Source organism: Stegostoma tigrinum, chromosome 46 (assembly GCF_030684315.1).
Source record: "Stegostoma tigrinum isolate sSteTig4 chromosome 46, sSteTig4.hap1, whole genome shotgun sequence".
Lineage (NCBI taxonomy): Eukaryota > Metazoa > Chordata > Chondrichthyes > Orectolobiformes > Stegostomatidae > Stegostoma > Stegostoma tigrinum.
The window spans coordinates 2,711,765-2,851,840 of NC_081399.1; the positions used below are offsets into that span (position 1 = coordinate 2,711,765).

The 140,076-nt window shown below is 45.3% G+C and overlaps 4 protein-coding genes across 5 annotated transcripts; 3 read left to right on the plus strand and 1 right to left on the minus strand.

Moving 5' to 3' along the window:
• The first annotated feature begins 37,186 nt into the window (after positions 1-37,186).
• Positions 37,187-45,957, plus strand: LOC132207393 (probable G-protein coupled receptor 139). Its single transcript, XM_059642897.1, has 2 exons — positions 37,187-37,301; positions 44,195-45,957. Exons 1-2 carry the CDS (start codon positions 37,229-37,231, stop codon positions 45,100-45,102), a joined length of 981 nt encoding a protein of 326 aa, XP_059498880.1. The 5' UTR covers positions 37,187-37,228; the 3' UTR covers positions 45,103-45,957.
• A 9,451-nt stretch (positions 45,958-55,408) lies between these two features.
• On the plus strand, positions 55,409-58,498 carry si:ch211-113e8.11 (uncharacterized). The gene is made up of 2 exons (XM_048525431.1): positions 55,409-55,518; positions 57,152-58,498. The coding sequence occupies exons 1-2, from the start codon at positions 55,445-55,447 to the stop codon at positions 57,669-57,671; spliced, it is 594 nt and encodes a 197-aa protein (XP_048381388.1). The 5' UTR covers positions 55,409-55,444; the 3' UTR covers positions 57,672-58,498.
• Positions 58,499-65,539: 7,041 nt separating this feature from the next.
• zfp91 (ZFP91 zinc finger protein, atypical E3 ubiquitin ligase) lies at positions 65,540-117,413 on the minus strand. 2 transcript variants are annotated; one of them, XM_048525390.2, is made up of 13 exons: positions 116,867-117,413; positions 111,541-111,905; positions 97,834-97,865; positions 93,244-93,780; positions 86,320-86,652; positions 80,551-80,608; positions 79,828-79,920; positions 78,350-78,430; positions 76,096-76,146; positions 75,796-75,874; positions 71,124-71,238; positions 68,356-68,455; positions 65,540-67,383 (listed from the first exon to the last, which is right to left on the minus strand). In XM_048525390.2, exons 1-13 carry the CDS (start codon positions 117,329-117,331, stop codon positions 67,152-67,154), a joined length of 2,541 nt encoding a protein of 846 aa, XP_048381347.2. In that variant the 5' UTR covers positions 117,332-117,413; the 3' UTR covers positions 65,540-67,151. The 2 variants fall into 2 exon arrangements, with proteins under 2 accessions (XP_048381347.2, XP_048381348.2); XM_048525391.2 differs by lacking the exon at positions 93,244-93,780 and having other exon boundaries at positions 116,867-117,406.
• An 8,693-nt stretch (positions 117,414-126,106) lies between these two features.
• LOC125449597 (ecto-ADP-ribosyltransferase 5-like) lies at positions 126,107-132,485 on the plus strand. Its single transcript, XM_048525432.2, has 3 exons — positions 126,107-126,188; positions 127,568-127,711; positions 129,720-132,485. The coding sequence occupies exons 1-3, from the start codon at positions 126,107-126,109 to the stop codon at positions 130,517-130,519; spliced, it is 1,026 nt and encodes a 341-aa protein (XP_048381389.2). The 3' UTR covers positions 130,520-132,485.
• Positions 132,486-140,076: the final 7,591 nt, after the last annotated feature.

Below are 140,076 nucleotides of genomic sequence, written 5' to 3' on the forward strand. Positions count from 1 at the left end.
GGCTTTAAGAGGTGCACTTTTCCCTGTTTCATTTTGCAGAGATACTTTAAGATAGATGTACAGAGCTGGTTGATTGGTCCTCCATAGTACTGAGCAGTGGCTGGTGGGATATCTATATTTAAGAGCTGTGGTTGATGGGACCTCCAAATTACAGAGCCGTGGTTGATGGGACTCCATATTTACGGAGCAGTGTTTGATGGGAACCTCCATATTTGAGAGCAGTGTTTGATCGGTTGTCCACATTAGAGAGCGGAGGTGGATCATCATTGACATCATGCCCTATCCCATATTCCTTTATCCACAATAGCTACATCTACCGCCATTTGAAAGCACCCAATTCTTCGCTTCATCCTTTTTTATTATAATGAATTCCACAGGCTCACCACTCCCTGGGTGAAGATATTTCTGCTTTTTCTCAGCCCGAAAACGCATGCGTGAAGCCTATCGCCCTGGTTTTGGACTCCCCCACCATCAGCAGTATCCTTTCTGCAACCAACCCGTCCAATCCTCTTAGAGTTTGATAATTTCTATAGAAGCATCCAAAATTCTTCAAAATTCCAATGAGAACGGTCCTAACCAACTCAACAACTTCGATGAGGTCATGAAATGTAACATCTGATAAACTGCAGATGACGCAAATCTGGGGGATGGGGGTGAATTGTGAAGAGGATGCAGAGATCTTGCAATGTGATTTGGACAGGAGGATGGAGTGGGCAAATGCAGTATAATGTGGATGAACATGATGTTATCCATTTTGGCATGATAAATGGAAGGCAGATTATCATTTGAATGGCGGCACTTTGAGGAAGGGGAATGACCAATGGGACTGGGTGCTCCCCACGACTGTGAAAACCGTGCACAGGTGAGGCAGGCAGTAATGAAAGCTATCTGTATGTTGGCCTTCATTGCAAGAGGATTCAAGTCCAGCAGTAGTAGTGTTTTGCTGCAGTTATACAGGGCATTGATGAGACCAAGCCTGAAATATTGTGTGCAGTTTTGGGTCCCTTACTTGATGAGGGCTGTTCTTCTTTTAGAGGGAGCATAAGGAAGGTTGACCAAATTGATTCCTGTGGGGTGGCAGAAATTTTAGACCTGCAGAGACCTGTCAATGTAGAAGATGACAAAATAGTTATGGCGAACGAGAGTGATTGTTCCGACCAAAAGTGCCCATGAAATACTGGCTGAACTGTACCAGAGCCATTGAGGTGTCTCTGAAATGAAGAGGTTATGTCTGGTGGCCAGGCTTGGACACAGATGTGCCAATGTCGCTGGGGCCACACCCAGAATGTCAACAAGGACAACAGTTATTACCAGCAGATCTGCCATATCCATGGGAAGGATTGGTAAATGCTGGACACAATTTCATGTCGACTATTTGGGTGCTTTCATGATTTCAGTCTTGTTAGTCGTTGTAGATACCCAGTCAATGTGGTTGGAAGGGCATAGGGTCCAGTCATCAAACACAAGGACAATGATAGTAAAAACTGTACACATCTTTTGCAATCCACAGGGACCTGGAAATTTGGTTCACATATAACTGGCCATTGTTTACCAACAGGGAAGTTGGTTTATCCTTAAATCCAAATTATTCATTACGTTCTTATCATCAGAAAGTAGAAATTTTATTTCCCTATTGCATTGGCAAGTCTTGTGAATTGTCTTGAATGAGTGTGGGCTTTCATTCAGCAAAACCAAGTTCTTATGATCAAATAGTTGATTGCATTTTATGTGGCATTAGTATGTTCGAATATTGCTTTGTATTGAAGGGGTGGGGTTTTGACAGCAACATCATCTACAAAAGCAGATGGAGAAACTTAAATTCAGAAGCGTGACAGGAAAGCAATATGCAAGAGATTGTTCCTTGGATCAGAATTACACAGACTTAACGATTGCTTTTTCTACTTCCACAGATGAATTGTTTGAAAATGAATGGAAAGATCAAGGAGGTGATCACTAAAGCAAACTGATAAAATATATCAAGAGGCAACCTGCCTTTCAGCTCGAAAAATTACTGGGGAACAACGACAATGAAACAGCTAAGTTTTGGATAACTATGGTAATTGAGCATCCAGGCACTGGGACAAGCTGCATGGGAGAGAAATTAAAACATTGAAACATACCAACCATTCAAAATTTCCTTTCAGTTGCAAATTCCCCAAGTGAATTTAATATACTGTAGAGCCAGTTTGACAAACATAGTCCCAGAAAAGAATCCTTCTTTCGAAGATGCATTGCAATGTCTGTAGAACCAACCACAAAAAACATTGCAGATAGTAACAATTGCCGATGCTGGAATCTGAGATAACAATTTGTGGAGCTGGAGGAACACAGCAGGCCAGACAGCATCAGAGGAGCAGGAAAGCTAATGTTCCTGGTCGGGACTCTTCTTCAGAAATGGCTGAGGGGAAGGGGGCTCTGAAGTAACTAGAGAGGGGGTTGTGATAGCAGGTAGATAGTGGAGTGAATAGGTGGGAGAGAAGACAGACAGGATAAGGAGGCAGGGGTGAAGCTAGTAAAGGTGAGTGTAGGTAGGAAGTGTGGAAGGGGATTGGTCAGTGATGAGGGATAAGTGGATAGGTGGGACAGAAGCGGGACAGGTCAAGGAGGGCGGGATGGTGGATCATCTTGTCTGTCTTCATTTGTGCAAAGTCCTGGTGTTCATTTAAGCAAGAATGATGTTTTGTTTTGTTTAGTTCACTCAATGCTAAATGTGTTTATTTGTACCAAAGACTTGTACTTATTTGTATACATAAGCCTGTGTTTGTTTCTGCAACAATCTTGTGTTCATTCCTCCAAACATCCGATGTTCATTTGTGTAGTTTGTGGAACTAACCCTGGGTTGTGGCTGCGCCGGGTTCGAAACTGCAGATTTGTGTCCTTGTTCCAAATCTGCATAGAACATAGAAAGTAGAACATTATTAGAACATTACAGCACAGTACAAGCCCTTCGGCCCTCGATGTTGTGCCGACCTGTGAAACCGATCTGAAGCCCATCAAACCAACACTATTTCATTATTATCCACATGTTTATCCAACAACCATTTAAATGATCTTAAAGTTGGTGAATCTACTACCGTTGCAGGCAAAGCGTTCCATTCCCTTACTACTCTCTGAGTAAAGAAACTACCTCTGACATCTGTCCTATATCTTTCACCCCTCAATTTAAAGCTATGCCCCCTCCTGCTCACCGTCACCATCCTAGGAAAAAGGTTCTCCCTATCCACCCTATCTAACCCTCTGATTATTTTATATGTTTCAATTAAGTCACCTCTCAACCGTCTTTTCTCTAACGAAAACAGCCTCAAGTCCCTCAGCCTTTCCTCATAAGACCTTCCCTCCATACCAGGCAACATCCCAGTAAATCTCTTTTGCACCCTTTCCAAAGCTTCCACATCCTTTTTATAATGCGATGACCAGAACTGTACACAATACTCCAAGTGCAGCCACACCAGAGTTTTGTACAGCTGCAGCATAACCTCTTCGTTCCGGAACTCAATCCCTCTATTGATAAAAGCTAAAACACTGTATGCCTTCTTAACAGCCCTGTCAACCTGGGTGGCAACTTTCAAGGATCTGTGTACATGGACACCGAGATCTCTCTGCTCATCTACACTACCAAGAATCTTAACATTAGCCCAGTACTTGCCTTCCGGTTACTCCTACCAAAGTGCATCACCTCACACTTGTCTGCATTAAACTCCATTTGCCACCTCTCAGCCCAGCTCTGCAGCTTATCTATGTCTCTCTGCAACCTACAGCATCCTTCGTCACTATCCACAACTCCACCGATCTTGGTGTCGTCTGCAAATTTACTAACCCATCCTTCTACGCCCTCATCCAGGTCATTGATAAAAATGACAAACAGCAGTGGACCCAACACCGACCCTTGCAGTACACCACTAGTAACTGGTCTCCAGGATGAACATTTCCCATCAACTACCACCCTCTGTCTTCTTTCAGCAAGCCAATTTCCGATCCAAACTGCTATATCTCCCACAATCCCATTCCTCCGCATTTTGTACAATAGCCTCTTGTGGGGAACCTTATCGAATGCCTTGCTGAAATCCATATACACCACATCAACCGGTTTACTCTCATCTACCTGTTTGGTCACCTTCTCAAAGAACTCAATAAGGTTTGTGAGGCACGACCTTCCCTTCACAAAACCATGCTGACTATCCCTAATCAATTTATTCTTTTCTAGATGATGATAAATCCTATCCCTTATAACCTTTTCCAACACTTTACCAACAACTGAGGTAATATTATTAAACAAAGAAGGGATGCTACAAGCCTGGTTCATATATTCATCAACAGCTTGTTTGTCAATTCTTGACACAAATTGTTTTGAAGATGTTTACACTCTGGGCAGTGTCAGTGATTGCACAGGCATCACCAACAGTGATCTCCCTCTGCTGGACACAGGCAGTTACACACACACTCACACACACTCACACACTCACACACACACACTCTCACACACACACACACACACACAGACAGACACACAGACACACACAGACACACAGACACACACACACACAGACACACAGACACACACACACACACACACACACACACACAGACACACACACACAGACACAGACACACACACACAGACACACACACACACACACACAGACACACACACACACACACACACACACACACAGACACACACACACAGACACACACACACACACACACAGACACACACACACACACACACACACACACAGACACACACACACACAGACACACACACACACAGACACACACACACAGACACACACACACAGACACACAGACACACACACAGACACACACACAGACACACATACACACAGACAGACACTCACACACAGACACACACACACACACAGACAGACACACACACAGACACACACACACACAGACACACACACACAGACAGACAGACACACACACACACACACACACACTCACACAGACAGACAGACACACACACACACACACACACACAGACAGACACACACACACACACACACACGCATCTTGCTCTGCCAAGGTCTGAAAATTTGAGAATCTAGACATACAGAATGTATGGGCCAGTTAAACAGAAAAATGTTTGCGAGTTTTGAGAAGATTTGTAGCTCAGGTTGAGGTTCTGGTTGTGAGTTTGCTCGCTGAGCTGGAAGGTTAGTTTTCAGACGTTTTGTCACTTGTTTCTCTTTTGAAAAAATATACTTTATTCATAGGATGTACAAAATAAAACTTATTTATACACCTACCCAGTCATGCACGCCACTCCAGGTTACCCGGGGGCACGTAAATCAACTAAAGGAAAACAAAACAAAACAAAAGAAGAGAAAAAAAAAGAAAATACCCAGCAGTTGTCTCCCCGCACAGTCGCCGTTGGCCCCCTGACCAGTTGGGGAAGGTGCCAGCTGTGCCCAGTTATCGCATAGGGCTCTTTTTTACCATTCTGGACGAGGGGTTTCATACCGTGGTCTTTCCCCACCGCGCCTTGGCGGCGGCTGCCCCAAACTTTCGCGCATCCCTCAGCATGTATTCCTGGACCTTGGAGTGCGCCAGTCTGCAACACTCGGTCGGGGCCAGTTCTTTCAGCTGGCAGACCAGCAAGTTGTTATGTTGGTCTCGGTGTGCGTCCCGGGAAACAGCCTGTAGAGCACGGAGTCCCGCTTCACGGAGCTGCTCAGGACAAAACTTGACAAATACCACTGCATCCCCCTCCAGACCTCCTGCGCATAGGCACGTTCCAGAAGGAGGTGATCGACAGTCTCGTCCCTGCCGCAGCCGTCTGTCCTGACGGTGAAGGGAATGAAGGAGCGGTCGTCCCAGTTCCCGAAGAACATGACCTCGCTCTTAACCCTATTGACTTTGGCACCTGAGGCCAGTTCAAACTGGCCACAGATGTCCAACAGCCTACTCACCGACTGACGATCGGCACAGAAGACGGCAACATCGTCCATGTACAGGGAGGTCTTGACCTGAAGGCCTCTGCTGCCTGGGATAGTCACGCCCTTCAGGCTCACGTCCTTCCTGATGGATGCGGCGAAGGGCTCCACACAGCACACGAACAAGGCAGGAGAGAGCGTGCAGTCCTGCCTGACTCCAGATCTGACGGGAAAACTGTCCGATTCCCACCCGTTGATCGAGACTGCACTAACGATGTTGGTGTAGAGCAGTCGGATCCAATTGCGGATGCCCCCCCCCGAACCCCAATTTGGAGAGGACGTACCTCATGTAAGCATGAAGAGACCCTGTCGAAGGCCTTCTCCTGGTCCAGGCTGACGAGGCAGGTGTCTACCTGCCTGTCCTGTACGTAGGCGATCGTTTCCCTGATCAGCGCGAGGCTCTCAGCGATCTTCCTGCCCGGCACAGCACAGGTTTGGTCAGGGTGAATCGCCGACTCCAGGACAGACCTGACCCGGTTGGCTATGACCTTGGCCAGGATTTTGTAGTCCACGTTCAATAGTGAAATGGGACGCCAATTCTTAATTTCTTCCCTCTCCCCCTTCCTCTTGTAAATGAGGGTGATGATGCCCTTCCTCATGGACTTGCACATTTCCCCTGCCCAAAGCGCACTATTGCACACCTCCAGCAAGTCCTGGCCAACCAGGTCCCACAGAGCGGAATACAGCTCGACCGGTAAGCTGTTGCTCCTGGCAGTCTTCTTCCTCTTGAGGGCTCTGGTCAGCTCGTCCAGAGATAATCGGCCGGTCCAGCCACACCATCGTGCCATCGTCTCTAACCTCCGTGATGGACGACAGGAACAACTCGGAGGCCGTGCTGTCCGTGGACTTCGTGTCGTACAGTCCGGCATAGAAGGATCTGCTGATCCTCAAAATGTCGGGCCGAGACGACGTCACCGAGCCATCGTCCTCCTTCAGCCGGCTAAACACAGAGCTCTCTTTGTGCACCTTCTGAAAGTAGAAACACGAGCACGTCTCGTCCTGCTCCACAGAGCGGACCCTGGGCCGGAAGATTATCCTGGAGGCCTCCGCGGCCAAGAGCGAGGCTTGCTGGCCCCTCACCTCGCGGAGGTCCTCCGTGACATCGACCCCATCAACAGAAGGAGCAGGTTGTGCACCCTTTTCTGGAGTCGCGACAGCTTTCCCCGCCTCTCTCTCGCCTTCCGAACACCCTTGATGACAAAGAACCTCTTGATGTTCTCCTTCACCGTCTCCCACCAGTCGGCCGGAGACTCGAAGAGGGGTTTCACGGTTCTCCAACTGGCGTACTTCCTCTTAAGCTCCTTGACGTTCTCTGGGATCAACAGAGTCATGTTGAGCTCCCACGTCCCCTTGCCGGCCAGCTGGTCGTCCTCTAAGTGACAGCCGGCCAGCAGGAGGCAGTGGTCAGAGAAGAACACCGGCTCGATGCCAGTGGACCTGACCGAGAATGTCCGTGACACAAACAGGAAGTCTATCCTTGACCCGTCTGGCCGCGACCAGGTGTACCTCCGCTGCGCTCCGTCTGCAGGGGCGCTGAAGACGTCGAGCAGCTTGGCGTCCTTCACCGTGCCCATCAGGATTCTGGACGTGACGTCCAGTTGACTCCCCCCACCCGCTGTCCCCACACCGGATCTTCCATCTGCATCAATGATGCAGTTGAAGTCTCCGCCTAGGATGACCGGCCTGGACGTAGCCAGCAGGGGTGGAAGTCGCTGCAGGACGGCCAACTGCTCACTCCGTACCGCTGGGGCGTACACGTTGATCAGCCTCAGGGGAGCGTTCCTGTAGGTGATGTCAGCCACTAGGAGGCGCACCCCCCACCACCTCCTGAACTTGAGAGACGGTGAAGTTGCGCCCCCGCAGCAGAATAGCCAGGCCCGAGGAGCGACAGTCGTTACCCCCCGACCAGATCGAAGGCTCACAGGTCCAGGTGCCGGACCAATTCCCGTACCTGCCGAGGTGCGGTGTCCTGCACTCCTGCAGAAACAGGAAGTCTGCCTTGATGGTGGTCAGGTAGGCCAACGTGGATACACATCTTGCAGTGGACCTGACACTGTGCACATTAATGCTCGCAACTTGTACCCCCATTGTGGGCAGTGACCGCAGTACCCTCCCCAAGTCCAAGGTCCAGCCCCTCCATCTGTCCCTTCATGCCCATTGTCCTGGCTAACTGCTGGACACTCTCCGGGCTCAGGAAACCGTCCATGCTGCCTTCTGGGTGACATCCCCCCGTCAGGGGTGCGGAGGCAGGAGGGTCCGGCTCTGGGTCAGGCTGGGGACGCGCTGTTTCCTCCTTCCCGCCTGGAAGTTCTGGGGGGCCCTCCAGTGCCCCAGCAGCACTTGACTGGGTGTCGGAGGGAGCCTCAGGACGCCTCCCGTCACCTGGAAGCTGGGTGCTGCTTTCCTTCTCCCTCGCGATCTTTAACTTCTGCTTCGGGTGGGCCCTCTCCGAATCCCCCTCATCAGAGGAGCTCTTATAGCCCCCCTGCAGCTGCCTCTTCCCGCCTGATGGTTGCGGTGCCTGGGCCCGTCGACGCACCTTCCTCCTCACCCTCCGGACTGTTGTCCACTCCCCTGGGTTGCCTGTCGCCGCTTCCATCGACTCCGGGTTGTCGGTGGGGGAGCGGAGCCTTAGGGGTCCTTTGCTGGCCTCGGGCCCATCCTGCGGGGCTGGGCCCTCCTGCACGACCTGGCCCTCGTGCACATTAGTGGGGTCCTTGCTGGGCCCTGGTGCCTTCCTCTCCTCCGGGGGGGCTGGCCCCGCATTGCACCTGCCGGCGACCTGGGCGTAGGTGGTCTCCCGCCGTGGGCATGCCCGATAGAGGTGGCCCGCTTCCCCACAAAGGTTGCAGCTTTTCTCTTGTGGGCAATCCTTTGCAAGGTGTCCCTCCTCCCTGCAGTTCCTGCAGATGGTAGCTTTGCAGTCAGCCGCCACGTGACCTGACCTACCACAGGCATGGCAGACTTTAGGTTGCCCTGCATAGGTCAGGTAGCCCTTGCTCCCGCCGATCGCGAAGCTGGACGGTGGGTGTCATTCCCGTCCGAGCCCATCCTCAGCGTCACCTTGACCTGCCTCTTACTCGTCCAGATGCCAAAGGGGTCCATGATGTCAGTTAGGTCCCCTTCCACCTTCACGTACCTTCCGAGGAAGGTCAGGACATCAGCTGCTGGCACATGCGGGTTGTACATGTGTACAGTCACCATATGGCTCCTCTGCGCTGACATCACAAACAGCGGGACAGCGGTCAATACAGAGAGGGGGCCCTCACCTCCTTTCTCCTTGAAAACCTCCAGGAAGCGCTCGCAAAGCTTGGCACTCCTGAAGGTCACATCGTAAAAACCTCCTCCGGGGAAATCCTGCAGGCAGTAAATGTCCGCAGCAGCGAACCCACAACAGTCCAACAGGACCCTCTTCACGAAGAAGGTGCGGTCCACAGGTGCACCTTCATCCACCTTCTTTACGGAAACACGGATGGTGTTCCGGACCCCCTGACCTGGGGCACGAGCACTCGCCGCAGCCATCGTTGCAGGTTGGCTGCTCCCCTGAACCAGCGTTAGGCCGAAGCCAGCTTTAAGATCCACTGGTCACAAGGGCGCACAGCCAACCCGATGTCCTCCTTTCACCTCCAAGACAGCACTCTCCTCCTCTCGGTCCACAAGAGAGTGGGTCTTTATTTTGTTCCAGATGTAAGCTGGTTCACTGAGCTGGAAGGTTTGTTCCCAGATGTTTTGTCACCATTCTAGGTAACATCATCAGTGAGCCTCCAATGAAGCGCTGGTGTTGTGTCCCGCTTTCTATTTATCTGTTTAGGTTTTCTTGGGTTGGTGATGTCATTTCCTGTGTTGGTGATGTCATTTCCTGTTCTTTTTCTCAGAGGATGGTAGATTGGCTCCATTGACTTTATTTGATCAAATAGTTGAGAGAAATTAAAAAAAGCGGAAAATATTTTTTGACACACTGGAATGAGCTGAATTACAGTGGAAAAATGATAAACAAGAACAGTTTTATCAAACATCGTACATAGAAAAAGAATCTGAGTGCATCCTAGAATGTTACCACCTTAAAAATGACGAGGGCATGGCGACCAACACATATTCGAGAGGGTGAGAAATGGGCAGAAGTTCATCAAGTCATATTGTCAGGGTTATAGAAATGGTACAGGTAGTAAATGAGGTAATTTGGGAGTAAGGAAAACTCAATGCAAAATACAAACACAGTTTTGTCCATCTGGAATGTGTCAGGCTGTGATTGTAATTGCTGAAAACATGTTGTATGTGTCAGGTAATTGGAAAAACTTAAGGCACTCATAAAACCCCCACCGTTAATGCCTACTCCCCACTTTGTGGAACCTTGTACAAGGCTCAGAATTAATTATGTAGGATTCTGAACTGATTGTCTAACAATAAGTGGCAGACAGTATTTGTTACTTATCATTCATGTGTCTACTAGGCTTCCACAGGCCATTCCACTCCATAGTGTCACAGCTAAAAGTGTTGCGGAAGAGTTTTTCAAATATTTTATCTCGATATAAACTGCCCACAGAGATATAATTAGAGCTAGGCTTAAATTTTACATCAAAACTACTCATTTAGGAATAAAAAAATTAATTCCACTGCATACCAGCAGAATTGGAGGCAGCCTTAATCCATGGTATCAAATTTTAAGACCTTGTTGAGGGTTGATAGTCAAGACTAGCTAAAGCATTCCAAATGCACTTTTTTTTTGCATTTAGAAATACAAGTGCTGAATCAATTAAATTCAGTCTATTTGTGTTTTTGTGCATGAGGTGAGAGGACGGCTGAAATTAATTAAAGAGAAATTGGTGAGTCAGAGACCAGAGTCCACACATTTGGGCTACTTGTCAATTTTTAGAAAAAAGATTAAATAAAATAAGGCAACATTTGAAAGTAGCACAGCAATGTTGTGAAACAGGAAGCAGACAATAAATCAAAGAATCGCAAATTTGCTAGTGGTGGTAAAGTTTTACCTTTTCTGCCAAGGATCGGAGGGCCTCTAACGTTGAAAGGAAATGGATTGAGTTAACTTCTTTAATAAGAATGCAAGTTAGAGAGAAACCCCACAGAGTGTGTCATGTAAACATGTTCAAAATGTATTTTGATAAGGAAGGAAAGCAAAAAGAAAATGTGTTGCAGCTTAGAACTCAGAGTGAAGAACCAAGTTCAGAGGATTCTGAATAGGGCATTCCTCAAATTCTTCCTTATTTTTAGAATCCCTACAGTGTGGAAACAGGCCGTCTGGCCTAACAAGTCCACACTGACTCTTGGAGCATCACACCAGACCCATTCTCCTATAACCCACATAATCAGCACACCCCTCTGAACACTACGGGTAATTTAGCATGGCCAATCCCCCTCACGTGCGCATCTTTGGACTGTGGGAGGAAACCGGAGCACTCAGAGGAAACCCACACAGACACAGGGAGAATGTGCAAACTCCACACAGACAGTTGCCTGAGGCTGGGATTGAACCCGGGTCCCTGGCGCTGTGAGGCTGCAGTGCTCACCACTGAGCCACCGTGCCTCCCCAAATTAAACTGATCAAAGAGGAAACTCCAAAAAAATGGAATAATTTTTTGACTTACCTTCCCAAGCTGAATCAGAATACCTTGAAAAAGCAATTAAAATCCACATTGGGAGGTACGTGGGAATAATCTGGGAAGTACTAATGCATGATGTACTAAGTACCATGCACGATGTACATACAGGAAATGCTGTTTTAATTAAGCAATATTCTTATAGACTTAAATCTCTAAGTTAGCACAGGTTCTAAAAGTAATTGAACACATGCTTAAAGACAATATAATCAAACTGAGTTGTGGTGAATGGAGTTTATCCGTAACAATAGATGAGACGGAAGAAGCATGTGTGGACTACAGGAAGTTCAATGCAGTTACAAAATCTGATAATGTCCTACTCCACGTTTGGAAGGCTTTATTGAGAAGATGGCACAAGCAACTGATTTTTCCAAGTTGGGCTTGCTCAGAAAATACTGGCCGGTAACGTTACTTGAAGAACATAGAACATAGAACATAGAATATAGAACAATACAGCGCAGAACAGGTCCTTCGGCCCTCGATGTTGCGCCGACCTGTGAACTAATCTAAGCCCATCGCCCTACACTATCCCATCATCATCCATCTGCTTATCCAAGGACTGTTTAAATGCCCCTAATGTGGCTGAGTTAACTACGTTGGCAGGCAGGGCGTTCCATGCCCTTACCGCTCTCTGAGTAAAGAACCTGCCTCTGACATATGCTTAAATCTATCACTCCTCAGTTTGTAGCTATGCCCCCTTGTACAAGTTGAAGCCATCGTCCTCGGAAAAAGACTCTCACTGTCCACCCTATCTAATCCTCTGATCATCTTGTATGTCTCTATTAAATCCCCTCTTAGCCTCTTTCTCTCCAATGAGAACAGACCCAAGTCCCTCAGCCTTTCTTCATAAGGCCCTTGCTCCAGACCAGGCAACATCCTGGTAAATCTCCTCTGCACCTTTTCCATTGCTTCCACATCCTTCCTGTAATGGGCCGACCAGAATTGCACGCAACATTCCATATGAGGCCGCACTAGCGTTTTGTACAGTTGCAGCATGTCAGCACGGCTCCGGAACTCAATCCCTCTAGCAATAGAACCTAACACAGCGTAAGCCTTCTTAACAGCACTATCAACCTTGCATGAAGCAACTTTCAGGGATCTATGTACATGGACACCAAGATCCCTCTGCACATCCACACTGCCAAGAATATTTCCATTGACCTGCCTTCCCATTATTCTTCCCAAAGTGAATCACCTCACATTTATCTGCACTGAACTCCATTTGCCACCTTTCAGCCCAATTCTGCAGTTTATCCAAGTCTCCCCGCAACCTGCAATATTCTTCCACACTGTCCACCACTCCACCGACTTTAGTGTCATCTGCAAACTTACCAACACATCCCCCTATGCATGCATCCAAGTCATTTATAAAAATGACAAACAGAAGCATAGGAAATGTCTACTTTTGTAACAATGAATGGATTGTACCATTTTAAAGCCATTTGTTACGAAGAATGTGACAGCCTCATTTCAAAGACTAAACAATGACGTTATTTCAGGAACACCCAATTATATTGTGCTCATTAATGATATGGCAATTTTTAGTCACACATGGAAGGAATATTTGCCACATCTACCAGAATTATTCAACTGAATTTAGGAGGTGGGTGTGGGAATAAAACTGTCTAAGAGTAAATTCGCAAAAGCCCGTCACATGTCTGAGCCATGTCATTGGACATGGAAAGATGGCCCACAGGATGTAAAAACAAAGGTTATTGTGGTGTTTCCCTTATCATTGACGAAGATGAAAGTACCACGATTCCTGGGATGGATTTTTTTTATCAGAATTCGACATCGAATTTTAATAGCATTTTTGCATCACTGGCTTACTTCTTGAAGAAGTGCGGAAGATTTCAGTGGACGAATGAATATCATTTTACAGCCTGAAAGCTGCGTTAACTGTAGCCTCAGTATTATCCACATCTAATCACACCTAATTATGGAAAGCCACTGAAGATGGCTATCAATGCAAGGGTATTGGTATTGTGCTCTTGCAACAAGACAATGAGAAGATAGAAAGATCGATTGGGTATTTTTCCAGGAAACCCAATAATCATCAACTGAAATATTCCATGCTTTGAAAGGAGAACTTGTACTTGATGTTGGCTTACAACATTTCAAAATTTATATTGCCAGGAATGTGTTTGAGATAATTGTGTATATTGATCATAATGCATTACTGTTTTGGGTTAAAAAGGTAAAAGACTGGACTGTTTTGATGAAACTTATTATTGCAGGCATCCAATTTGAAAATCATACACATGTCAAGATAAGTGAATGTTATTATCAACACACTGTCGTGAATTTGATGAAGGAAAACAGAGGTGGGGAGAAAAGATCTGAAACAAATTGTAGCAGTGAATAAAAACAGAAGTTGCTTGAAAAGCTCAGCAGGATTGGCAGCAGCTGTGAAGAAAATATCGGAATTAACGTTGCGGGTCCAGTGACTCAGAACTCAGTTCTGAGGAAGAGTCACTGGAGCTGAAACGTTAACTATATATTTTCTTTACAGATGCTGCCAGACCTGCTGAGCTTTTCCATCAACTTGTATATTTTTCCAGATGTAGAGCATTCGCAGTTCTTTCAGCTTTTATTCATGTGGTAGTGAATGTTTGGGTCCATGTAATCAATATGCATTGTCATGCACTAACGCTGTAAAATTAAGTGTTTTAAAACTGCAGCCATCTTTACATATTAAGGCTTTTTAAGGGTGGGGGTGGGAAATATGTTATGACACCTTGGCTTAAAGGGGTATACTTTGTTCTTTCTTGAAGAAACGTTTTAAGATAGACATGAAGAGCTATCTACTTGAATCCAATAACGGAAACAGCTTGTGAGGCCTTGTTTACTTTTTGGTAAAAGTTGAAACAATAGAAGCAGCCTGAACAGGTGGGGTCACACTCCTCCCAGAGCCAAGAAATTTTAGTTCTCGCCTTTTTTTTCAGTAGCAGTTGCTCTCTCTTTCTCTCTCTCTCTCTTTCTCTCTCTCTCTCTCCCTCTCTGTCTCTTTCTCTCTCTCTCTCTCTCTCTCTCTTTCTCTCTCTCTCACTCTCTCTCTCTGAGTTTTCTCTTGATGTCTTTCCAACTGGACAGGAGAATTGCTGGTGAGGCAACCTAATTTGCTGAATTTTCCTTTAACAGTGGTGTGTTTCTGGGATGTTATTATGTTAGCACAGGCACTGTAGTTTAGTATTTGAATAATCTATTACTCTGTTAAGTTTTCCAATAGAGTTAACTTATTCCAGTTCCTACTTTTGTACCTTTTTAACTGCAGTGTATGAATAAAATGTTTTTTTTTGCACTGGAATATGATGCCTGTCTCTTGACTATAACATAAGCAAAAAGTTATGGCCTAGGCTGCCTTCTTAACATGTTTGATCAAACCCATAACACTGTATTGCATGCAAAACAATGTTTTATTTCACTGTTAATGGGGACGTGTGGAGAGTATGGACATGCAGTACTTTCTACTGTTGCCTCCCAGCAGGGGTCCAGAATTGATTTCACCAATGGGCCACTGTTTGGTTGCAGATTGCAAAATCAAACTGTGTTAGGTAGATTGGCCATGAGAACTCTGAAGGGGCAAAGTGGAGACAGTGGGCTGAATGGCTGTTTCCACACTGTAGGGATTGTATGAGATAATAAATCAAATCAAGCCCAAACTGCTGGCCAAACCGATGGGCAATTTTCTAAAGGCTGTGCTTTTGCCTTGGAATAAGGTGTGTAGGTCACTTAGTACATCCTCATTGACAATACCATGGTTCCTTAACTGAACATTTTACTATATTGCACAATGATTCAGATAGAAAAAATCTCAAGTGTATTACTGTTCTGTTGCTCAGGGACCTGTAAGAAGGTGCAGTACCAGTGCAAACTCGTAGAATACCCAGGGATTCATCAAAGTATAAAGAAGGAGGAGACACCCCTCACTGCCATTATAACAACTGGATTGAAGACTTAAAGCTGGAGAGTAATTCGTTTTCAGAAAGATGATGTTTAGGTCTAAAACGTATTTGATAGAGGCCGTATTCTATCCTGTTCTGGCAGCAGTTGGAGTTCCTGGTAAGACATTTCCAGACTGTGCTGCTAATGTAACACAACTTTCTAACTGTGATACTCTTTAGCTTTAGTGCTCTGGAGTTTTAGTTCTGAAGAGTGATTGCACAGACTGGGCTTGTCTACCAATCAAGTAAGTGGACATGATTGGACAGTATAAATTATGAAAGGTGTAGACAGAGTTGGACTTTAAGTAACATTTCCCCTTGATGGAGGGATCAAAGACTTAGATTTAGGAAGGGGTCAGAAGATTTAGAGGAGATGGGAGGAAAAACGTTTTACTCCCGCCCAAGGGTGTTGGGAATCGGGAATGAACTGCCTGTAAGGGTTTTATAGGAAGAAACCTTCATCATTTTGATTACACTTGCGATGCCAGGTCTATATGCCAACTGCTGAGAAGTCGGTTTAAAACAGATAGTTGTATGCTTTCGCTAAGTGTAGGCCGAGGGGCAAAAGAGTCAGTGTGAGTTCATGTCATGCTCAGTTTGTAGGTCGTGTTATCTTCACTGTCACTATTGGTGAATTTTATTGGTGTACAGTAATCCTCAGTGTTACTATATCCCCTGACCCAATTTAAGAACATGACAGCAGAAGAACTATGGGCCATTCAACCAGTGGAGCCTGCTCCTTATTTGTTATAATCACGGTCAATCATTAGTCATCGCCTTTCCTGTCTTTCCTGATGTCTGTCAGAACCGACAGAGACAACCTATTAAAAAAATGGTAACCAAGATTCGTGCGGTGAAAATGACAGCAGGTGCTCACAAAGAATTCAATGGACCGAAGAGTCTGAATCTCTCCTTGCTAAAACGTAGAGCTAAAGTTTAGAGGGATAACATAAAGTTGGTTGAAAAAGTTCAGAGAAACCTCTAAAAGAATCTCGTGAGGTATTCAAACTCCACATCAAGGGAATTACAAACAATTAATGAAGAAAAGTGTTTTCAGGAGCAATTTGGAACGAGGTCATGATGATGTTGTCAGTGAAGAGAAGGTAGTAGGAGGGATGCCAAATTCTTGCGCTGTGTCCAAATCTAAGGGTGTCAGTGCGAGAGAGAATTGGCCAGCCTGCCAAATACCTCACACAAAAGAAGATTTGTTCAGCAAAATGGCTCACAAAATGTTATAATCGAAGCAACAGCAACAAATCAATTCCTGACATTATTTTGTGACAGGTACCCAGAGATTGGATGGTAGTGATACCAAAATAGTAGAGAATAATGTCAATGTGTGAACTAACTTTCAAAGTTCACTTGTTATTAGAAGACATTCACCATGCATGGGGCTCTTGTGGCACAGCAAAAGCGTCCCTATCTCTGAACTAGGAGACCTGGGTTTGAGTCTGGCCAGGCCCAGAGGTGTCACATAGCATCTCTGAACCAGTTGGTTGCAATACTGAAGAAAATAATTCAAAGTTATCTGTAATTTAAGAAAATGAGGTAAAAGCCAAAAATGATATGCAGGTTAGTATGAGGTATCTGGTCAGATAATTTTGTGGAGTCAGTGCTTGAGGAAATAAACTGACTTGCACCTCCAAATGCTTCTGTTAACAGGGATATTCCCAACTTCGGTGTGGTTGCAAAGTTAGCACTTCAACTGCAGGAACCGTTGGTAATAGTTCAGCTGCTCTCACATTAACTTGGATTATCCAATACTGCAGCCCACCAAATCTCTGTGAACTGAACCCTGAGCAAAGCAGAGTGAGAGAATAGACTGAAATATTCGACAAAGACAGTCATATAGAGGAAGTAATGTTGTGATGATGTCACTGGATGAGTAATCCAAAATCCCAGGGCGTTCTTCTGGGGGCAGGGCTTCAAGTCCCATTACTGCAGGTGGTACAAATAGGAATTCAATGAGAAGCTAGTTTAATAGTGACCATGTAACTGTCATCATTTGCTGTAAAGCGTCATTGAATTCATAATGTGTTACAGGGAAGGGCATTTGCTGACTTTTACCTGATCTAACCTTCAGAAGTGTGGAGTAGCAGAGTCTTACTAAAACTGTAACAGGGTGCTGGGTGACATCATATCTGCAGTATTGTGAGTAGTTTTGACCACTTTATCTCAGATATTACGTCATTGGAGGTAGTTCAGAGAAGGCTCACTCATCTCAGGGGGATTAGCTTATGAAATCTACTCACTGGAATTTAGAGGAGTGAGACATGATCCAATTGAATCCAATAGAATTCTTAAAGGTTTTGACAAGGTAGATGCTGACTAAACATTTCCCTGCATTAGAGGTTCTACAATGAGTGACTGATGGCTCAGATTAAAAGGGGTACCGATTTAAGACTGAGAGAAGACGAATTTCTTCTCTTAGAGTGTTCTGAGTCTTGGAAATGCCTTGCCACAGACAGCAGTGGGAGCAGAGCCCTTTGCATATTTAATACTGAACGAGATAGATTCTTGACCAGTCGTTGTATCAAGCGTTGTAGGGAAGGGTTAGGAAAGTGGATATGAGGAGCTTTGGAACGGCCATGATCCCATTGAAGTATGAAGCAGGGTGAAAAGGTCAAACAGCTTACCACTGTTTCTATTTCTTACAGTCGTACATGTGTCTTCGGACTCACAGCACTATGTGTGACTCTTAACTGCTCTCTGGAAAATTCTAGATGGACAGGGGCAGCACAGTGGCTCAGTGGCAAGCACTGTTACCTCACAGTGCCAGGGGCCTGGGTTTGATTTCAGACGGCTGTCTGTGTGTGGTTCGCATAATCTGCTTGTGTCTCTGTGCATTTCCTCCAGGTGTTCTGGTTTTCCTCCCGCAGTCCAAAGATATGCAGTTTAGGTGGATTAGTCATGGAAATGCAGGGTTACAGAGATAGACTTAGGGGCTTGATCTCAGTGGAATGCTATTTGGAGGGGCAGCGTGTACACAGTGTGCTGATTGGCCTGATTCTGAATGTTATAAATTCTATAATAAATACTGGGTTTACCAGTGATGTCTGCATGTAGTAATAGGAGTTGGAAAGTCATGCTGAAGTTGTACAGGACACTGATGAGATAATGGGAACTGCAGATGCTGGAGATTCCAAGATAATAAAATGTGGGGCTGGATGAACACAGCAGGCCAAGCAGCATCTCAGGAGCACAAAAGCTGACGTTTCGGGCCTACTGATGAGATCTCTACTGCAAAACCTAGTCCAGTTCTGTTCTCCCAGTTAGAGGAAAAATGGTGTTAAACTGGAGAGGGTTCAGAAGACATTTACCAGGACTTCTCCAGGTACGAAAGTTTGAAGTTATAGGCAGAGGCTAGATATACTGGGAGATTTTTCACTGAAGTGTGGGAGGTTATGAAGTGACTGTATTGAAGTTTATAATGAGAGGTATAGATAGGGTTAGGAATAGGTATTGTTTCTTTATTACAGGGGATTTCAAGACTAGCAGGCACATTTTTTAAGGTGAAATGAGAGGGATTTTAAAAAGAAATGTGGGGCTTTTTTAAGGGCACGTGGTTTGTGCATGGAATGAACTTCCTGAGAAAGTGGTAAATGTGGGCCCAATTACAATGTTTCAAAGACATTTAGATAAGTACATGAATAGGAAAGGTTTGTAGGGATATGGGCCAGGAACAGGCATGTGGGACTAGTTTAGTTTAGGGTTATGTTCACATGAACTGTTGGATGGAAGAGTCTGTTTCTATGCAGTATGACTCTATAATTATGTGAACGGAAAACTCTAATCATTATCCTATATTTGTATCTGTTTTTCTTTCCTCACAGTAAATCTCCTGACAATTGGGGTCCTGTCTCAGGGAAGGTGCAGTCTCTCTAAATGTGTCACTTGCTATCTGGTGGCCATGGCTACAGCAGATCTCATGGTCATTTTCTGCAACGTAATATTGTATCGCGTGGCTACCCTTTACTGGTGGGACACTTTCCTGCTGCACACTCCAGTGTGCAAATTTATTCTCTATCTGTCTCCCACAAGTGTAGACTGCGCTGTGTGGTTCACTGTTGCCTTTACCTTTGATCGCTTTCTTGTCATTTGCTGTCCAAATCTGAGAACAAAATATTGCACTGGGAAGACAGCTTTTGTTGTTATAGTGACCTTGACGGTGTTGTTCTGCTTAAAGAACATCCCATGGCCCTTTGTGTACAGACCATATTCAGTAATTTACATAACACAAGGGTGCCTTGTATCACCAAAATTCTATATTCTCAGAGCATGGAAAGTATTTTCTTGGCTTCAGCAACTGGCTACACCAGTGTTTCCATTTTTCATGGTTTTATTGCTGAATGTTCTCACTGCTAGATGCATTTTCGTTACGAGCCAGGCTCGGAGGAGGCTCTGGGACCAGACCTACAAGAAGAATGACAAAGATCCTGAGCTCCTGAACCGCAGAAAGTCGATAGTTTTAATTTTTGCAATATCCTGCAGTTTCATGCTACTCTGGATAACATCAGTTGCCTATTTCATCTCTTATAGATTTTATGGAGTATTTTTGCGCAAATCAATAGTTAACCCCTTTTCAATATTTCAGGAAGCTGGAGTCATGCTTCAGTTACTCAGCTCCTGCACCAACACTGTCATTTATACAGCAACTCAGAGAATGTTTAGACAGCAGTTGCTTTACTTGCTGAAGTCTCCTTTCAGTTTGATTAGTAATTGCATTGACCGAGGAAAATGGCAGAAATGAAGGATGTCCTACACCCCTCTTTGCCACAGTTTTTTTTAAAATTAGATTAGATTCCCTACAGTGTGGAAACAGGTTCTTCAGCCCAACAAGTCCACACCGCCCCTTGAAACATCCCACCCAAACCCATCCCCCTATAACCCACACCCCCCCGAACACTATGGGCAATTTAGCATGACCGATCCACCTAGCCTGCATCTCTCTGGACTGTGGGAGGAAACTGGAGCACCCGAAGGAAATTGACACAGACACGGGGAGAATGTACAAACTCCGCACGGACAGTCACCCGAGGCTGGAATTGAACCCTGGTCCCTGGTGCGGTGAGACTACAGTGCTAATCACTGAGCCACTGTGCCGCCCCTGAGATGCTGATAGATTGTCTGGAACTTGTGATTAATGATGTAATCATGCAAAAGCACCTTCTAGCTGAAGTCCAACTAGACTCAAACGGACACTGACCTCATCACCTCAGGGGACCTCCCACCCACAGCCTCCAACCCCGCATGGCCCATTTCTATCTCCTTCCCAAAATCCACAAACCTGCCTGCCCTGGCCAACCCATCGTCTCAGCCTGTTCCTGCCCCACCGAACTCATCTCCACCTATCTGGACTCTATTTTCTCCCCTTTGGTCCAGGAACTCCCTACCTACGTCCGTGACACCACCCACCGCCTCCACCTCCTCCAGAACTTCCCATTCCCTGGCCCCCATCACCTAACTTTCACCATGGACGTCCAGTCCCTATACACCTGTATTCTGTATGCAGATGGCCTCAAGGCCCTCCGCTTTTTCCTGTCCCGCAGGCCCGACCAGTCCCCCTCCACCGACACCCTCATCCACCTAGCCGAACTCGTCCTCACCCTCAACAACTTTGCTTTCGATTCCTCCCACTTCCTACAGACAAAGGGGGTGGCAATGGGCACACGCATGGGCCCCAGCTATGCCTGCCTCTTTGTAGGTTACGTGGAATAGTCCCTCTTCCACACCTACACAGGCCCCAAACCCCACCTCTTCCTCCGTTACAGTGATGACTGTATCGGCACCGCCTCTTGCTCCCCAGAGGAGCTTAAACAGTTCATCCACTTCACCAACACCTTCCACCCCAACCTCAAGTTCATCTGGGCCATCTCCAACACATCTCTCACCTTCCTGGACCTCTCAGTCTCCATCTCAGGCAACCAGCTTGTAACTGATGTCCATTTCAAGCCCACCGACTCCCACAGCTACCTAGAATACACCTCCTCCCACCCCACCCTCCTGCAAAAATTCTATCCCCTATTCCCAATTCCTCCGCCTCCGCCGCATCTGCTCCCAGGATGAGGCATTCCACTCCCGCACATCCCAGATATCCAAATTCTTCAAGGACCACAACTTTCCCCCCACAGTGGTCAAGAACACCCTTGACCACGTCTCCCGCATTTCCCGCAACACATCCCTCACACCCTGCCCCCGCTACAACCACCCAAATCGGATCCCCCTCGTTCTCATACACCACTCCACCAACCTCCGGATACAATGCATCATCCTCCGACACTTCCGCCTACAATCCGACTCTGCCACCCAAGGCATTTTTCCATCCCCACCCTTGTCTGCTTTCCAGAGAGACCACACTCTCCGTGACTCCCTTGTTTGCTCCACACTGCCCTCCAACCCCACCACGCCCGGCACCTTCCCCTGCAACCGCAGGAAATGCTACACACGTCCCCATGCCTCCTCCCTCACCCCCATCCCAGGCCCCAAGATGACATTCCATATTAAGCAGAGGTTCACCTGCACATCTGCCAATGTGGTGTACTGTATCCATTGTACCCGGTGTGGCTTCCCTACACTGGGGAAACCAAGCAGAGGCTTGGGGACCGCTTTGCAGAACACCTCCGCTCAGTTTGCAATAAACAACTGCACCTCCCAGTCGGGAACCATTTCAACTCCCCCTCCCATTCTTTAGATGACATGTCCATCATGTGCCTCCTGCAGTGCCACAATGATGCCACCCGAAGGTTGCAGGAACAGCAACTCATATTCCGCTTGGGAACCCTGCAGCCCAATGGTATCAATGTGTACTTCACCAGCTTCAAAATCTCCCCTTCCCCCAGTGCATCCCAAATCCAGCACAGTTCGTCCCCTTGCCCCACCGTATTCCAAAACCAGCCCAGTTCTTCCCCTCCCCCCACTGCATCATACAACCAGCCCAGTTTGTCCCCTCCCCCCACTGCATCACACAGCCAGCCCAGCACTTTCCCGCCGCCCCCCCCCCCACCCACTGCATTCCAAAACCAGCCCAGCCTGTCTCTGTTTCCCTAACCTGTTCTTCCTCTCTGATTGAGGGACTAGGCCCAAAACGTCAGCTTTTGTGGTCCTGAGATGCTGCTTGGACTGCTGTGTTCATCCAGCTCCACACTTTATTATCTTGGATTCTCCAGCATCTGCAGTTCCCATTATCTCAGACACTATAACTGGCTTTGTTGTTAGAAAATGCAGCAAGTTGAGTATGTGAGCTACAGGGCATCCCAGCAGAAGTAAACACCATCAGCTGTCTGACTGAGCTCGGTGGACACTGCTTGATTGTGGACAACTGTAGAGCCTCAGGCCTGGCATATCTTGAGCAGGGTGACTGTAAGTCAAATACCCAAAACAAAACCAAGCCTCTGTCAAAAGACTGATATGTTTTACTGGATCTAGCTGGCGCGCCACTGAAGTTGCTGTAGGTATGCGGGCTCGAGACACCTAAGGACTCCTGCAAGGCTCGACCTGAGTAAGAGAACCCACAGGCCATTATCCAGGAGAGTACACACTCTGGAAAGCCCACCTACTTGTCTCCAGGAAAAGTTAAATTGCTTAGCAATATCTAAATCAGACATAATGGAAATGAATGTGAGGCTGGATGAACACAGCAGGCCCAGCAGCATCTCAGGAGCACAAAAGCTGACGTTTCGGGCCTAGACCCTTCATCAGAGCTCTCCAATGAAGGGTCTAGGCCCGAAACATCAGCTTTTGTGCTCCTGAGATGCTGCTGGACCTGCTGTGTTCATCCAGCCTCACATTTTATTATCTTGGATTCTCCAGCATCTGCAGTTCCATTATCACTAATGGAAATGAATGTCTGTTTAAACGGTCACCTGGTTTTCATGGAGGTCAATACTGGTGCAGCTGTATCAGTGGCTACAGAACGTGTATTAATAAAGTTCGGCCTGGATTCCGACCCTTAAGTTTACGCAAAGCCTCTGCCAGACTGACAACATATGCCAGGGAACCATTGTAGATTAAGCATACAACTTAACTTAGCAGCACGGCAGCCCAGTGTTTAACACTGCTGTCTCATAGCATCAAGGACTCGGGTTCAATTCCACCCTCAGGCGACAGTCTGTGTGGAGTTTGCACATTCTCCCCGCATCTGCGTAGGTTTCCTCCGAGTGCTCCAGCTTCCACCCACAGTCCAAAGATGTGCAGGCTAGGTGAATTGGCCATGCTAAATTGCCCGTAGGGGCCAGGGGAGTGGGGAATACTCTGAGGGTCTGTATGGACTAGTTGGTCTGAAGGTCCTGTTTCCATAGTGTATGAATTCCATGAACTTCCGTTATGGTCTCCCATGAGAAAGAAATCATGCACTTACCATGAATTGTAGTGAAAGGTTTGGGATCCAAACTAATTGGGGCAGATTTTTTTGGGAAAGATCTACCTTGATTAGCTCAACATTTTTAAAACAATTACCTGGGTCTTTCCCACGTACACATTTGTTTCCATTTCAGATGTTCCAGGGTTTTGTCTGGGCTGGGGAGTTTCACTTATGAAGGGAAATTAAACGGACTGGAATCGCTTTCCTTGGAGAAGAGGAGACTGAGAGGGGACATGATTGAAATGTAAAAACAATGAGGGCATAGACTGGTGGAGGGATCAATGACCACAGCCATAGATTGAAGGGAAGGGACAGAGGGTTCATAGGAGATGTTATTAAAAGTTTTTCCGCTCATAGAGTACTGGGATCTGGAACTCACTGCCTGCTGGGGTGGTCGAGGTAGAAACCCTCATTACATTGAAGAAGCATTTTTATGAACAACTGAGATGCCAAAACTATGGGCCATCTGCTGCATTTAGGACAGATAGGTAGTTGTTTTTTGATTGGTAGGGAATCTTTGGGTCTAAAGCCCTTATTTTCAACTCAATGACTGAGCTGTGATGTATTTTGTAGCTGGTGTGGTCATTCCTCGTACTTATTTTATCAGTCTTGTTATCTTCTTTCTCATGGTTTTTGAATTTTAGTTTTAATCCTCACTGGAACTCGCTCATCCATGCAAATCGATCACAGTTGTTCATTAATTATTGCCTTTCCCTCTTTTTAGCCCAGTATCAATTGGAACCAACAGAGACAGCATGTCTGTTTAAAAAAAAATGACTAGCCGACATTTGGATGGTGAAAATGACAGCAGGTCAGTGGGGATGCTCACGATCAATTCAATTGGACTCAACAATCTGAATTTCTCTCTGTTAAAATATAGAGCAATGGTAAATTAAGGAATTGAGGGATGGCATAAAGTTAGTAGAATTGTCTTTTTTTTCAAAGGAACACCAAAAAGAAGGTGGGAAAGAATTTTGTGTGTTGTGTCAACATCCACACCAAGAAAATTATCAATAAATAGTGAAGAATGTGATGATGTTGTCAATGAAACAAAGGAAGTGTCAGGGATGTCAAGCTATTGATTTGAGCCTGAACTTAAAGAGGATCAGTGAGAGAGTCAGCCTACCAAATACCTCACAGAAAAGAAGATTTACTCTGGTAAAAATCCTCTCAAAAATATGATAACCAAAGCAACAGCAACAAACCAATTCTTGATTTTTTTTTTATTCCATAGGGCTCCAGAGCTTGGGTGATAGCAACACTTACATCTGAAACAAAGCATTGGAGAACAATGTAGATATGTGACCGAACTTTCCAATGTCACTTTATTCAGTATTTTATCACGCTTGAGGCACAGCGGCAGTGTCCCTGTCTCTGAGCTGGGGCACCTGAGTTTGAGTTTTGTCAGCTCCAGAGGTGTGTCATAATGTTCCTGGACCTAGTGATTAAAAATTCTGAGGGAAATCATTCAACATTCTCTGTGATTTGAGGGAATAAGGCACATGCAAAAGCCTGAAGTTAAGTGCAAGTTTGTATAAGTATCTTATCAGAAAATTGATGGTGTCAGTCCATAAGAAACAAACTCACTAAAGTTTGAAACATTTCTGTTAACAGAGACAGTCACTGTGTAGTTGTAAAGGTTACGTTTCCTTTTTATTCGTTCATGGATTCTGAGGCTAGTTTTTGACCTGGTGACAGTGAAGACACCAGTGATATGTCTCTCAGTCAGGAAATAAATATGGACTTTTCATATTGATTTCAAATGCAGGACCCACGTTTAACAAGTTCAGCTGCTCCTCACATTAGTTTTGTTTGTCCAATATTGCAGCCCACCGCATTTCCATGACCTGAACCCTCAGCAAAACAGAGTGAAGGGGTAGTCCGAAATGTTCAACAGTGATCAATTAAAGTAGAGGTGATCATGCAGTGAGGATGTTACTGGACGAGTCATCCAGAACCCCAGGCTAAATTTATGGAGACAGAGCTTGAAATCCCACTGTGGTCGGTGTTGAAATTTGAATTCAGTGAGAAGCTAATTAAATAGTGACGATGTATCCATCATCGGTTGCTGTAAAAACCCACTTGGTTCATTAATACACGGAAGAGCATTTGCTGTCTTTACCTGGTATAACCTGCACGAGTATAGAGTAGAAGAGTCTTTTTGCAACTACACAAGGGCGCTGGTGACACTATGCCTGCAGTACCGTGAGTAGCCTTGGTACCATTGTCTAAGATTTTATTTCATTGGAGACAGATCAAAGAGGGTTTATCAGGATGGACAGAGTGAGCAAAGATAAAACAGGTTGTGAGTCCACTCACTGGAGTTTAGAAGAATAAGAGGTTTAACAGAAATGAGAGAATCATGTAGAACTTTGAAGGGGCTTGACAGGGTAAATGTTGAGGGGATGTTTTCCCTCATAGGGAGTCTAGCACCAGAGAGCAGAGAGCATAGCTTCAGAATTAAGACTGAGATGAGGAGAAATCACTTCCCTTTGAAGTGCATTGCCACAGAGAGCTGTGGGGGCAGAGTCCTTAGGTATATTTAAGGCTGAGATAGATAGATACTTGACCAGGTGGGGAATCAGTGTCAGACAGTGGACATGCGAAGTGTGGGATCCACCATAATCCCATTGAATAGTGAACCACAATCAAGGGTCAGACAGACGACTCCTGCTCCTATTTCTTACAGTCTTTTGGTCTTATACTTGTGCCTCCAGAGCCACATCAATGTGGTTGACTCTTAACTGCCCTGTAGGCAATAAGGGCTGGATAATGGTGGCATAGCGGGTCAATGGTCAGCACTGCTGCCTCACAGTGCCAGGGACCCGCATTTGATTCCACCTTCAGGTGACTGTATCCACACATGCTTCCTATTCCTCCCACAGCCAAAAGGTGTGCAAGTTAGGTGAATTGACAATGCTAATTTGCCTGTAGTATGTCATTAACCATAGGAAATGCAAAATTTTAGAGATAGGACATAGGCTGGGTACAAGTGGGATGATCTTCAAAGGTTCTGTGTGGACTTAATGGGATGAAAGGCCTGTTTTCACACTGTAGGGGTTATATATTAATTACTAGCCTAACTAATCACTTCTGCACTCTCTGTGTGAGTTAAAAAGTCAAATCATGTTTCTATTTATTTCCAGTTTCTTCTTTACTCACAGTGAACCTCCTGAAGATTCAGATTCTGTTTTGGGAAACTGCAGTCTCTCCAAACTGCAATTCACTATCTGGTGGTCGTTCCTACAGAAGATCTCATGTTGATTTTCTGCAATGTAATATTGTATCATGTTGGCACACATAGGGTCCATTCATCAAACACTGAGATGGCAATAGAGACACTGTGTGCATCTTTTGTAATATACAAAGTCCTGGAATTGTTAGTCACAAATAATTGACCATTGTTTCCTAATAGGGAAGTTGGTTATTTCTCAAAGTTGATTTATTTGTTATACTATTGTAATATATTTTAGTCTGTTCATTAGAAGGTTAAACCTTTATCACATTTGATTGTTCAATATTTATTACCATCTTATTATTTATTACAATTTTACATTGCTGGAACGAGTGATTAAGAATTTCACTTTATGCACATCAGGACAATTGGTAAGCAATACCAATGTGAAGAAGAAACAATTCATTTTTATTGGGGGAGATTGCTGATTGGTTTGCAACTGGACACTTACATGAAGAATTGTTGCCATGGAAAATGCATCCAACTATTAAAGTCCTTGCCACCAATTAGCACTCTCCTTTCAAACAATAGACATCTTATTTCCCCATTGTATTGGTAATTCTTGTGAATTGTCCTGATGAGTGCAAACAACAAAATCATTAACTTTCTTTCAACAATGTCAAGTTCTTTATGACCAAATATCTGATTGAATTGTATGCCACACTAATATCGTGGATTGTTGTTTTATACTGAAGGAATGGAGCTTTGACATAAAGATCATCTACAAAAGCAAGCAGAGGAACTCAAAGTTACAACTGTGACTGGAAAGCAGTTTACAAAAGATTACGCATTGAATGAGAATTACATAGACTCAACAATTGTTGTTTCAATTTGTACCTATGAAATGAATGAAAAGGTTGAGGAAAAGATCATGAAAACCTACAAAGTGAATATATCAAGAAGCAACTTGCCCTTCAGCTTGATAAATTACTGGAGACAACAAAAATGACACAGATAGGTTCGGAACAACTAAGGCAATTGTCCAAGCAGGCTTTGGGAAAAGCACCTTGGTGCAGAAATTAGCCCATCAGTGGTCAGAAGACAAAGTATACCAACAGTTCGAGTTTGTCACTAAGCTCCAATTTCCATAAATTTAATACACTAATTGGCCTGTCTGACAGCCATGGTCCTGGACAATTAGCCTTTTTAGAAGATGCATTGGACATCTGGGGAAAGAACCACAAAAGATATTGTTTGTGTTTGAAGACTTAAATCAATTTCAGAAAACTATCAGTGTCAACGATGCTGGAAGGAATGTACAATATTTCTGGGGGTGCAAGATTTGGGTGATTACAAATTTTCAGAGGAGGAAGATGTAATGTTGAGAAGGGGTGCAAATCTTGGGGGCTGCCTAAAAGTGGAGGGGAGCTGTGTGCAAAATTGGAGGGGGGGGCAATGCACAATTTTGAGGGCGCAATTGGGAGGCACAAAATTGGAACAGTGGGTGTATTGTAGGATGGAGGGGAAAAGGTCCGAAGGGGGCAATTGGGAGAGAGAAAGAGAGTGAGAACCGATCTTCCTCCAGGTTGCTGATAAATGCGGCAATGCTGCTTTGGGAGGGCTTAAAGGATCAAAGCTAGGGTTGAGATTCAAGCACGACCCATACTTTCATTCTCTCTCATCTACACACACAGGCAGCAATATACGTTCACCCCTGGTCAGTCGGCATGGCAATATGATAATTACTGACAGAGCCAGTCTTAAATACCCTGTGGGTTTGTCAATCAAAATCTATTGCCTCCCAAATCCGACTTCATCCATTCAGCTCCCAGCTTTGTCTACCTGGAACAGACCTCCCCCAGGCCTGGCACACACCAAGAATTACCTTTGTGGGATCAGAGGGATGTGTGCAAGGAAGCATCAGGTTTAAGACAGGGCTGTGCCAGTCTGTTCCAGTCCTTCCCCCAGTGAATCCAGATTTGGAATACACACCGACAGTAAGATGCAGCTTCAATGCGGCAGCAGCCACAACACATGTTTAGTCCACAAATGAACACACATTTAATACACAAATGTACACACATTCAATACACAAATGAACACAAGATGTTTGCACAAATGAGCACATTTTAGAATACAACCAGACGTGAGTTTTGCACAAATGAAGACTAGATTCTTGTACAATTAGGAAAAAATTTTTGCATCAGTTTATAAAATGAAAATGAACAAGTGAAGTCAACAAGCTTAATAAGCTTAAGATTTATCCAAATGATAATTAATCCCTCATACAACTGAATGCAATTTAACATAAAACATTTATACAAATGAACATAAGTTTACAACAAAATTGAACAGAAATGTATATTAGGATTGAACATAAGATTATTAAATAAACATTCCTAGCAACAAGGGATGTAGTAAGGCAATTTCATAATTTCATTGATTCCTCATCTGCTAGTGTGGGAGTTAGTTGCTTGAAACAAATTGGATTGCAGATGTTTAAACTCAGGCAGTGTCAAGTATTGCATACACACACCAACAACAGTAATCTCCCTCTGCAGGATTCTGTGCATATCACTCTCACACACAGACATTCACAGCATGAACACTCTCTGTTGTGGACTGTAAATATTACACACAGACATATTGGACTTACTGTCCAGTTAAAACTAAAAAAAATCATAATATTTCTGAAATCAAAATCAAATTCTGGTAGCAAAAAAAACATACAACTTTTATGAAAAATAATTTGCTAGATTATGCCTGCCTTTCTTCCTTTTAAAATTATTCCAAATTCAAATAACATTTTAAGTGGTCAATTAATTTATTGCAAAATAGTCTTAGTCACCTTTTATACAAATTAAACCAAATTCTTTTGGGATCGACATGGTTCTGTGGGAGGTGAAGTTAATTCACCAAACCTATAGGAGTTATTTGACGATGTTAGATTCTGTAAATAGAGGAAAACCAGAGGAATTGACTTCCCACAAATCATGTGGTATGGCTGCATATTAAAGGCTATTATTGAGAAAAAGAAAGACTTGTGTGTATCAAAATGATCATGGATGGAAAGCTACCAGGATAACAGGAACCAGATAATAGTCACAAATATCTGCTTCTCAACTGTTTTCAATTTACATGAATCATTGGGAGCAGAATAAGTCCATATTAAATCTGGTGAGGGGAACGAAGGTAAGGTATGGTGAGTATATGAAGAGGCTGAAATTGAAAGCAGATCGGCTAAGTGAATGGGTGAAGATTTTACAGATGGCGTTTAATGTTGGAAAAATGAAATTGTTCATTTCAGAAGATTCTTCAAAAGAAGCATAATGTCTAAATGGAGAGAGACTTAAGAGCTTTGAGAAACTAGGGGATCTTGGTGTCGTGGTCCATGGAGTGCAAATCATGAGAATGCAGGCACAGCAAGTAAGGAGTAAAATTAATAAATTGTTGCCATTAACCTCAATAGGAATTAAATACAAAAGCATTAGGTAATGCACCATGTATGCAATGCATTGTTGAGGCAACATCTGGTATATACCGTCAGTCTTCATATTTAAAGAAAGATGTAAATGTATTGACAACAGTTCAGAAAATGTTTACACGAATAATGCCTGGCACAGGGAATATATAAGGAAAGGCTGGGCAGGCTGTCCTTGCACGTGGTAGAGTTTTGAACAATAAGAGGTGATTTGTACAAACCAAAGAAGCGGTCTGGATCGGGTAACTATGGGAAGAACTTTCCTCTTGTGGGAGGATCCAGATCAGGGATCATTAATTCTTTTAACGACCGAGATAGGGACAGTGTCGGTGTCCATTTCAGTGAGATATACGAAAAGCGTCATGAGCACCTTATCCACAAAACTACAATCAGCTTCACTAGGTACCACAGAAACATGTGACATCCAGGACATTGTCATAAAATGTCAATCGTTAGCAAGTGAGCGGAGACGGAGCAGAGCATAATCCCAACAGCTTTGAAACTAAAAATAAAATTCGATCAACGACAGTACTTAGAAACAAGACGGCCATTTGCTGGGATATAACCAGCACTTTGTCATTTCAGCTTCAATTTAAAATGATCTTGGGAAGAAACAACCATCCTTCCCATCACACACTCAAACTCAGACACACACAGATACTGATACACAGTCTCAGACACACACACACACACCACACACACATATATACGCACTGAGAGGCACACAAGCATACACATAGGCGCAACATGCACACACTTCCATACAGGCACACGCACGCTATGTCATCCTTATAGACTATATTTGTTTTATGCTCATCATTAATATAATTTTAGGTGGAGAATTACTTTGAGTGCGTTCATTTGTTTGAAGTACAATGAAAAATTCATATGCTGCACCCTTTGAGTCGTATTACAGGGAAGTTCATGTTCAGCTGACAGTCTTTGCACGCCAGTAGCAGCAGCAGGCATACCTGAAGATCAGGTGTCAACTTGGTGAAGCCACCAAACAGGGCTACTTGCATGCCAAAACAAACATAAGCAGCAAGTGATAGGCAGAGCTGACCAAACCCATAATCAATGGATCAGATTTAAGCTCTGCAGTCCTGAATAGTTGTAAAGAATTAAACAACTCACTGGAGGAGGAGAGTCCATAAACATCCTTATCCTCAATGATAGATGAGCCCAATACATCTGTTCAAAAGATAAAGCTGAAGATTTCTCAGCAATCTACAGATAGAAATGCCAACTGGCTGATTCTTCTTGGCCTCCTCCAGTGATTGCCAACATTACACATACCAGTCTTCAGCCAATTCGATGCACTCCACATGTTATGAAGAAATGGTTGGAGAAACTGGATACTGCAATTGTTATGGGTCCTGGCAACATTCCGGCAACAGCACATAGACTTCTGTTCCAGAACTTGTTGCTCCCCTCCCCAAGTTGTGACAACACTGGTGTCTTCCCAACAATGTGGGAAATTGCCGAAGTATGTCTTGTACACAAAAATAAGGACAAATGTAATCCAGCCAGTAACCTCCCCATCAGTCCACTGCTGATGATCAGTAAAGTGATAGAAGATGTCACCAAGCAGCACCTGCTCAGCAATAGCCTCCACAGTGATGCCCAGTTTGGGTTCCACTAGGGCTAATCAAGGCTACATTCAACAGAGTGTGGCATCAAGGAGCCCTAGAAAAACTGGAATCAATGGGTTTCGAGGGCAAACTCCCCCCCCCGGTCAGAGTCACAGCTGACACACAGGAAGATGGTTGTGGTTATTGGAGGTCAGTCATTTCAGCTTCATGGACATCTGTGCAGGAGTTCATCAGAGTACTGACTTGGGCTCAACCATCTTCGTCTGCTTCATGAATGAAATTCCCTCCATCAAAAAGGCAGAAGAGGGGATGTTCACTGCTGTTGATACAATCTTCAGCAACATTCACGACTCCTCCGATACTGAAGCAGCCCATGTTCAAGTATAACAAGATCTGGACAGGCTTGGCATACAAGTGGCAAGAAACATTCATGCCATATAAATGCCAGGCTATGGCCGTCACCAACAATCTAACCACCACCCCTTGGCATTCAACGGTATTACCCGGCTATCAACATCCGGGGTGTTATCATTGGCCAGAAACTCAACTGGAGTCACCACATAAGCAGAGTGTTTACAAAAGCAAGTCAGAAGCTACGAATACAAAGGTACGAAACTCAACACCTGACTCTTCAAAGCCTATCCACCACCTACAAGGCACAAGCCAGGAGTTTGACAGAACACTCCCCACTTGCCTAGATGAGTGCGGGCCCCAACAATGCTCAAGAATCTTCAATTGCTCTGTTTCATTACCCTTCTAGGCAACATCATCAGTGCGACCTGTAATCAAAGTGTTGGTGTTCTGCTTCGGATTTATTCGAGTCTCCAGTGAGACGGTCTTGTTTCTGCTGGTTCGTGTTCCAGTTGTTATTCACTTATCCTGGCCGTCAGTTTCCTCCCTGCTTGTCCAATATAATGCTTATTGCATTCACTGTTTAGTATTCTGCATATAATGTTGGTCTTGATTACTGTTGGTATGGGGTCTTTAGTCTTTGATTACATATACGTATACAGACTGTTGCTAAAATAACAGAGCCAAAAGCGACAAGGCCATCACACCAGAAACTCATATAAATTCCCAGGGAAGCAGAACACCAATGCTTCAATTCGAGATCGCACTGATGATGTTACCAAGAAGGGTACCGAGACATTGGCACACCACAGAACAACCCACTGCTCTCTGATGAAGGGCCGAGGCCCGAAACATCAGCTTTTGTGCTCCTGAGATGCTGCTTGGCCTGCTGTGTTCATCCAGCCCCACACTTTGTTATCTTGGATTCTCCAGCATCTGCAGTTCCCATTATCACTGCTTGAGCTAATGAACAACTGCATCCACAATCTCAGCTACAAAATTTCACTAAGGCCTTAAAAACTCAACAAGCTTGACAACATCAAGAACAAAGTAGCACACTTGATTGTCATTACATCCACAAGCGTCCACTACCTCATTCACCAATGCTCAAGCAGCAGCAGTGTGTGCTGTCTACGAGATTCCCTGCAGAAATTCAACAAAAACCGTCAGGCAGCTCCTTCCAAACCTGTGATCACTTCCAACTAGAAGGACAAGGGCAGCAGGCATAGGGGAACACCACCACCTTCAAGTTCCCCTCCAAGCCACTCACCATACTGCCTTGGAAATATATCATCATTCCCCATTGTCTCTGGGTCGAAATCCCTTAATTGTGTCTCTCGTGGCATTGTGGGTCAACTCCCAGCAGATGCATTGCAGCAGTTCAAGAAGGCAGTGCATCAGCACGTTCTCAAGGACAACGAGGGATAGGCAATAAATTCAGGCTCGCCAGTGATACCCACAGCCCACACATGAATAAACAAGAAGTATTTAAGATGTTGAGATATCAGTAATTGTAGAATTATTGCAATGTACAACATTAATGAATGTCATCAGAGACCTCAAATTTTACATGACTGCCATTTCATGTGTAAATCGGTTTTGGATATTGAAATAGTGAACTCAATCCTTTATTTCTTCTTTGGAAAGGTGAAACTCTGACTTCTTTGTTGAATCATTTATACTTGCATTTATGGGAACTGGTCACTTCAAGAAAATTGTGTAATGTTTGAATTTTATTGCCAGAACAAAGGGTTTACTCCATCCCAAGATTCCAGCTGACTATTTGGACAAATAATCGTTTCCGATCAAACGGGTATACGTCAGTTACTCCTATCTCTATCCAATCGTACTTGTGTAGTTCAGAGTGCCAACCCATGCACATAACTGCATTGTACAATCATATTCATTCATATACAAATGATTACATTATCCAGCTGAGTGTTGCTGAACAAAGAGGCCTTGGAGTGGAGTTGAAGTTGGATAGGATACTAAAGAAGGTGTTTGTCATGCTTACCTGTATTGGTCAGTGCATCGAGGAAAGGAGCTGGGGGGGTCATGTTACAGCCGTACATAACATTGATTCGACCACTTTTGGAATACTGAATGCAATTCTAGTCTCCCTCATATGGGAAGAGTGTTGTGAAACTAGAAAATGGCTCAGAAAAGATTTTCAAGGATATTGAAGGGTTCAAGGTATAGGGAGATGTTGAATAGACTGGGATTACATTCCCTGGAGTGTCGGAGACTGAGGGATGACTTTATAGAGGACCTTAAAATCATGAGGGGCATGGATAGGGTAAATAAGCAAGGTCTTTTCTCCCAGATAGAGGAGTCCAACACTAAAGGGCATTGGTTTAAGATGAGAAGAGAATGATATTAAAGGTACCTAAGGGGCAGCTTTTTCGCGCAGAGGGTGGTGGGTGTATGAAATGAGCTGCCTGCCAGAGGAAGTGGTGGAGGCTTGTATGATTGTAACATTTAAAAGGCATCTGGATGAATATGAATAGGAAGTGTTTAGAGGGGTATAGGCTAAATCTTGGCAAATGGGACTACATTTGTATTGGATTTTTGGTCGGCATGGATGAGTTGGACAGTAGGGCCTATATCTCTACACGCTGTGATTGCCTCTCCAAGCTGCTGGAGGTAGTTTCTCATTATCAGTAAAAGCTGGCCATAACATTCTTTCAATCCGTCCTATAGCCTGCAGTATCTGTATTCCCTGACAGGCGATAAATTTAGTTGTTTGAAATGAGCTTGTGGTTTCAAGGCCAGTGTTAGCTCAAGGCACTGAGGTTATAGGTTTTCGTGTCCCTGGGAGAAGTGGAAACTATGTATGGCGCCACCACGGACCAGGGCACATGAAAATAGCCACCAGATGACATACTTGTTAAACATGTGCAAGGGGAATGAATGGCGAAGGCAATTGCAGGAACAGACAAGAGCCTTGAGGGACCAGCAGACCCATTATTAATATAGTAAATCCAATTTGCATTTTTTGGTTCACCTGCACAGCAGCGGCATTTCACAGGACTAAAAGTTTAAGTAAACAAAAAAATGAGCCTATCTCCGTTCATGCCGAAATATCATTACTGAGGCAGGTACAGTTCATAGTCCAGATATAATGGGAACTGCAGATGCTGGGGAATCCAAGATAACAAAGTGTGGGGCTGGATGAACACAGCAGGCCAAGCAGCATCTTAGGTGCCCAAAAGCTGACGTTTTGGGCCTAGACCCTTCATCAGAAAAGGGGGGTGGGGAGAGGATTCTGAAATAAATAGGGAGAGAGGGGGAGGCGGACTGAAGATGGATAGAGGAGAAGATAGGTGGAGAGGAGAGTATGGGTGGTGAGGTAGGGAGGGGATAGGTCAGTCCGGGGAGGACGGACAGGTCAAGGGGGCAGGATGAGGTTAGTAGGTAGGAAATTAAGGTGTGTCTTGAGGTGGGAGGGGGGCATAAGTGAGAGGAAGAACATATTAGGGAGGTGAAGACGGGCTGGGCTGGTTTTTGGATGTGGGGGGAGGGAGATTTTGAAGCTTGTGAAATCCACATAGATACCGTTGGGCTGCAGGGTTCCCAAGTGGAATATGAGTTGCTGTTCCTGCAACTTTCGGGTGGCATCATTGTGGCACTGCAGAGGCCCATGATGGACATGTCATCTAAAGAATGGGAGGGGGAGTGGAAATGGTTTGCGACTGGGAGGTACAGTTGTTTATTGTGAACCAAGCGGAGGTGTTCTGCAAAGTGGTCCCCAAGACTCCGCTTGGTTTCCCCAAAGTAAAGGAAGCCACACCATGTACAGCGGACGCAGTATACCACATTGGCGGATATGCAGGTGAATATCTGCTTGATTGGCAAGCCATCTTGGGGCCTGGGACAGGGGTGAGGGAGGTGGTGAAGGGGCAGGTGTAGCACTTCATGCCATTGCAGGGGAAAGTGCCGGGTGTGGTGGGGTTGGAGGGGAGTGTGGAGCGGACAAGGGAGTCATGGAGAGAGTGGTCTCTCCAGAAGGCAGACAGGGGTGGGATAGGAAGAATGTCTTTAGTGGTGGGGTTGGATTGTAGATGGCAGAAGTGTCGGTGGATGGTGTGTTGTATCCGGAGGTTGGTGGGGTGGTATGTGAGGACTAGGGGGATTCTCTTTTGGCGGTTATTGTGAAGGCGGGGTGTGAGGGATGAGGTGCCGCAAATGCGGGAGACACAGTCGAGGGCCTTCTCGACCACTGCGGAGGGGGAAATTGCGGCCCTTGAAGAACGAGGACATCTGGGATGTGCGGGAGTGAAATGCCTCATCCTGGGAGCAGATGCGGCGGAGGTGAAGGAATTGGAAATAGGGGATGGAATTTTTGCAGGAAGGGGGTTGGGAGCAGTTTGTGGTCCATTCGGCAGCCTTTTACCAGAGTCTACTTCACTTCTCTCCACAGTTAGTGTGCTCTAGTGGAGGCTCAGCAGTGTTGGTGCTGCTGAGGGCTTGGGTTCAAGCATCTCCTGAAAATTTCAATTAAAATGGCACTGGCAACGTGTCCTCTTTTCGTTTCTGATCTGGAGACTGCAGAGGGCATTGTCTCTTCTCTCCAGGGGCTTGACTGCGATGTTGCAATCTTCTTCTGACCTCACTTCAATAACGCAAACCTGGTTATGCAATGTCAAGGCCCCTGTGGAAAATCCGCACGACATAAAGTGGAGAGCACAGGGAGATCTCTCCTTGTGCAATTGGATTAAGCAAGATTGCCAGCTGGACGAAACTAGTTAGCTCACATGGAAAAGTTTGAAACTCTTTACATCACCGTGAAAATATATTACGTTATCCTCGCTGTTGTTGGTGTTCCTGGTAAGTGCCGTCAACTCACTCCATTCTGCAAATCCCGGCGAGCGCTGTCCTGTGAAAGTATATAAATCTGATCCAATTATGGCAGGCAAAGCTGCTGTATCAATTTCAAAGCTTAAAAACAGGGGTGACAGATGCCGCTCATCAACGTTAGAAAGGGTAATGAATGGGGCAAAGCCACCTAACATTAAATTCAATTAGAGGTCAGCCGTAGATGTATTGGGCAGACTGGAAAAGTACACATTCAAAGTGAAGGTTTTGACATTGTAGCTATTCCTAAGACATGACTGTAAGATTCGGCGGGACTGTATGTTTGCAATGGAGGAACAGTAAACATTCTAGAACTGCAACAAGTGTTGTGTAGAGGTCATCTGGTAGCAGGCCTAAGTGCTAAATTGTACAAATGCAGAAATTAGATAAGTATTGTCAAAGCTAGTGTAGTATTTTAGTTCGAACATCATTTAGGAGAAGCAGAAAAGCACAAAGGTAGCGAATTTCTAGAGACAGTCTAGGATAGTTTCCTACAAAGACATGTGCTGGATTCTACAGGGTACAAGCAAAACTGAGGTTAGGAATGAGTAATGAAACAGATTTAAGTGCCTAATTGTCCGTGAACATTTTTCAAATAATGATCATAACACAATTAAGCTTAGCAAGAGTTTGAAAGTGAAAACCATAAATCAGCTACAAAAGCATTAGAGTTAAGTAAAATCGTCATCAATGAGATGAAACAAAGACAGTCCACAGTAAACTGGGAAAATATGGTAATGAGTAAAATAGCTGAAGAACAGTGGGAGATTTTAGAAGTAGCATTTAGGACAATATAAAACTAATTTATGCTCCACCAGGGAGAAGGTTTACTTTAAAAAAAACAAGGTGGACTAAGGAGATAAGGAACAGCATAAAAGCTAGAGAAAAATGCCCTCCCCCCCAAAAAAAAATCATAATTTTTCCAAAATGGCAAAGATGCAAAAACCAGCAAAGAGTCACAGAGCAGATTATAAGAATTGCTGAAAGAAAATATGAAAGAAAACTTACTAGCATCACCAAAATCAATAGGAGGCTATTTTAAAGTTACATGCTGGGGAAATGGGCAGTCAGGTGCAACTGGTTGACCACAGACTGAAAGTGAGGATGTTGCTAATGCCTATGGAGAAATGGCAGGCATGTTGAATTATTACTTGACTCAGTATTTATAAGAGGAAAGGAGGATAGCTTCTTGGAATTCCCAAATAAATTAACAATGAATTGGGAACAGGGACTGAAAACACTTAACATAATATATCAGCAATGAGGAACTTAATGGAATTTGTGTTGGGATGTGTCTTTAAGAGAGATTTGTTCTGTCCTGTTTCTCTTGAAGAGAGGTGTAAACCTGGTGTTCAGATGACTGCTCCAGGCAAAACAGAGTCAATATGTTTGCTCTCTTTTAAGTTAGACGAAAGAAGCATGAGTGAGTGGAGCCAAGCTCACACAAACAATTTTAGTTTTTTACGTTCAGTTGATGAAGCTGGAATTGTGGAGGAGGTTCCAGCTCTCTCTCTGCTGTTATGCATTGCCTCCCTGTTGTAAGTTTTGTACTTTCAGTGTTTACCTTCTGGACTGGGAGGATTGCAAGTGAGGGAGATATGACTTGCTGAATATGGTTTTTTCAAGGTTGTGCTGATGGGGTGTTGGAGAATCTGAGATAACAAGGTGTAGAGCTAGATGAACACAACAGGTCAAGCAGCATCAGAGGAGCAGGAAAGCTGATTTTTCCAGCCTAGACCCTTCTTCAGAAACGGGGGAGGGGAAGGGGGTTCCGAAATAAATAGGGAGAGAGGGGGAGGCGGATAGAAGATGGATAGAGGAGAAGATAGGTGGAGAGGAGACAGACTGGTCAAAGAGGCAGGTATGATACTGGCTTCAGAGATAATGGGAACTGCAGATGCTGGAGAATCCAAGATAATAAAGTGTGAAGCTGGATGAACACAGCAGGCCAAGCAGCATCTCAGGAGCACAAAAGCTGACGTTTTGGGCCTAGACCCTTCATCAGAGAGGGGGGGTGGGGTGAGCGTTCTGGAATAAATAGGGAGAGAGGGGGAGGCGGACCGAAGATGGAGAGAAAAGAAGATAGGTGAAGAGGAGAGTATAGGTGGGGAGGTAGGGAGGGGATAGGTCAGTCCAGGGAAGATGGACAGGTCAAGGAGTTGGGATGAGGTTAGTAGGTAGGAAATGGAGGTGCATCTTGAGGTGGGAGGAAGGGATGGGTGAGAGGGAGAACAGGTTAGGGAGGCAGAGACAGGCTGGGCTGGTTTTGGGATGCAGTGGGGGGAGGGGACGAACTGAGCTGGTTTTGGGATGTGGTGGGGGAAGGGAAGATTTTGAAGCTGGTGAAGTCCTCATTGATACCAGTGGGCTGCAGGGTTCCCAAGAGGAATATGAGTTGCTGTTCCTGTAACCTTCGGGTGGCATCTTTGTGGCACTGCAGGAGGCCCCTGATGGACATGTCAGCTAAAGAACACATCCCTCACCTTCCTGGACCTCTCAGTCTCCATCTCAGGCAACCAGCTTGTAACTGATGTCCATTTCAAGCCCACTGACTCCCACAGCTACCTAGAATACACCTCCTCCCACCCACCCTCCTGCAAAAATTCCATCCTCTATTCCCAATTCCTCCGCCTCTGCCGCATCTGCTCCCAGGATGAGGCATTCCACTCCCGCACATCCCAGATGTACAACTTCTTCAAGGAACGCAACTTTCCCCCCACAGTGGTCGAGAACACCCTTGACCGCATCTCCCGCATTTCCTGCAACACATCCCTCACACCCTGCCCCTGCCACAACCGCCCTAAGAGGATCCCCCTCGTCCTCACACACCACCCTACCAACCTCCGGATACAACGCATCGTCCTCCGACACTTCCGCCATCTACAATCCGACCCCACCACCCAAGACATTTTTCCATCCCCACCCTTGTCTGCTTTCCGGAGAGACCACTCTGTCCATGACTCCCTTGTTCGCTCAGCACTGCCCTCCAACTCCACCACACCCGGCACCTTCCCCTGCAACCGCAGGAAGTGCTACATTTGCCCCCACACCTCCTCCCTCACCCCTATCCCAGGCTCCAAGATGACTTGCCATATTAAGCAGAGGTTCACCTGCACATCTGACAATGTGGTATACTGTATCCATTGTACCCGGTGTGGCTTCCTCTACATTGGGGAAACCAAGCAGAGGCTTGGGGACCGCTTTGCAGGACACCTCCGCTCGCTTTGCAATAAACAACTGCACCTCCCAGTCACAAACCATTTCAACTCCCCCTCCCATTCTTTAGATGACATGCCCATCATGGGCCCCCTGCAGTGCCACAATGATGCCACCCGAAGGTTGCAGGAACAGCACCTCATATTCCGCTTGGGAACCCTGCAGCCCAATGGTATCAATGTGGACATTACCAACTTCAAAATCTCCCCTTCCCCCACCGCATCCCAATACCAGCCCAGCTCGTCCCCTCCCCCCACTGCACCCCAAAACCAGCCCAGCCTGTCTCTGCATCCCTAACCTGTTCTTCCTCTCACCCATCCCTTCCTCCCACCCCAAGCCGCACCTCCATTTCCTACCTACTAACCTCATCCCACCTCCTTGACCTGTCCGTCTTCCCTGGACTGACCTATCCCCTCCCTACCTCCCCACCTATACTCTCCTCTCCACCTATCTTCTTTTCTCTCCATCTTCGGTCCGCCTCCCCCTCTCTCCCTATTTATTCCAGAACCCTCACCCCATCCCCCTCTCTGATGAAGGGCCTAGGCCCGAAACGCTAGCTTTTATGCTCTTGAGATGCTGCATGATACTGGCTTTACTTGCTCCATCCCCTCCTCTTTGACCAGTCTGTGTCCTCTGCAACTATCTTCTCCTCTATCCATCTTCTATCCGCCTCCACCCCCCTCCCTGTTTATTTCAGAATCCCCTTACCTTCCCCCATTTCTGAAGAAGGGTCTACGCCTGAAACGTCAGCCTTCCTGCACCTCTGATGCTGCTTGGCCTGCTGTGTTCATCCAGCTCTACGCCTTGTCAGCTTTGCTGAAAGCTTAGTAGCTTGACCAATTAAATCACATCTGGAATACAATGCTAATAAAATGTGAGGCTGGATGAACACAGCAGGCCAAGCAGCATCTCAGGAGCACAAAAGCTCCTGAGATGCTGCTTGGCCTGCTGTGTTCATCCAGCCTCACATTTTATTATCTTGGAATTCTCCAGCATCTGCAGTTCCCATTATCTCTGAAATACAATGCTTTCCATTTACTTTAAATAAGGTAAAATATAGGGTCTAGGTTATCTCCTTGGTATGTTTTGAGGGCTTTGCTCTGGTCCATAACAAATTAAACAGTGACAAATGACGTTTCTATCTGAGGATGTTAAAGGAAGTGTGGGGGGCATGCTGTAAATGCCCTGGCTTACTTTTTCAGGGATCTTGTGATACAGGAGTCACCCGTCTGGTTTGGAAAATTGCATGTTACTCTGCTTTTCAGAAAGGGTGAAAGAGGAAAACAAGGAAATTACAGAGCACTCAGCCTAGCATCAGTTGTGGTGGGCTTGTTCGAGTCTATAATCAAGGATATGGAAACTGATCACCACAAAAAGAAATCAGTTAATAAGGGAAATCCAGCATAGATTCATGACAGCTCAAACATGCCTGACAGTCCTCACTGAATTTTTCAGTAGTGGTGACTGAGGTAGGTAAGCAGAGCTTGTCTTTTCATACTGCTTACATCGACTTCCAGAAGGCATTTGAAAACAACCCATTAAACAGATTGTTCACTGAGGTAGCACCCCACAGAATTGCGGAACTTAGTTGAGTGGCAGAAAGTGGGGAGACCAACAAAGATATGTATTAAAACCTCAGTTATTCACATTATTTATTAATACTTCTTTTCATGGCATAGAAAATCATGCATACAAATTTGCTGACAACATTAAATGAGGTTGCATTACAGACAGTGCAGATTATCGCATGAAATGATAAGACATTGATCGACTACTTGAATGGGTACAATTGTGGCAGACAGAATTCAGTCCAAACAGGTATGAAGCTATCCATTTTAGACAGAAATAGGATAGATCAGGGTATTTTCTAGAGGGTATAATATTAAATGCAATGCATTGTCAACCAGACTTGAGTGTTCACATGCATTGATCTTTAAAATACCACAACAGATGCAGAAGATAATCAATAAACTTAATGGAATGTTGCCCTTTATATTGAGAAGCCTGGGGTATGATGTGACAGAAGTTATGCTGCAGTTATTATAAACCCTGGTTAGGTCACACTTGAAGAACTATGAGAAGATCTGGGCACCACACTTTAAGAAGGATATGTTGGCCTTGGAGGGAGTACAATGTAGGTTAACAAGAATTATATCAGGTGCAGCAAGTATATGGAGATAGCCCACAGATCCCAACAATCTCACTGAATAGCAAATCAGGCTAGATAGGCTGAATGGCCTATCCTATTCCTATGTACCTAGCCTACTATCAATGTTTTATCACTGCTCCTTTACTTCCAGTCCTGTTCTGTTCCACACAGAATGTCTTTACCATGAGCATTCTTGAAAATGAGTTTTCCTTTAAAATGCATTGAAAAGCAACAAGAGGTCCCTTAGCTATTCCTCAGTGAGTAATTCCTCTATGGACATATTGAATAATGGCCAACTCCAGGAAGCATCAAAGACTTCCTCCATTGTCAACAGTTTGCATAGAAATCAAACTGAAACAAACCAAAACATGTTTGATAATCCTTACACAACAGTGTGCCATCCTTCTGCTCTATATGTTCACTGTTATAGTGTCAGATTAGCATCAAAGAAGATGATGACCTAGCCCCTGCTGACTTTCCACAGAGCACCTGGGACAATTCCTTCCCCCAATCCTGACACCACGAACCGAAATGTGTCTTTCTTTGATGTTGCAATCACATTTCCAACATAATTCATTCAACCTTCCTGAACACTCAGAAGCAGTGAGCTCAGCATCATTTTCCCTGCCTGAGTACAAATATTCATCTGTACATTTCTTCTGCCCTTCAACCTGCATTATTTCAATGAACAATGAAAAGTGGTTACAATTTGCCCCTTTGTTCTTTGCCTGCGACATACACATACTTATTTTCAATATCTGCTTACTGTCCTCTGCTCCGATGAAAAGAATTCCCAACCCTCCAAGTTTAGCAGGTTTCAGCAGGATGCAGAAGTCAGCTCAGACGCCGATCTGCTGATGTTGCACACAGTTTTGGCCTTTTCAGATCCTGAAAGGATGTCTTTCTGATTCCAGTCAAGTGGGAACAAGTGCAGGCAGCTCTGATCTACCAGAGAACTAATAGCTCAATTTATCATCCTTGTTGAGGGGTTGCAGGAGGTGGGGAATGTGGGTAGTTGAATGTTGCTCCAATTGCCAACACAGCGACTCTCTGAAGGTATAACATGGAGTTGACTGGGCACGAGTGTGATGTACTCCTGATCTATCTGGGCAAGAAGATAGACTCCCAAGGCATGTGTCCGCTCTCTGAAGTTTTGAAGACAAGACTCGGCTTTCAGATTCCCAAGATATGTAAGTAAAGTCAACAATATTGAAACTGGAGAACACTTTAACTCTGTTATCACCTACTTCTGGAAAATACTTAAATAACCAATAATTCCCTATTCCCTGCACCTTCTTCATTAATTCCAGAAGTCCATAACTAAGGTAGGCATGCATTAGGATTGGTTGTTCTTAGATATGTCTTTCCTTTTGAATCTGAATCTTTTGAGATTTTTCCAAAAAGAAACACGCAAAAGCCCTTACTTTATAGACCAGGATGTGAAGCATGCTTTATGTGTAATTTCCAACTCTTTTGCATTGTCTGTCTTTTTTTTAAACAGTTAATTTAGTGGCGATTATGATCCTTTCCAGAGGAAAATGTGGACTTTCTACGTGCACCACTCATTACCTGATGGCAATGGCAGTGGCAGATCTGCTGGTCATTATTGTTGACGTAATACTGTGGCGAATCAGTTTTTACTATTTCCCAGATTCGTTTCTGAACATCACCCCTGTATGTAGTACAATTGACGTTCTGAGTGGTGCCTCTACAGACTGTTCTGTTTGGTTCACTGTTGTTTTCTCCTTTGATCGATTTGTTGCAATTTGTTGCCAGAAACTGAGGAGGAAATTTTGCACTGGGAAAGTGGCAACTGGTGTTCTCGCAACAACTTGTATTCTACTCTGTTCAAAAAACACTCCTTTCTATTTTACTTTTGAACCCGAAGAGATAATCAACAATATACCATGGTTCTGTAATGTAAAACCAAGCTTTTATCGTGATCCAGAATGGATGGTTTTTGACTGGATTGACATGATTCTAACACCGTGGTTTCCCTTTGGTTTGATTTTGTTTCTCAATGCTCTAACAGTCCGGCATATTATAGTAACAAGCCGAATCCGGAAGAGATTAAAACATCAGAACAAAGAAGAGATTTGCAGTGACCCAGAAATGAAGAGCCGGAGAAAGTCTACTATTCTGCTGTTCACCATATCCAGCAGTTTCATTCTGTTATGGTTGGCACATGTTGTGGAATTCCTATATTATAATATTGCAGGAATGGAGCCCACCGATTACAGCTATTCTCTATACACATTTGCTGAAGTTGGATTTATGCTTAGAAGTTTAAATTGCTGCACAAACACATTTATTTATGGGGTGACTCAGTCCAAGTTCAGAGATCAGCTTAGGAATGCAGTGAACTGTCCTATTAGTACAATTATTCAATCTATCAATAATGAAAAATAAATTCTAAACTCTATGTTTTTCCAGACTTAAGCCTGAAACGATCATCTAGTGATTTCTGCAAAGATATAACAATGATCTGAAAGTAATGCACACAGATGGGTAAATACATTGTTCAGAACAAAGATAAACTTGCAAACATATATCTGGTTTATCACTGATATGTCATTAGGATATAGAGCACAGTGATAGATGGTTTAATGGAAGAGTTAGAATCACAGGAAAAAGCATGCAAATTGCAGAACTATGTAACAGTAATCAGGAGCGTGTGCTCAACCAGGCCATCGAAAGAGGTGATGGAAGCTATGACTTAGGAACTGCCCAGAATGAATCAGCCAATGGTGTAGATGTATATTCTTTACAGCTGAATAACAAAACTAATGTGTTCCAGGACTGAGTTGAAACAAAATCTGCAAAGGCAAAATGATGAACAGCAGGAATGCAATGTCTGACATTCCAATATTGAAAATAAGGAAAAGACTACAAGTTTGCACCAATGCTGCACCTGGACATATTGGACATGAAATGGACTTCTCCCCAATATAGCTGAAATTAAAACTTGTCAAGTAGAAATCTAAGATACAACAACTGCTTTCTCACAGAAGAAGGTGCAATAAACTGTAGGTATCCATATGAGAGTGCAGACTCCATTGTCCATGCAATGAGGTGGAACTGATGTACAGGACATTACAAGGGTAGAGGTGAAGGACATCATTCCAATACACTTTTTGAAAGACTCACAAACCTGAACAAGTTCCTGTCCCCCATTGAATAAGACCCCTGTGAAAGCTGGCTTGCATGCACAGAATGACTAAAGGATGATTAAAAACAATTATATTTGTGCCACAATGTACTGAAACTGAGGGGTTTGGGAATGGGGGAGGGGGGAGCCCAGGACCATCGCAGATTCAAAATTAGTTTGATGGAAAGATTTCAAAAGTGAGATTTTAATTATGAATTGTATGAATCGTGTTTAACTTTGAATTTGGTAAGTGCTGTACAAATAAAAAAGTTATGGAAGAAATATTTGAGATGCTCCAAACATATTGACAATTGAAAATTACCACTTTGAACATGCAAGCACTTGTTCTATTTTTGAGGGCATAAACAAAACTGTTACCAGGCTGTTGAATGGACCTCTTTAATCTGAATGTTGGACTCTCTTTGTACCTTCTCAGCACCTGTAACATTGTACCTCACACCATATTCTGTTACCCTGATGCACTTGTATGCTATGATCTGCCTATAAAACATGTACGGCAATATCTTATACTGTAGTTCAGTACACGTGACATAAATTAATTAAATCAAACCAAGGAATTGTAAATGTGGCATATGAGTGAGATATACCTAAAGTAGGTTTACGTAACAGCCCCTACTCAGAACAGTAGAAAGTTAGGCAGTTCTGCTTACACCTGTTGAAACACTGTCTCAGTGGCTCAATGGGTGATTTTGCTTAGGACTAGGCTAGGATTTCTGACTTCAGAGATCTTGTTGGACATTGTTAACCCACTGAGTTTTAACCAGTGCTGCAGTGTGTTTTGCTTTTGTGTTTTTAAACAGGACCCAAGAGCCACCTGAGGACACAGCCACCCAATAGTTAGCTGTTGACATCAAATGCTGAACACTTCCTGAGACTTTGCCCTGAGCAGCCTTGTGAACCAAAACTTTTGAGAATGAACAAACACTGAACCAATTCTCATCACTTGTGTTTCCTGTAGGTATTTTCTCTCTAATCAACCTTTTCAAAGGTTTTATCACACACCACTGAAGCAGACGGACTTGAAACTGGGCCTCAGGTTCAAGGATGGAGACACTAGTGTTGTGCCATAAGTGGACATTTTGTTGCCCCAGTGAGATCAATATTTAAATGCGTTAAACCTGGACATGATTATTTCTGAAATTTGGATCAATAAAACAATTCGGTTTAATTTGTACAAAAAGTGGATAAGATTGTTTGGGAATAAATTAATAGACAATTCAAAAATTTGTGACCTATTTTGATTTTGGGACAATTTTAAAAGAAAAAAGTCAAGCACAGTCTTACTTTTTTATAAAAAGCTATATGTATCTTTTGCTAAAAGGAATGAACAGGCAGAATTTGGTAATGCTTGGCACCAAACTATAGCTACCTAGAATACACCTCCTCCCACCCACCCTCCTGCAAAAATTCCATCCCCTATTCCCAATTCCTCCGCCTCCGCCGCATCTGCTCCCACGATAAGACATTCCACTCCCGCACATCCCAGATGTCCAAGTTCTTTAAGGACCGCAACTTCCCCCCCACGGTGATTGAGAACGCCCTTGACCGCGTCTCCCGCATTTCCCGCGACACATCCCTCACACCCCGCCCCCGCCACAACCGCCCCAAGAGGATCCCCCTCGTTCTCACACACCACCCTACCAACCTCCGGATACAACGCATTATCCTCCGACACTTCCGCCATTTACAATCCGACCCCACCACCCAAGACATTTTTCCATCCCCACCCCTGTCTGCTTTCCGGAGAGACCACTCTCTCCGTGACTCCCTTGTTCGCTCCACACTGCCCTCCAACCCCACCACACCCGGCACCTTCCCCTGCAACCGCAGGAAATGCTACACTTGTCCCCACACCTCCTCCCTCACCCCCATCCCAGGCCCCAAGATGACATTCCACATTAAGCAGAGGTTCACCTGCACATCTGCCAATGTGGTATACTGCATCCACTGTACCCGGTGCGGCTTTCTCTACATTGGGGAAACCAAGCGGAGGCTTGGGGACCGCTTTGCAGAACACCTCCGCTCAGTTCGCAACAAACAACTGCACCTCCCAGTCGCAAACCATTTCCACTCCCCCTCCCATTCTCTTGATGACATGTCCATCATGGGCCTCCTGCACTGCCACCATGATGCCACCCGAAGGTTGCAGGAACAGCAACTCATATTCCGCCTGGGAACCCTGCAGCCATATGGTATCAATGTGGACTTCACCAGTTTCAAAATCTCCCCTTCCCCCACTGCATCCCTCAACCAGCCCAGTTCATCCCCTCCCCCCACTGCACCACACAACCAGCCCAGCTCTTCCCCCCCACCCACTGCATCCCAAAACCAGTCCAACCTGTCTCTGCCTCCCTAACCGGTTCTTCCTCTCACCCATCCCTTCCTCCCACCCCAAGCCGCACCCCCAGCTACCTACTAACCTCATCCCACCTCCTTGACCTGTCCGTCTTCCCTGGACTGACCTATCCCCTCCCTACCTCCCCACCTACACCCTCTCCACCTATCTTCTTTACTCTCCATCTTCGGTCCGCCTCCCCCTCTCTCCCTATTTATTCCAGTTCCCTCCCCCCATCCCCCTCTCTGATGAAGGGTCTTGGCCCGAAACGTCAGCTTTTGTGCTCCTGAGATGCTGCTTGGCCTGCTGTGTTCATCCAGCCTCACATTTTATTATCTTGGAATCTCCAGCATCTGCAGTTCCCATTATCTCATCACCAAACTATAGGGTTTGGTTTCCGTTTTAAAAATATTATGAGAACATTTTTCTGTAACTGGGCAGTAAGATTCTCTCGAACTCCTGAGTCATATAGAATGATAATGAAAGGGGATAGTCCACTTTGGAAAAAGGTTGTGCATGATATTGGTGAGGCATCTTCTGGAGCACTGTACACAGTTCAAGTCAACCTATTATGGGAAGGATGTTATTAAACTGGAGACAATTTGGAAAAGATTTATCAGGATGTTGCTTGGATTGGAGCATTTGAGTTATAAAAATCGCGTGGAAAGATTAAGAAATTTTTCGTTGTAGTGTAGGATGCTGAGGGGTGACCTTGTTGCAGTTTATAACATTGTAAGGGGCATAGATAAGGTGAATGACAAGGGACTTTTTCCTAGGGTGGGGAGTTCCAAACTGGGATGCATATTTTTAAAGTGAGAGGAAGAAGATTTGAAAAAAAGGACATGAGGGTCAACTTCTTTACATGGAGAGTGGTTCAGGTGTAAGTTAACTTCCAGGGAAAGTGTTGAATGTAGCTACAGTTAAACATTTGGATAAGTTTGTGAAAAGGAAAGGCTTGGACAGATATGGGCCAAGCACAGGCAGATGGGAACAGTTTAGCTTGGGAACGTGGTCTGTGCAGACTGCTCGGACCAAAGGGTCTATCTCTATGCTGTATGACTCTACAGATCAATAGGATGCTGACAGGAAAATGACACAACACCATATGGTTATAACTCCACTTAGATATTTGTAAATGAGATTGGAAGACAAGTGTGAATTAAGTCAAATAAATAGGAAGAGTAGAGGAATCAATTAAATAGAGCAACTGCAGAAGGAGTAGACCTTTCAACCCCTCAAGCCTGTTACAACATTCAATGTTCCTAACCTTTACGTCACTTTGGGTTTAGAAGTGCTTTCTAATATCTCTTCTGAACTGCCAGGCCTTAGTTCTCGGGCTACGTTCCCTAATTCTAGAATCCCCAAACAGTGGAATTAGTTTATCTCTATTGACACTGTTTCGTCAATTAATATCTTGAAGAATTCACTCAGATCACAACTTCAACTTCAAAATTCTAGAGAAAACATTCTACTTCGGTGGTAGACAATAGCTTAATGTAACATGGAATTTGATCGTCCAGACCTCAACCTGGGCAAAATCATACAAGTCACCTTGATCTCCAGATCTGGCTCTTTAATTGATTTATTTCAGTAAGTCGTAATGCCAACACTGTAAGTTTCTTCTGAGCAACTCGCCATCCTGACTTGGAAATATTTTACTGTTTCTTCCCTGTGGTGCAGTCAAAATCCTGGAACTCCTTCTGAAAGGGATTGTGGACCACTTACAGCAGATGAACTGCAGCAAACAGCTCACCACTGTCTTCTCAAGGGGCAACAAGAGGATGGGCAATAACTGCTGACCCAGCCAGCATGGGCCAAATCCCACAAACAACTTTCAAAAAGTTGTGCTTCAACTGCAGCTGATAAAAATTGACAAAAGAACTGAAAGAACTGCAAAATGCTGGAAATCAGAAACTAAGACCGAAAATGCTGGAAATCATCTGTGGAGAGAAATCGGAAAAAAAGGTTCAGTGACGCTACTTCAGAAATGTTGGAATAAACATTGCAAGTGGGCTAACAAATTCAGCAGGGTTCCTCCTAGATCAGCCAGTTTGATAATCTTGGCCCAGTGTATTTTGGATGCCGAAGGCATCAGGTTCAGTTAAGGAAATTTTCTGTGTGGGGTATTAGATATTGAGATTCAAAAGTTGAGCTTAGCACTGTACATTTTCACATTATGTGCGTGAGAACAAAAAAATTGAATTTTGATTTAATACAATTTTATGCCAATATCAAATTGAACAAATGTAACGGTAGCCTGGCAGCTAATTTTTGATGATCAGTAAAGGGTGTATGTTGCATGGCACCACCTATAATTGTAGTGATTGTAACAAGGTCAGCCAAGTGGACCTCGTAGAATATGAGTGCAGATAATGTTGTCCAATGAGAGAGTCCTGGCTGCCAGATATAAACAAGAGTGTCTGAGGCTCTGAAACAACAAAGTGCAGAGCTGGATGAACACAGCAGGCCAAGCAGCATCCCAGGAGCGGAAAAGCTGATGTTCTGGGCCGAGACCCTTCGTTAGAAAAGGGGGAAGAGGACGGGGTTCTGAAATAATTAGGGAAAGAGGGGGAGGCAGATCAAAGATGGATGGAGGAGAAGATAGGTGAAGAGGAGACAGACAAGTTAAAGAGGCGGGGATGGAGCCAATAAAGGTGAGTCTAGGTGGGGAAGTAGGGAGGGGATAGGTCACCCAGTGAGGACGGACAGGTCAAGGGGCTGGATGAGGTTAGTAGGAAGGAAATGGGGTTGCGGCTTGAGGTGGGAGGAGGGGATAGGTGAGAGGAAGAACAGGTTAGGGAGGCGGGGACAAGCTGGGCTGGTTTTGGGATGCAGTAGGGGGAGGAGGGATTTTGAAGCTTGTGAAATCCACACTGATACCATTGGGCTGCAGGGTTCCCAAGCGGAATATGAGTTGCTGTTTCTGCAACCTTTGGGTGGCATCATTGTGGTACTGGAAGAGGCCCAGGATGGATATATCGTCTTAGGAATGGGAGGGGTAGTTGAAATAGTTTGCAACCGGGAGGTGCAGTTGTTTACTGCGAACTGAGAGTAGGTGTTCTGCAAAGTGGTCCCTAAGCCTCGGCTTGGTTTCCCCAATGTACAAAAGCACCCTACTAGCTGAAGTGCAACTGAACTTCAAACAGGCACCGCAACTGGCTTTGTCATTAGATAATGCTGCAAGTGGAGCATATGAGTTTCAGGGTATGCTGATGGAAGGGTACACCCTCACCAGGCCGATTGAGTTTGGGGAACACCTTTTGAGTGAACCGCAAAACAAAGCCAAGCCTCGGTCTAATGGTTAACATTTTCTTCAGGATCTGGGCCTGCAATCCATTATAGTTGCTCCCAGTATGCAGACACAAAATAACAAAACAGTCCCACTAGGCCTGAATTCAGTTCGAGAATTCACAGGCCTGTATTGAGGGGAGTGCAGATGCTGGAAAGCCTCATACATCTGGCGTGTCACAGTTAAATTACTTAGCGACATCTAACTCATAACAAATCGAAATAAATATCTGGTTAAATGGTGGCCCAGCCTAATGGACGTTGATGTGGGTGTAGCTGTATCAGTGATTGGAGAACAGACTTTAACAAAATTTATCTGGACTCCAACCTTTAAGTTTGTGTAACACCTCAGCTGGACTGCGAACCTATACCGGGGAATCTTTACAGATTAAGGGTACAGTTTCAGTTCCGATCTCATCTGAGAAGCAGCTGATTCAGTTACCACTGATTGATTTCCAGCAACTTTGTTTTTGTTGCTATATATTTGCTCAGCAATATGTTTACTCCCATAGTTCAAAGATGTGCAAGCTTGGTGGATTGCCTATGCTAGGCTGCACAGAGTGTCCAGGGATGTACAGGCTAGGTGGTTTAGCCATGCAAAATATAGGGCTATAGGGTTAGGGTAAGGGTGAGTTGGGGTGGGTTTGGTAGCAGTGCTGTTTGGAGAGTCAGTATGGATTTGATGGGCTGAATGCTCCCACACTGTAGGGATTTGGTTAAAAGGTTAAATCATCAGAGTCCATGGCACTAGAAGTGGTATTGGTATTGGTCAGAGATTTGTCTAATGGGCAAGAACGACCAAGTGGAATAAGTGTTCATGTTCTGAATTCGGTGACCTGCAACCAGTGGGGTTCCACAGGAATCAGATTACAACGTATATGAATGACTTGGCAGAAGGAATCCAATGTACTGTTGCCAAATTTTGCAGGCAACATGAAAAAGTGAAAAGGGCAATTTGCATGGCAGATACAGTTTGCAGGGGGATACTGATTGATACGTAATTGGCAAAATATTAGCCAGTGGTGGAGAATGAGAGAAAATGTGAAGTTGCTCATTTTGGAAGGGAGAAAATGACACGGTATTAGTTAAATGGAGAAAAGCTGCAGATCGAAGCAGGCTGTCCGTATGAGATAACACAGTGTGGAGCTGGAGGAACATGGCAGGCCAGGCAGGAAAGCTGACATTTTGGGTCAGAGCCCCTCTGCAGAAATGGGGGATGGGAAGGGGGCTCTGAAATAAATGGAGTGGGGGTTGGTCTGGGGAAGGTAGGTGGGATGGTGATAGCAAATAGGTAGGTAGTGGTGGGATTGGTCAGTGAGGTGGGAGAGAAGACACACAGGTCAAGGAGGTGGGGATGAGAGGGAGGGTTGGTCTTGGTTGAGGCTGGGGTGAGGGGGTGTTGGGGAGATTTTGTAACTATTAAAGTCCACAGTGTGACCATTGGGTTCTAGGCTTCCAAGGCAGAATACGAGGTGCAGCTCCTCCAGTTTCCAGTTGGCGTCGTTGTGACACTGGCGGTGGCCTAGGATGGACATTTCGTCCAGGGAGTGGGAGGAGGTGTTGAAGTGGTTCCCGACTGGGAGGTGTTGTTTGTCGCGAACCGAGCATGGGTGCTCTACAAAGTGGTCTCAGATCCTCCACTTGGTCTCGTCGATGTAGAGGAGGCCACATCGGGGACAGCCTTTTTGTAAGTCCTTGTTCACTCCACCTGTATCGTTCACCAAATAAAAGCTTTTCACTTTTTCATTTTAGGGCCTAAACTGTCCCATGTCCCAGCCTCCTACCCCCCACACCAGGCCCTGTTACCATTATCTCTTGTTACCACATTGCCTGCCACTACACACCACCTGTTGTTATTCACTAATAGTCTCCATTAACAATTGCACACCTTCCCAGCCTGATAGTCTCCATTAACAGCTGCACACCTTCCCAGCCTGATAGTCTCCAGTAACAACTGCACACCTTCCCAGCCTGATAGTCTCCATTAACAACTGCACACCTTCCCAGCCTGATTGTTATCAACTTCTTTGTTTGTCCAACTGCTCTTCTCTCTCTTCAGGCTGCATCCTATCGTTTACTCCCTACCCCATTTCCTTCCCCATTTATTCTGCATATATAAACTGATGTTTACCACGCCACCATCAGTTCTGAGGAAGGGACTCCAAACCCGAAACGTTAAGTCTGTTAACTAAGTGTGGAGATGGATGAACACAGCAGGCCAAGCAGCATCTTAGGAGCACAAAAGCTGACGTTTCGGGCCTAGATCCTTCATCATGTTTTTTCTGATGAAGGGTAGAGGCATGAAACGTCAGCTTTTGTGCTCCTGAGATGCTGCTTGTCCTGCTGTGTTCATCCAGCTCCACTCTTTGCTATCTTGGATTCTCCAGCATCTGCAGTTCCCAGTACCTCTGATCACGTTAAGTCTGTTTTTTTTCCTTCACAGATACTGCCGGACCAGCTGAGCTTTTCCAGCAATTTTGTTTTTGTTCCTGAATCACAGCGTCTGCAGTTCTTTCGGTTGTTGAAAGCTTTTCACTACTTAGCTAAATATGACTACAATAAATCAAATCAAGTTCCAAACCAGGGGTTGGAATATAGTAATAGGGACATCTTACTGCAACAGTACAGGATGCTGGAGATGAGAAGAATGAGAATGATGATTTTCCAAAGCTAAGCTTCATTTAATGCTGGAAACAACTTGCTGTGTGTTTGCTATTTCTACATGTTGCAAATGCTCAGCAATGTGTAATCGCTGACTTTGAAATTAGTGCGATTATGCTTAAATTGATGAACACTTGCACCGACACATGCATTTACGGTGTGAGGTTGATAAAACTAACAGCAGCATCAAGTGATAATGGGAACTGCAGATGCTGGAGAATCCAAGATAACGAAATGTGAGGTTGGATGAACACAGCAGGCCAAGCAGCATCTCAAGAGCACACAAGCTGACGTTTCGGGCCTAGACCCTTCATCAGAGAGGGGGATGGGGTGAGGGTTCTGGAATAAATAGGGAGAGAGGGGGAGGCGGACCGAAGATGGAGAGAAAAGAAGATAGGTGGAGAGGAGAGTATAGGTGGGGAGGTAGGGAGGGGATAGGTCAGTCCAGGGAAGATGGACAGGTCAAGGAGGTGGGATGAGGTTAGTAGGTAGGAGATGGAGGTGCGGCTTGGGGTGGGAGGAAGGGATGGGTGAGAGGAAGAACAGGTTAGGGAGGCAGAGACAGGTTGGACTGGTTTTGGGATGCAGTGGGTGGAGGGGAAGAGCTGGGCTGGTTGTGTGGTGCAGTGGGGGGAGGGGACGAACTGGGCTGGTTTTGGGATGCGGTGGGGGAAGGGGAGATTTTGAAACTGGTGAAGTCCACATTGATACCATTGGGCTGCAGGGTTCCCAGGCGGAATATGAGTTGCTGTTCCTGCAACCTTCGGGTGGCATCATTGTGGCACTGCAGGAGGCCCATGATGGACATGTCATCGAAAGAATGGGAGGGGGAGTGGAAATGGTTCGCGACTGGGAGGTGCAGTTGTTTATTGCGAACCGAGCGGACGTGTTCTGCAAAGCAGCATCGAGGACGGGTTTGCAGCGACGGAGGGGGCGTGGTCAGAGACGGAGGGGGCGTGGTCAGCGGCGGTGTACTCGCTGGGCGGGTTCGACGACGGTGGGGGCGGGGTCAGCGAAGCCGTGGGCGTGGTCAGCGACCCAGTTGGCGCTGTTAGCTTTGGAGGGGGCGGGGTCATAAGGACGTAGAGAGCTCCGTGAGAGGGGCGGGGCCCGCGAGTCGCCGCTGAGGCGGGGTCAGCGGCCGAGTTGGGTGTGGTGTAAGGATGGGTGCTCTCGTTCAGTGAGACGGGCGGAGAGTCACGTGGGGTAGGGGGCGGAGTCAGTGACGGACCCGCGACCGGGGCGTTCCACAGTTAGGGATACGAACCGGAAGCGGAAGTTCGGGTTCCTGCGGAAAGATGGCGGCGCTAGTGGCGGATTACAGCTCGTCGGAGAGTGAAGGGGAGACGGAGACCGAAGACGGAGTGGCTAGGTACCGGGAAGGGGGGGAAGTTGGTGTCTAAGTGTAGAGACGGGGCCTGAGGGGGTGAGAAGTGAAGAGTGAGGGGAGGAGGCCTGCGCTCAGGAGTGTTGAGGGGAGAGGAGTAGCAGTGACTGGCGCCCGGGCGATGGAGTGGTGCGGAGGGGCGTGGGGAATGCAGCGGGTGGGAGGAGTCGTTGAAGAGTAGGAGAAGGGTGAGAATTGATGGGAGAGTGGGGCTTGATAGGGGCATGGGGCACTGGTGCAGAGGGAGTAGCAGGTTCTGGAGAAGGAGCTTAAAGTGTTTGGGGAAGTTTAGGGTGACTAAGGTATGAGGAGGAAAGGGAATGGATTGGTGAGATTGGGTGAACATAGGATTCGGAAGGGGAGGATTTTGCAGTGGGAGAAAGCAGTGAGGTTGGGAAGAGTGGGATGGTGAGACTCTGAGAGGTGGTGGAGGAGAAGCAGGAGACGTTGGAGTGGAAAGGAGAACTGGATTGAGTTGCTTGTGTAGTGAAGATGTGTGAGTAGAGAGATGGGGAGAGAAGCAGATGGACTGGGGGAGAAGTGGAGTTGCATTGGTGGGGGATGAGGAGCCGAGTTTTGGCCCGTGAGAAGTGGGCTGATGAGAGAGGACTTGCGGGGGTATGAGTGTAGAAGAAGGGGAGGCACAGGGATACAGCAGATTGGTGGGGGAGGAGCAGTGGAGCACATCAAGAGATTATTCTTGGGTAGTGAGGACTAAATACATATAGGTGTTGAATATAATAGTGATTAAAAGTGCAGTACTTAAGTAAGCATGTATATGAAGATTGAATGTTAGTTAAGGGTGGAAAATAATTTTATTTTTGGTGTTTGGTGGAGAGCATCACTGTGGTGTTGTACATGTCATTTACCTGCATTTTCAAAAGGCCTTGTTATTGTGCCCATAACTGACTAATAAGTTTTAGTGAATCTTGTATCAGGGTAAATGACAGAATGGATAGCTCATAGCTTTCTTCTGAAGTCAACGAACATAATTCAGAGTGGCAGAAGGCAGCAAATGTTTTTGTGCAAAAATCAGAACAATTTGCATTGGAATTAAAAACTTTTTGCGTTAGATTTGCAGGTGATGCCAGATTTGGAGGGAAGGTCAACACTGACGCCAGTTGCAAGTCAGTAGGGACATTAATGAATGTGCAGATAATTGGCAGATGAAGTTCAGTACAGGTAAACGTGCAGGAGTATATTCTGCTGGTACCAACAGGGAGATAATTTTTTTGCCTGAAAGCATTACATGTAATTCTGTGTTCAGGACCTGGGGAGGGGAACACCACGTGTACTGTATCTATCCACCTCTGAGTCCCCATGCTGAGAACAGTGGATAGAGATGTGCATAATGTGTTGATGATTCAAGATACGGGGTACACGGCGCTGAGGTGGCAGTTCAGCTCGATGTCTCTATTAGAACGTGGGTGTATTTTCAGTATTTACTTTGCAGTGTTGCATTATTGTCATTCATTAGGAACATTAGTCAACCTGAAGAATTCTCAACATTCATCTGTAACTGAGTTAAAGGAGCTGAGTCTGGCTATTAAAGGGCAATGTGTGCTGTCACAGTTGTTATACGTTCTGTGTTCGACCCGTTTGCTCTGTTCTTCTTCAGTCTCAGGAACCAGAGCTCTGAGGCCGGCGTACAGGGGCCACAGGCAGCAGAATCCAGGAATGAGGAGCAGTGTGGCGAAGGGCCCCAGGCAGATGAGGGGACCTCGACCCCCCTCAAGCTTCCGCCGCCAGAGCTGGAGGGAGGGCTAGGCCAGGCACCTGGAGTCTTTACCAACCCCTTTGCCCAGGAGCAGCGCCAGCGCTTGAGTCTGCTGCAGAAGCACGTAAGGCTGACAGCAGGGGTGCGTACAGAGGAAGCCGGCGGTGGCAGCAAGATCTGCCTGGCCTATCGCAAGGACGGCCGCTGCCGCTATGGTAGCAACTGCAGGTTTGCCCACGACAGCGACTTGCCAGACTACCGGCCTGGCTCAGCAAGCACTTACCTCCAGGAGAACAGCGAAGAGCCTCTGAGCAAAAGTGGCAAGAGGAGGCCGGGCTTGAGTCACACTCTTGTCCCCCCTAAGAGGAGCATGAAGAATTACTGGGTCCAACGAGCCAAGGAGGGCCCTGGCCTCCTGTAGTCAGCTCAGCCACAGAACAACTGAGCTTGTGGGACAGGCCTACCGTCAAGAGGCCCAGCCAACTATAACAGGATTAGCAGCAGAGAAGATCCGAGCTTGAAGAACATGGCCAGGAACAGGCTTTCCACCAGGGACACAGCCTTCCGCAACATAGCCAGTACCAGTAGGGGCCTGTCCAACTGGATCAAAGGCCCAGTGAGAGCCGAAGCCCAGCAGGCAGGAAGGGCTGAGGTTACTGAAACCATCCCAACAATAGGAGACAACGGGTGAGGTTGATCACAGGAATTAACGATTGCCATGGAGAGCATGGAGCAGGAGGGACCTGACCCGACCTCTCAACCAAGACTGATTCGGTCTCTCTGTCCACGTTTGGTCTTCTCCCTCATTACTGGGGCTGGGGTGTGGAGTTAGAGCTCCACATATGTTTCATGTGAATCTAGAATTGTTGCATGGGCAGGACCCATGTTGGACCTCATGGTTCACAGAGGGCTGTGGTTTCCGTCCTCCAAGCCCTGGGGGAAACTGAGGATCAGGATTCAGAGAGACCAGAGGTAACACCCTGTCACTTATAGGGTGCTTCAGCCAAGTTCTCCCTGCTGCGGGCACAAGGCTGTTCAGGTTGGGACAAACTGCTGCACCTTCACAGCTCGGCTGGTTGGCAATGAAGGTGTAATGCTTCTTACCTTGTCCAACCCAGGAGAGCACCATAGTTGCTCATTTCACATTAATCTGTTTGAAATTTCTCCTCCACTGTAAAGGCCTTTATCCTTGTACAATTTACTTATTTATCATTTTGTGACTGAATAAAATGATTTGATTAATTCTACGTGCCGTAAACTTTGTCTGCCTGTCCCGTTCTTTCCTCATCTCCTTTCTTGCTCTTGTGGCCCACCACCACATGTTCTGCTCATCAGACTTTCCGCCTCCTTTTTCATTGTATGTTACTTTATTGTACTTGAGATATTCTTCACTGTCCCCTACACCAATTTGTGTCATCTGCAGACTTATTAACCCTTCCTCCTATTTTCACACCCAAATTATCTGTATAATTGACAGTGGACCCAGCATTGATTTTTGTGCCACACTGATGGTTACAAACCTCCAGTCCACAACACTCCACCGTCACCCTCTGTCTCCTACCTCAAGCTAATTTTTTAGGAAACTTGGTTTAATCTCACAAGATGGGTTTCTTTTGGTGTACCCAAAGTCAATTAGCTAATTGAGCATTTGAAAGTTTACTGCATAACTAGACAAAAATCCCCCTTAAAATAAAAGCTTCTATATGACAACTGTAAGGTTAAGAACGGTACAAAGAGAAAATTGAAATGTTAGTTATGAACTTACCGTAGTTCATTCCTTAAGGCAATTCCGTCTCAAATCCATGTGTCTAGCTTATGTTTGTACAAAACGTGGCAAATAACTGTCAGGCATAATCTGTAACTGTTAATCAGTTGCAATTTGCCAACCATTCAGCACACTCCTTACGCAGCCTCATATGTTGACTTTTATCTGGATCTTCCTTATGAATTATCCTGCACAGTGCAAGATGTTAAGCCTTGACAAATGTTTTTCTTTGGAGCAATGAAGGAATGTAATCAAAATAACGAAGCTAAATGTTAAAAGATAAAATGTTTGCTAAAATCCTCAGAGACTGAAAACTTTGAGAAAGATGTATTTCCCAATCAGAACAGTTTGCATTGGAATTAAAAAACTTTGTGCTTTAGATTTGCATTGTGATGCCAAATTTGGAGGGAAGGTCAACACTGATGAGGTCTGTTGCAAGTCAGTAGGGGACACTAATGAATGTGCAGGTAATTGGCAGATGTAGTTCAGCACAGGTAAATGAATAGATGTAGATAAGATTTACTTTTATAAAACTTGAATTGTACCAAACTAAAGTCAACACAGAATCAAATATTAATGGACAGGAAACTCATACAGAACAGAAATGGAAAGAGATAATGGGAACTGCAGATGCTGGAGAATTCCAAGTTAATAAAATGTGAGGCTAGATGAACACAGCAGGCCAAGCAGCATCTCAGGAGCACAAAAGCTGACGTTTCGGGCCTAGACCCATCATCAGAGAGGGGGGATGGGGAGAGGGAACTGGAATAAATAGGGAGAGAGGGGGAGGCAGACCGAAGATGGAGAGTAAAGAAGATAGGTAGGGAGGGGATAGGTCAGTCCAGGGAAGATGGACAGGTCAAGGAGGTGGGATGAGGTTAAGTAGGTAGCTGGGGGTGCGGCTTGGGGTGGGAGGAAGGGATGGGTGAGAGGAAGAACCGGTTAGGGATGGGTGAGAGGAAGAACCGGTTAGGGAGGCAGAGACAGGTTGGACTGGTTTTGGGATGCAGTGGGTGGGGGGGAAGAGCTGGGCTGGTTGTGTGGTGCAGTGGGCGGAGGGGACGAACTAGGCTGGTCCAGCATCCCAAAACCAGTCCAACCTGTCTCTGCCTCCCTAACCGGTTCTTCCTCTCACCCATCCCTTCCTCCCACCCCAAGCCGCACCCCCAGCTACCTACTAACCTCATCCCACCTCCTTGACCTGTCCGTCTTCCCTGGACTGACCTATCCCCTCCCTACCTCCCCACCTATACTCTCTCCACCTATCTTCTTTACTCTCCATCTTCGGTCCGCCTCCCCCTCTCTCCCTATTTATTCCAGTTCCCTCTCCCCATCCCCCTCTCTGATGAAGGGTCTAGGCCCGAAACGTCAGCTTTTGTGCTCCTGAGATGCTGCTTGGCCTGCTGTGTTCATCCAGCCTCACATTTTATTATCACAGAAATGGAAAGGTACATTTTGGTGAATTAATGCAATTCCTTTCACTGTGCCCTGGACTTCTGGGAAATACATAGTGTTGCAGCTCCCGTTCCAAACTACCTCCCGACCGACCAGGAGATATATTTTCCTAGCCAAGCAGCCCAAGTTTTCTGGATTGCATTTTCACCATTAAAATCCAATGTGGCAACCCTTTACTCCTCAAAACTCTAAGAGCCGCATCTGTTCTATTCCTTTGAAATAGTTATACTTGGGTGTTAATGTCTGGAAATGGGCTAAGGATTTAGCCCTGAAATTAAGTGAACAAGTAGTTTACTGTAAATTTGGAAACTAATCTGAGGGATAAGCACAAGAGAAAATATGTACACAGATGGTGCCTGGTTCATCTGAACAAAACAGGTGCTGGTATATTCTGCAAGGTAATGCCTTGACCAATCTCTGGCCTGAATTTGAACAAAGCTTAGCAGTTAACTGTTGACCATTGAAGAATGCACCTGTTAGTTGACAATGGTGACATCTCACCAACCAGTCAGTGCACACCTCTCATTCAGTAGAATGAAACGTTTTCCCTATTTTCATTGGTATGTCTTACAAATTGTCCTGACGAAGGCAGCAACACAAAGCAGATTATTTCTCTACTTTTAAGAAAAAGCAAGTCTTTGTCTGAGATGCTGCGAGACGGTGTTCTGACTGTTGCTTTTGCTGTCAATAGATTTCAGTCTCACTCCTCCTCCCATCTCCATTGCAACCAGATCACACTGGCATGTTTCTGAGCTGATCCTCCTTTCCAGCATACCTCACGTTATTATTTTTAAAAACAAATGTGCTTGATGTCCAGTGTTCATGAAAGATTCAATAAAGGTGTCCAAAATTATGATGGAGTTTGAACAGGAGAAATAAGGATAAATTCTCGCTGGCAAGAAGCCCAATAACTTGACCACCTAAAAATAGTAGATTTATGGGGTATAGTACTACCACCTGTAAGTTACCCTCCAAGTCAAAAACCATCCTTATTTGAAATTATAGTTTCCATTCTTTTTGTTCTATGGGCCAAAATCTTAGACCTCCCATCCTTCCAGCAATATCGAAGTATCTAGGTAATAGGGACTGCGGGGTTTGGAGAAAATGATTCAGCATGAACTTAAGGTCAGCTAGGGTGGACAACAAAAGCTGGCCTTGCCAACAATATTCACATCTCAATAGTAACTACAGGCAGAAAATGCATTGATTCAGCCTCCCCCTTAACATTCTGCACTTGGAGAACAATTCAAACCTCTAAATTTAAAAAAAAATCCCTCTTCCTTGTTGTGAGGCAGGTATTTATGGCGCTACTGTTATTTCAGTATTGTTATACAGACTAGAGTACTAGAACTGGAACGAAGGCCGGGGTCGGGGGGGGGGGGGGGTGCAGAAATCAAGAGAAGTGAACTGAAGACAGAAATTAGTTAGAATACCGGGAGTAGCCAGTACACAAGGAATCAACTGTGATATGCAAAGTGAAAATAAAATACTGCAGATGTGGAAATCCAAAACAAACAAAATTGGAGAAGCTCAGCAAGTCTGGCAGCATCTGCAGAGGCAGAAAGAGAAAAAGAGCTGTGTTTCGAATGTGGTATGACTCCTGTTTGGAACTTAATACATTTTCTGTTTGCTTGCGTATTCCCCACCCCACAGAAATTAGTTACAAAGAAGTTCTGAGAAAGACAAGCCTGATGGGTTTGTGAAATAACAAGGTGTGGAGCTGGATGAACACAGCAGGCCAAGCGGCATCTTAGGAGCAGGAAAGTTAATGTTTCGGGTTGGAACCCTTCAGAAAATGCTCCTCTGATGCTGTCTGGCCTGCTATGTTCCTCCAGCTCCATACTGTGTGTCCTTGATACAGATGCAGCAGTGTACCATGTGCACAAGGTGAGGAGACAAACAGACATGTACAGAAACGTACAGAAACACAAAGGGCAGAGCTACTTAGAAACCACAGTGAGGGAGACAGTTTCAGAAGTAGGCACAAGACAAGAAAGTGATGATGTTCTGGAGACAAATGAGACGTATTGCATTTTGATAAAAACAAACAAGCAGGACTAATTCAATTAAAAGTAGGACCTTGGGTATTGCTTTAAAATAGACACCTAGGGGTTGACATATCTCATTCTTTGAGGTTTGCATCACAAGTTGACAGGGTGGTTAAGAAGGCATTTAGCACACTTGCCTTCATTGCTTTGATCTTCGAGTATGGGAGTTGGGACGTCAAGCTGAGGTTGTACTGAGTGTTGGAGTGTACTCTTCTGGAGTATTGTGCCTAGTTTTGGTTAGCCTGTCATAGGAAGCAAATCATTGAGTTAAAGTGGGATCAGAAAAAAGACTTGCAAGGATGTTACCAGGACTGGATGGTTTGTGTCATAAGGAGAGGCTAGGACATCTTTCCACTGAGCATAGGAGGTTGAGGGGTAACCTTATAGAGGTTTATACAATCTTGAGGGTCATAGGTAAGGTGAATGGTGGGTGTCTTTTCTCTAGTGCTGGGGATTTCAAAACTCAGGGTCATGTTTTTTTAAAGGTGAGAGGAGAACGGTGTTTAAAAAAAAGACAAAGGCAGCAGTTTTACACACAGTGGTTTGTGTAGAATGAACTTCCAGAGGAAGTGGTGGATACAGGTATAATTACAATGTTTAAAATACATTTACATAATAAAAGTACATGAATGGGGTGTTTGGAGGGATGTGGGCCAAGTGCAGACAAGTGGGATTTGTTTAGTGGGGGATAATGATCAGCATTGTCTGGTTGGGGCCAGAGGATCTGTTCTGGTGCTGTATGACTCTATGACATTCCAAAGTTCTGTCTAAAAATGACCCTGAGCTTCCAGTTGCCTGCCACTTCAACAAACCAAGTTCCCATGCTATCATGTCTGTCTCAGGCCTGTTGCAGTGCTCCAGTGAGGCGCATTGCAAGCTGCAAGAACAGCACCTCATTTTCTACTTGGAGACTCTGGAGTCTTTCAAAACTCAATGAAGTTCACAATAGTTTGAGACCAAATACCACCTTCCAAGCCTGTTACCTTTCCCACACACCAAGTCTTGTCGTGACACAGGCTGCTTTAAGCACAGCCAGCCCATTTTCACCCATACACTGTCTCCGTTGCCACCTACCTAGGCTTATTATTAATGATCCTTTTGCTCCTCTCTGTGGACTTCATTCCCACCTATCAGCTCATTCCTTTCCATCTCCCACTTCATGTCATCTAGGTAAATAGCATTTTTCTCTCCCAAGATATGATCAGTTCTGAAAAAGGCTCACTTGACTCAAAACATTAATATTGTTTTCTCCCGACAGATGCTGCCTGACCTGCTGAATTTCTCCAGCAAATTTGATCTTGTTTCAGAATTCCAGCATCTGCAGTTGTGTTATTCTTGTTACAAGGAGTCGTCTAATTGGATTTGAAACATTAACTGTTTCTCTGGTTCCCTTGTGTTGTAATAGTAGAAACAATAAGTTTGTGTTTTAAGATCGCCATGATCCCAGGACTGCCCAAAAACAAAAAAAGGAATTTAGTCTACCGTCATAATGTAGGAAAGCCCACAGCCACTTATGTACAGTATGACTCCACAAATAGGACTTACATTGGTTAAGACAATTCCCAGTAGGACTTACATTCGGTAAGGCAATTAGACAATTCAGTTCCAGTTTGAAATAACACTATGGGATTTTTATGTTCGTCTGAAAGAGTAGAATGGACCCTACTTTAACATCTCATCTGGAAAGATGTAGCTATTAAGATGCAATTTTGAAAGCCATTTAGAAAAATACACATGCATGCTCAATTAAATTTTAGAATTCTGTAGTTTTCTTCAAAAATGATTTAACAATTGCAAGTTTAAAAGCAGTTAGATATGCATCTACCAATAGGTTACTGGTCCTGCTCCAAGATCCAAACTTGCATTATTCAATAAGATATCCTTAAACACTCAGGATCCAAACCTGCTCAGTTTCTCATTCGCCTCTCATTTGAGCTGCACAAGCCAACCTGGGTGAAGCAGAGTGGCACTTGGATAGTGCCTCGTATTGAGCGAGTCAAGGGTTCTAGAGACAAGGGCTACAGACCAGAAGAACTTGCAAGCAGTAGAGTGAGAACCTCACGGAGGTGGAGGACCAGAAGGCTGAGTTCAGCTGTGTCAAGCTCTAGCCATGTGTCCCATTATAAAACGTTCGAAAGCAAAACATAAAAACAACTGCCGACATCTTCAGCTACAAATGTAAGCACAGACAGCATGGCAGCCTTGGCCTATATACTGAGAGACACATGCCTAAGATGGCAATTACATGCAAAAAGTATGAACATACAGAATAGGTACTTACAAAGAACAGAGACCTGGAACAGGGACATGACAGTGGCAAGGCAAATACACAAATAGACACAAGTGACTACAGGCAGGGGCACAGGCAATCTAGACACATGCAGAGAATACAGTACCCGGAACTTAGACGGGGAGTAGAAGCAGGAAGGTAGGAAATGCAAACTCACTACAGGCAGACAGACAGACAACAGTGACTAATGTCTAGGAAGTGTATACAAGGAACAGACATGCAGAAAATAACAGACTCAAAGAACACATACATGTAGAAAGCACAAGCAGACAGTAGGAGATACAAATACAGGCAGAGAGCGGAGACAGACAAAATATGTACAAGGATACAGGTAGACACAATGAATAAAAAAGCAGACAGAACAAGCCAGCAATGGAAATTGCAGAGTACAGGCAATGAGGACTAACACAGGGACCACAGTTAGGAGAGAACATGGCCACATAGAGAAACAAGACTAACAGCGTGCATCAAAAAACTCCAGCAAATAGGGAATGCAGACATGCACACGGTACAAGGAATAATCCCTTATGGTGAGTACAGGCAGACAGAAACATTGTGAAAAGCACAAGAAGAGATGAATACAGATGTGGCAACTACCGTTGGACATGAGGAATGCAGGCACGTAAACTATATAAAATCGTGATCCAAAGGACACGGACACTATACATGTGCAAAGAGTACAGAAAAACAAGGGACACACATGCAGCACAATCCTATAAAAGACAACACAATGGAAGAAAATACTGTGTTTATTGCTCTTTTTTAATAGTTAATTATACAGATTTATTTCTACTAAACAGTGCTCACAGTGGAGTCTAATGGTTTCGTCTATGCAATCCATAACATGAAACTGTAACAAAAACCCCCGCGTGATTTCCAGCTCAGTATAAATCCAGCAACAGCCATCAACTCCTTCCAAGAGGATCTGACTACAGGCCCAGTTCACTACAGGTATTTACACCAGAGCAGAGAGACCTCCGATCCAAAACACACACATACACGTACAGGCTCACCCTCGTGCGTGCATTTACACATACACGCTTCAGACACACCTTTACACATTCTCTCAATTACACAACTTTATGCAGCAATTCTCAATAACCGTTCAGCATGAGCTTGCTACCCACCCCACCCATGCGCAAGGGCTCACCAAATTCTTAATCCAGCATTCACTGGTGCTTTCACCCTGTCGAGCACTAGCTCACCTCTTGTGCAGCACATATTTATGTGAACACGTGCACAAACCAAAACTCCACTTGTATTGGGGCTCACTCCCACACTCAGTCACCTTCACTTGGCATATACACACACTCAGATTCCCCCCTACCCACAACACATTTGTCTAAACGCTCGCTCTCTCTCTCTCTCTCGTCATCTCAGTGGCAACGTTACTGCTTTCTGCCCAGGGAGCAACATGGGATGCCAGTCTTTCGATCCTGTCCATGTGCGCCCAACGCCAGCGTCTGAGGGCCCTCGGATCCCAGGCATTTCACACAGCACTGAATCAACAGTACTAGCGGATCAGTGGAATGTCTCTTTCCCTTGCTGTGCTGTAGCTGCTTCTCTTTCACTGGTAAGGGAAACATTCAGAACCCTAAGCCCCTCCTCAAACATATACTGTGACTGATTTCCCCTCCCTCTCCGTCAGGGACAGTGATCAAGAGGATGAACCCTGGCCTAGTTCTTGTCTCTGTCCAACCCAGTGATCCAAAGCAGAACCCTTGGCTCACTTCTACTCTTCCTCTCACCAAGAGGGATCACCTGACAAACAGTAACAAGACACCCTATTTGATTTCCCCTCTCTAATTGCAAGTCAATCCAAATCAGATCCTACGCAAGATGCCTCATCTCCATAATACAAGATACACACACACTCACACACACACACACACAAAACGACATGCTCCAGATTCGCTCTAGTGATGCTTCAGGCAGTTGATAAGCTGCCTTGCAAATGCAGTGGTAAACTCCAACCCCGGTCCATGTATCTCTGCTGCACCTTACCTAGGAGAACAATCCAGACCCTTTGTGGCGGATGGGCAGGGGAGGGGGCTCCAGAGGCTGAGATACAGCTGGAGGTCTCTCCTTGGTGGGGTATGGCGGACGTGGCTGGGGATACAATCCGAGCAACGGTTGGGGCAGAAGTGGGAAGGGTGTCTGAGTTTGAAAATGTCCCTCTGCCATTCCACATGCGTATACCGGTTAAGTTGAACTGAGGAGAGTGTCCCTCCTCTTCTGTCTCTCTCTGCCACCCGCCCCTTCCCCCCCCCTTCTCTCTCTCTCTCGCACCCCCGTGACAACGAGGGGAAGGGGTGGGTAAGTTCCGAATGGCACGAGTCTGTCTCAGGGTGCATTGCAAGGATCCAGGACGGTACACTCAGCACTCTCCGCCAAAGCCTCGGCGATGACCAGCTCTGGGTGGCTTTTGCTCTTGTGAGCCACCACGCTGTCTTTTTTCTCAAACTTCTTCCCACACATGTTACAGGAGAACTGGTAGTTAGCATCCGCATCGTGTTTCTTCATGTGCCAGTTCAACGATGCCTTCTGTCGGCAGGTGAAGCCACAGATCTCACACCTGGAGGGAGGGACAGAAGATTATATGGCTATTAAAACATTATACACTCAATACAAGGAGAAATGAAGGGGAGAGGGCCAGGCAGCCTGATCAGGTCATTAAGCACAGAAACAGGCCTTTTGGCCCAACTTGTCCATGCCCACCATGTTTCCAAATGTGAATTCATGCCTACATTTGATCCATATCCTTCTAAACCCTCCTATTCATGTATTTATCAGAATATCTGTTAAATGTTGTAACTGTAACCAGCCTCTACCACTTCCTCTGGCAGCCTGTTCCATATACACACCACCATCTGTGCGTACAAGTTATGCCTCACGTTCTTAAATCTTTTCCCTGCCACCTTCGAACTAATGCCCTCTAGTTTTGGACTGCCTCACCCTGTGGGTCAGGACTTTGGCTATTTATTACATGATTTTAGAAGCCTCTAGGCAGTCACCTATAGGCCTCCTGTGTTCCAGGAAAAGATGTCCCAGCCTATCCAGCCTCTCCTTATAACTCAAACCCTCCAGTTCTAGTAACATCTTAGAAATCTTTTTTGCACCCTTCCCAGCTTACTAACATCCCTCCTATAGTAGGGAAGGCAGAATTGTATGCAGTACTCCAAATGTGACCTTACCATTGTCTTCATGGAAGACAAGGGATAAAGGGCATGGGGCAGAGGCGAGTGGGGGGGGGGGGGGGGGGGGCATGCCACAAGCTGTGCAGAGAGTTAGGGAGGAGGGTGAAGAGCCAAAAACCAAAAGGTGGTAGCAGGGAATGGTAAACAGCGATGGTCAGGGGAAAAGAAAGGAAATGCAAAGCAGGGAGGATAGGGGCGACAGAGGGGAACCAATGAAGGAGTAAGGACAGTGTGGGGGAAATAACAAGGCTGACTGAAGATAGGGTGGCAGCAGGATTGGAGAGAGAGAGAGAGAGAGAGAGGGAACTTGAGCCGTGGAGTTCATATGTGTATTAATCTTAAGTACTTACTGTAGAGGCTTCTCTCCTGTGTGGATCATTCTATGAACGGCCAAATTATGAGAACTCTTAAAGGCACGGGCACAATACTCGCAGATATAATCCCGCTGATCTGTCAGACACAAGCAGAATTATCAAGGACAACAGAAAGGGGACAGAGAGAATATTAGGTAAGATGTTTAGAGCCACACGGAATCGCTGTTAGTCGTACAGAGGCAAACAAAGTAAGGACGTCATTTTCAAGTTTGAATATTGTCATTGGTGAAGTGGTAGCACCAGGCTCATCTAATTCCATTCCACGTTAGCTGGTGAAACAAGGACGGGCGGGAATATTGATTCAGAGCACAGGACAAAAAGAAAGGACAGTGGAGATCCACCCAAGTCTGGTGAGAGAAACCACTAAATGTGTTCAGAGGGATTTTGCCGACATAGTGGGAGAAACAAAAAATGAATGCGTAGCTATAGCGAGGAGTCAGGAAGGGCAAATGGTATTCCGGAATAGAGGAAGGGTATGATCTCATTAGTTTTGGTAACCAGATCCAAGAAAGGATACCTAGTTTCTTTGGCAATTAGGATTTTAGGAGGAGTTAAGGTGGATCATCCGCTCTGCTGTTCTGGCTGATGATGGGTGCACTTGTACTGGGTTCTGCCAATGAGGATTGGGAGCCTGGGGACAACAATTTTCTACTAACACTCATGACTCAATGTGGCAGGGCTAGGACGTTCTGAACCAATTTGTTGGCTGTCGGCTCACTTGCCTGCCTTTAGCGTGCTATCATGCAGAGATAGTGAAGTAGTCGCTAATTCACTGTGCTAGTAACTCAGCTAACGCTCTAGGGAAATGGGTTCCAATCACAGCAAGTAAAGTGAATTGATAAATCTGAAATGAGAAGCTCACTGGTGGCGGCCAAGAAGTGATAATCGATTACTGCCAAACTCCATCTGGTTCAGGAACAGCCTTCAGGGAAGAAAACCTGTCATCCTCATCTGGTCTGGCCTACATGTAGCTATGGTTCCACTGCAATGTGACCGGCTCTCAAACGCCCAGCAACCCACTCAATACAAGGGCAATCTGGGATGGGAATCAAATGCCAGCAACACCCACGCTCCATTGAGACAGAGAGAGAAGGAAATGTTGCTTCTGCTGTTTAGCTGGCATACTTGGTCCAGTGATAACAAGGTGTAGAGCTGGATGAAAACAGCAAACCAAGCAGCATTAGAGGAGCAGGAAGGCTGACATTTTGGGCCTAGACCCTTCAGATTCTCCAGCATCTGCAGTTCCTACTATCTCTGACACATGGTCCTGTGTTGTGTACTTTTATCAGATTGGCAGCTCAACTTTAAAGCATGCTTGATGCCGCAGATGGATCTTCAACACACTTCATTGAATTAGGATTGCTCCCCTTGTTTCATGGTAATGGTGAAATGAGAGATGTACCAAAGCAACAAAGGTGTAGATTGTGGTGGAAACAATTCTGCTGCTCATAATTCACTGTGGCCGCTGAGCTTTGAGATGCAAGATCGGTTGTATCCTATTTACCATGTTGACAGTGCCACATAATATGAAGGATAGTGCCCTTGGTGTAAATACAGGACTTCCTGTTGACAAGGACCAGGCAGTGGTTGCTCCTATCTATTCTGTTATTGACAGAGTATCTGCAAAAGGTAGTTTGGTTGTGACAAGTTCATCTGGGTTTCCCCTCATTGTGGCTCTCTCATAATCCAGTGCAGCAGATACATCCTTTGGAATTCAGCCAGGTCACCCAGTAGTGGTGCCACCAAGCTGAAGCACCCACTCTCAGAATACATGGTGTGTTCCTGCTACCCTTAACTCCTCCTCCAAGTAATGTTCAACATGGGGGAGTGCTAAGCCAGCGACAGGAGGGAGGGTAGGAGAAGAGTAGATGATTTCCTTGCCCATGTTTTAGCTGATTTAACGAGGCTACATGGATCTGCTGTGAGCACATACCCAGGGATGGTGATGTTGGTGCCTAGGATTTGATTGTAAGGTATATTTCAGCAAGCATGCATAATCTGTAGGCCAGTTCTGCAGAGTTTGATACAAAAGCCCAGAATGCGAAGGCAACTTTAAAGAATTGCTGAACCTAGATATTCCTTTCTCTGTTCGGATACCAGTTCTTAGCTTAATGGTGAACGGTACAGTCTCCTGCAGTGATTGCACAACTAAGTAGCTTGCAGGCCTATTTCAGAGGGCAGCTAAGGGCACAACACTGCTGTGCTGCGGATTCTCTCATACATCTGAGTAAAGACAGCAGATACGCTCCCCTCACAATGAGATAAACATGCTTCTATTTATTTCCATTGTCACCATTACTGATCCTGTATTTTTATCCCAAATTTATTGATTGAACAGAAGTTAAGAACTTTGTTCAGCTGCAAAGTATCCAGGTGATTAGTCCACTGAACAGCTAGTTCAGTCACATAATCCTATGATGCTGACTTTAGCACTGAGGTCATTGATCATTAAGTTCCCTTCCACCTCACATTTCCTTATACTGAAACGAGAGATTGGTACACTTGAACATTTAAATGTTGGCATGTGTTAGAATGTGTTGTGCTTAATAAGGTATAATTCGACCGAAGTCTGTGCAACTTTTGCCTTGGTCACTTAACTTCTGAATGACACAGGATCCACAATATGGACCTGAATACAGAGTCTAACGCAAAATGCAGCGATACAGACTGCAGGCCCTACCTCCTGGCAACAAACTGCGCCCTGCAAACTAGCAGCTGCCCATCCCCCAATTGCTAGCACGTACCCGAGTGGTGCTTCGTGTGCCGTAGCAGCTGCTTCTGAAGTCGGAAGAGGCGGCCACAGGATGGATGTGGACAGACGTACTTCTTCTTCAGCATGTGTTGGTACCTCATATGATGCTGAAAGAAGTCAACATATGTCGTCATCATCCCAGAGGGGTGAGGTTAATATGATAAAATCATCACACAAGGAAATAATTGAAACCTCAACGCAATATCCCACAGGAGGGGACTGCTGTAACAGTAATTCACTGTCATGCAAGGAGGAAATATGCAGAATTCAACTCTCAATTGTACAAGGAACAACTAGTTAACAGCAACTGACACAGAAGGAAACAGCAGTCCAACATACATTACCATCACAGAAGGACGGACACGTGCGACTACATTCATGAGAGACTAGATTAACTCTTTCAGCAACAAATAAAAAGCACCACTGTTCCATATTCGATACCAATCTTACAGCATGCAGTTTAACCCTGCTGTCAACGTGATGGGATCCCCACTTTGTAGGATCAGTTGCGGGGCAGGGGTGTGTGTGTGTGTTAAGCCACAGTCTGAACAGATGACAGATTATCTAATACTCAGGTAGGGACACTGATCCTGGTTTCAAAGCTTTTATTTCTTTTGAATCAAACCTTTAGCAATAAAGGAAAGTGAACCTTCAGATTTCTGGGAAACAAACACATCGATATCAGGTAAAAAGGCCAGCACTCCAATTTTACACAAGTGATGGGTGACTTTACCAAAGTGCATAAATGCAAATTTTCTCACAGTACATTCCAACTGTCAACTTTTTGCCCACTACATCTATTTTAGTATCATCACTCGTCTTCCGACCTATTCGGAAACTCAGGAACAGTACATTCATTTTTATCATTCAAGTCATTTATATTGTAAATAACTGTGGCACTCCAGAAGTTATGGGTTGCTATCCTGAGATTCCCTACCCTGCTTATCCCAACTCTATGTCTTCCATGCTAATATTCTACGTCCAACACACACACATACACACTCACGAAGAAGTCGAAGATGTGGAAGCTTATTAAATGCCTCCTGAAAATCCAAACACATCGCATCCACTGCTTCCCTTTATCCATCCTGCGAGTTATACTGTGGAAGAGTTCTACTAAATTTGTCACATGTTATTTCTCTTGCAAGAAGCCATTACTAACTTTGCTTGATCATACAATACATAGTGTAATACTACATCCTTTACATCTTAACATTTTCGCCAATAACAGACATTAAGCTAACTATCCCATAATTACCTGTTTTTGCCTCCTTCACTTTTTGAACGGAAGTGCTACACTGGCAAATTTCCAGTCCTCTGGGACGTTCCCTGATTCTATGGGTTCCTCAAAGATTAATACCAGTGCATCGACTATTTTGGTAGCTACTTCCTTCAATATAATAAAAACATATCTATCAGGTCCGGGGGACTTACCAGCCTTTGGCTCCATTAGTTTCCACAGCACTTTTTTCTCAAGTCGTAGCTATTCTACTTATTTCCTGTCCCTTTTCTGCCTGTTGAACATTGAGAAACTTTGGAATGCTTCCCATTATGAAGCACAGTATTTACTCAACTTCTCTGCCATTCCTTGCACCCCATCACTATTTCCCCAATCTTCTTTAAGAGGCCCATATTCACTCCAGATGGCTGCCTATCTTGATTTTCCTTATAAGTTTACCTTCAAACTTTATCTTCGCCTTGATTATTCTTTTGGGTCATCACTTTGCTGGTTCTTAAAGCTTTCCCAACACTCCACCTTACCTCTGATCTTTGCCACATTTCATGTTTTCTCTTTCAATTTGATGCTCCTCTGATTAACTGCAGTTGAGTTATCCCCTTCTTAGAATCCTTCTTCCTCATTGGGATAGATCTTTGCTGTGAGCTATGAACTAATTTCTTAAATATGTTCTTGTTCCTTAAAGTCTTTGCTGTGTATCTCCTTTCCAAATCCACTCCAGCGACCCCTGCCCTTGTTCTTTTATAGCTACCTGTTTTTAAGCTTAGCACAGATGTTTCCAGCAAAAAAAGTTTCTCCCTCTCACACTAAATACTACATTCTATCATGTTATGGCCACTGTTTTCCGGGGGATCTTTTGGTCTGACTTCGTTTATTAAATCTGCCTCATCACACAACACCGGATCCCCGGATGGATCCACAACATATTGCTCAGGGAAACAGTCTCAAATCCACTCCATCGATTTATTGTTGTAGCTAACTCTGCCAATCTGCCTATAATAATCAACAGTATGATGTCTTTGTTTTACATGCCCTCGTTATTGTCCCAATATATTCTCTGTACAGCAATTCAATCGGGGATCTATAGATTATTTATAACGTATTCTACCCCTTATTATTTCTTCCGTACACCTACATGGATTTTATATTTCATATGAGTTTTCCCAATGCTCAGTCACCCAGAGATCATTTCAAATTCTTAACTTAGCTCCTAATGCTTCAAATTCCTTTTCTTCTAGCTCGAGCACCCTCCTGCCAGGCAGTCAACTCAACCGTCAATGGCAAGGGTTGCAAGAATAGAGTCATAGAACATGGAAACAGACCCTGCAGCCCAGCTTGTTGGTGCTGTCCAGGTTTCCCAAGCTAAACTAGCCCCATTTGCCTGTATTTGGCCCATATGCCGTTGAACCTTTCCTATTCACGTGCCTATTTAAATGTTGTTTAAAATGTTCTAATTGTGCCTGTCTCTACGACTTCTTCTGGCAGCTCGTTCCATATGCACACCACCCTGTGTGAAAAATTTGCCCCTTGGGCCCTTTTAAATATTTCCTTTCTCACCTTGAACCTATGCCCTCTACATAAAGGAGTCCCCTACCCTTGGCAAAAGACACTGGTTATTTACTTTATCTATGCCTCTCATGATTTCATAAATCTCACAAGCTCACCCCTTGGTCTCCAACACTCCAAGAAAAAAAGTCCCAGTCTCTCCTTACAACTCAAACCCTCAGTCCCGACAATACCTTTCTAAACTTTTTCTTCACCCTTTCTAGTTCAGTAACATCTTTCCAATAGCAGGGTGGCCAGAATTGAACACAGTATACTACAACTAGCCTCACCAATGTCTTATACAGCTGCATCATGACATCCCAACTCCTACACTCAATGCTCTAAGCGATGAAAACAATTGCAGAGGCCAGGGCTCTTCAATTGTCACCCTGGATCCTCAAGCCTGCCTCACCTGCAGTCACATCCTCCTGGCCCTGATCACAGGCCAATTTTGAATTACCTCGTGTGATGGTGCGACTGCCCTCTGAAGCAAAGTATCGAGGTAACTTTCTGCATCCGTGATGTAGGGTGATATCTGCAGCTTAGTTCTCAACTTGGATGTGAAGTTCAACAAGCTGCAAATACTTACGCCAGTTGTGATCACTTTCGATCACAATGGTGTCCAGTAGCTCCCATATGCTGTAGCAGCAACACAACAAAGTTGACATCACTATCCTTTGGGATTTAATTTGTAAATTAATTACTCTAGATTATCTGCCTTTTACATTTGATGACAATGATACTCTGATCTGTGTAAAACAAAGCCTTTAAAAATGATCAATGCCAATCCACAGCTTTGATCAAGTTTATGGCTCAAATCAGTCCGACAGACTGAGTGGGCTGTCTTGCAAATTCCTTGATTCAATCTTGCAACGCATAATGATCTATCCTGCTTCTTAATGTGAGATTTATAACACGTTGATTGTAATTCACCTGTTAATTCATATTTGTTGACTTAGGTTTTGGTTTAGCACTCAAAGTGAAATATTGCCCGTTGGTTTTCTCTTTCCTCAACAAGCTCTGAGCAGAAGTCCTTTGCCTGAAACAAAGACTCTGTCTCACTCTCCATGAATGCTGTCAGGCCTGCTAATACTTCCAGTGTGCTTGAACAATGTGAGCTTCAGCTACAAAGACGTGTTGGATAAGCTTGAGTTATTTTCTTTGGAGCAGAGAACCAGATCGAGATGTACAAGATTGAGAGGGAAATGGGCAATAGAAACATCTGTTCCTCTTAGTTGAAGGGTAAGTAACAAGGGCCACAATTTTAAGGTGAATGGCAGGAGGTTCAGAGGGGACTTGAGAATTTTTGTTTTCATCAAGAGGTTGGTGGGGGCTGGACTGTCTGGGAGGGGAGCTTGGGTGAGAAACCTGATTGTTTAAAAAAGGATTTTGGACAAGCACATGAAATCTTAATATTCAACATCACAGGCCTACTGCAGATTTGCTTTAGCTTTGATGGTAGAGGATGGGTTGAGGAGCTGTACTGTATGATTCTATGCTTTATTTTTAATCGTGCAGTTTACTCCTTTTATAGGCGCATGACTTTGCGGTTTAACCTCATTCTTGATGAGTGGGTGTGCACTTTAACTCGTCTCAGCCTGGGTGATGCAGAGGACTTGAATCTTGTTCTACATCCAAGTTTACGTCCAGTGCACAGTTTAATCTAATTCTAATTCTCAGTTACGCTGCACACTCTAATCCTACTACAAATCAGAATGGTGATTCTCAGTTTATTCCCATTCTCAATCAGAGCAGCACAGTTTCATTCTACTCAAGGTCAGAATGATGTTGGCATTCAATCTCTGCAGACGAAGGCAGTTGAAAGAAAGTTTTCTTTAAATAAGAAGAATGAAATGGGCCAACAGATTAAGTGTGCACTGACCTGCAAATACCTTGGATTGGCGAGGATGGTTCCACAACCTTCCATCTCACAGCGCACGTACTGGATAGGAGGCTTCTTCCTGAGGCAGAGGAGAGAGCAGTTAGATCAGGACATTCATTTGCGCCCTGCAGCTTCTGACAGAAAAATTTGGACTGCTCTTCCTTCTGCATTCTCCTCAACCTTCCCAGCCATTGTAACGAGAACAACCAGGTCGGTGATAAACTCCAACCAGTCTGACAGCTCCCCCATGTTAAAACCCACATAATCCAGTGATTTGCCAGTGACTGGCAACAGACTTACCGTTTTTTAGGTGGACGGGGTCCTCTATCTTCTTTGGGTCTTCGTGGCCTCCTGTCAAGGTGAAAAGGTAAGGTTTCAGCCACACAAACTAATTAACATCACTGCAATCTGACAGTACAGGAGCTTTCATCCCATCAATGGTGCTGCTGTCCAATTCATGCTCACTTTTCCTGCAAGCTTGCAAATTGCTCCTTTCCAAGGGATTCCCACTGCATTCTAGACTTTAATTTATCATGCCGCAAACTTTCTCCTTTACTTTTTTTTTGCCAGTTATTTAAAACCTATGGGCCTCTTGCCACAGTAAACCAGCTCATTCATTTACTACCAGAATACTTCATGACTCAAAGGAAAACAAACTCATCTTTGCCAATCTCTGCACCGTCAACATCTCCCATTTCTTTCAAGTGCAAAAGTTACAAAGTCACAGTTGTTGCCACAGCACTATACAGACAGAGAAAATGTTTGGGTGCTAAAGATCCGAGCAGTAAAGTCAGTGGAGAAGAACACTAGGAATATGCAGGAAATAAAGGATGAAGAATGTATCATTGAATCACAGAACACCTACAGTGTGGAAACAGGTCAATCTGCCCATCGAGATCACGCTGACCCACCAAAACGCATCCCACACAGACCCACACGCCTACCAGGTCCCTATAACCCTGCATTTCCCATGGCTAATTCACCTAGCCTGCACATCTTCGGGCACTATGAACAACTCAGCACGGCCAGTCACCTAACCCGCACATCTTCGGACTGTGGGAGAAAACCCATACAGAAACAGCAAGAACGAGTGGAATTCCACACAGACAGTCATCCGTGGGTGGATTTGAATCTGGGTCCCTGGTGCTGGGAAGCATCAGTGCTAATCACTGAGCCACCGAGTCACTCGTAAATGATAACAATGTAGACAAAAGTGAACAGTTAATCAACAGGTCCTAGAAAAGATAGTTGGTTTTGGGCTCACCTCAAGAATAGATATAATTTTGCAGCCTTATATACAGAAGCTTGGGACAGAGAACTGATTGAAGATAATAGACAGCGATGAAGGGGTTTTTCTCCCAAATTGGCAGGTTGTGACAAGTGGTATCCTTGAGCAATTTGTAAACCGACAAGTTTGAACAAAACCATAGGATTCAACCACCATGCCTCTACTGCAGTATAGTGCACAATCCTGGGGACCACTTTCAGAAAGTGTGAAGATTTATCAGATAATCATCAGAAATGGGGAACTCATGGTGTGTGGAGAAGCCCTCCAACAGAGAAGGTTAAAAATTTAATTTGTTTAATTAAGCATTGATAACTAAACAGAAACTGCTTCAGCTGGCACAAGGGTCAGCCACCAGACCATTTTAACCCTGAGCTCTTTTTTATTTATTCACGGAATGTGGGCATCACTGTATGCCTGGAGCCATATGTGGCCAGAGCAGGCAAAGATGACAAATTTCCCCTCAAGGATTTCACCTTGAAGGACACAAGTGAAGCAGTTGGCCTTTTTTTTAAAACAATTAACAATGATCACCACTAGACCCTTCATTCTACATTTTTACTGAATTCAAATCCCTCCCTGTACTGGAGTGAGATTCAAACCCAGGTCCCCAGAGTCTCTGGATTATTAATCTAGTGATAATACCATTGCATCCCCTTGAAAACTTAATCCAGAATCTCCACCTAACTCAAGCTCAACCATCTTCTACGCAAAGTTTATTTCGGAGCCTCACCAGGGCTTGACTAACATCAACCAAGGATGCATGCACGTGTATCTGGGTAGCCACGTTACAGGGGCTACAGCACAAGGGGACCCTGATGAAAGATAAAATGTGTTGGGGGTGTTGGCCGGGGGGGGGAGGAGAACGTCAGTCTTGACAACGCATACATACAGCACCACAGTTCTAGCACAACAGTCAAGAGCTGAAGTGTTTGCAAAAGCTTTGGCATCTATTTTTTATTTTTCTTTCAATGTCGCTGCATGTGCATCATTGTATGCTCCACATGTTGCCATGACTGCTTGATCAACTCTTTGCCTTTGCCAACTTGTGAATGCACTCCCCACTTGTCTGATTTTGCTTCCTTTCATCAGCAAATAATTGTTCCTGATGTCTGCACATTCAGTTGATGTGTGAACAGAACGGGGATGAGGAAGGTTAGATGAAAAAGTGGGGGGTCGGGCGTCACTGGAACCAGGTGTAGGAGCTGGGGTCACTCAGAGGGCAATAGATGGTAATGCTGCTCAGTCGATGAGGGCATTGACCTTTACCTCTTAGGAGGCTCCACCTGCTCCACCGTCTCCAGTTTCTCCTTCTCTTTACGTGGTTTCCGCCTTGGCTTCCCACGCTCCCTGAGAATTGGAACAAATTAGACGTTAGAGCTCTGAAAGAGAGTTCGCGCTTGAAGGTCCACAGTCCATGAACACTGCCAACATGATAAAATCATTGTGCAGTGACCAAGGATAGGGGAAAGATGTGTATGTGGCAAAGAGAAACAGGAGAAAAACACCATGAGATGTGCCTTTAAGAAGGATCTGTTCTGTCCTGTTTCTCTTCAAGTCAAGTGTTGTAAACCTAGTGCCGAGTGTCTGCTTCATGGAAAGCAGAGTAAACAGCTTGAGGATTTTAAAAATTAGACAAAAGAAGCACTAGTGGGTGGAGTCAGGCTCACACAGGACCCGGGTTTCAGGTTTTGCTTTCTGCTGTTGAAGTTGGGATTTTGGAGTTGCGGCTGCTGCAAAAAGCTTGGATTCTGTCTCTGCTGCTAGATTCATTCTTTCTACTTTTCCTTTCTCCTTGACTGGAGAAGATAACAAGTGAAGGAAATCTATTTTGCCAAATTTATCTTTGCCAAGGGTGTGTTCGTGGGATGCTCCTATATTGGAACAGTTGGTGAGTACCAGTAAAGTAATTTATTATTTTGTTGAGAGATAATAAGAACTGGCAATACTGGAGTCAGAGATAACACAGCGTGGAGCTGGAGAAACACAGGCCAGGAATCAGAGGAGCAGAAAACTTGATATTTTGGGTCAAGACCCCAGAAAAGATTTTTTTCTGAACAGTCCTGACCCAAAACATCAACTTTCCTGCTTTTCTGATGCTTGCTGGCCTGCTGTGTATCTCCAGCTCGACACTTACTTTGTTAAATCTTTTCAGAGTTAAAGTTATGCCAATTCCTTTATCTTTTGATTTTGTTTTAACTGGAGTGCAAGAACAAAATGTGTTTGCTTAAAGCCTAGTAGTTTGACCAATCAAATTACATCTGGAGCCTTACACTTGCTTTTAAATAAGATAGAAGTTAAGGTGTAGGTTATGTCCTTGATATACTTGGAGGACTTTGCTCTGATCCATTACAAAAACATTTAAAAAAGGAGAGATAGAGTGGAGGCTGTTAACATAAGGCAGAACAGCTGCTAAACTGGGCAGTAACGGAGGCAAGGTTGGCAGAAAGACAGGCAGAGGAAATGGATGACATCAGGGATGGGGGCAGAAGGGGCAGCACAGAGATCAGAGTGTCAAGTTTGCAGCTGAGACTGGAGGGAGGGACTGGATAGAAGTGTGTTGGGGTATGAAATTGGCCAAGTGGAGAAAAGGTAGAGCGGAACAGACCAATCAAGCCCATCAACTGTGGGAATGTTGGAAGGCAGCATTGAGATTCAAGACCAAAAGACAGAAGGAACAGGGTGGGTGGAACTGACTGGGTTGTCTAAAGGGTTTTGCTTTGCTCTCCAATGCCCGATCTGGTTACCTGTGTGGTGACGGCTCATACATTTCATCTTTGGGATCATCGTGGAATGGGATGTCATCGTCAGTTTCCACCAACTCTGGTTCCTCTTCCTCACTGTAAAAGTAGGAGGCACTAGTCAAAAGGTAGGAACAACACCCACTGCACTCACGATCGCAGAACTCCGTAATGACGCCCATCAATTCCCATCGAAATGCACGAAAAACAAAATTCACCACCCAGCATTGTCACTCCCCTAGACTAACCCACATCCCAGGTCCAATCCCTTCATAACACTCACATCCAAGCCCCCAATCCTCCATGTCTCCAGTCTAAGCCCCATGTTACCCCACACTCATGGTGTGAGCCCCACGTCAGCATTCTGTCTCCAATTCATGGTGTCCGTTATCTCATATCTGGTCACGTCTCCGAAATAAGCCATCCACTATCCCAAACATACCCTGAAATAATGCACCACTTCACCATCACAACAGTTGGAACCAAACCTCTCATCAGGATCAGACTAGGGAATGACTCCAACCATTGTTACATACCGTCCTTTACCAACTCCCAAGTTCAGTACCCCAAAATCTCCCTAAGCCGAACACTGTCGGACAGCAGATAATCTCCAACACCCTCAGGGGAGAGGGTCTATCATGGTGCTGTATTTAAGGGGAACTGGTTGGAAAATGCTCAAGGGTTGGGGAGTGGGAAGACTGAAGAGACAGGGCAGGGGCTGTCTCCTACCTGTTTTCCAATTCTGGCTCTCTGATGGAATTGGGGAGACCAGCAGCAGCAGCTAACCCTAGGTAGAGGAAAGAGGAGAAAAGTCAACTGGGGAAAAAAGGAAAATAAGAAAATAAGAAGAAATCAAATAAATAACACCAAGGTTATTTGCTTTGTCTTCGTGCCAGGGGAACATTACATCTCATCTTGGGCAATCACATCTGGGCATCAAATCTGCTGAAAGGCAGCAATTTTGTCAGTATTCCCACTAAATGACTGCACTGCTAACTGCTCTCACTCCTTCATTCACACCCGACAACTCAACCCCATCTTAAATAGCTCCATCTGAAGTACAGTCTGATACATGCAAGGAAATTCAGCAGTTAAGTGAGTTAATTTTCCACTTTGGAAGCTGCAAAACAGCACCATTTCAATAAAATTTCAGGCTCTATTTGGCTTGTAAAGGGTCTACAGTCCAAGTTGATGTCTTCTGTTCCCCGGTCTGTCAATTAAAAGAACTGAATGCTAGACATCTGCGATCTTGTTTTTCCTTTATTCATTTACAGGATGAGGGCATCGCTAGCTAGGGAGCATTTAGTGACCGTCCCTAATTGCCCAGAGGGCAGTTATATGTCAACCACAATGTTGAGAATCACATGCCAGCCAGACCAGGTAAGGACAACAGTTTCCTGTTGGAAACTGGCAGACATGCTGTACTTCGACTTCCAGAAGAAATCTGACAAGATGTTTCACAAAAGGTTAACTCATATTGTAACAGCCCACAACAGAGAGGCAGGATAATGGCATGGATCATGAAATTAGCTAATGGGCAGCAAACAACAAGGAGCTCTTTTTCAGGTTGATAACCTGAAACCACTGAGTGTCCACAGCCATCAGTGCTGAGACTACAACTGTTTATAATCTATATTAATGACTTGGAGGAAGGAAACTGGCACAGGGCACAAAAATAGGTGGAGAGGCATATTGCAAGAGGGATTCAAACAATTTACAGCGCTGTCGACAGGTTAAGGGAGGTGGGGAAATATAACAGTTTCATACAAAATTATAAGAAGTCTGTACAGAAAGGATCCACGTCCCTTGACGGAGGTCAAAATTCAAACGGCATTGATTTCTAATAATTGGAAGCAGGATTAAAGGAGAAGTTAATCAATAATGTGCAATTAGTTCAGTTACATTGCTAGTCAATGGTGACTCCTGAAATCTGAGCCTTGGTATTGGTGAAATTTTTTAAGTAAACAGTAAGGCAATCACAGAGAGTACGAAGCCCAGATTGGGTCGGGTGTCATCAAGGGCAAATCTAATCCTTGCCTGATTTTTGTTTAAAATTTGTTAAAAGATGTTGACTTTCTTCCAGGATTAAACCAGAATGTTATATAAGCTCTCTGACAACAGCTCTAACAAGACAGTGAACTAGTTTAAGCAGGTTTCTCTGCTTTAGCAAAGTTGAAGCACTAATTTCAAAATAATATAAATACAGGGGTAGAGGTCCTGTGGCACAACAACAGAATCCCTTCCTCTAGGCCAGAAGGTCAGAGTTCAAGTCCAACATGCTCTGGAAGTGTGTCTCAACGTGTTTAAACAAGTTGATTCAAAATACTTATAAATACAGGGGTTTCTCAGTGATTCTTGAGCTTGCTGAGTGTGAAAGCGGGAGTTAGGCGAGGAGCGGAGCTGCAAATTAATCAAAGAAATAATTAGCAGAAGAAAGTTGGCACTTGAGATGATGTGTCATGAGTATAGCATGTGGGAGTTCCTGGATCCACAGCAACCCAGGGTACTGTTTGCAAGAAATGGCTTAAGAAGCATTAGCTCAGAGACTTTAAGTTGGAAGCAGAGCTACAAATATTATGTTACATCAGGAAGGGAACAAGTCACCCAGTCACGGCATTCTAGAAGGCTGTCACACACCCTCAGGTTACCATCATCTCATTTATTCCATGATTACGTGCCTGTGAATTACAGGTAAGAGCGAGAGGAAATTGAACCCCAGCACTTACAGCTACCCAGCATCTTGCCTGGATGAGACGGAGGGTTATATTAGAACATAGAAAAGTACAGCACAGTACAGGCCGTTCGGGCCATAATGTTGTGTCGTGGAATATTCCTAATCCAAAAATAAAATAACCTAACCTACATTCCCCTCAATTCAGTGCAGTCCATGTGCATGCCCAGCAGTCACTTATATTGTGGAGCAGCACCATGGTACAGGGAGCAATTTAAGTGGGTCGAATGAAGGGGAAAGTGGTAGTGGGACAGTGAGAATCCAAAAAGCTCTACTGCCTGCCAGTGTCGGAGTTCAGAATATTGGCACATGATGATGGAGAGGAATGTCTATTGGGATAGCAAGCATCCAATCGTCATGATCCATGTAGAAATCAACCATAAATGAAAAAGTTGCTGCCTAGGCAGCATGAGGAGCTCGGCATCGAATTAACAAGCACGAACAAGCAAATTGAGAAGTTATCATTTCCGGGGGAAATGATGGCATATTGATGAGAATTGTGAGATCTGAATTTTTCAAATTCAAATTCAAATTCAAATTCAAATTCATTCATGTGATGAGGGCTTTGCTGGCCAGGCCAGCATTTAATGCCCATTCCCAAGTGCCCCAAAGGGCAGTTAAGTGTCAAACACATTGTTGTTGGCCTGGAGTTACACTTACACCAGGTGTGGTAGGATGGCAATTTCCTTCCCTGAAGCACATTACTGAACCAGATAGATTCTTGCAACAATCAACAACGGATTTGTGGTCGTCATTTGAGTCTTAATTCCAGATGTTAAAAAAATGAATTCAAATTCCACCATCCGCCATGGTGGGATTCAGATCTAGGTTTCTGGATTAACAAAATAAAAACCAAAAGAACTGCGGATGCTGTCAATCAGGAACAAAAACAAAGTTGCTGGAAAAGCTCAGCAGGTCTGGCAGCATCTGTGAAGGGAAAAATAGTTAACATTTTGGGTCCGGTGACCCTTTCTCGGGGTGGAGGAAGGGTCACGCGACCCAAAATGTTAACTGTTTTTTTTGGATGAGAGTTTGCTCACTGAGCTGGAAGGTTAGTTTTCAGACGTTTAGTCACCATTCTAGGTAACATCATCAGTGAGCCTCTGATGAAGCGCTGGTGTTATGTCCCGCTTTCTATTTATCTGTTTTGGTTTCCTTGGGTTGGTGATGTCATTTCCTGTTCTTTTTCTCAGAGGATGGTAGATTGGCTCCAAATCAATGTGTTTGTTGATGGAATTCCGGTTGGAATGCCATGCTTCTAGGAATTCTCGTGCATGTCTCTGTTTGGCTTGTCCTCGGATGGATGTGTTGTCCCAATTAAGGTGGTGTCCTTCCTCATCTGTATGTAAGGATACGAGTGATAGTGGGTCATGTCGTTTTGTGGCTAGTTGATGTTCATGTATCCTGGTGGCTAGCTTTCTGCCTGTTTGTCCAATGTAGTGTTTGTCACAGTTCTTGCAAGGTATTTTGTAGATGACGTTCGTTTTGCTTCTTGTCTGTATAGGGTATTTTAAGTTCATTAGCTGCTGTTTTAGTGTGTTGGTGGGTTTGTGGGCTACCCTGATGCCAAGAGGTCCGAGTAGTCTGGCAGTCATTTTGGAAATGTCTTTGATGTAGAGGAGAGTGGTTATGGTTTCTGGGCCCGTTTTGTCTGTTTGTTTGGGTTTGTTGCTGTTTTTTTTTCCCTTCACAAATGCTGCCAGACCTACTGAGCTTTTCGAGCAACTTTGCTTTTGTCTCTGGATTAACAATTCAATGACAATACCACTATGTCATTGTCTCCCCTAGTTAATTGATAAATCTAGAAACAAAAGCTAGAATCATTCATGGTAATGATGATCATTGATTAGTTTAAAAACTCAATTAAGACAGAGGGATTGGTCTTTGGACTGGAGACCTGTGACCAGTGGTGTACCACAAGGATTGGCGCTGGGTCCAGTGATTTTGTCAATTAGATAAATAATGTGGATGAGAGTGTGGATAGGAGGTATTGCTGGTAACTTCACAGATGACAAGGTTGGTGGAGAGCCAAGAAGGTTATCTCGGAGTACAATGAAGCATTGACCAGATGGGCCAATGGGCCAAGGAGTGGCAGACGAGTTTAATTTAGATAAACGTGAGATGCTGCATTTTGGAAAATCGAATCAGGGCAGGATGCATACACTTAAAGGTAAGGTCCCGGAGGGTGCAGCTGAACAGAAACTTTGGAGTGCGGGTTCATAGTTGCTTACAAGTGGAATCGCAGGAATACAGGGTAGTGAAGACAGCTTTTGGTATGTTAGCCTTTACTGATCAGTGCATTAAGCATCAGAGTTGGGAGGTCATGTTGCAGCTGTACAGGACATTTATTTGTCCTGTACCGCTTTTGAAACAGTGTGTTCAAGCCTGGTCTCCCAGTTATAGAAAATATGTAAAACTTGAAAGGGTTCAGAACAGATTTACAAAGATGTTGCCAGGGTGAAGGGTTTGAGTTATAGAAAGAGGCTGCATAGGTTGGGGCTATTTTCCCTGGAGTGTTGGAGCCTGAGGGATGACTTATAGAAGCTTATAAAATCATGAGGACTTGGATAGAGTGAACAGCCAATGTCTTTTCCCGGTTCAGTGGAGTCCAAAACTAGACGTCATAAGGTGAGAGGGGCAAGATTTAAAAGGAACCTAAGGGACAACTTTTTCACACAGAGGGTGGGATGTATGAAACAAGCTGCTAGAGGAAGTGGAGGTAGCTGGTACAATTCCATTTGAAAGGCATCTGGATGGGTACATGAATAGGAACGGTTTACAGGGATATGGATCAAAGGCTGGCAAACTGGACAGGATTAATCCAGGATATCTAGATGGCATGGACAAGTTGGACCCAAAGGTCTGTTTCCACTTCTTACGAATATGAGTCATTAATGTTCTCTAAGGAATCTGCTACCAGTATCCATATCTGACTAACCTACATGACTCCAAAATCATACTAAAGTGATCTATTCTAAACTGCCAAGACTCAACAGATCTCAACATATTCAAAAAAATTCAAGGGATGCCAAGATAGTGCAAGAAAATGGTGAAGTAGAACAACAGCCATGATTGCACTGCACGTTTTGAAGGGCTGAATCCCTGCTTACAGTGAAGCACAATGTCTGCTGTTCTGCATACTTCAGTCTGAGCCAGCCCAGCCTCTGGCCCATAACTTACATAAACTAGTCCCAGTTGCCTGCATTTGGCCCATATCCCTCTCAACCTTTCCCAGTCAAATTCCTGCCCAAATATCTTTTGGATGTTGGAACTGTAACGCCTCTACCACTTCCTCTAGTAGCTCATTCAATATGCACACTACCCTGTGTGGAATAAGTTGCTGACCTCACGACCCTTTTAAATCCTTCCTCTCTCACCTTAAATCTATGTCTTTTAGTTTTGAACTCCCCTACCCTAGGGAAAAGACCTTGGCTATTCACCTTATCTATGCCGCTCATGATTTTATAAACCTTCATAAGGTCACACCTCAACCTCCTATGCTCCAGTGAAAAAGAAAATCACAGTATATTCAGCCTCTCCTTATAACTCAAAGCATCTTGTCCCAGTAATACCCTAGTAAATTCTTTTCTGCATTCTTTCCAACTTAATAATTTAACATCCTTTGTATAGCGGGGTGACCAAAACTGTACACAGTACACCCAAACCAATATTATTAACAGCACAACATGACGTTCCAACTCTTATACTCAATGCTCTGACCAATGAAGGCAAGCGTGCCAAATGCCTTCATTACCAGCTGTACTCACCAGCCAGGGAGATACTCTCGTCCTTCTGGTCAGGGTCTGGCACCGACTCGCAAATGAGCTGCATTGTCTCTGTCTCCGCATCTGGCTGTGTATCAGCCGGACGTTCTCTGGACAGCTCCGGGCTGTTGACCATGTGTGTGTGGATTTCTGGGACAGTATATGCAGAGGGTGTGGCCTTCTCCCAGTAGTGGGACTCCCACTGGGGTTCCGACGTGGGGTCAGATTCTGGCTCTTCACACGTGCTCTTGGCCCTCCATCGCCCTCGGCTCAATTTAGTCTTCATCAAAACCACAGGGGCAGTCTTCAGCACTGGAAGGTCTGGCATAGGCTCAACTGAAATGAGCGAAGAGAAAGAGACAGGTTGTCAGAGAGTAACGGACTGAAGACGGAGAGGAGGGGGAAAAATATCACAGACAGGGAAACTGGGAGAAGATAGAGCTACTGAGAGGAAGAGACAGCAAAGGAAGCAGGAAGAACATGGTAGTGACAGAACAGAAGAGAAAGATGCAAAATGACAAATCTGAAGAGAGGAAGATCAAAAACACCAGCACGACAGGGGGCATGACTTTGGTTAAAAAAAACTGTTAAGACAGTAGAAAAGAGAGGAGGCAAATGGGGACAAGGAGTGAGATGGACAGATGAGGAGCAGGAGGAGATAGAGGAGTCTGCTTGACAGAGTGCACAATTACAAGTGAGAGAGAGAGAGACAGTGGAGGCGGGAAAGGGAAGAAGAGGAGAAAGAACAGAAGCAATCTACTTGCAATTAAGTTCACCAGGCTATTCAAAGCCTTTTCACAATTAATGAAGTCCTATAAAGTAGGCAAGGTGCTCAGCAAGTTTCCGCAAATAGTGGTGTGTTAATGGTCCAATACTTTTTTTTGAATCATGACTGAGGTAGAAGTATTGTCTCAGATACTGGGGATAATGCTGGCTTTCCTTGAACTAGTGCCAAGAAATTTTATATCCACCCAAATAGGCAGACCAAGCCTCCGTTTACTGCTTCGACAATGCAATACAGTTCTGCAGTGTCAAAAGTCACTTTTGTGCTCAAAGCTCAGAGTGGAACTTGAATACAGAACCACACAGTTTAGAGGTGAATGCTGACTACTGAGCCATAGCGGATATATCCAGAGAGAAGGGGGAGATGGACGGATAAATTACGCAGGAGTGTACGAGAGTGCAAAAGAGACAAGAACGAAGATATTGTGAGGGGAGGAAAGAATGCTAAACAAGGAAAGGGAGAGAGAAACAGAAGGGAGTGTTCGACAGTGTGAATGAGCGAGGGCATGCCAGACAGTTCTTCTCCATGACCCACTGGGAGCCAGAGTGCAGAGAAGGTCAAGGTAAACAGTGAGATGCAGCAGAATAAACAGTCAGTTTTATAGGGAGATCCGTGCTGGGTCGCTCTGCACTGCTTGCAATGACTTACTTGGCTGAGTGGTTGTTTTCTGAGCTGTAACGTTTGCTAAGTACTGCATCAGCTGAGAGGTACAGGGACTTACACTGAACTGCCGATAATGTTGCAGTAACAGCCTCAGTACTGCTGTTCTCCAATTCATCACTCATTACAGGAGGTGAAGCAACAGAAATTGCACCACCCTCTGGCCACATTACCAGGTTCCGTCGGACATTTCTGCTGACAGGTTTACAGATTTTTTTTTCCCTTTTAAAGACTGATAGTGTCTCTGATGTTTTGTTATGGGTCCTCTGCACCAGTTGAGCCGGAGACAATGACACATAGATAAAATATGTACAACCATACCTTAAAAAAAAAACCACGGTTGGCCATTCAGCCCCTGGATCGTAACCTCAAATCCATATTCCCACCTCCCCCCTTTGCTAATCAAAACATGTCTACCTCCTTACTAAAAACATTCAAGGACTCTGCTTTCATCTCATCTTCAGGAAAGCAGCTCCAAAGACTCAAGACCCTGAAAAACAGTGCCTCATCTCTGTATTAAATGGGCAATGTCTGATTTTTAAACGGTGACAACAAGCTCTAGTTCTTCGCATAAGAGGTAGTATTCATTTACGCTGACAACATCATGACTTTGGAAGCCTCCATTAAGTCATCTCCAATTTTTCGCTCCTAAGACAATTCCAGGTATCAGTTTGGCAAACTTTATCAGACTTGTATTAACACATATACATTATTCCTTAATTAAATGTTGCACAAATTTCTCAGTGGTGGCCTGTATAAATGAAGCAGATCACTTCTACTTTTGTATTCAATTCTATTAGTTTTCCGACTTACTTGCTGTACCTTCACACCAATCTTCTGTAATTCATACATGAGGACACCCAAATCCCTTTTTATCTCAGAGCTCTGCAACCCTCACCATTTAGTTAATTTTTATTTTGTTTTCCAATTGGACGGTTACATTTTCCGACATTACACTCCATTTGTCACACTTTTGCCCACTTACAAAATCCATGTAAAACATTTTGGAACTTTATGTCCTCCCCGTAACTTACTTTCAAATCTCAGCTGCATTTTGGCACACACAACTTGTGTCCTAGGCCACCAGGTCTGCGCTGACCATGATGCCACTCCAAACTACTCCCATCTGCCTGCACATGACCAATCCCTTCATTCCTTGCCAGTTCATGGGTTTGTCTGAATGCCTTTTTAATGTTACTATCATAGCCACTTCTACCATCTCCCCTAGCAGTGCAATCCAAGCACTAACTTCCTTAAAACTTTTCCCCCGTCACCTTAAACCTATGCCCCCTAGTATTTGACATTTCCAACCTGGGAAAGGGACTCTGACTATCCATGCCCCTCAATTTTACATAGTATCAGGTCGCACCTCAGCTTCCAACGCTGTAGCAAAAACAATCCAAGTTTGTCCAACGTTTCCTTATGGCTACTTTGTAACAATCCAAGCAACAGCCTGGTAAAACTCTTCTGCCTCTTGCCCAAAGCTCCTCTAACCTTCCTGTAGTTTGGTGAGGAATGCTATTCAGATGAAACATCAACAGCAGGTGGGACTTGAACCCAGGCCTTCTGCCTCAGAGACAGGAATGTTGCCACTGCACCAAAGCAGCCCTTAGATGTGGCATGTTATTAAATGCCTTCTGAAAATCTAAGCACAGTACATCCATAGCACACAGGTCCTTTCCAAAGAATGATCAAACATGATTTCCATTTCAGAGAGTCACATTGACTCTGCCTGATTGCATTATTCAAATTATCCAAGTGCCCTGCCATAACTCATTTCAGAACTGTTTTCAACAATTTCCCTCTGATAGATGTTAAAGTTACTGACCTATAGTTCCTGCTTTCTGTTTCCCTCACTTTTTGATTCAAAGGGCTGCATTTGCTATCTTCCAAGCTAATGGGACCATTCCAGTAATAAGGGAGCTTGGAAAATTAAAGCCAATGCACCAACAGTCTCACTAATCACTTCTTTTGAGACCCGAGGATGAAGCTCATTAGAATCCAGGCACTCATCAGCTCTCGCTTCTAGCAATTTGCCCAGTGATAGTCTTTGGTGACCTTAATTCACCCCCAGTTCTTTCTGGGTTTTTGCTGCTTCTGGGATGCTTTTATAATGAAGACCGATATAAAATACCCGTCCCATTCTTCTGCCATTTTCTTATTTTCCATTAAGTCTCAGCGTCTATCTTTGGAACTGACACTTTCCTTTAATATTTATAGGAAACTCTTACCATCCAACAGGGCTGCATGGTTACTCAGTGTTTAGCACTGCTGCCTCTCAGTGCCAGGGGCCCCAAGTTCAATTCCACTCAGATGAAAGTGTGTGGAGTTTGCACATTCTCCCTGTATCAACTTGAGCTTCCTCTGGGTTCAATCATTTACTCCCACAATCGAAAGTTGTGTAGGTCAGGTGGACTGTCCATGCTAAATTGTCCAGTGTCCAAGGACGTGCAGGTGAGGCGTATTAGCCACAGGAAATGCAGGGTTACAGAGGGAGGTCTGGGTGGGATGCCCAACTCACAGTCAGTGTGGACTGAACTAACAGAATGGTCTGTTTCCACACCGTAGGGGTTCTACCGTTCTGTTTTTATATTTCAGGCTAGCTTTTTTTATTGTACTCTAACGTTATTCCTCGTGATTTACATTTTATGCCACCGATCTTTGCACAATATACTATCTTAATCTGTCAGGACAGGAAAGTTCAGATGAGCCACATCATAATGGTTACAGCACAGGAGGTTGAATTGCTGCTTCAAGACTGCATTAGATCTCCGAAGGAGCAACTTACCAAGCAGCATTCACCTAGCTCCTCCTAATAGCTCTCCTTCCTCTAGAGTTGCAGAGGTTCACAGAGCTGTACAGCATGGAAAAAGACCCTTCAGTCCAAATTGTCCATGCTGACCAGATATCCTAAATTAATCTAGTCCCATTTGCAAGCATTTAGCTCATAGCCTTTTAAACCCTTCCTATTCAAATACCCATCCAGATAAATGCTTTAATCATATCAGCCTCCACCACTTCCTCCGGTACCTCATTTCATACACTTACTACCCTGTGTTAAAAAGGTGCTGCTTAGGTTACTTTTAAATAGTTTCCCTCTCACCTTAAATCTGTGCCCTCTAGTTTTGGACTCCCCTACCTTTGGAAAAGACCTTGACCATTCATCCTATACATGCCCCACAGAAAATACCCTCAGTCTATTCAACCTCTCTCTATAAGTCAAACCCTCCATCCCTGCCAACATACTTGTAAATCTTTTCTGAAACCTTTCAAGTTTCACCACATCCTTCCTACAGCAGGGAGGCCAGAATTGAATGCAGTATTCAAAAAGTGGTCTAACCAGTGTCCTAAACAGCTGCAAAGTGACCTCCCAACTTTTATTACTCTTTGCACTTACCAGTTAAGGCAAGTATATCAAATGTCTTCTTCACTATCGTAACTACCTGCAGCTCTACTTTCAAGGAACTTTGAACGTGCACTCCAAAATTTCTTTGTTCAGCAACATTTTCCAGCGTCTTACCATTAAATGCATACATCCCTGCCTTGATTTGCTTACCAAAATGCAGTACCTCACAATTATCCAAATTACATTCAATCTGCCACTTCCTAGCCCTTTGGGCTGTCTGGTCAAGATCCCGCTGTACTCTGAGATAACCTCTTGGCTGTCCACTACATGACCAATTTTGGTTTCATCTGCAAACTGACTAACCATGCCCTCTTTTTACAGATAGTAATCCAGTTCCCTCTTAGTTCCTCATCTGAACCTGCCTCCAACAAGCTCAAAGCCACTGGCTGCATGAAAAAGCTCTCTTCACATCCCGACTGCATCTTTTACCAATGACCTTAAATTGGTGCCCTCAGATTTTCCATTCTACTGCCACTAGGAACATTTTCTCCTTATCTAATCTGTCCAGACCACTCAAGATTTTGAATGCCTCTCATCAAATGTCTTCTCAACCACTTATTCCTGAAGGAGAACAGTCCTAACTTCTCCTTTGTGATCGAAGTTCTTCGCCTCTGAAACCGTTCTTGTGAATCTGTTTGGCATCTCTCTAAAGCCTTCACATTATTCCCAGCCAACGAAAGGACGCAATACTTCAGATAAAACCAAACCGCTGTTTTATATCGGTTGAACACCTTGCTTTTGGGCTATACTCAGTAGCAGCTATCTTGATACCCTCAATGGTTTTTGCACATATATTAGAACTTTACGTTTTATCTTTCCCACACAATGAATCATTTTGTACTTTTCTGAATTAAATTTAACTCGCCATTTGTCTTACTGTGCTATGAAACTATCTACATCCTTCTGAACTTAGACTAAAAGACATAGCTGCACAAGTAGACCATTTAGCCTAGAGAGTTTGTTCTGCCATTCAGTGAGATTATGGATGATCTCATAACACCTCTCATCACTTTCTTGCATTATTCCCACTGCTGGGACCCAAGAGTTTCACGATTATCGCTGCAAACAGCACAAGTTTTGCAGGTAGGGTTATCAGGGCTGAACAATTGTGGTATATATTTTGTTTAAAAATGGTGGCTAATCTGACTTTAAAACTGAAGTAACATCTTAGGAGAAGATTTCCAAAATTCATGTGACTGCTCTTGCTCATTCACTACAGCCAAAAAAAGTCAGACTGATGTGCTCTTGAAGCATCATTCACAAAAGGAAAAATTTAGAATTCCATTATCCATTAGACAAGGAAGTGAGACAATTCAGATTTCTGAACAGAACAGAAGACTGCACAGACATCCAAATCAGAAACGGCTGGAAAAACTCAGCAGGTCTGGAAACATCTGTGGAGAGAAAGCAGAGTTAATGTTCCAGTTTCAGTGACCCTTCTTCATAAATTCTGGCCAACTAAGACAGATGAAAGGGACATTTTCAGAGTGAAGCAAACAAATTACGGACCATTGTGCTGAACCAGGCTCCAAAGGCAAAGCCCTACAGTGCCCTAAAAACAACATAAAGGGATTCCTCACTCCCTCCCAGAACCTGTTCTGATCAGTTCAGATGTGGGAGAAAACTTCAATCACTGCACTGCAAAAGCCATTGCAACTGCAGAATTGTGGCTTCAAAATTTCAATCCATTCTACTTGGAAAGAAATCTTCAAGTAAGCCAGGCCTGCAACAGACAGACCTAACTTCCATTTTTAAAAACGGTTTTTAATCTGTACTTACTTTCAAGCTTGTCAGTACTCTTAGTTAATAAATATGACTTAGTGACTTCATGCAGCAGCTATGCAGTGAACTAGCCTTTGATCCTGTTTAAGACGAAAGCTTGGCTGTTGGTTGGTTTTAAACTGGACTTCTCAAAAGAACTAAAAAGGTAGCTAAATGGAGCCTGAGGATAAGTCGTTTGAAAAAAATGGGTGGGGAAGGGATTCCACACTCTCGCATAAATTGTAACTTGGCCTGCGCTGGGTGGGCGGGGGAATGAGGAAGGGTGGTGGAGGGGACAAGTGATCTGGAAACGTACTTGGATCAAGTCCTTCATTGGGAACCTCTTCGTCCGAATGCTCATCTTTACATGGGATCACCTTCCAGCCAGGCCTGGGTCCTCTGCTTCCAGCGGCCTGCTCCTCCAACTCACACTCCACAATCCGCAGGGAGGCAACGGAGTGGGTCTCAGGGCCCCCATCGCTCTGTCCCTCTGCCTCCTCAGAGTCCAGGCCACGCTCCGTCTCTAGGTCCTGACTTGGGCCACCTTCCGCCTCCTCCTGGGAATCCGAGGTCATCACCGGCACTGGGGATCCTGTGGCCTCCATGACCTGGCGGTGGTGCCGCTGGTGCCTCCTCCGTCGCGGGTGGTGCCCTGCCGCTCGCCAGCGGTAGGTGTGGCCAGCCCTGCAGGCCCAGGTAGTCACGGCAGGGGCAGTGCCACTGGCTGGCAGGTACCTCAGGCTGGGCAGGTGGGGGCAGCCCCGGCAATGGCTGTGTGCCCAGCCCACCAGTTCCCCCAGGGCCTCGCTGCAGGTACGCAGGTCCAGCCGGCACATCGGACCCTCACCGTTTTCTGCGGAGGAGAACAAGAACTCGAGGTCACCGCCCCGGCACTCTTGGGGGGGGTGGGTGTGTGTGCCCTCCCCCCCCACACATCCACTCTCTTCTCCCCCCCCCCCCCCCCAAACCACCGGGAAATGCCAGCTTCCTGAGGGGCAGTATCTGATGTGATACCATCAATCCCAGTAATGTTCCATCCAGCAGGCACAGGAGGACTTCAACATCCAGACCCTCAGCCAATGGGCTCCACCAGGAACCATGTAAAACCCAAAAGAGGGACTAACTCATCCACCAATGTCTCTCCTGCCCCTCCTACCTTATACAGAATACGTCCAGTCCTGAACCCCTCTAATCTCTGCCCAATGGCTTAATAACCTGCCAATATCCAAAACTCAGGAATTCCCTGAACGAACCTCACTAATTTCATTTCAGTCTCATCTTAAGACCTAACGCTTTAACCAAGTTTCCTGCTTCCCTTCCAGTAATCTGTCAATTTCCCTTTTGCCTTATAATAGTGCTCCCAGTGAGGCTCTACGACAGGGCGCGAGCTCTCAACACGGGATGCAGCAATTTCCATGCCAGCATCACATATCTTCCTCACCCATCTGCCAGATCCTTTGGCGGCCAATTACCAGCTCACTGCCCTGAAATCTGACCTGATCCACAGGCTCCTGCTGTGTACAGTATATCCACACTCACCGTGGGCCCCTGATGCTCCTATTCTGGCCCCATTGCCCCACTCACCCCACCTCATTTCCACCCTGGCTTTGTTATGTACTGCACCTCACGCGATTCTTCTACCCCCAGCAGACCCCTCCAGTGGCTACAGCTCCAGCTGCACACAGTCTTCAGTTCCCCAAAATTGCACTTTTTTTGAGAGAGCTCCTGCTTCTGACAATTCTCTGCTACCTGACAGATTCAGTGATGAAAAGCATCACTGCTAATTGATTTTCCCACCACCGCCCAGCAATGGACTATAATTCAGAGTAGAAGGTATGCTGGGCAGGCTCAGAGCACATAAGTCCAGCAATGTCAGCCCACTGACCCTTTCCAGGGGCAGGAAGAGTCAATGACTGCCCCAGGCTCCCAGATTGATGGTATCACACCAGATCACATGTGGCACCTTGCGTTGCTGACACCCTGAGACTCTCTCCCTCTGCCCCTTCCAAAGAAGGAAAGTGAATCGGGGAGCTCTGCCAGGGTCGTGTCACAGAACTGCTATGCTCCTCGATTCTGCAATCTGGCTCAGGCTTGATTGTGCAGAGAATGGACACATGAGCAAAGCTCTGTGTCACTCCCAGGAACTTTGGGGACAGAACAGACAGAGCTGCACAACATGGGGAGCCATCAGAAGGCTGCTGAAAAGAATTCTGACACATGATGGAGAACAGGAGCACATTACAAAATAGGAAGCAAATATTCTGACAAAAAAAAAGGACCAGGCACAAGGAATTACCCTCCCATTTCCAAGTGTCCCAGTGAAACCTTAATTAAAGCGAGACAAATAAAATGCTCAAGAACTGCACAGGATAAAAAAATTAAGACTGAACAGAGTTCCATTCTCCAGCACTATAATCCACCACCTCTAAAAAGACAACTGAAGCTGTATTTGAGTGTGCATGGATGAGGACGAGACACCGGATTCCCAATCTGGGTCCACATTAAGGAGCACTCAGCCTTTCAATCCCTTCTCTTTCCTGCCTCCCAAAACACCCCTCCCCGAAGGTCCACAACCCATGCACACTCCAGCACAGATTCAAGCTATCCTTGAATGAGTACAACAACCAACAACAGCAGCAAAACACAAGACCGAACACAACAATCAGTGCCTTCATGATGGCGCTCGCCAGCTGAGTGGCTGTGCCAGTGAGTGGTGACAATGTCAACAGCGTGATGAGGTGTACGAGCAATGGATGGAGTCACTGGAGGGGGATGGAAAATGAGCTCTCCGGGCCCCAGCACCACAGCTGGACAATAGCAGCTGTGGCCAGCCGCAAAAGATAGAACAAACCAACAACAACCATGACCCCCATCCCTGCCAACACTGGCAGAAGACAGGAAACAGGACACTGCAAAGTCCCATGGCATGGCCTGATCCCTCCCCTGAAAATTACCTCATCGCTATGCACGACTGTCAGTCACCTCCTCTCCTCCTACAACTTCCATCAACTGTTTGTCCAAATATCAATCATACTTAAGCATAAAGAAGTTGAGTTGAACACAAGAAAAAAATTGAGAGGGGAAAGCGTTTCAAGAGTAGCACTGGCTTTAAAGTATACAACATGAACGGGAGCTGCTCAGCACATGTGCTGGCTCCATGAAAGAAATGTCCAATAAAGCCCCAAATGCCACTCTTCCATTCAAGCCCTACATATTTTTCCTCTTACATATTCATCCACATCCCTTTAGAACAGGGACACTTAATCCTGCTTCTCGTAGCCTTTAAGGCATGCATTCCAACTCAGTAACCATATTGTTAACAGAAACAGTCAAAAAGCACAACACCAGGTTATAGTCTAAGATAACAAAGTGTGAGGCTGGATGAACAAAGCAGGCCAAGCAGCATCTTAAGAGCACAAAAGCTTTTGTGCTCCTAAGATGCTGCTTGGCCTGCTGTGCTCATCCAGCCCCACACTTTATCTTGGATTCTCCAGCATCTGCAGTTCCCATTATCTCTGACCAGGTTATAGTCTAACAGGTTTATTTGAAACCACTAGTTCTCCTACATCAGGTGCGTGTGAGAGGCGTCAAGATGAAGGAGCAATGCCCCCAAAGCTAGTGTTTTCAAATAAGCCTGTCGGACTATAACCTGGTGTTGTGTGATTTTTGACCTGGCCCAACCCAGTCCAATCCACCACAGGCATGGTTAACAGGCATCTCCCTGTCACTTCTTATTCTGATCAATGACCATATTTCTATGTCCACTCTCATGTCAGTGGAAGTAGTTTCTTTCTATTGACCCATTGAGAGTCCCTCAATATTAACAATGCCTAGAATCTCTTGTAGCCTCCAACGTTCCAAGATGAAGAACTCGGCTTCTCCAGTCTCCCCAAATAACTGAAACCCCCTCATCGGGTTCCATTCTTCTTACGCTTGTTCAGGTTTTGATATTATCTCTCAAGTTCCAGGTCAGGAAAGATGGCATGAAATCTATCCAAATGATTTATATTGGCTTAGCACAGCTTCCTTTTCCTTGTGTTCAACGTCCAAGACCCTGTGCATTTCACCAGAAGCCCCCTCCACATCCTCTCAAGAAAACTAGGCTCCACCTAGCAACACTGCTGGTTCCTGGGTGCTCGAGAAGATGAACATGAATCACATTCATGAATTGAGTGACCCCACCCCCCACTCCCCCAGGCCATTTCAGAGGGCAAGAGAGAATTAACCACGCTGTGGGTCTGGAGTCACATGTAGGCAAGAAAAGGTAAGGAAATCTTCCCGCAAACAGCATTAGTCAAACAAACTCTCTTTTGATTTGAAGCTGACTATGAGTTTTCTGGACAGTGACCTGCTTTCAATTCTAATTAAATCAAGTGTCATGAGCTGCTGGGTAGGATTTGGAAAACAGTGACACTGAAGCCTTTGGACTGGTCATTCCAGCAGTTTTGCTAATGGCAGTACTGTCTCTGCTCAGCTTGACCTTCAGCTTTGTGGATTAGTGCATGCAAGCCCTCAGACATCTCTGCACCCCACGCCCCACTTCCTTTTACATTTTACTGTTTAGATTAAGTTGCCTTATTATTTCTAGCATTCCAATTCATCCCACACATACGCACACAGCCAGTGCAGGCCAATGCGGTTGCGGAGTTCAAACTATGGAACAACTGCTTGCAAATCTCGGCGATCAATGCAACTTGCTGGAGCACCATCCTAAATGACCCTCGCTCTCTGGAACCTCGGGGGCTTTCTGGGGCTCTGTCAGGTTCAGCACAACAAGTCAAATTAAATGCCCAACTGGACCTGCTCCTCTACCCTGAACATGGCATTAACCTGATAAGAGGTTGGAGCCTGTGGTTGCAGGAGCTGACGGGAAGGGTGTAATGAATGAAACACGAAATCGACTTACCTCTGTGAGTTGTACTGAATCGCTGCAGATCTCTGTAACAAGAGCAAAGAACAGAGTGACAACAGGTGGGACAACCATCAGGCGTCATTCACAACAAAAGGAGAAAAAACACCGTAGGACTTTGGAAATCCGAAATGAAAAACAAAATGCTGGAAACAATCAGATTGGGCAGGGCATCTGCAGCAGGGGTCGACAGGAGAAGAGAAGGAAAGAGAGAGGGTGGGGGTTGCAGCGAGGCCATGGCGGGTCGCGGAGGGAAGCGGGACAGAGAGAGGGTAGGGAGGGGGAAGAGAAAGGGGGCAAGAGGGGAATGCTGGGGGGTGGTGGGGAGAGACTGAGGGGGGGGAATAGAGAGGGTCAGTGCGGAGGGAAGAGGAGGGGGACAAAACAGAGGTGAGCGGAGGTAGGGTGGGGAAGAGAGAAACAGAGGTCACATTTCCAGTCAATAGCCTAACAAGTTCTGATGAAAGGTTACTAACCTGAAACATTAACTTGGTTTCTCTCTCCACTGAAGCTGCCAGACCTGCTGATTATTTCCAGCATTTTCTGTGACAATAAATAACTTGCATTTACACAGCGCCCTTTGACATTAAAAAGAACGCCGCAAGGCGCTTAACGATGCAAATCTTCGGTAAAAACATTTGGATATCGAGCTGTAGCAGCAAAAATGAACTCAGGCAAGAGCAGAATTCAAACGTTCAAGGCAATAGGTGTTAGAACATAATGAGAATATAAAGAGATTTTGCTTACTGTTTAACACTCTAAGTGGTCATTCAACCCCTCCACAATTTGTCTCACTGCCTTGCTTTTCCCATCCCGCAGGTCTGCATTTACTCATTCATGGATATATCTAACTGCACGTAGAATGCTGATAACGAATTTGTTGCCACCGCTCATGCACAAAGCCCACTTCAAATCATAAGTGAAAAGGAAAACTCTCCCACCAAATTTCTGTCATTGAGTTTCAGTGAAGGTCCAGTCATTTCCATTGCTTGCGCAAAGGAACAAACTGCTTTCTACCTACTTTTTTTTGACATGCTTGATAATTTTGAGCACATTGAAGAGACATCTCAATTTCGAGTTCCCTCAGGGAATTTTAAATGGTAGGAGAAGGGGTTATGGGCCCACAAACATATGCTGCCTTCTAATAAGATTACTGCTGAACTGCAACCTCAGGTTCACCGAACCCCTGTATCTTCTGAAGTTTAAAAATCTGTAAGTTGGGGAAGTCTTGCATCAGGAGACCAATGTTCAAGTCCTACCTGCTCCAGTGTTGTGTAATAACATCTCTGAATAGACTGATTAGGAAATAGATAGTTTTTTTAAAAAAAAACTATAAATTCTGGACAAGTGAGCATGCAAAGTTCTCTGGAGTGAAGAATTCCAAAGATTCACCAACCTCCGAGAGTCAAGAGTTTTTATTGATCTTTGCCCTATCAGACATACTATTCTGTTCCCAGATTTCTCACTTCATCCTGAGGAAACACGTCTCCCAGCATCTACATTGTAAAAACCCTCTCTGCTTCACTGGGATCAACCATTGCATTGCTGCCTCAGAACGGGAACTCCTCACCTTCAGTACCATAGTAGTGAAGCTCGTCTGCATCCCTTGTGAGGCAGAACCAATGGCACGCAAGAGCTCAATGCGAACCTGTTTGCTACAAAGCATTGATGATCCTGCCGGCTTTGCAAAAGGCCTCACAAACTTGACTCACTATCCTTCAATGTGCGCACACAGATATCTCTGCTCCTGAAACCACCTGAGAATCACAACGTTAAAACTGTACTACAACCTCACCTTCTCATTTTACTGTGGCTCCCAGTACAGTGAGGGCCTACATCACACAACGTGGCTCCGCAAACAGGACAAATGCTTGACTGTACACATGGAACACAGTAACATAACTTGTCCAAACCACCTTTAAGAAACTCTACTGCTTAAGAAAGGAGGGACACAAAAGATAGGGAATTATAAGTCTGTTTGCTTAACTTCTGTAGTGGGGAAAATGCTTGAATCTATCAAGGTAGAAATAGCAAGACATCGCCACAGAAATGATCCCTTTGGGCAGGCACAGCATGGGTTCATTAAGGGCAGCTCACGTTTAACTATTTTACCGGAATTCTATGAGGATATTACGAGTGCAGTGGACAAAAGAGGCTCAGTAGATGTGGTGTATCGAGACTTCCAAAAACCATTCAACAATGTGCTACACAAAAGACTTTTGCGTAAGATAAAAAGGTGCAGGACATTACAAGCAACATATTAGCATAGGTAGTTAGGATTAGTTAACTAACAGGAAGCTAAGTGTGGGGATAAATGAGCGCTTTTCCAGTTGGCAGTGACTAGTGGGGTGCCCCAGGGATCAGTGTTGGGACTGCAATTGTTTACATTTTACGTAGATGATTTGGATTGGGGGCTATGTGTCGTGTGTCAAATTTTGCAGAAGACACAAAGACATGTGGCAGAGCAAAGTGTGCAGAGGACTCAAAGCTGGCAGTTGGATATAGACAGTTTAAGTGAGTGGGCAATGTTGATAAACGTGAAATCATTCATTTTGGTAGGAATAGCAATAAAAAGGACTACTATTTGAAATGTAAGAAATTGCAGTGTGCTGCTATGCAGAGGGACCTGGGTGTCCTTGTGCATGAATCACAGAAAGTTGGTCTGCACGTGCAATAGGTAATTAAGGCAGCAAATGGAATTTTGTCCTTCATTACTAGAGGGATTGAGTTTAAAGCAGGGAGGTATGTTACAGCTGGTGAGGCCACACTTAGCGTACTGCGCACAATTTTGGTCTCCTCACTTGAGAAAGAACATACTGACATGCTGGACAGGGTGCAAAGGAGATTCCAGAGTTGACAGGATTGGCTTATGAGGAGATACTGAGTAGACTGGCATCATATTCATTAGAAATTAAAAGAATGAGGGATATCTTTTAGACACATATAAAATTAGGAAGGGAACAGGTAAGATGGAAGCAGGATGTTTCCACTGGTGGGTAAAAATAGAACAAGACAGCATGGCCTCAAATTTAGGGGGAGCAAATTTAGGACTGAATTGTGGAGGAACTTCACCCACAGGGTTGTGAATCTGTGGAATTCCATGTCCAGTGAAGTTGCTGAGGCTTCCTCATTGAATGTTTTTAAAGCTAAGGTAGATAATTTTTTGAACAGTAAAGGAATTAAGGGTTATGGTGAGAGAGTGGGTAAGTGGAGCTGACGCCATGGAAAGCTCATCCATGATCTTATTGAATGGCAGAGCTGGCTCGAAGGGCCAGATGGCCTCCTCCTGGTTCTTATGTTCAATGTAGTTAAGTGACCAAGTGCTGTGTGACTGGGTTCCAGTGCCAGTTAGGAAAAAGGCAATGATTTTTGCTGAGTTTGAGTATATCGAGCGAAACTTACCGATCCGTTCTCTCGCCATCCAGTCAGAACACTGGGCTCCCGGATCAGACAAACAAGTGGTCCCTTTTATCTCCCTTGTACAATCGGTTATTTAAGGAACACTAGCACTTTTGTTATCCCACATAGGATCCCATTACTTCCTGGAATCTCAGCTTTCAATTCTCCTTTAAAGAAACAGTGCCTCTATTGTCAGCTCGCTGGATGGAGATTGCCGCTTCCTGACACTAGTGTTTTGGTCTCCTTTAACAAGCTTTCTATTGTTTATTGTAAGGTCTGCTGCTCCTTACCACATTTAAAGACACAAGGTTCTTGTTCAGAGTGGCTCACCCCTAGTATTGGAGCTTTCTTAGAACTAAACTGCAAAGGAACTGTTCAGCCCAATGGATAACTCTTTCAAAAAGCCAGCACAGGTCCAATTACTCCTGTTCCCCTTCTGTTACCATCTAATTCAGGTAACAGAACACTTAATACTTAGAAGTTGAAGAAAAGGCAAACAGTTTTGTGAAATGGTGCAGTGGTCTCTGGGTTAGAGGTCTGGGCTCCCGACCCATCTGCTAGAGAGGTGTGCAGTAACGCAGCTCAAAGGGTGATCAAAAATAACTTGCTCATACTTTTGTGAAGAGTCAACAAGGAGTCAGCTGGCTTTTATGGTGAATGCGAGTTTTGAGAAGATTTGTAGCTCAGATTAAGGTTCTGGATGTGAGTTTGCTCGCTGAGCTAGAAGGTTAGTTTTCAGACGTTTGTCACCATTCTAGGTAACATCATCAGTGAGCCTCTGATGAAGCGCTAGTGTTATGTCCCACTTTCTATTTATCTGTTTAGGTTTCCTTGGGTTGGTGATGTCATTTCCTGTTCTTTTTCTCAGGGGATGGTAGATTGGCTCCACATCAACGTGTTTGTTGATGCAGTTCCGGTTGGAATGCCATGCTTGTAGGAATTCTCGTGCATGTCTCTGTTTGGCTTGTCCTCGGATGGATGTGTTGTCCCAATCAAAGTGGTGTCCTTCCTCATCTGTATGTAAGGATACGAGTGATAGTGGGTCATGTCGTTTTGTGGCTAGTTGATATTCATGTATCCTGGTGGCCAGCTTTCTGCCTGTTTGTCCAATGTAGTGTTTGTCACAGTTCTTGCAAGGTATTTTGTAGACGTTTTGCTTCTCGTCTGTATAGGGTCTTTTAAGTTCATTAGCTGCTGTTTTAGTGTGTTGGTGGGTTCGTGGGCTATCCTGATGCCAAGAGGTCCAAGTAGTCTGGCAGTCATTTCGGAAATGTCTTTGATGTAGGGGAGTGTGGTTATGGGTTCTGGGCCCGTTTTGTCTGTTTGTTTGGGTTTGTTGCTGAGGAATCGGCGGACTATGTTCATAGGGTACCCATTCTTTTTGAATACGCTGTATAGGTGATTTTCTTCTGCTCTTCGTAGTTCCTCTGTGCTACAGTGTGTGGTGGCTCGTTGGAATAATGTTCTAATGCAGCTTTGTTTGTGGGTGTTGGGATGGTTGCTCCTGTGGTTCAGTATTTGGTCCGTATGTGTTGTTTTCCTGCAGACGCTGGTTTGAAGTTTATGGTGCATGTTTGGTTGAAATATAACTCAAGCTAGAAAGTGTGCACGCAGACTGTGTCTGAAACTGTTCAATTTCTACTTAACACCATATCCCTCCTCCATAATCCATGTATTTAGTTTGCTGTTCAAGTATTTATTAATTTACTTTTAGAAAAATTCACATTTCTCTCTCACCAAACATAACTCACATAATGCTTCCCAGATTGTAATTTTCTGCGTAAAAGTATTTCCCTCAAATCCACAGATTACTTTGCCATTTGATTTAGGAACTCATATGCGTCAGGATGCCAGCCGGTGACTGGAGTCACACAGTGGTCAGTCTCGGCACCACAACTACTCACATTATACTTTCAAAAACTGGATGAAGAAACTGAGGGCATTGTTGCTAAGTCTGTAGATGACCCAAATGTAGGTGGAGAGACAGATGGGTGTTGTGGGAGAAGGGAGGCTGCAGAAGGACCAAGACAGGTTAGGATACTGGCAAAGAATCAGCTGATGGAATACAATGTGGGAAAATACCAGGTTATGTAGTTGGTAGAAAGAACAGAGGCACGGGCTATGTTCTAACTGGGGAAAGGCTTCTGAAATCTGAAGCACAAAAGGGGCTTCGAATCAGAGTTCAGGATTCTCTTAAGGTTAACTTGCAGATTTATTTAAGATGCAGATGCAGTTTCAGCTTTCATTTTGAGGGGGCAAGAATACAAGAGCAGGATGTACTGCTGAGGCTATATAAGGCTATGGTCATACAGCATTTTGAGTATCGAAAGCAGTATTGGGCCTCATATCTAAGGAGGGATGTGCTGGCATTGGAGGTATTCCCCAGTAGGTTCACAAGAATGATCCAGGGGATGAAGGACTTGTCCTGTAAAGAGTGGTGAGGACCCTCAGTCTGTACCCAACAGAGTTTAGGAAAAGGGGGAGATTTCATTGAAACTTACAGAATACCGAGAGGCCTGTACTGAGTGAATGTGGAGAAGATTGTTCCACTAGGAGAGATTAGGACCCCAGGGCACAATGCTAGAGTGAAGGAATGACCCTTTAGATAAGGAGGAATTTCTTTAGCCAGGGGATTGTGAATCTGAAGATGAGGAGGAAATGCAAGGCAGTCTTGTCTTAAATATCTTGACCAGGCTGAATTCTCATTGGTACTAATTCTGAAAAGCACTCCTGTACTCTCTATTGATGCAGGGTTGATTCACAATCTTGGTGGTAATGCCAAACCAGGCTAAATGCTGAGCCACAAGGTTATAAATTGTGGTTAATTAAAATTCTACTGAGTGCCCATAGTGCCTCGTGAATACAGCCTCAAGTCACTTGTGTAAAACGTACATACATTTTTAAGATTTGGATTTGGAACTAGTAGATTGTTGCCTTTTTTCTGACTGTGAAGGGATTTCATAATTAGCTTGTCAGGCTTTCTGGTGCCATGCTCTCTTTTTAATTAAAAAAATTGAGACACCCACGAGTGTAACATTTTCATTGGGAGTTTTCACAATCAAAGAGAGTAAATTGAGGTACACTGCATTTTCAGTTAGAAAGATCCTTTTTTTTGGCTGAGGCTAACACTCAACTGAAAAAGCCTTTTGGCTTGATTTTGCAGAATTTTGGGGTCATTTGATGTGTAAAACAGTTTTTCTTGAAAAACAGTGTAGACATGTTAAGAAATGGATTGCATCAGTGTACGGAGCTTAGTATGAAAAATCCAAACGAGAAGTGTTCAGTTCTTAATGGTTGGTTCCCTCTCCATGTTATTGATCCAGTCTAGCAACTAAGTCCTTTGGGATTCAGTCAGTTTGGTTAGTAGTGCTGCCAAACCACACTCGGTGACTGACACTGCAGACCATCTCCCTCAGCATACAGTCTATGTCCTTGCATCCCCATGTAACCAGCACACACTACACAGTGCTTCTTTCGAGTGATGTTAAACAAGGAGAAGCACTAGCTCATGTTTCACTTGATGGCATTATATTTCATGGATCCCCAAAGATCAATGTTGATGACTCCCAGAGCAACCCTGTGCAGACTGTACACTGCTATGCCAATATGTCTGGACTGATTATGCCCAGGGATGATGGTATTTTTTGGGGGCTTAATGAGACATAATTCTGTGAGAACGACAGTGTCAGACTCTTGCTTGACTAGCTTTCATAACTGTGGTTCAAGTCCCCACATGTCAGTAAGTGTGACTTTACCGAAACAACAGAACCAGGTGCACCACAGTAGTTTTGTTTGGTAGCCTCGGTTGACACCAGGTTGTCCATCTGACTTTATTGCTTTAATCACACCTTGTAGTGCTTAGACACAACTGAGTGGTTTGGTTAACTATTTCAGAGTCAATCCAACTGCTATGGTCTGGAATCATTTGTTGGCCAGACCACGTAAGGGTGGCAGACTTCCTTCTCTGAAGGAAATGGGGGGCCACATTTGTGGTTCTTACATGACTTCATTGTGCAAGGATAATTGGGAATGAGCAACAAATGCTAGCCTTAGTGGCAAGACCTGAGGGAGAATAATAAAAAGGACACCAGAAAGAACTTCCCTACTCTCATATCAACCGTAATAGCACAAAAATGTAAAATGCATCAAAACATCAACAGGATTCCTTATATGGCTTCAGCACAACTTGCGAACTTGGCATAAATCACTATCCTTCTCGGTGGTAATGAACAAGTAGTTAGAGCCGCCAGGTGGGCCACCATTTATTGCCTATTCCATATGGCTCCCAGGAAGGACAGAGTGAGCTTTGCAATCCTGAACAACGATCGACCATGAACACCGTATTGAAGAAGCGAGTTCCAATTCTTTGATCAAGCAACAGTGAAATAACAATCTTAAAAGGAACAAAGTGGGGCGAGCCAAAGAGCCTAAAAAAAATGAATGCAGGAGTTCCAGGTTAATGGCAGAATGATGATGATCAGGGATGTACCAGATGCTAAAAGTAAAGGAGGGGTACAAAGATGTCATAGGGCTGTAGAACTGGAGAAGGCTGCAGAGATCAAGAGAGGTGAAGCCTAAAGGGGTATGAACACAAGAAAGAATTTTTTTAATAACCAAAACTGTATCCAATTAATGAATATTGCTGATCTAAGGAGTGAGAATAGACAGCAAAGATCTGATTAGGTTCGAGATTGGCCTGGACAACAGTGACAAATAATGCTGTGTTCCCCAGGTACCAATTATGACACCAAGCCACTGACCCCTTGATATTCAATGGCACTTTTAAAACATTCATTCACAGAATGGAAGTGGAATCAAGGGTTATGGGGATAAGGCAGGAACAGGATACTGATTGTGGATGATCAGCCATGATCATAACGAATGGTGGTGATGGCTCGAATGGCCTACTCCAGCACCTATTGTCTACTGTCTATAATGAGGGTATTGCTGGCTTAATAAGCATTTGTTGTTCATCCCTAACTGCCCAGAGAGGGCTGTTAAGAATAAACCACATTGGGTGGGGAGTCACACATAGGACAGACCAAGTGAGGATGGTAGTGTGCTTCCCGAAAGCACATTAAGGAGCCAGATTTTCTTTCTCCCTCACTAACGACAATTGCTTCATGGGCATCATTAGACTCTTAATGCCAGATTTTTATTGAATTCAAACTTCACCACTTGCCTTGGAGCGAGATTCAAACTCTGGTCTCCAGAACATTACCTGTGTCCCTGGATTAATGTTCTAGCGATAATCATGAGGCCATTTCCTCATCATTTATTCTCCCATTATCAACACCCTGGGGATTGGCCAGAAACAAAACTTAATTCACTGTATCAACACTAGGGCTCCGAGAGCCAGTCAAAGACTGGAAGTCTTACAGAAAGTACCTTATCTTCTGGCTCCCCAAAGCCTGCCAACCATCTATATGTCACAAGTCTGGAGTGAGAGTGGAATACGCCCCATTTTCCTACATGAGTGCAGCTCCAACAACACTCAATAAGCTTGATACCATTTCGGTCAAAGCATCACACCTGGTTGACATTCACATTCAGTCCTCCACCATTGACACTCAGTAGCAGTAAGGGGTATAATCTACAAGATGCAAGGTAGAAATTCAGAGATTTCTGAAACAACACCTTTTAAATCCACAACCAACATCATCTAGAAGGACAAGATCAGAACAGTAAGAACACAACCTGCAAGTTCCCCCCCAAGTCATTCACTACCCTAACGTTGAAATATAGCTTCTTTCCTTCACTGTCGAGTGCAGCTAGACAGAAGGTATTGGGCCAACCAGCAAAGACAACATCCTGTGAATGAATTTTTAAAAAGTTAGATGTAAGATGGTAAGAACCATAAACATCTCAAAAAAAAACATGTGAAACTGACTCTCTCGTTTATGACAGCTCCATGTCAGGAGTATGGATTCAAACAAAATGCTTGCCAGCGTGCAGTGGAGGCTGGGACATTAGATGCCTTCCAGGCAGAGATCAACAAATTCTTGATCTCACAAGGAATCAAGGGCTACAGGGAGAGTGCAGGGAAGTGGAGCTGAAACGCCCATCAGCCATGATTTAAATGGCGGAATGGACTTGATGGGCCAAATGGCCTTACTTCCACTCCTATGTCTTATGGTCTTTGGGAACTTGAGAGGTCATAAAAGGGCCCAGGGAAATGCAAATACTGCTTTAAGAGTCAGAGAGTCTGGAAACAGACCTTTTGCTTCAACTCATCCACACCGACCAGGTTTCCCAAACTAAATGAGTCCCATTTGCCAGCGCATGGCTCATATCCCTCGAAACCTTTCTTATCCACGTACATGTCCAAATGTCTTTTAAATGTTCTAATTGTACCTGCATCTACCACTTCAGAGGGTGGTTCATTCCACAAATGAACCACCCTCTGTGTGAAAAAGTTGTCCCACAAGTCCCTTATAAATCTTTCTCCTCTCATGTTAAAATTTTGCCCTTTCACCTTGAACTTGCCCACACTGCGGAAAAGACCTTTGCTATTCACCACATCTATGCCCCTCATGATTTTATAACTGTCTATAAAGGTCACCCCTTAAGATCGTTGCTACAGTGAAAAAGAGAAGTCCCAGTCTATCCAGGCACTCCTTGTAGGCCAAATCCTCCAGTCCCTGTAACATCATTTCAAATATTTTCTGCACCCTCTCCAACTTAATATCCCTCTAGCAACGCGATCAGAGCTATACCACAGTACTCCAAAAGTGGCCTAACCAACATCATTGACAACTGCACCATGGCATCCCAACTCCTGAACTCAATGGTCCAAACAATAAAGGCAAACCCGCAAATGGACTACTTTACCACTCCATCTACCTGTGACGCAACTTACAAGGAACTAAGCTTCTGAACTCCTCAGGATTTCTGTTTGACAGCACTCGCCAAGGCCCTATCTTTAACTATGCAAGTCCTGCCCTCATTGTTGTACCAAAATGCACTTTGCATCTAAAATTAATTTTAATCTCAACTGGCCCAATTGTTCAGGATCTTTGTACTCTTAGATAACTTTCAACAGTTTACTGTATGATCAATTTTGGTTTTCTCCACAAACTTACTAAATATTCCCCCTAAATTCTCATCCAAACAGACTATATAAATGACAAACAACTGTGGACCCAACATCGCTGGTAGCAGATCTCCAGTCTGAGCAACAACCCTCCACCATCAAATCAACTTTGTATCCAATTGACAAGCTCTCCTGGAACCCCACTTGATGTAAGTTTACTAACTGGAACTTTGACAAAGATTTGACTTGTAAAAGTTTATACCGATAATATCATCCAATCCGCCCTCATCTTTTTGCTTGGTCACATCCTTGAAAAACTCAACCAAGTTTGTGAGACATGATTTCCCATGCACAATGCCATGCTAACTATCCCTAATCAGTCCTTGCCTTTCTAAATCCATGTTAACCCTGTCTCTCAGAAACCCTTCCAACAACTTATCCACCACTGACCTCAGACTCACCAGTCGAAAGTTCCCTCAAGATAAATGAGCATCACCCTGAAGACCAAATACATATATTTTGAAAAGTCAATGTGTGATGGATTAAATTTGAGTCTTCAAATAAAGAAATATATTGATAAAAGAACTGCAGTGGACGCATGCACACAGGTACTGAAAAACAGAAATCATAGCCATGATTACTGGCCACTCTCCAGAGGATAATAACACCACTGACAGAAACGTAGAAACACTGAAGATAGGAGCAAGAGTAAAACCATTCATCCCAGCTCCTCCATTCAGTATAATCAGGGCTAATCCACTATCTCAATGCTGTACTCCTGTTTTCTGCTCCTGCCTTTTGATTCTTTAGCGTTTGATTCCTGGAGAAGGGGTACGTGTCTGCGATATCTGGTCACATAAACAGGCCATATGGTTTACTCAGAAGAGTACACCAACTAACTTCAGGTTAGGTACAATGTTCCCCCTACACTGCCCAAACACACATACCACATGGGGTTAGCCTCCAACATCAACTGCATCGAAATGTATGAACATTAAAAAAATAGGTTCAGGAATAGGCCACAAGGGCCTTCAAGGTCCTCCATCACACAAGACAATAATGACATATCTTGCATCTACTCCACTTTCGTTCCTACTCTTCATAAAACTCCGAGATACAGAGTAGCAGAGAAATGCTCCTTCTAAATGGTCTCAGCCAAACACACTTAGGACAGGTACAGTATGGGGTTAGATACAGAATAGGTCCCTTTTACGCTGCTGGAACTTACACTCCTACATTAGGCACACAGCAACCTAAATGGAAATACTATTCCAAGAAGCTTCACAGGAGGTTCTTTGGTCCATTAATATGAGTTTGATGCAAGTATATAGGGTTTTGTGGAGACCACATGGAGTATAGTGTACCAGTTTTGTTTCTTGCAAAGTAAAGATACACTTTCCTTAAAAATGGTGAAACAGATTCACTTGACTGATTTCTGGAAGGAGTGCTCTATCCTATGAGAAGAGGTCAATTAGAATTGATCTATATTCACTGATGCTTGGATGACTGAGGACCTAACTTATTAACAACTATAAAGTAATGGAATGCTTGTTTGCCCCAGCTGAAAAGTTGAGAGCTAATAGTTACATAGCTCCAACTTAACAAAGCTGCCTGTAAAAGACCAAAAAGTGAGGAGAAAATTCCACACACTAATATCATGGCTGCTCAGTCATTGACTATAATCAGCACTGAGATCATTATTATTGGTTATTATAACTAGTCATCTGAAGTGGGGTCAAGACTACACACATTTACCCATTATGACTGCACTCTGTAGAGAGAAAAAGGACGAGTGGAAATTTGATTGACATTTTCAAAATCACGAGCAGACTCGATACAATAGACGAGGAGCTGCTTTGACTTATAGAAGAAACAAGAACAAGAGGAAGGGGACATAGATTTGAAGTGGTGTCAAATATAGAAAGGATGGAACGTGTGGAAAATAAAAGCAATACATTCTAGATTTCAACTACTCAATTTCTGTCAAATGTGAAATACCGTTTCACATGTCACTGATGCACCTTTGGCCAAGGATCTTAAATAACAGCCCTGCAGTTCACAGCATTCACACCAATGGGAATAAATCTATCTTGGGTGACTCTGTCCAGGTCCTTCCATTTTAAATACTTCCTGCAAAGTTAATTCCAATAATCTCCACAGAAAAATAAACCTAACTTCTCAATGCTTCCCCACATGGAATTGAAGCCTGGATTCTCACGAATTATCAACATGACATATTTCAGTGCATATCTTTTCCTGCTTCAACTTAAGCTCTCACTAACTCAGTGCTCAGTACTTGACTGCCCCACCTCATGCACATGAACCATTTCCTTTTTAAATAGCAGCCTATTGTTTCTTTACAGTTTTGCTTGGGACAGCTTGTCCTTCAATTGCTGAATTTGGATCACCTCCAACTTGGTTCTTTTAGACAGCATCGTAAACTTTAGGTTGGCTATGATCGCTGATCATTGAAAGTTTCCTTGCTAACACTTGATGGACTGGATCCACAGCAATCCCAGCCAAACAGAGGAAATAATTCTCCCGTTGTAGGCCAGAACAGATTAAATATTAGGCTTAAAAATAAAGAACAGCAGATTAAGTTGAGGAGGAACTCCTTCACCCAAAGGCTTATGATTCTGTGGAATTCCCTGCCTAGTGAAGCAGTTGAGACTATCTTGTTGAAGACTTTTCAAGATAGATAGATTTTTGAACAATAAAGGAATTAATAATTATGGTGAGCAGGTGGGTTTCTAGAGTTAAGTCCACAAAAAGATCAGCTATGCTCTTACTGAATGGCAGAGCAGGCTCGATGGAGCAGATGGCCTGCTCCTCTTCCTGTTCCTATCTCTTACATACATCAAAAGAGTTTCTGAAACACATATGTTAAACCCTTTCCAACACTATTTGCTGCTGTTCCACATTCAGAAAATTGAAGGTCCCTCATTATCACCAAACTGTACCTCTTCTGCACCTCTTCACAGCTCCCCTGCAAATCTGATCTAGAGTATCTTTCCCATTTGTTAGCACCAAGCAGGAAGTACCCTCGTGCTTTTCCAGTGTGCATGGGAAGGGACAAAGCACCATCTGGTCTGTTTGATAATCAATCCCTCTTCAAACCAAATGAATCTGATAGGAGAATTCTTGCCATCATTAATTCCACCCACCCCCCACCCCCCGACAATTCCCACAACCATCAGAAAATTCCTTTCAAATGCATGGAATGCCCTGGACACCGGGTGACTCAACCATCTCCAGGCGCACTCTCCACTTACCGGATCTCTACCGGCTCCTCGCCTTCTTCAGTACGGCCCGTGCTTAGCTCCGCCCCACCGAACGTGAACGAGATGCAGCTCCGCCGACGGGGATACTCCGACTTGCGCCTGCGCTGCGCTGGGGAAGACCCCGGTCGATCACGGGCCGGGCCCTGCAATGTAGTCAGTGGGTGCTGCTCCTGGCCCCGCACGCCGGCCACCGACACCAGCACCTTCCCTGGCTCATCTGCATCCTGGCTCCAGGCCTCCGTGCGCTGCCACACCAGCCCACCGACCTGCCTGTCGGTACGGTCCCACTCAACCTCCTGGCACAGCACGGCCTCTTCTACCCGCTGCCGCTGCTCATCTATGATCAGAATCCTCCGCTTCTCAGCAAATGAGAGACAGCAAAAGGGGGGAATGATACACACTGTTAGTACCTGAATAGGAATCGCATTGATGCACGAAAAACCAGTAGACTCATCAGCAAAACAAGTTACTGCACACATCACAATGACTGGTACTCTGAGGCACATAGCGAACTGCAGTCAGTGGGAGGACTATCCGTATGTATTTATTCGGGGTGTCAAATGGATTCTGGTCAGTGAGTCAATATTCAGATTACACACACTATTCTTTCTCTTCATTCTTTGATGGACGTAGCTGCCATTGGTAAGGCCAACACTTGCTGTCCCTCAAGTGGCTGGCTGGGTCATTTCTTTGAAAAGGAAATTTAAGAGCCAACAACAACGCTGTGGATCTGGAGTCACGAGTCAGAATGGCTTGATATGGATGGCAGATTTCCCTCCCTGAAAAGGTCATTAATGAACCAAATGAGTTTTAAGTCATTACCACCTTCACGAGGGCAGGTAGGGATGGGCAATAATTATGAGAAAAACCAAAGCCCAGAATCTAACAAATTTTAAAAAACTAAATTTCTTGGTTTCCATTACTTACAATAAGTAAAATTTAAATAGCACCAGTGCCCTGATCTCAAAGGCCTGAACTTCTGCATCAACAGTCCAGATACATTACTACAATGATACCACCTTCCCTGATAATCAAGCTCTTTGTGGGAAGTACATTACTTGTCTCGACCAGTGCATGTTTGAAAGCCTATTGGAGCTCCATCCAGACCCAGTACATCGCTCGGGCAAATTGTCACCATTAGTTCTTTAGCTTTTCCTTCAGCCTTGGCTACACCAGGCATTTTATGGCTGAAATTTGCATGGTAGGATCAATACGGATGCTGAATGAGCAGCCTTGGCTCAGCCCCAACATTCTTGCCTTTTGATCAGGAGGTGCCTCAGAGTAAAGCTACTCAAGACTTGAGTCACGAATCCAGGCTGACACGGCCCACTGATGTGCTGAGAGAGTCGCTAATAGTGGATCAATACTAATAGGCAAACCACTTGCATTCAAAAGGACCCTTTGGTGCGACAAAAGGAAATCACCAAGGATCAGAGCTGGGCCTCAAACATCTGTGCAGTATTAACAACTCAGATAAGGCACAGACTGCATTGTAACCAGATTTGCTGCTGATACAAACCAAGATAGGAGATCAAGTTGTAATGAATATATGAAGACTCCGAAAGGCATAAAATAGGTCAAGTGATTGCGCACAAAGGGTCGGAAGATGGTGCACAATGAAGAAAAATGTAAGATTCAAAAACAGAAGTTGCTGGAAAAGCTCAGCAGGTCTGGCAGCATCTGAGAAGAAAAAAAAAATCAGAGTTAACATCACTGGATTAACAATCCAGAGCTCAGGCTAATGGTCTGGTTAGACTGGGTTCAATTCCACTTTGACAGCTGGCAGTATTTAACACGCAAATTAGTTACAATCCAGAATCAACAGCATCATAATGGAATCGACAAAGCTGTACATTGCAAAAACGGGCCTCCTGAGGAAATTCTACAGGGTGTTTGACCTACAACAACTACAAAAACAAGCATCTTAGTTCGTGTGTGGTACAACTCAACCCCTTGGAGACGATCAGGTCTGCAGATGCTGGAATCCAGAGTCTAAGGTGAGAGGCTGAAAAAGCACAGCCAATCAGACAGCAAAGGAGCAAGAAAGTCAATGTTTTGTGTTGAAATCCTTCATCAGGACGGAGGGCAGCAGGGGAAGGGGAGTCCGGAAAAAAATGGGTAGCGGGGGACGGGTAGGAGAGATGGTGATAGGTGAATGCAGGTAGGGGTTATTGTCATTGGTCCATGGGAAGGGTGGAGCAGATAGTTGAGTGGGAAGATAAACAGGGTAGATCAGGGTAAGGAAGGGGAGGGGCAGACATGGAACGAGGCTGCGGTTGAAGTGATTTTGAAGCTAGTGAAGTCAGTGTTAAGGACACTGGACTGTAAGCTTCCCAATGTGAAATATCAGATGTCACTCTTTCAGTTTATGTTATGTTTGGCTTCACTCTGACACAGAAGGCAGCCAAGGATGAATGTGTTGTCAGGGGAGTAGGAGGGGAAATCAAAGCAGATGGTAACTAGAAGGTCAGTTTGTGTGCAGAGTGCAGATGCTCCGTAAACCGATTCTCCCCTTGATCCCTATTCACAACAGTGTTGCTAGAGCTCCTTGATGGAACACCCAGTCAAGTGAGGCCTTGATATCATGTCATGTTTAAAACAAGGCTGTCAAAACATAACCCAAGCATCAGCAAGAAGTTTTTAAGTTAATTGAGTGCTGCTCAATAGCATTGTCAATGACATCTTCCAACACTTTACTGATGGCCAGGAGTAGAATAACGGGGCAGTAATTGACTGGTTGGATTTGTCCTGCCTTTCAGTACAGGATACGCCTGGGCAATTTTGCACATTGTCAGGTAGATGCCAATAATGCAGCCATACAAGCACAGCTTGATTACAGGCACTGCAGGAACGAGAGCACACATCTTCAGGACTACTGCCAGCATTTTGTCAGGGCCTGGACAGTAAAAAAAAGTTTTCAATAGGGACCTATTGCGGTGGCTGTGCTATTACTTTTTCTTTATTTAATCAGATTTTTTGAATTAGCCTGTTCAGATATGCTATTGTATATCCCTGGAGCAGTTGCGACTTGAATAGACCTGCCAGTCCAGGGGTTATTCAGGACCTCTCGCCTCGATATCTCACAGTGAATTGAGTCAGCTGGAGACTGACACGTGAAATGATGGGACTTCTCTAGAGGCGCCCAAGATGGATCAAGTTGAGAACCAAGGGTCACAGTCTCAGCATATGTGGTAGGCCGTTTAAGACTGAGATGGGGAAATGTTTCTTCATTCAGAGGGTGATGAGGCCGTAGAAATCACTACCACAGAAGGTGTGCAAAGAATTCAATATTGAAAGTCATTCAATATTAAAAGTTTGAAGAGGCACGGAGAGTAAAAGGGAATATGGCACTGAGACAGACAATCAGTAAATGCAACTCCCCCATCCCGGTTACCTCCATTTCTATCACATGTGGAACATCTAAATTCTGAGATATTTAGCTGTCAGTGCTTTCCCTCTTTCAGCCAAGTCTCTGTAACTGCAATGTCAACAGTATTCGTCACGCCAAGTCCCTTGCACTGAGAGAATCAATATCGTGGTCCTGTACAGTTTAACTGACAGAATTAATCACTCCAGTCTCTAATTCAACAAAAAGCTGTAATCTCCCCACATTTCTCATTGTGAATCAGTATCAATACTACACGGCCCAGATAGCAAGACATCACTAATTGCCATATCCCTCTCGGAAAGTGACAGTATTAATCCGTGCACATTTCACACGGAGGATAACAGTATCAAAAATCCCTGTGACCCTCAGTACAGATAGTATTAATGCAATGTCACTAACATTGAGTGTAATTAACAGTATTAATCTCTGAAATCCATCATATTGAGGATAACAGATAGCATGAAAGCCCGAGAATCTCACACTGACAATAATAATCTCTGCTATCCCTCACACAGAGTAAGAGTATTAATTCCATCTGCCATGCAATGAGGGTAACTGACATATCACACTTCCTATCCTTCGTACTGAGAGATGACAGTATTAAACACAATGACAGTACCTCATGGGGAGGGTAATCGTGTTAATCTCCTGCATGCTGCTTGCACTTGATATACATTACTCATACACACATGGGTAATGTTAGTGTTACTCACCATGTCACTGAGGCTGAGAATACCAGTATCAATTCCCATATCTCTCATATAGATTTAGACAGTATTAATCCACTTGCCATACCAGGAAGACAAAACTATTCATCCCCGGTTCCACATGTGAAGTATCAGTCAGTACAGACCCCCGGCATGTCCCTCACACTGAGGGATAACCCCTCCCTATCTGTCACACCAACTGTAAGAGATGGTATTAGTTATCTCATATCCTGTAGATTAAACAGGGAGCATAACTCACCAGCTCATGTCCCTCACGCGGCGTACCCCACAGCGTTCAGTCCCAACGCCCCTCACGCGGCGTACCCCACAGCGTTCAGTCCCAACGTCCCTCACGCGGCGTACCCCACAGCGTTCAGTCCCAACGTCCCTCACGCGGCGTACCCCACAGCGTTCAGTCCCAACGCCCCTCACGCGGCGTACCCCACAGCGTTCAGTCCCAACGCCCCTCACGCGGCGTACCCCACAGCGTTCAGTCCCAACGCCCCTCACGCGGCGTACCCCACAGCGTTCAGTCCCAACGTCCCTCACGCGGCGTACCCCACAGCGTTCAGTCCCAACGTCCCTCACGCGGCGTACCCCACAGCGTTCAGTCCCAACGCCCCTCACGCGGCGTACCCCACAGCGTTCAGTCCCAACGTCCCTCACGCGGCGTACCCCACAGCGTTCAGTCCCAACGTCCCTCACGCGGCGTACCCCACAGCGTTCAGTCCCAACGTCCCTCACGCGGCGTACCCCACAGCGTTCAGTCCCAACGCCCCTCACGCGGCGTACCCCACAGCGTTCAGTCCCAATATCCCTCACGCAATGTATCCCACAGCTTTCAGTCCCAATATCCCTCACGCAATGTATCCCACAGCTTTCAGTCCCAATATCCCTCATGCGGTGTATCCCACAGCTTTCAGTCCCAATATCCCTCACGTGGTGTATCCCACAGCTTTCAGTCCCAATATCCCTCACGCAGTGTATTCCACAGCTTTCATTCCCAATATCCCTCACGCAATGTATCCCACAGCTTTCAGTCCCAATATCCCTCACGCGGCGTATCCCACAGCTTCCATTCCCACGCTTCTCACACACAGGGGCACGAGACAACACTTGATATCCCTCACCCTGAGAGGAACAGACAGCATTAATTCCGTAACCCGCCACTCCGCAGCCCCAGACACTAATAAACACTGTCAATCCTGATAGCGCCACTAACCTGTTGCTGCTCTCTGCCGGAGGCCCCGCTCTGGTCCTGCGCCGCCGGGTAAACCGAGCCGGCGGCGCGGCCTGCTTCCTCGGACTCGGACTGCTGAACCTCCACCTTTACCACATCGTCGCCATCCTCCTCCTCCACCTCCTCCTCCTCCTGGTCTTCCTCCTCCGGCCGGCCGTCGTCCAGCTCCTGTTTGACGGTGCAGGGCGCGGCTAGGCCCAACGCCGCGGGGCCTTGTGTTTCAGGCTCATGTCCACCCCTGCTGCTGCTGCTCCTCCTCCTCCTCCTCCTCCTTCGCCTCCGGCACCTCTCCTCCTCCTCTTCTTCTTCCGCCTCCTCTCCTCCTTCTTCTTCTTCTCCTTGCTGCTGCTGCTGCCGCCGCTCCAGACCTCCGGGACCCGGGCCTGCCCGATGACAACGAACCGAGGTCCCGCTCTGGTTCCCGGCCGCGGCCGCAGCCGCCGCCATGTTGTTGTTGCTGCCGCCGCTCGGGTTCGTCGGTTGGGGGTGGAGGGAGAGGGGAAAACGTCACTGCGCGCGGCCTCGAGAGCGCGGACGCGAACTCCGCCCCCCTTCCTCCCCCAGGCGCGCATGCGCCCGCCCGCTGGCCCCGCCCCCTCTCAAGGGAGAAGCCAGAGATGGGGAAGAGTCTCTCCCCGGAAGGTCAGCCGTTCCTGCTCCTCTGTTCATCCAGTTCTGCACCTTGTTATCTCTTCACAAGCATGTTGCTAGGGTTTGACCTACAAGGAGTGGCTGGGGCTGTTTTCCCTGGAGCATTTGAGGGTGACATTATAGAACTTTATAAAATCATGAGGATAGGGTGTATGATCCAGGTCTTTTTCTTAGGGTGGGGGACTCCAATAAGAGAGGGACATTGATTTAAGATTAGAGGAGACAGATTTACAAGGGAACCAAGGAGCAATGTCTTTCTTCATGCAGAGGGTGGTGCGTGCATGGAACCAGCTGCCAAAGGAAGTGGTGGAGGCTGGTAGAATTACAACATTTAAAAGCCATCTGGATATGCATACAAATAGTAAGGGTTTAGAGGAATGTGGAGCAGCATGGTGGTTAGCTGTGTTGAGGGCACAGGTTCAATTCCACCCTAGGGTGACTGTCTTTAGGCAATTTGTCTTCCCCTCCCCACCTTTCCACTCATCCCATGCCCCCTCCAACTTTCGAGTGTGAGTGAAAAGTGGAACAAATCCACTCAGACACGGGGTGAAAACGTGCAAGCTCTACATAGACATTTTCCCAAGAGTGGGATTGAACCCAGGTCCCTGGCGCTGTGAGACAGCAGTGGTAACCGCTGAGCCACCCCAAATGGCCAATCCTTGAGGCTGCGGCTTTAATCGTCGGTGGGACTGATCTGTTTCCCCTGGTGACGGTTTCAGCAGCGGTGGCCTGTTGCTACTGTTTCATTCCCTGTGTCTATGGTGGTGAAGTGGCTTGTTGGGCCCAGTCTGTAACACCCCCTCCAAACCACCTCGGGCTCTGGCGGTGATGCAGTAGCTTTGGTGTTGGCTTTGGTAGTCACAGTGTGGTGGGTCTGGTCCGGAAATCCTTATTTTGGCAGCCTCAGGGGTATTTCCAACATCAGCTTCCTGTGACAACTCCATGAACCCAGCTTGCCATGGAGGGAACAGAAGATGAACTTTGTCCTAACTTTGTGTCAATTATTTCTTTCTCATAATTTCTGTAATTAAAGTGGTGACAAATTGTGGCAACTTATACTCACTTCATTGTGATTTCATGAACGCTAGTGACAATAAATTGCCGTTCGATTGTCTTCCCAGTCAGTGAGTAAAACCGAAAGAACTACAAATGCTGTAAATTAGGAGCAAAAACAAAGCTGCTGGAAAAGCTAAGCAGGTCTGGCAGCATCTGTGAAGGAAAAAAACAGAGTTAGTGTTTTGGGTCCACTGACCCTTCCTCAGAACTAATAGTGGGTGGGAAAACAAGGTATAGAGCTGGATGAACACAGCAGGCCAAGCAGCATCAGAGGAGCAGGAAGGCTGATGTTTCGGGCCTAGACCCTTCTTCAATTTCTGAAGAAGAGCCTAGGCCCGAAATGTCAGCCGTCCTGCTCCTCTGATGCTGCTTCACCTGCTGTGTTCATCCAGCTCTACGCCTTGGTATCTCAGATTCTCCAGCATCTGCAGTTCCTGCTATCTCTGTGGCTGGAAAAATGTCAGTTTTTGTGCAGAAAATAGGGATTTCTGTGAGTAGGGAGTAAGTGAAAGGATAGAGCCCAAAGAGAGAGAAAGACAGTTGGACAGACAAAGGAGTTGCTCACGATCAGGCTGGGAGGGTGAATGACTCACAACAGGCTATGCTCGCAAAAAAGAACCTGAACTATCTGTTGCCTGTCACTTCAACGCACTGCCATGCTCCCTGACCAACATCTCTATCTCTGGCTTGCTGCAGTGTTCCAGTGAAGCCCAACGCAAGCTGGAGGAACAACACCTCATTTTCTGCTTGGGGACCCTACAGCCGTCCGGACTCAGTGTTGACTTCAATAATTTTAGGGCCTAAACTTTCCCATGTCCCAGCCCTCTACCCCACACACCAGGCCTTGTTACCACATAGCCTGCCATTACAGACTCCCTGTTGATAGCCAGTAACAACTCCTATTAACAACTGTTTACCACCTTCCTCTCACCATGGGGTGGTATGGTGGCACTATGGTGCTTCACAACGCCATGGACCTGGGTTTGATCCCAGCCTTGGGCAATGTTTGTGTGGAGTTTACACATTTTCCCTGTGTCTGTGTGAGTTTCCTCCAGGTGTTTCCATTTCCTCCTGCAGTCCAAAGATGTGCGGGTTAGGTGGATTGGCCATGCTAAATTGCCTATAGTGTTCAGGGATGTGTAGATTAGGGGAATGGGTCTGGGTGGGATGCTCTGAGGTTCACTCTGGACTTGTTGGGTCAAAGGGCCTGTTTCCACACGACTAATTCTCCCAGCCTGATTGTGAGCAACAGTCTTTCTCGCTCTTTGGGCTGTAGCCTATCATTCACTCCCTACCCAATCCTCCTTCCTATGTTCCAAATATAAACCAGCCACTATCAGTTCTGAGGAAGGGTCACTGGACCCGAAATGTTAACTCTGTTTTTTTGCCTTCCCAGATGCTGCCAGACCTGCTGAGCTTTTCCAGCAACTTTGTTTTTGTTCCTGACTCTTGTGTAGTAATGTGTGCCCACCATTAGAGAGCGATATTGTATCATTTTAATCCCCTGGGAGGGATTCAGAGGTTTGAGGAAGAGAATTTTTAACTCATTCTCCATGAAATGAAGGATCCACTGTGACACACAGAGATACAGCGGCAAAGATATACACACACATCCATACACACAGGCGCACACATGACCATACACATACGCACACACAGACACTGACAAACATGCAAAAAGAAACCTATACACATAAACTATACAATCCACTGTAACATTGGTAAAACCTATAGATATAACCCCAGTAAAATTCACTGCCACAAAGTATCCAGAGATGTGCAGGTTACTTGGAACAGCCATGAATAGCACAGGGTTGGGTGGTCTAGGTGAATGCTGTTCAGTGGGTTGGTTCAGACTCAATGGGCTAAATGGATTCTTTTTTGCACAGTAGAGATAAAAACCAAAAGAATTGTGGATGTTGTAAATCAGGAACAAAAGCAAAGTTGCTGGGAAAGCTCAGCAGGTCCGGCAGCATCTGTGAAGGAGAAAACAGAGTTAATGTTTCGGATCTGGTGGCCCTTCTGAGCGTTCTGAGGAAGAGTCACCAGACCCGAAATGTCAACTCTGTTTTCTCCCTCACAGATGCTGCCAGACCTGCTGAGGCTCTCCCAGCAACTTTGTTATTGTTCTGGGACGGCATTTATTGCCCGTCCCTAATTGCCCCTTGAGAAGGTGATGGTGAGCTGCCTTCTCGAACCACTGCCGCCCAAGTGCTGTGGCTTTGCCCACAATGCACCTCAGGAGGGAAACCCAGGAATTTTACCCAGTGGCACTGAAGGAATTCTCAAGTCAGAATGGTGAGCGGCTTGGAGGGGAACTTTCAGGGAGTCGTGTTCCCATGTACCTGATGTCCTTGTCCTTCTAGATGGAAGTGGTTGTGTGTGTAAAAGATGCTGCCTGAGGATTTTATCAAATATCTGCACTGTCTCTTGCAGACAGAATACACGGCTGCCACTGAACATTGGTAGTGGATGGAGTGGATATCTGTGGATGTAGTGCCAATCACTTGGGCTGCTTTGTCCTGGATGATGTAAAGCTTCTTGAGTGTTATTGGAGCTATACACCAGGAAAGTGAGGAGTATTCCATGCCACTTCTGACCTGTGCCTTCTAAGTGGTGGACAATTTTGGGAGTTCGGGAGGTGAGTTAATCACCATAGTGTTCTGTGTGGGCACCACTCTTTAGTCCAGGGACTTGGGGTAGACAGGCAGCTGAAATGCATGTTTAAAAGGCAATGGGGCAGGAGAGTGCAATTGAGAACACGGTAGGATATGAACCTTTCTTAACTTCTTTTGATTGAATGGCTGAGCAGACTGGATGAACAGAATGGCCTTCCCCCTTCTTGATTCTATTGATGTAGTTGTTACCTTGAGGTTCCACATGTAGATATTCCCAGGATAGATCTACATCGAGATGAGAATCAGGGCCAACAGAGTCTACAATCTGACCAGCTGGCAACCCCCCAGCACTCTACCATCACCAGACTGCAGTCTTTCCCCCTTTCTACCTGCAACGAGAACCACCCCCCCCGCAAGCTTCCTCTCCCTCATGAAGGTGATGTTGGCGCTATACTCCCAGGGAATCAGCCAATCCACAGGAACACTTTGTGTTGGTGGTGGGAAGGGGTGCGTGAAAACCCTGTCTCCCCAGGGAAGCAGGAGTAGTTCACGATCCGCACCCCGCACCTGGAGCAGATCGGAACTAGGTGTTGTTCTTGAATGACAAGTTGTGTGGCTAAGGGCAACACTTTGATTCAGTGAGGAAGAGGCTAAAGATCCATGTTTGGTTAGTTGCTTTAATCTTTTCCACTGAATCGTTCAGAACATTTTAGATGATAGACAATCACAAGAATATGCCAATAACATGATCAGAGATTTCTTTATACACTAATTGTTTTCAGTTATGTGACCAGATTATGGTTTGGTCAGTCGAATCAAGCACAGTGGAGGAAGATTTCATGGTTACTCATGGTTACTGTCCCACCTAGCCTGAGCTGTGGTGACCTTCAGTTGGCTCAGCATCAATTCCCCCCTCTCTCTAACGTAGGGGTAGCCTTGATTGCGTGGTGGACATCGAGTTTCTGATGTCTGAATGAAAGGTCATGGTCAACTTATTGATTTTTACCCCCCCCCCAACTTTATTCATTTGCAGGATGAGAGTCCTGCTGGCAGGCAGCATTTATTGCCCATCTCTAATTGCCCAGAGGGCAGCTCAGATCAACCAGATTGTTGTGGCTCTGAAATTCCTTCCATAAAGGACATTGATGAACCAAGATGGGTTCAATCAACCATCAACCATCAACAATCAAATGCACCATCTTCTGTGGCAGGATTCAAACCTGGTTCCCCAGAATGTTATCTTGGTCTCCGGATTAACAGTGCAGCAATTATACACTAGGCCATTGCTTCTCCCGAACGTTGCCTCTTCCTGTCATCTGGTTCATTGTTTCACGCCAGTCACTTTATAAGATCAAATTTTATCAACAGCTTACTCTAGTTCAGACCTCTCTACTGACATATCTACCAGCACCAGTAAAACCATTTATACATTGAATTGGCACTTGTAGCTCACCTGCCCTTGACTGAATATCTTCCGAAATGTCATATGAAAAAAAATTAAAAACTCCAAGTCTCACTGTCAATAAGCAGTTCCAAAGCAATAGATTAGAATACTTCGTTGATTATTCTTGGCCATTGCAGACATGATGGGCCGAAGGGCCTTTTCCTGTGGTGCAGATCTCTATAACTCCATATATTCCATATGACTTTATTGGAAACCAAATCATTTTAAAATGCCTCCTTTGTGTTTGAATAGAAGCTTAGTTCAAACACTGTTTCACATTCATCAGTTAATGTTTACTTGAGAAAAATTTCCATCAGTTGCTAACTTCTTAATAAGTGACTTCACTCAAACAGGATGTAATAAAATTTCACACTTGTTTGATCAAGTGACCATTGTTAATTACAATATTGAAAACCAACTCAATCCTACACTGTGGCCCAGTAATACCGACACTCAGCCACCCCACAGAGAAAACATTCAATCAAGGCAATGACCATCTCAATCAAGAGACAATCTAATGAGCCCTCTGTTCCCATCACTTTCAACATTCATAGGGGTTACCATTGATCAGAGAAACAACAGGACTCACCACATAAACACAATGACTGCAAGAGCAGGGCAGAAGCTAGAAATCCTGCAGTGAGTAATTCACCTCCTGTCTCCCCCAAGCCTGTCCCACAATCTACAAGGCACAAGTCAGGAGTGGGATGGAATACTCCCCAGTTGCCTGGATGAGTGCAGCTCTAACAACACTCAGGAAGCTCAAGACCATTCAGGACAAAGCAGCCTACTTCTTTGGCACTGCATCCACAAACATCCACTTCCTCGACTACCAATGCTCAGTCGCAGCAGTGTTTATGATATACATGATTCACTGCAGAAATTCACCAAGGATCCTCAGACAGCGCCTTCCAAACCCACTACCATTTCCATCCAGAAGGACAAGAGCAGCAGATACCTTGGAACACTGCCCCCTGCAAGTTCCCCTCTAAGCCATTCACCATTAAGACCATTTGAAACAGGAAAAGAAATGGCCATTCAGCTCCCCGAGCCTGTTCCGCCAATCAATGGCATCAGAGCTGATCCAACGTTCTTCACATCCTGCCTCTTCCCCACATCCCACAATTCCCTTCCTGACCAAGAATCTATCTCTCTCAGCCTTAAATATACACAAAGACTCTGCCCCATAGCTCTCTGTGGCAAGGAGACCCAAAGCCTGACAACCTCGTAAGAGAAGAAATCCTTCCTCACTTCAGTCTTAAATTGGTGCCCTTTTTTTCTGAAACTAAACCTCTGCTCCTAGACTCTCCCATGAGGGAAATTGCACTGTCAGAAAAGAGAAATCACATTCAGAGTGAGAATCTTCTTGAGTGAGTACATAGTTCAGGGAATTTGCAGGCAGTGTGGAAATTCAGTGCAGAGGGGAGGAGGTGTTTTTTTTTGCTTGCTTTTTATCAGCTCATTGCTTGTAGGGTTTATCTTCACAGGATACATTGAAGACTAGCACCAGAGGCCCAGTACAAAAGGTAAACCATAAGTTAATGATGGGTGGTAGCGACTAATTTGAGTGTCTATTATAGATTTCCTTCAGATTGAAGGTAAATAGGAGAAACGTTTACAGGTTACAAACTAAAAGAACAGTGGGATTTTTTTAAAATCAACTTACCACTCAAGTAATGAAAATGGAGGTGGCAGACCAGTTGCTGTGTTGTGTTTGCATAACGTGGGAGCTCGTGAAATCTATTGTGGTTCATTGTGACCACATCTGTAACAAGTGTTGTTTGCCTGGGGAACACTGACTCTGAGCTAATGAGCTGGACTCTTGTCTTCAAACACTATGACACATCAGGGAGGGGGAGAGTTACCTGGATGCTATGTTTCAGGAGGCAGTCAAACACCTTAGATTAACGTTGTTGAATTTGGTCAGTGGTCAGGGACAGGAGGGTGTGACTACAAATGAGGCAGGTCGAGGGATCCAGGAGGTAGTTCTGAATGAGCGTCAGCCCCCGAGATTGTCCAACAGGTTTGAGATTCTTGTTCTCTGTGTGGATGATAGTGGGATCTGTAGGGAGGAGGAGTAAACAGACTGCAGCATGGTGGCACAGGGAAACCAGGGTGGGGAGGGGGGTGGTGTGGAGAAAAGAGCAATGTACTTCGAATCGGAGATAGAAAGGTCAGGGGAATAGACACAGGCCAGGCTCAAGAGGCCTGAAGGTTTTGTTGCCTGCCTGGTGCCTGGGTTCAGGATCTCTCATCTGGGCTGCAGAGGTACTTGGAGTGGGAGGAATAGATCCAGCTATCCAGTTGCCATGGTCCAAATAGACACCAACAATCTAGGCAGAAGGAGGTTCTGCTGAGGGGAACATGAGAATTTAGGGGTTAAGTTAAAATTCAGAACCTCACAGGTAAAAATTTCTGGATTACTACCTGAGCCATGAGGAAATTGGTGCAGGGGCAACAAGATTAAGGGGGTAAAGTATGGAAGAAACATATTTGAATTCATGGGATAATGGGAACTGCAGATGCTGGAGAATCCAAGATAATAAAATGTGAGGCTGGATGAACACAGCAGGCCCAGCAGCATCTCAGGAGCACAAAAGCTGACGTTTCGGGCCTAGACCCTTCATCAGAGCTCTAGGCCCAAAACGTCAGCTTTTGTGCTCCTGCTGTGTTCATCCAGCCTCACATTTTATTATCTTGAATTCATGGGATATTGGTTCTGGGATGGGAGGGAGCTTTTCGAATGGGATGGACTCTATCTGAATCCTGCTGGTACCAGAGACTTGAAGAATCACTCAACCAGGGCAGTAGATATGGCAGTAAGCGAAATTGTAGAGGTGTGGAATCAGTGTACGGAGAATTACAGGTAAAGTTAAAATGGGGGAGGACTCAGCAGAGGTTATTAAAGTTCCTAGAACTAATAATAGGACAGAGTATGAAATGGGTCAGGAATCTAAATTCAGGCACAGCAGATCAGGGAACAATTATTAAAAGATGGGCAAGTCAATGCAGGACTTGGACTGAAATGTATTTACTAAGCAAAGCAAGGTAAATGAGCTTGTAGCGCAGATTGATATTGGCAGGTATAATGTTGTGGGTATCACAGACAATATTCAAGGATACACTCTTATCAAAAGCATGGGAAGACTGTTTGGGTTATCTTGTTAGTAAGAAATGAAATTAAATCAATACAAGAATTGATATCCAGTCAGAAGACATAGAATCCGTATGGGTAGAATTGAGGACCTGCAAAGGGGAAAAGACCTTGATGAGAGTTATGTCAGTCCTCCTAGCAGTTGTCAGGATGTGGGGAAGAAAGTAAGTTAGGAGATAGAAAAGGCATGCAAGAAAGGCACTATTACAATAACCCCCATGGGTGATTTCAATATATAGGTGGGAAAAATCAGGTTGGTAGCAGATCTCAGGAAAAGGAATTCATGTGATGTCTACGAGATGTCTTTTTTGGAGCAGTTTGTGGTAGACCCCATGAGAATACAGGAAATTCTGGACAGGGTGATGTGTAATGAGGCAGACTGTAAGGTGAAGGAACCTCTGTGGGACAGCTCTATAATACAATAGAATTCAATCTGTAGTTTGAAAGCCAGAAGCTGGAATTAGATGTAGCCATCAGTCGACAATTAGGAAGGAAAGTGCGATGATTGCATTCATTTTGAGAGGGTTAAATGCAAGAATATAAATGATGGCCCGCCAGCGATACCCAGATCCCCTGAGTCAATAGATAAAAACAAAGAGCAGGGCTGTAATGCTGAGGCTATATAAGGCTCTGGTCAGACTATATTTGGAATACTGTGACCAGTTTTGGGCCCCATATCTAAGGAAGCATGTGCGATTCTTGGAGGTGGTCAAGAGCAGGCTTCCAAGAATGATCCCAGCAATGAAGGTCTTGTCATATGAGGAAGTCAGAAGGATGACGAGGATCTGAATGAAACTTACAGAATACTGAGAGATCTGGATAGATTGGACGTGGAGAAGATGTTTTCGTTAGTATGAGATACTAGTACCTGAGGGCACAGCCTCAGAGTGAAGGCATGAACCTTTAGCACTGAGATGACGACGAATTTTTACAGCCAGAGGGGGATTGAATCGGCTGGAACTCATTGCTGCAGAGCCTTGTGGAGGTCAAGTCATTGAGTGTATTTAAGACAGGTTCGTTATACTAGGAAAATCACAGGATATGGGGTGAAGGGGATTGAGAAACATACCAGCCATGTTTGAATAGCAGACCAGATTTGTTGGGCTTAATGGCCCAATCTGCTCTTATATCAGATGGTTTACTTCAGTTGAATTTTTGTAAGTCTACTTTTGTAAGCCCACTCACTCAAACAATCCACATCCTTTAACTGATCCTTATTCCATCTTCATAACATAGTTCCCCAGCTATTTTTGTGCCAAGTAACTGCACAATCGTTCCCATCATCCAAGTCATTCCTTTTGATAATAAGAGCGACGTGTTCAAACAAACCCGAGCCAGCAGCAGAGAGAAACTTGTATGTTATTTCAACAGGTTTTGGTGAAAGCAAAAAAAGAAACATGGTCATACAAAGTTTTTAGAGATTGAAGGATGGAATAGAAAGAGAAAAAGAAGTAAAAAAGAGAGAGAAAAAGTCAATGACCTATTGCCAGTGAAGATCATTGCCACTGATGCTGAGATTGAGATTAGAAACATAAATACAAAGATTGAGTGGTCTTTGAGAAATTGTGTGTGCAGGAGAGAGAATGAATGTACTAAATAAAGGCATTACATTCTGGTTTCACACATTTCTTAACAACTCTAGAAAAGCATATTTAAAACATCGGAATATTTATCAGTAACAAAGTGTTTTCGGTGTCAATGGTTTCTGTTTCAAAATCACTCATCCCACACGTTGACATTCCAAATACGGTTCCACCCAGTTAAGTTCTTTGAGAATAAGAACACACACCGAGATAACACACCTCAGAAAGACAGGAGCCAGCTCACCTGCACGGACATAGAAGAGAAGAGAGGAACAATGTGTAATTTGTTCATTTCTCTGCTGACTGTTCTCTGCTTTAATTGTAAGTATTTGCATTGTGGGCTTAGGAATTCAATAGATTCTTCTCTGTCTTGAATGCTCTGCCTTTGACATTCCTCAAATCCACTTGCTGTTAACATGATAAGGTTGTCAAACCAACCATACTCATTCTGTAGCTGTCTCTTATTATAACTGATGCTCTTTCATGCTGCAACATATTTTGCTCTTGGTAGTGCCAGTGCATAAAGCACCTCCTGAACAGACAGGGGTCATCATGTTGATGGGATTTTGGAACCTGCCGTGTGTTCCACAAAGTCATAGAGTTATACAGCATGGAAGCAGATGCTTTGGTTCAACCAGTCCATGCTGAACATAACCCCAAACTAAACTTGTCCCACCTGCCTGCTCCTGGCCCATATCTTTTCAAACATTTCCTCTTCATGTACTAATCCAAATGTTTTTTACATGTTGTAATTGTATCCAAAACCACCACTTCGCTGGGATGTTCATTCTGCATGTGAACCACCTTCTCTGCAAAAAAAATTTTTCCCCTTGTCAAATTTAAATCTCTCTCCTCTCACCTTAAAAAATGTGCTCCCTAGTCTGGAAGTTCCCCAACCTAGGGAAAAGACAACAATTAATTCTATCTATACTTCGTTATTTTATAAACTTCTATTGCATCTCAACCTCCAATGCTGCAGTGAAAAACATCCCAGCCTATCCAACCTTTCTCAGCACATTGTCCCCTGCCTGGGCAACGGAGCCCCCCTGGTTGTTCTGGAGAAGGGCCACTTGACCTGAAATTCTAACTCTGTTTTCTATTCACAGACCTGCTGAGTTTCTCCAGCAATTTCTGTTTTAGCCCCTGGTTCTCATCATGTTTAATCTAACAATGACTTAAGGTTTTAATGTATTTGGAAGAAAGCTGTTCAAAAAATGTTCGGACACATCTCTGGGGTACCTAGGGCCTGAACCATCTGTCTCTAGGGGTGGGGACGCTCTCAATGTATGCTCCAAATGTCTCCAAAAATTATCACTGAATTTTGCTTTCCACTTCATGTCGAGTTCTTGAACAGCATGAGCTGGGTTACAGTTTTGACCCTGGGGGTTTCTGCTCCATTCTCAAAGCTTTCCAGCAATATCTAGACCTACACAAAAGTCTGAGATGGATTGTTGGGGGTGAGCTGATAAACAGGGGCCCAGTGTACTCCTTCAGATGGTAAAGTCATGAACAACAAGAGCAAGAATCGATCATTAAATCTATGGCTGTCATTGACAAAGAGGATGGCTGAACTATGTGCCCTTCACTTCACTTCTTGCTATCTCTCCTCCTTCTGAGCCCCCTTTTACACCAAAACATAATCCAGCTCCGTTCTGAATGTATTTGAAGGCCCCGCCTTTACTATTACATTGAAACACATAGGATTCCTAAGATGTTCAATAGGGTCAAAGCTGAGAGAATGTTTCCCCCCATAGGAGAGTCCAGGACCAGAAGGCAGAGACTGAGGATTAACGCAAGGTGATTTAAGACTGAGATGAGGAGGAATTTCTTCTCACAGCGGATTGCACAGTGGAGTAGGCTTGAGGACCCAAACAGCTTTCCTGATATTTCTATTTCTTACGGTGTTCTCTGGTCCAATGAAAACAACCCAAACTTACCCTTCGTCTCTTCATCACTGATGTGCTCCATCCCTGGCAACATTCTGGGGAATCTCCTCTGCACTCCCTCCAGTACAATCACATTCTTCTTATAATGTGGGGACCTGAACTGCGTGCAGTACTCCATCCATAACATCACCAAAGCCCTGTACATCACCCCACCCCACTCTTAGAGTCTGTACCACACCTGATAGAAGCAAGTGTATGATATGCCTTCTCAATTACCCCGTTTAACCTGTCAATCAATGATTAAGGGGAAAGGGCAGGAGAGGGGAATGTTGGATCGGCCATGGTACCATTTAATGGTAGAGTACACTCTCGTTCCTATTTCCTACAGTCCTGTGCTCCCTGCGGAAGGTAATTCCAGGTCCCATTCCTATTTTGTTCCACAGGTCATGGCCTTAAGGATGTTATCCACCTGGATATGGTTAAAAGTTCTGCAGCTTACATCTTCACCCACAGCACAGAATCTGATCAGCTGGCCATCAGCTACATCCAGAATGAAATAGGTGATGTTTGGGAAAATGCCAAGAATAATATGAAGTGCACTGACGCCAGTGGCCTCACAAAGGAACGCATGCTTGCGATTTATGCCTATACAGCGGAATATCCTGAAGAAAATCCATTCTACAAACAATTCAACGATGCAGTCAGGAAATTTGGAACTGATGAGATGACATATGAAAACAACTTCAAGTATAAAAGTTATCATTACCTGCTAGATACTGCCCTGGAGAAACTGAGAAGCAAATCCCCCACAGAGACCCAGAGGGTTTATCGAGGGATTCGATATCTGGCTGAAGGTACTGAGGGGTCACAGATGCGCTTTGGTATTTTCGCCTCTTCTTCACTGGATGAAAATGTTGCCTTGAACTTCATTGACTTCAGTACAAAGACGAACACCATATTCAAGATCAGAACCCAGTATGGAGCACGAATCCAAAACCACTCTTGTTTCCACTCAGAGAATGAGGTCCTGATTCCACCCTACGAGGTGTTCATTGTGGGAAAGATCACTTCTGAGACATATGGCAACTATGTTTCTCTGATGGGGGTGACGAAGAAAGGAAAGCAGATGAGTTTGAAGATGGGGAAGGATGGGAAGGTAGTGGTGGTGCCCGATGAGGGGATAGCAAACTCAGCTTTCTGTGGATTGTGGATTCTAACAGCCCTGATTTGTATCTCTGGGTGAGGTCTCATTCAATTCCTGCAGTTCTATCTTCACCAACCCGCCCTCCTCTTGCCCCCAGCTCACTGTAAGGTCTGGCTCTCTCCCTGCATGGTGCTCGAAGTGGATGTAAAATATAAAAGTGAAGAAGTTCTGGAGGACCCAGTGCTATTGAGCAGATCCCACCTTGCCTTGAACACTGCTCTCCATCCCCTTCCCCAGACCCTTCTCTCTGCAACATTTCCGTATCGCTGCCTTTTTTTCCTCCAAAGTGAAAACCTCACACATCCTCACATTATATGACATCCACCATGTTTCTTGGGAAGACCACATCCTCTAGATGGGCTAAATGGCCTAATTCTGCCCTTCAGTCTCATGGTCTTATGGTCTCTTGAAGCCTTCTTGGGCCTTCCTCAAGCCTTAGATTCCCACATTTGGAAATGTTACAGCTGGGCCCCATATGGAAATCATTAGTATAGAATGTGAAGAGTTGTGGACCTCGCACTGATCCTTCGAGTTACATACTGACAACCTGAGAGTGACATGTTGATTACTACTCTCTGCTTTCTGTCTGTTAACAGCGTCTTTACTCACAGCAGTAACTTATCCTCAGTTGGATGGCCCATATTTTCATTTATGACCCTGTGTCGGACCCTGGAAAAATGTTCCGTACCCATTGCTTCTCCTTTATCAAATGCATCAAGTAACATCCTCAAAAATCTCCACCCGTTTGACAAACCAAATTTCCACTTTTACAATTCCATATTCACTCAGTCCAATTTTATCACACTTCCTTGAATCGCCAGTTCTCAGACTCTTTATAAAGATAGACAAATTTAACATCTGACTGATCTCAAACTAACAAAGCTGCATTTCTCAATTCTCCCTCTTCCTCACTTACTAAATAGTGAGGTTTCACTTATTACTTTTTAATCACCATGAAACTTACCAGAATCTCTCCAACTTTGCAACGTATTTCTTTCTCCCTCCCCTGTCTTTCTAGCCATCTCTTTCAATGCTCAGAATTGAATCTCATTTTGCCCAAGGGCTTTACCAACCCTTCATTCAGTTAGTCTTCCAACACAAAATTCTCTACTCACTCCAATTTGTTTTACTTCATCTGTTTCACAACTCCCCGGTATTTATGGAAAATTTTCTGTTCCTTCCTTTCACACTGACAGATGCATTTCCCTGTTGCTCATTACACATTCTCCTTTCCCTCATATACTAGGGAAACAGTTTTCCCTGGTAAATTTTCCTTTTCCACATTTTAAAAGAGGCTTATTACAGTCTACCTTGATATTCCTAATTAGCTTGCATTCATATTCTCTTTTCCCTTTCTTGGTCCTCCTAAGCTGGAGTTCAAATAACTCCCAGTCTCAGGTGTTTCGGAATCGCATATGGAAGAAAACTGGGAATACACTTTGAGATAGAGGATCAATAATGACCATATTGAATGACAAACATGACTTAAGTCTATATGGCCTACTCTAGTTGCTGGCTTCTATGTTTTACAAGCCATTTTTTTTCAAGTTCTGTGGAATGGTCACTGAGCCGGAAACATTAACTCTGATTTTTATCTTCACAGACGCTGCCAGACCTGCTGAGTTTACCAGCAACTTCTGCTTTTGTTCCTGATTTTCAGCGTCCGCAGTTCTTTCAGTTTTTACTTTGTTTATCGTCTTTAGTTAGTCACGTCTCATTTACTTCCGGTTTTGGACATCGACTATAGAACATGTATTTCACAAATTCCATTGACCCTGAGGCTTTAACAAATTGACACAAAGGGCACCTAATCTCAAAATCCTGCATAACGAATATTAAAGATTGCACTCTTCAATTGATTCTTTGTATTTGCTACTCAATTTGGTGAATGTAGAGACACGATTGGTATCACAGAAAATTATTTTGGACAACTGGAATTTATTTCCCTCACTGTAAATGCAAAATGTACGTTAGTTTTGGATCAAAAATATACATAAAATTAAAACTGAACAATTGTTAACTGATCATGTATCACTGTTATGTTTTAAGTAAAGAATCAACCTAGTCAAAGGGGTGCAAATGTTAAGAGACTGATGCACAGATTGCATGGAGTCCTTTATAATAAGATTGTTGGTCATTTTGCACACAGTGTAATCAGCACCTTCCAACTTTGTGACTGCCTGCTTACTAGATTAGATTCCCTACAGTATGGAAACAGGCCCTTCGGCCCAACAAGTCTACACCGCCCCTTGAAGCATCCCACCCAGGCCCATTCCCCTATAACCCACACACCCCTGAACACTACGGGCAATTTAGCATGGCCAATCCACCCTAACCTGCACATCTTTGGACTGTGGGAGGAAACCAGAGCACCTGGAGGAAACCCAAGCAGACACGGTGAGAGCGTGCAAACTCCACACAGACAGTCGCCTGAGGCGGGAATCGAACCCGGCTCCCTGGTGCTGTGAGGCTGCAGTGCTAACCACTGAGCCACCATGCCACCCTTTTCCCTTTTACAGTAGATTTGCCGGACTCTGCTTTATATTCATGCATAATATTAAGGTTCGCCTTCTCCAGCCACAGTGTTACCTTCACATGTGTTTTCTAATGTTCTTGAAGCCGACATATTGTTGACTCTCATTCAGGGAGACTGTTGCAGCTGCCCCTTCACAAATGACAGAATTGTTAAGGTGCAAAAGGAGGAAGCCAGCTGTGCATTTTAACTTTATGGTAATCTCATGCTGAATCCCCAGAACCCTGCACTTTGTTTCTCCTTAAACAAGCACCCAAAGCCCTCCTGAGTGGTTCATTGGATTCGGCCTCCACCACAAGTCCAGGCATCTTATTCCATACCCATGCAAGTTGCAGGATGAAGAAGTTTTGTCCTTCAGGCTGATATTTTGAAGAGATATATCGAAGACATTGTGGGACGTTGAGCAGTCAGTGAATGCCTTGACCATCCTGTTCCCGGAGGCAGTCACTGCCTGAGATGAAGGCAAATTTTAGGATTGGTCACTGGTGGCCAGGGACACGAGAGTGTGAATGAGATTCGGGCAGGCATGTGGATATGACATGGAGCCAAGTGGGATGTCCGACTGAGTGTACAAACAGTGACAAGCTCTACGTCACCTGTGTCGGTGAGGGCATTGAGGATCCATCAAGAGGCTATTACCATGTTAGCCTGGAGCCCTTTAAAGCGGCCAAAAGGAAATATTGGATGAGTCAGGTTGAAAAATGTAACAGTCTGCTCCATTCACCAGAATCTATTGTCTTATAAACTGGCTTAGTAAACTGCAGAAACATAAAAAAAAACTAAGGGCTGGAGTGCGTCTTTTGAGTGGGCAGTTACGCACTTATCAGGCCGTTCCAGATGTTATGTCATCACATGGAATATATGCAAACAAGTACTTAACTGCACATTAGAGCATATTATTGAGTCAAATTCTGGCAATGGAGGGGCGGGTCACAGGTGGAGGGAGTAGAGAGGAGAAGAGAATTAGAGGGCGTATAGAATGACTGGGGAAATTGAAGAAGGGGTAGATGGGGAATGGGTACCAGAGTGTCCCCTTGCATCCTCCCACTCCCGGGCTCCAAACCCTGCCCTGTCACTCCCTCCCTCCTCATGGGTGTTTAATATCCAACACCTCCCCACCATGCCTCCTCCCGGGACCTGATCCCACCCACTCACTTCCTCCAATGAAATGCACACACTCAATGTGAGATGGTATATTACACACGTGAGCTGGCGAAACTGTGGCAGACGGAGTTCAGTGTAAGCAATATTATCTATTTTGGGCTGAAAAAGGAGAGATCAGAGCACTTTCTCAATAGGATGAAGTTAAATACAGTGGATGTCCAAAGAGACTTGCAGGCTCAGCTACATAGATCTGCAAAGTGTCACAAACAGGTGCAGAAAATAATCAGAGATAATGGGAACTGCAGATGCTGGAGAATCCAAGATAATGAAATGTGAGGCTGGATGAACACAGCAGGCCCAGCAGCATCTCAGGAGCACAAAAGCTGACGTTTCGGGCCTGGACCCTTCATCAGAGAGGGGGATGGGTGAGGGTTCTGGAATAAATAGGGAGAGAGGGGGAGGCGGACCGAAGATGGAGAGAAAAGAAGATAGGTGGAGACGAGGGTATAGGTGGGGAGGTAGGGAGGGGATAGGTCAGTCCAGGGAAGACAGACAGGTCAAGGAGGTGGGATGAGGTTAGTAGGTAGCTGGGGGTGCGGCTTGGGGTGCGAGGAAGGGATGGGTGAGAGGAAGAATCGGTTAGGGAGGCAGAGACAGGCTGGACTGGTTTTGGGATGCAGTGGGTGGAGGGGAAGAGCTGGGCTGGCCCGAAACATCAGCTTTTGTGCTCCTGAGATGCTGCTGGGCCTGCTGTGTTCATCCAGCCTCACATTTCATTATGCAGAAAATAATCAAGCTGCTGGCAGAATGCTGGCCTTTACATGTAGAAAACTGGTGGACAAGAATTTATGCTGCAGTTATATAAAAGCCTGATTAGACCTCACTTGGAGACGTTGAGAACATCTGGGGAACAAGCCTTAGGAAGGATATATTGGCCTTGGACGGAGTAAAACATAGGTTTACAAGAATGATACCTGGACTACAGGGTCATAGACTCATACAACATTGAAACAGAACCTTTGGTCCAACTTGTCCATGCTGACCAAGTTTCCCAAACTTACCTAGGCCCACTTGCCTGCATTTGGCACATATTCCTCTAAAATTTTCTTTTGCCAAATGGTTTCTTTTTAAATGTTGTAACTGTACCATATGTTCCGGCAGTTGAATCCATCTGTGAGAAAATTTGCCCCTCGGGTTTCTTCTAATTTTTTTTTCCTCTCACCTTATAAAGTCCTCAAGCTATCAGAAGATATTATAGAAATAATGTTTGTTTTCTCTAGAATTTAGAAGGTTAAGGGGTGATTTAATCAAAGTGTTCAAGATTTTAACAGGAAAAGACAGAGTAGCTAGAGATAAACTATTTTCTCTGGTTGTGGATTGTAGAACTAGGGGGCATGGTCTGAGAATTCGGGTCAGACTGTTCTTGAGAGATATTAGGAAGCAATTTGGTACACAAAGGAAGGGAGATGTTTGTAACTCTTTGCCACGGTCAACATTGGATGCTGGATTAATTCTTGTTTTTTTTATCTGAGACAGATAAGTCTTTGTTAAACAAAAGTATTTACAGATATGGGCCCAAACAAGTATATGGAGTTAGGCCACAGATCAATCATATGTTCTTGTGATCTTATGGTCTTGTTTGAGGATAAAGGGTAGCAGGTTTTAAACAGATAAGGAGAACTTACTTCTCTAATAGGTATATAAGTCTGTGGAATTCACTGTCCAAGGGTTTGCCAGGACGTTGAGTACATTTAAGGAGGAGGCAAACAGAATATAATTAGGAATGAGTTGAAAGGTTGTGGAGAATGGGCAGGAAAATGGAGTTGAGGCCGAGATGAGATCAGCCGTGATCGCACTGAATGGCAGAGCATGTTCAAGAGGCTCCAAGATAATAAAATGTGAGGCTGGATGAACACAGCAGGCCAAGCAGCATCTCAGGAGCACAAAAGCTGACGTTTCGGGCCTAGACCCTTCATCAGAGAGGGGGATGGGGGGAGGGAACTGGAATAAATAGGGAGAGAGGGGGAGGCGGACCGAAGATGGAGAGTAAAGAAGATAGGTGGAGAGGGTGTAGGTGGGGAGGTAGGGAGGGGATAGGTCAGTCCAGGGAAGACGGACAGGTCAAGGAGGTGGGATGAGGTTAGTAGGTAGCTGGGGGTGCGGCTTGGGGTGGGAGGAAGGGATGGGTGAGAGGAAGAACCGGTTAGGGAGGCAGAGACAGGTTGGACTGGTTTTGGGATGCAGTGGGTGGGGGGGAAGAGCTGGGCTGGTTGTGTGGTGCAGTGGGGGGAGGGGATGAACTGGGCTGGTTGAGGGATGCAGTGGGGGAAGGGGAGATTTTGAAACTGGTGAAGTCCACATTGATACCATATGGCTGCAGGGTTCCCAGGCGGAATATGAGTTGCTGTTCCTGCAACCTTCGGGTGGCATCATTGTGGCAGTGCAGGAGGCCCATGATGGACATGTCATCAAGAGAATGGGAGGGGGAGTGGAAATGGTTTGCGACTGGGAGGTGCAGTTGTTTGTTGCGAACTGAGCGGAGGTGTTCTGCAAAGCGGTCCCCAAGCCTCCGCTTGGTTTCCCCAATGTAGAGAAAGCCGCACCGGGTACAGTGGATGCAGTATACCACATTGGCAGATGTGCAGGTGAACCTCTGCTTAATGTGGAATGTCATCTTGGGGCCTGGGATGGGGGTGAGGGAGGAGGTGTGGGGACAAGTGTAGCATTTCCTGCGGTTGCAGGGGAAGGTGCCGGGTGTGGTGGGGTTGGAGGGCAGTGTGGAGCGAACAAGGGAGTCACGGAGAGAGTGGTCTCTCCGGAAAGCAGACAGGGGTGGGGATGGAAAAATGTCTTGGGTGGTGGGGTCGGATTGTAAATGGCGGAAGTGTCGGAGGATAATGCGTTGTATCCGGAGGTTGGTAGGGTGGTGTGTGAGAACGAGGGGGATCCTCTTGGGGCGGTTGTGGCGGGGGCGGGGTGTGAGGGATGTGTCGCGGGAAATGCGGGAGACGCGGTCAAGGGCGTTCTCAATCACCGTGGGGGGGAAGTTGCGGTCCTTAAAGAACTTGGACATCTGGGATGTGCGGGAGTGGAATGTCTTATCGTGGGAGCAGATGCGGCGGAGGCGGAGGAATTGGGAATAGGGGATGGAATTTTTGCAGGAGGGTGGGTGGGAGGAGGTGTATTCTAGGTAGCTGTGGGAGTCGGTGGGCTTGTAATGGACATCAGTTACAAGCTGGTTGCCTGAGATGGAGACTGAGAGGTCCAGGAAGGTGAGGGATGTGCTGGAGATGGCCCAGGTGAACTGAAGGTTGGGGTGGAAGGTGTTGGTGAAGTGGATGAACTGTTCGAGCTCCTCTGGGGAGCAAGAGGCGGCGCCGATACAGTCATCAATGTACCGGAGGAAGAGGTGGGGTTTGGGGCCTGTGTAGGTGCGGAAGATGGACTGTTCCACGTAACCTACAAAGAGGCAGGCATAGCTGGGGCCCATGCGGGTGCCCATGGCCACCCCCTTAGTCTGTAGGAAGTGGGAGGAGTCAAAAGAGAAGTTGTTGAGTGTGAGGACGAGTTCCGCTAGGCGGATGAGAGTGTCGGTGGAGGGGGCCTGGTCGGGCCTGCGGGACAGGAAGAAGCGGAGGGCCTTGAGGCCATCTCCATGCGGAATGCAGGTGTACAGGGACTGGACGTCCATGGTGAATATGAGGTGTTGGGGGCCAGGGAATTGGAAGTCCTGGAGGAGGTGGAGGGCGTGGGTGGTGTCACGGACATAGGTGGGGAGTTCCTGGACCAAAGGGGAGAAAATGGAGTCCAGATAGGTGGAGATGAGTTCGGTGGGGCAGGAGCAGGCTGAGACGATGGGTCGACCAGGGCAGGCAGGTTTGTGGATTTTGGGAAGGAGATAGAAACGGGCCGTGCGGGGTTTGGGAACAATGAGGTTGGAGGCTGTGGGTGGGAGGTCCCCTGAGGTGATGAGGTCATGAATGGTGTTGGAGATGATGGTTTGGTGCTCGGGTGTGGGGTCATGATCGAGGAGGCGGTAGGAGGTGGTGTCGGAGAGTTGGCGTCTGGCCTCGGCGATGTAGAGGTCAGTACGCCATACTACCACTGCGCCACCCTTGTCTGCGGGTTTGATGGTGAGGTTGGGGTTGGAGCGGAGGGAGCGGAGGGCTGCCCGTTCTGCGGGGGAGAGGTTGGAGTGGGTGAGAGGGCTCCAGCATCTGCAGTTCCCATTATCTCTGATACTATTTTAACCTCACTGCGAAGCCTCTTCCAGGGATGCCTAACCTGAAGAAGTTACCCTCCTCCCTCCGGACCAACCTCAGGGAATCTCTCTCCCATTGCAACTCTCTTGTAATCTCTTCGGCCTTGAAACTGCTCGACCATGTCCTGAAGCAAACCAGGTACCACAGCCACATCACCTTTCTCAGCACCTGCCTACGGAACCAGATCATCCCCAAGGGACTACAGTCCACATTTCAGCCTTCCCAATTTGGTCCCAACCGTGACCACCTCTACACCCAGAATATTCAGACCCTTCAGAAGCGGTTCTCCCTGCGAGTCCTGAAACAGACACTCGCAGCCATGCGCCGGCCCCTCCAGGCACTGCAATCCAGCCTGCCCCAGCTCAGAGCCTCCCTCTCCCAGACCTGCAAAGGACCCCTGCTGTTTTTTATCCTCCGCAGGATCCACAGACTGAACACCCAGTTCCACTCAGCTTTACTGGACACCAAAAATCGTAAGTACAACCAACTCACTGGCCCCTGCCACCCACAAGAGGATTCCTGCGCCTTCCAAATCCCGACTCTGTCCCTGTCCCTCCCCCACCATGCACCCGCCGCCATTGACCATGAGGACACGGCCGGAGACCCCACCGATGACGTCACATCGGCCTCCGCCGGCCACAGAACTTCCGGAACCGCTGCTGCAGTCACCACCTCCACGTCCAGGTACTACAGCCCACACACCACCCTCACCTCAGCTGCTGCCGCCCACCCCGATCCTCCCACCGCCGACGGAACCCCGCCCACGGTCGACGCCGACGGAACCCCGCCCACGGTCGACGCCGACGGAACCCCGCCCACGGTCGACGCCGACGGAACCCCGCCCACGGTCGACGCCGACGGAACCCCGCCCACGGCCGACGGAACCCCGCCCACGGCCGACGGAACCCCGCCCACGGCCGACGACATCATCGCTCCGCCCACAGCCTGTAACCCCAGAGGAGACCGCCACCCTGAGCCCTGCCGAATCTTCACCATCCCCCCAGACCTCCCACTGACTGAGGACGAACGGTCAGTCCTGAGCAAGGGGCTCACCTTTGTCCCCCTACAACCACACATCAACGAATACCAGTCACGGTCGGACATAGAGCAGTTTTTCCGCCGTCTTCGCCTGCATGCCTACTTCTTCAACCGGGAACCCAACCCTCCTTCCACTGACCCCTTCACCCGCTTCCAACACAAGTCCTCCTCCTGGACACCACCCCCAGGCCTCCTACCCTCCCTCGACCTCTTCATCTCCAACTGCCGTCGAGACATTAACCGCCTCAACCTCTCCACCCCTCTCACCCACTCCAACCTCTCCCCCGCAGAACGGGCAGCCCTCCGCTCCAACCCCAACCTCACCATCAAACCCGCAGACAAGGGTGGCGCAGTGGTAGTATGGCGTACTGACCTCTACATCGCCGAGGCCAGACGCCAACTCTCCGACACCACCTCCTACCGCCTCCTCGATCATGACCCCACACCCGAGCACCAAACCATCATCTCCAACACCATTCATGACCTCATCACCTCAGGGGACCTCCCACCCACAGCCTCCAACCTCATTGTTCCCAAACCCCGCACGGCCCGTTTCTATCTCCTTCCCAAAATCCACAAACCTGCCTGCCCTGGTCGACCCATCGTCTCAGCCTGCTCCTGCCCCACCGAACTCATCTCCACCTATCTGGACTCCATTT

What these genes read in the sequence shown, in the direction of transcription:
- LOC132207393 (XM_059642897.1), top strand. Translation starts at nt 37,229, where the DNA reads ATGGAAAAGTTTGAAACTCTTTACATCACCGTGAAAATATATTACGTT. An exon ending in CGCTGTTGTTGGTGTTCCTG is followed by an intron (nt 37,302 to 44,194) that starts GTAAGTGCCGTC and finishes TTTTTTAAACAG; the next exon opens with TTAATTTAGTGGCGATTATG.
- si:ch211-113e8.11 (XM_048525431.1), top strand. Translation starts at nt 55,445, where the DNA reads ATGGCGGCGCTAGTGGCGGATTACAGCTCGTCGGAGAGTGAAGGGGAG. An exon ending in ACCGAAGACGGAGTGGCTAG is followed by an intron (nt 55,519 to 57,151) that starts GTACCGGGAAGG and finishes GTTCTTCTTCAG; the next exon opens with TCTCAGGAACCAGAGCTCTG.
- zfp91 (XM_048525390.2), bottom strand. Translation starts at nt 117,331, where the DNA reads ATGGCGGCGGCTGCGGCCGCGGCCGGGAACCAGAGCGGGACCTCGGTT. An exon ending in CGAGAGTATCTCCCTGGCTG is followed by an intron (nt 80,609 to 86,319) that starts GTGAGTACAGCT and finishes TCCTCTACCTAG; the next exon opens with GGTTAGCTGCTGCTGCTGGT. An exon ending in TATGAGCCGTCACCACACAG is followed by an intron (nt 78,431 to 79,827) that starts GTAACCAGATCG and finishes TCCAATTCTCAG; the next exon opens with GGAGCGTGGGAAGCCAAGGC.
- LOC125449597 (XM_048525432.2), top strand. Translation starts at nt 126,107, where the DNA reads ATGTCTTTTTTGGAGCAGTTTGTGGTAGACCCCATGAGAATACAGGAA. An exon ending in GATGTGTAATGAGGCAGACT is followed by an intron (nt 126,189 to 127,567) that starts GTAAGGTGAAGG and finishes GGTTCCACCCAG; the next exon opens with TTAAGTTCTTTGAGAATAAG. An exon ending in GACTGTTCTCTGCTTTAATT is followed by an intron (nt 127,712 to 129,719) that starts GTAAGTATTTGC and finishes TTTGTTCCACAG; the next exon opens with GTCATGGCCTTAAGGATGTT.